This window comes from Myxine glutinosa, chromosome 5 (assembly GCF_964187855.1).
Source record: "Myxine glutinosa chromosome 5, kmMyxGlut1.1, whole genome shotgun sequence".
Lineage (NCBI taxonomy): Eukaryota > Metazoa > Chordata > Myxini > Myxiniformes > Myxinidae > Myxine > Myxine glutinosa.
The window spans coordinates 146,997,324-147,141,502 of record NC_136265.1 but is presented as its reverse complement, the minus strand read 5'-3'; the positions used below and the strand labels follow the sequence as shown (position 1 = coordinate 147,141,502).

The window sequence follows — 144,179 nt, the reverse complement described above, 5'->3', positions numbered from 1 at the left end:
CCGAGCTTACCTAGCTCCTCACCCTAACCTAACTAACTGGGGAAAGCCCCTCCTGGCTCTGTCACCCCACTCGGTGCCCTCTGGCACTGGGCTACCCGGGTCCGTCCTCCGGATCCTCGGGCCCCATCCACAACTACCGGCTCCCAGAGCCCACCTGCGGCCTCACCTGGCCGACATCCTCACAGTGGTGGAGTGCCCAAACCAACTACACACACTAACAGGCTACACGCCCAGCCATTTCCACAACACTAATGCACCCATCCAAATACCATTCTGTCACCCGCACCACAGATGCCAATATCCAACCACAATTTACCTATACCCTCGACCTAACACTTACACTACCCGCCCCGGGTATTCGTGATGGGGGTCCACTCTTCCCCCATCCACACCTTCGCACCATGCACACCACTCCGTACCACTTACTCCATGTATTCCACACACCTGTACTTGCACACCTGTGCTCTCATACTTGGTGCCGCCTGCACCCTTCTCTCCCCCAAGCGCATTCGCGCTGATCCACAACACTCACTACTCATACACTGCTCCACACACCTGTCCAGTTCTCACACAGCATCATCTCATCTAACTACTCCCCTCTGAACCTTGCGCTTCCCAGTCGTCCCTTTAAACTATTGCGCTCCCTCGTCATTATCAAACACTAAGCTACTACGTCCCCACTACAGGTATCAGTCACTATCTAAACCTTAACGTTACCTAATGTCATCTTCGCTAGATCCCTACACACAATATCCTAACCCACCCGGGCTAGTTTTCACTGCCATACACCCCATAAACTATAGCGCATTTGCCCCACATGGGAAGGGTGGCAGGGATGCCACCCTTACCCACCGGGCCCATCGCTCATCAATCCCCCAGTCCTCTGGCACTAATAAGCCCCCCTTATTCAGAGGTACTGGGTCCCGCCTCGGCATCTAAAGCCGAGGCAATCCACGGGGGCGCCTGCTCGCCGGTGTAAGGCCTTCTAGTTTCCCGGGGTCTGGCGGGGGGGTGTCTGGGGTCGGCTAACCCGCTCCCCCCTGGGCGGAGTTAAGGACCTCAACCGCCGGGGATCATCCCGGCGCGTGGCTCGACAGTGCCGCGCCAGGTGACCCAGACGGTTGCAGGTATAGCACCTCACCTGATAAGGTGCTTGTCTCCGGAATTCCAAATTTTCCCCCCTGAAGGTCCGAATTGGATTACCCGCTCGTGGTCCACTGCGGGCCACCTCCGGGGCCGCCTGCCATGGTCCAGGTCCCGCCAGGCACTGGTCCACCAGCCTCCGGACCATGCCTGCCAGGTCAGGACTCACGTCGGGGGCGGGCCCCCTAAGGGGTCCGCCCTCCATCGGGGGTCCCACCTGGCGGACCGCCATTGCGTGACGCTCGCTCCCCCGCGCCAGTGGCCTCGCTGCTTCCCAACGGGCCGCAGCATCAGCCGCCTGGCTCAGAGTCTGCGGGCGCCACATGGCGAGCTGTTGCCGGAGCTCAATATCCGGGAGGGCCTGGATAAAATGGTCCAGCGCCAGGCTTTCCCGGGAATCCGCTGCCATGCTAGCATGTGCGATCCCCACTGCGCGGCGAATGTCGTGGGCAAGTTCCCCGATGGCTTCCTGGGGCTTGCGTTTTCGCAGCGCGAGCTGAGCTTTAACAAGCTCGCTCTGCTGTTCAATGCCGAATCGATTAATTAGGGCGTCGCGGAGGGCTGGCAGGGTGAGAGCACCCGGTGGTAATGCCGTCAGCACCTCCGCCGTCGCGCCGCGCAATGCGGCCACCAGGTGTACTCCACCTTCGTCCTCACCCCAACCGTTGCCCTTACACACACAGTCAAACTGCGCCAGGTACGCGCGTAGATCACTCTTGCCGTCATACGGCGCGAGTGGGACCTTGTGGGACCACCTCGTATGCGAGTCGTTGCCCGCCTGCCGGACCCCTTGCGTCGCCCCTTGCGGGGTCAGCGCGGGGCCGAACCGGCCGGGCCCCCACAGTACATTACCCCCAAGGGGCTCCCGTGCCTCCCCTGTCCCTCTAAAAACTACCCCTGTTGGTGTCGATGCATGGGTCACACTTCCGCAACCCGCTACCCATTCCATACCACCACAACCTTGCTCACTCACACCTCGCACCTCTCCCATCACCGGACCCTCTCGCTCGCACCCTCGTTCCATACCCTCCGGACCAGCCATACACCTCACTCTTGGCCTCTCACGAACATCCGGGTCTATCTCGACCCCCAAGCTTATTAAATCACCTGGCGCATCATACGCACGACCATATTGGTCACCACTTACACCGGGTCCTCTTTCTCTTCGCTTCTCCTCCATCACCTGCGAATCCCTCATCCGGTTAATGAGCACATCATCACGATCCGAACACAGACTTTGGACCAATTATTTTACTTCCTCCTTTATCTCTTTCTTATCCTCTCTCCGTCGCTTCTTAATTTCGCTCACCCCTTCTTCCACTTCTTCTAATTTCTGCTTCACCTCCTTCATCTCCTCGTGCGCCCCCTTAAGTTCTTCCTCTAACTCCACCTTATTTTTTTCTATGTGCTCCCGCACCTCCCGCTCTTTAACCTCCATCACCTCTACCACCTTGTTCATTTTCCTCGTCAGGTCCTCATGTACCGTCTGACACTCTTTTTTAATTACCCCTACGTCCTTTTTCATCTCCTTCTGTGTCGATTTTAAACCCTCTATTACCGCTGTGTTCTTCTTTACCTGATCCCCCAACTCCTTTTGTCCCACTGTCAGTTGTTCTACTCCCAGCGTCAACTCCTCTATACCCCCTTGCAATTTTACAGTCCCCTTTCTCACCTCCTTCTCCATGCGCTCCTTACAGTGCCTCACCTCCTCGCGCACTCCTCCGACCTCCTCACTCACACCTCTTCTGATCTCCTCTCCCATCACTTGCATCTCCTGCCCAGATGCCACCCTCATCTGCTCCATTTCCTCCCTGTGAGCATCCAATTTAGTTTCTACCCCCATTCTGACCCCCTCTATCTGCTGCCCCATTTTTTAAACTTCCCTTTCCGCTTGGTCCCTCATGTCCCTCAATTTGCCTTCCATACTGTTTTCTAACCTCTCTAACCCCTTTTGCATCCCTTCCATTTGATTCTCTTGAGCGGCCATTCTGTTTTCTACCCCCATTAACCCCTCCTGTATTTCCCCTAATCTATTGTCTACTCCCTCTATTCTACTCCCTAACCCTCCGATCTGGGCCCCCATCCTTTGTTCTAACCCCTCACCGGTACCCCTCGCTTCGTCCCTCATTACCCCCATTTGGCCCTCCAATCGCTCACCCTGAGCATCCATCCGGTTCCCCATTACCCCCAATTGCTCACTCTGCAGTTTGAGGGACGCCTGCATTTGCGCCATAAATTGCTCCATGAGGGCCTGCATTTGGGCCATCCCTCCCACTTGTGCAGCGGGTGCGGCCGCCGTAGCCATGTGCGAGGCGCCATTTTGCGCGCCCGTAACCTCGTGCGCGAGGACCCCATTTTGCGAACCTGCCGCCCTCACTGCTTCGCTCTCCTCATGTCCCTCAATTTGGTCCTGGATCGACCCTGCCTCACTCTCCTCTACCGGAACCCAGCCGTCTTGATCTGCCATAGCGCGACTTTCAAAATTCGGGTTTTTATTTTAAAACAAAACAAATTTCGGTTACTTGTAATTTTGAGCGCGTTAAGCGCGCTTCGGGTCCGATCTCACTCCTCGACACCAATTGTTACGGACACGGCTTAAGATGTTATGATGGGCCGAGCGGAATGGCCGCCGTGTTCGCACAGTTTACCCGATTCTTCCCCAACTTACCCGATTCCACCCGACGTTGACCAGATCGCGCTATGCTAAATCAATGAAGGAAAGGACACAACGGCTGGGATAAATGAAACGACACAAGGGGTACAGTTCTCAAGACCTCCGGAGGAGGATATAATTGGTGGTGGAGAAAAGGGGTAGATTACAAGGTAAGAGGTAAAGCACAGAAGAGATAGGCACTTAGACACAATCTTATCTATCCCAGACAGACCACAGACAAACGGAACAAGACTGACTTACACAGGGATTGATGGCAGGGAAGGACAGGCAGTCGATAGCACAAGGTGCACCTTGGCTCAGGGGCAGAATCAAACACGGTCCGGTCCAGAGATGCGGGGAGGTATTGCAGCGCTCGGAGGTGGCGTCCTTCTCTCTCCAAGCTGAGGGCGCATCTGACGTCACCTCCCTCTTCCTGCGCATGCTCAGCGGGGAGTGACACGCCCTCGGCTCGTTGGCTCCGCCCCAGATGGGATCGGTCCGCCGCTTCTATTGGGTGCGGGGGGTTACCGGGCTCCGCCCTTGACGAGGAGCTGACAGCGAGCCCCTACGTGGTAACCCCGTCGAGCACATGCTCGATGGCGGCTCGTTGGAAAGGCTTGGTGCCCTTTCAACACCCCCTACCAACCAAGCCGGAGTGAGGACGCACACTCCCCGCGCCGCCGCCGCTGTTGTTGTTGTTGTTGTTGTACCATGAGGAAGAGCTGCGGGGAGGTATTGGGAGGTCCTAAACTTCCTAACGGTGCCATACAATCACATTCTGGTGCAACGAAGAGTCAGAATTAATGGAAACGAGTCCTTAACTGACATAGACTAAGAATTGGGTCTCACTATCTGCCATGATCTTTCTTGGGAAAACCACATTTCCAAGCTGGCCTCCAAAGCCAGTCGCCGACTGGGCATCCTCCGTCGTGCGAAGTCCTTCCTCGGCACACCTGAGCTCCTCACCACATACAAGGCTTTCATCCGCAGCTCAATGGAATACTGTTCTCCCCTATGGGCCGGTGCTCCTGCCTCACACCTAGCTCGGCTTCACGCTGTTGAAACCAAAGCTTTCAGAATTATTGGAATCTCCCGCGATGAAGCTATCTCTGAGGGCCTTTCACTCACTCACCGCAGGCAGGTAGGTGGTCTTTCTGTCTTCTACCGACTCCTCTCCGGCCTTGCACCCCCAGCTCTCTCTGTGCTCTGTCCCCCAAATATTCCTACAGGTCGCACAAGATCTGCCAGCAACCCTCTGATGGTTAAACTGCCGAAATCTCGGCTCTCCGCTCACCTTCACTCTTTCATTCCTCTTTTCTCCCGCCTCTGGAACAAACTCCCTCACTCCCTTCAATCCCACTCCTCCCTCCAGGTCTTTAAAACAGCTGTTCACCACCATCTCTTATCTTCCCCCATCCAAAACCTTGATCTTTTCTACCCCCGCTAATTCACCCCAGATCCACCTTGTTTGAAATTCCAACTTCTTTCCTGGAAGTCCTGGCAGTGTCCATATGTTTTATACCTCTCCCACTGCCCCCTTCCCACGCCCCCCACCCCCCCCCCAAAGCCCTCGCCCTCTCTCAGATCTCTCGATGTCTCCATGTCTCTCGGTCCCTGCTCTCAAATGTTGTGTTTGTGTCCTTCCCCCTCTCTCCCCATCTTGTCTACCGCTCCCTATGTTATATGTTTTATGTGTCGGTTTGTCTTTCTGTGTGATTAAATGTTCGCTCTTTCACGAGCCTCGATATTGTATACAAAAAAAAAAAAAAAAAAAAAAAAAAAAAAATAACTAGCAAGATGTCCTATAGTTGTCTACGTGAGATGCGGTGGACCTGGATGCGACATTTAATGGGGGAAATAGGGGGAGGTCGGGTCTACAGAGTGTTGTTTACAGGAAATGGGACTAGGGAATGGGGGATTGGGGATAGTTGGGAAGTATGGAGGAAATAGGGGAATATTTACAAGCGGATATGGATGGATGCCAATCTCATATCCGCAACAGTATATTCACCTAGTAATAGCACAGAAAGATTTCATTTTTTTACACAGTTGGATTTTACTCTCACGCACCTTGACTTTGATGGTATTGTTTGTCTGAGTGGGAATTTCAACTGCACAATGGACCCCACTCTTGATCGCAATGGAGCAGAGCCTCATCCAGCAAGCTTGGTGCCTCTAAGGGGAGCATTGTCCAAGTTTTCCTTTGTGGATGTGTGGAGGCTCCAGAATCCATCCGCACACCAATATACATGGTGCCGCTGTGCAAATGGCCGGCTGTCTCTTGCGAGGCTGGACAGAATATATGTCAACAATGACTCCTTAAATGTTGTGGGCCACGCTGATGTAGCCCCGAGCGGTTTTTCGGACCACCATATGGCCATTCTTCATGTCCTTTCTACGGCCCGGAATTGCGGTGCTGCTTACTGGACTTTCAACGTCAGCCTCTTGCAAAATGAAGCGTTTCTTGATGCTTTCCGGGCCTTTTGGGAAGTTATAAAGTTGCGAAAGCCTTCCTTCTCTTGCCTCGGGCAATGGTGGGATAACGCAAAGGCCCAGATTAGGTCATTTTGCCAACAATATAACTCCTTTTGTACGAAGAATGAAACAGCGATGCAAACTCTCATTGCCAAAGAGATCTCGTATCTGCAATCAAACCTTCCGGCCCAGAGCGCTGAAAGGACTTGTTCTTTAATTGTGAAGAAGAAAGCCCTCCTTGCTGAGCTCTGCGCAAAGTGGGCTCGAGGGGCTCTAATACGATTACGAATGGAGAACCTGCGTTTCATTGATACCTCTTCAAAATTCTTCTTCGGTTTGGAACTGCGAGTGAAGAGAAACCAGCAAGTCACTTCGCTGTGCACGCAAGGAGGTCGAATGACTCAGGACCAAAACGAGATCAGAACTTTGGCCAAAGAATATTTTTCAGATTTGTATTGTGCTAGGAACACAAAGAAGAATGTGATTCTTTCAATGACTGCTTCTCTGCCAACCCTGTCTGAGTCTGCACGGCAGCAACTGGATGAAGACGTTACCCTAGGGGAACTCTTTGCAGCTTTGCAAACTTTGCCCACGGGCAAGGCTTCGGGGCTGGATGGAATCCCTGCGGAGGTCTATAAGGCCTTCTGGGACCAACTGGGACCCGAACTGCTCGGCCTCTTAATTGAGGGCCTGCGTTCAGGCTTATTACCACTCAGTTGCCGTAGGGCTGTACTTGCCCTTCTACCCAAGAAGGGAGACCTACAACAACTTCGGAATTGGCGTCCAATTTCCCTCCTCTGCACGGACTATAAAATTATTTCAAAAACTCTTGCAAACCGCCTCAAGCCTGTCATCGGGGATATTGTACACCCCGATCAATCATATTGTATCCCGAAAAGAACAATACATGATTGTATTTTTATTGTGCGTGACGCGATCGACATTTGTACCGTGGAACAAAGAAATGTTGGTCTAGTGTTTTTAGATCAAGAAAAGGCTTTTGATGCCATCGATCATTTTTACCTCCTTGCTGTTTTACGGGGGTTTGGTTTTGGGGAAACTTTCATCGGTCACGTCAAATTATTGTATAATAATATTTTTAGCCGGCTTAAGGTGAATAATATTTTAAGTCAGCCTTTTTCTGTGACGGGGTATTCGCCAAGGGTGCCCTTTGTCCGGCCTTCTTTATTCCCTCTCCGTTGAGCCTCTTCTGAATCGGTTGCGCACACAGCTTCGTGGTTTTTGTCCTCTGCCATCGGCCAACCCTGTAAAGACCATCGCTTATGCGGATGACCTATGCGCGTTTGTTAATTCTGATGAAGATATCTGTGCCCTGGTCGAGTCCACCAATGAGTTTACCTTGGCTAGCTCTGTAAAGGTCAACTGGCAGAAGACCAAAGCTCTTTACTTAGGTCCACAGAATGGTATCCCCCCTCTGACCTTGCCAATGCAGCTTGAGTGGGCACATGATGGGATACGCTACCTCGGGGTCTTTCTCGGCACTCAGGATTTCATTTCTAAAAACTGGGAATCGCTGATTACCAAGACTGAGCAGCGGCTGCAAAAATGGAGGGGACTATTGAGACAGCTTTCCTATCGGGATCGTACTCTGGTCATCAATAACCTTGCGGCATCGATGCTGTGGCATAGGTTTATGGCACTACAGGCCCCAGGTTCTATTCTTAAAAAGCTCCAAAGTATTTTTATCAATTTCTTTTGGGATGGTAAGCACTGGCTCCGGCCCGGCGTAATAAGTCTGCCCATCGCTGAAGGTGGACAGGGATTGATAGACGTAACAAGTAAAGTGATGGCTTTTCGCCTCCTTGCATTACGAAGGCTGCTGTATTCCGATGTACCATGGAAAGCCTTCGCTCACTGCTTGCTCAGGCAAGCGGGGAGACTTGGCTTCGGTGACGAAATCTTTCTTCTTGACGCAGCGAGGGTGGACATAACATCGATCCCCTTGTTTTACAGAAGTATGCTGGAAGCATGGCGGACAGTCGCGTTTTGCCATGACACCAGTGCCTATACTCTCCAAATGTTTTTAAATGAACCAATTTTCTTTAATCCCTTTTTTAAAGGGGTCTGTAGTGACCGTTCTTTTGTGCAAAAGTTCATTGATGTCAACTTTACCAGGGTCAAGCACCTTAGGAATCCCTTTACATATAGATGGAAGCCAGCTGCTAATGCTGCCGTGGCCACTGGTGTGAGATCCATCAGAGTTATTGGAAGGATTTTCTCTGTGATTTCACGAGCTTTTAAACTAACCGGGCTAAAGTGGGATCCAGAGATTGAGGCTGCCCCCCCCCCTCTGTCCCAATGTCCTTTTCCTCGTCTTTTAATTTCATTTCGGGGTTTTATCTCCTTTAACTCGATGGAGAAATCCTCGGTGTCTAGTCTAAGCGTTAACACTCTCATTCCTGACAGACCTGCAGAGCCACGAGCTCATTGGAAAGCGTTGCTTCAAGCTGGCCATTCCGCAGCAATCAAATGGCACGTGATGTATAAGGAGCCAATCGTCAAGCGCTCTGGGGATTTACAATGGCGGCTGGCGCACTACATCTTGCCTTGCAATGTTCTGTCCCATCGCATATTTCCGAAAATTCAGAATTGTGCCCCTTTTGCGATGCCCCTGAAACCATCTTTCATGCCTTCATTGAGTGTTCGAGACTGTCCTCCCTTTTTAATATTTTATTACGTGTGACTCAGGGGCTCGGTTTGATTTTCACACATTGTGTTTTTATATATGGTTTTAATATTTCTCATTTAAGTAAAAATGAATGTTTTTTAGGGAACTTCTTGTGCTCCGAAGCAAAGCTTGCCATTTATCTATCAAGAAAACGGAAATTGCAGAACATTGATATTTTAGCTGATGACGTTTTAAAGATTTTTAAAGCGTCGGTTACATCTCGTGTCCATTTTGAGTTTGAAACCGATGATTCTGCTGTCTTTGAAAAACGATGGTGTGCCAAACAATCTTTATGTAGCTTGGTCAATGGTGTTCTAGTAATTAATTTATAATCTGGAATCTTTGCTTCTATGTTACCCCATCCACCATGCTCTTCCTCTGCATGTGTTGCATGTATTTTTCTTTGAAGTAAGCCATAACCCCTTTGTTTGGACATAATTGTCTGGAATCACATTGAATGATTCCTTTCAATAAAGAGGAACAAAAATAAATCTCTCTCTCTCTGTCTCTCTCTCTCTGTCTCTCTCTCTGTCTCTGTCTCTCTCTCTCTCCTTTTCACCATATAACTTGCACTTGGTCATCTTACATCTGCTTGGAAATGCACCAACATCAATGCATTCCATAAAAAGGAGTAAAAGCTGATCCCCTTAACTACAGAACTATCAGCTTACTTCCAATCATCAGCAAGGTCATGGAATTCATCATCGCAGTTGATGTGAAATTATTCCTTTTCTCTAACAGCCTCATCTCAGATCACCAATTTAGTTTCAGACCAGGTCACTCTATCTTGGACATGGGCTTATCTCTTTGCCATCGCAGACAGGTCATTGGTGTCTGTCTTCTACCACCATTTCTGGTATTGCACCCTCTGCCCTCTCCGTTCTCCACCCCCACCCCCAGGTATCTGAGGGGCGTGCGTGCAGTCCACCATGAACCCCCTTCTGGTTCTGAAACTACCTAAATCCAGAATCATTGCTCACCTCCAATCATTAGTTCCTCTTTTTTCCCAAACCAACTTCCACATTCTCTCCAATTTCATTCTTCCCTTCAGGTGTTCAAGGCAGCTGTTCAACAGCATCTCAGGTCACCCCCCCCCCCCCCATCCAAAACCATGATCTTTTCTACAACTGTTAAACCACCAACCCTTCCTCGCCTCAAATCCCAAAAAGTATTTGTTTGCTTCTTTATCCATCTTGTCCAGCCCCATGCATTATACCCTACCTCTCATCCTTACCCATGTATCCCTTGTTGTCAGTTTCCATATATATCCCCTCTCGGCTCTGTTGTTTGCATTTCCCCCCTCACTTTCTGCTGTTCCTTCTGTTCTGTTGCGTCCTGATCCGTTTGTGGTCTAGCTCTTCCATGAGCCTTGACTATGTATATAATAATAATAATAAAAACTCCGTCGTATTATTTCACATATTTCATTTATTGGTTCACGAGTTATCAAACAGAGTGACCACTATATTCGTCATGGGTGTGTGTGTGTCCGTCCGCAGCATAACTACCCGATGATATCCCCCGATCTTGATGAAACTTGGGTGGGAGGTTGATATCATGATCTAGTTGTGTCCTGCCTAGAGTGGGCGTATTGCGCCCATTGTGGGCGGAGCCACGCCCGAAAAAGATGTCTTTTTAGGGGGCAATCGAGTTCAAGCTACATCTTCTCCAAGGGGTTTGGTGGAATCTGACAGGGGTTTCGATATTTGGTTAGGCCAATGTCATGTGTCTAGCCTCACGGAGCTCGATTTTTCATTTTCGCCCCAAGGTCAAGGTCACAAGGTCACGAAATTTAAAAAGTCGATTTTTGATGGTTTTATTATATTGTTCGCTTCCTGATAGGGTGAAATGTCGTACATGATCTTATGTTATCACATACATCATGAAATAAAAGTTTTCCAACAAATTTCAGAATCTTCGACCTTTGAAGGTCACAAAGGTCAAATTTTCAAACTTGTCGGAATCGAACCGAATTTTCGGTTGTGCAGCTAACTAACCTCATAACTGATTATACATTATTTTCTATCATTTCAAGGTCAATAACCTTCATTTTGACATTTCAAGGTCACAAAGGTCAAATTTTCAAAGTTGTCGGAATCGAACCGAATTTTCGGTATTGTGTAGCTAACTAGTCTCATAACTGATTATACATTATTTCCTATCTCATTTATTAAAGGTCAGTAACCTTCGTTTTGACATTTCCGGGCCAGCACCACACACAATTACGTACTGCTGGCTCTTAAAGGCCTGCGCACGCAGCGCATTGGGGCCCTTTGTAAATAGGCATGTACACCGCATGTCGAGGGCCGACACCTGCCACGTGGGCCCCCGACCCCCCAGTCCGGGCCTGTTTCGGTTATAGTCCGTCCTTTGTCATTGAATACCGCTCGCTCGTGAACCATCGTCGTCTTCTGACTTGTATAGATGTTTAATTTGTTTCAACATTGGTTAAAACCAATTCGTTCATTTATATTTTCGTTCGTTCATTTATTTATCCAGTAAAGATACAAAAATACTGAGGGTCATGGTTTATGTTACGCACTGTACGTACAACTGTCCATCAATCAATCACCAATGACATTCATCGATCACCAATCCCATCCATCGATCACCAGTCCCATCCATTCATCGATCACCAATCCCATCCATCGATTACCAATCCCATCCATCGATCACCAATCCCATCCATTCATCGATCACCAATCCCATCCATTCATCGATCACCAATCCCATCCATCGATCACCAATCTCATCCATTCATCGATCACCAATCCCATCCATCGATTACCAATCCCATCCATCGATCACCAATCCCATCCATCGATCACCAATCCCATCCATTCATCGATCACCAATCCCATCCATCGATCACCAATCCCATCCATAGATCAATCCTATCCATTCATTGATCACCAATCCCATCCATCCATAGATTAATCCTATCCATTCATCGATCACCAATCCCATCCATCAATCACCAATCCCATCCATTCATAGATCAATCCTATCCATTCATCGATCACCAATCCCATCCATCGATCACCAATCCCATCCATTCATCGATCACCAATCCCATCCATCCATAGATTAATCTTATCCATTCTTCGATCACCAATCCCATCCATCGATCACCAATCCCATCCATCCATAGATCAATCCTATCCATTCATCGATCACCAATCCCATCCATCGATCACCAATCCCATCCATTCATCGATCACCAATCCCACCCATCGATCACCAATCCCATCTGTCGATCACCAATCCCATCCATCGATCACCAATCCTATCCATCGATCACCAATCCCATCCATCCATCAGTTACCTTCCGAGCATGTGCACTACGTGGCTATACTGGTTACATTATTCCTGGAATTCTGGGAATGCAGCTGTGCAACGGTTGTTAAGGTAGCCAATAGTAGAGGTATGTAGCTACACTCACCCCTGAGCTATCTAGCCTGGGTTCGAATCCAGACCCAACACTCTTCCCCCCCCCCCCCCCCCAACCCCCCTACCCCCACCAACAATGACCTCCACGCCGTGCATATTATTCTTGGAAGTAATTTATTGCTTTTTTCAAACATGAACATTGATATTGATATAATAGACAAACAGAGCAAACGTTTGAACTGTTTAAAAATACACACACACCAAAACCTTACCCTTGGAAATTGCCCGTGTATATGAATAATTTCCTCCCCTTTTTGTGATCCATGACATCACCTCCCTGAATCTATCCTGTCTTGCTCTTTCCTCCATCCTTCAACAACTCAGCCCACAATCATCTCACACTATTTGACATTCGACGATGACGATATATCTCTATCTATCTCTATCTCTATCTCTATCTCTCTCTCTCTCTCTCTCTCTCTCCAGACTCTGCTTCCACCTCCCCCCTCTCCCCCCATTTTTGCTTGTACCTCAATCTTTTCAAGCTGATGTTTGTCCACTTGTGTGTCACTCCCATACCCCTCTTCCCTAGTATCGGTATGATCACCCTCTTCCCCTCTTCCCTTGTATCGGTATTTTTTATTTATGTTGAAGGCTCCAGTCACGGACTGCATAGTCCTCAACGAGGCCAGGCCTTAAATAAAAGAGCTGCATTGATAGAAAAGTGAACAAAGAGAGAATAGTCTGAGTTTTTGAGGAAGTAAAAAATCTGCTTTTTGAAAAGGTGAAGGTCGTAAGTGTTTGGAAATACATGAGACGGTAAAGAGTTCCAGAATTTGACAATGGAGGAGAAGAAACAAACATAACGGGCCACCCTTGAGTTGCCAATGGCCACACAATAATCATGCAATGTAGTGGCCTATCGAGTATTCCGTGGTCTCGCTAATGGTGGAGGTAAACAAGCAGCAGGTTCTTTGGAGCAGAAACCGAAGTAATATCTGTAGAAACGAGAAAGAGAGCCAACTTTGTGGTGCAATTTGAGTGGGTCGAGGTCAGATTGGGAGAGTTGATAAGTCGGATTGCTTTGGATTCAATTCTGTCCAGGAAGTTGGTGGAGCTATAATCTCCCCAGATGTAAGGGCAGTTCTCTATACAAGGACGAATCAATCCTTTATGTAGTTGAAGCAAATGTTGAGAGGGGAAGAATCTTCAACATATGAACAAAACTCCTAGTTTATTCGAGGCATACTTGGCTATTTTTATAATGTGTGGATTCCAGGATAAATTTGATGTTAGGGTAATACCTAGTAGGTTTATTGAATCAGATGGTGTAATTATGGAGCTTTCAAAATAGATTGGAGAGTTGAGAGGAGTTTTAGAGAGAGAGGTGGGACGAAATTGAGTTACAGGAGCATTAAACTTAACCTGATTACATTTGCTCCACTGGGAAATCTTGTCCAAGTCCAAATGTAAAGAGGTGGCTGTGATGAAACAAGATGTAGATCGAGTGAGGGAAAATGGGAAAAAAACATGGAGGAATGTAATGTTGAGTTATCAGCATACGAGTGCATTTTATTACTTGTAGAAGAAGGTCATTGATAAAAAAAGAAGGAAGAGTGTCGGAGACAGAACAGAACCCTGAGGAACACTGCTGTTGATAGGGAAGGAGGGAGATGTTGAACCATCAACAGTTAGAGATAGAGCGGTCGGAGAGAAAGCTCGATATGAGAGAGCAGAGTGAAGGAGGGAAGCCGAAAGTGGAAAGCTTGGATATCACACCCTGATGCCAAATTCTGTCAAAGGCCTTTGAGATATCAAGGCCTACAACAAAGGATTCCCCAAAGTCTCTCAGAGAAGAGGCCCAGACATTTGTAATGCAAGAAAGAATATCACAGGTAGATTTTGCCTTGCGAAAGCCATATTGATGGTCAGATAGAAGACCGAGATTCAAGATGCTTGAGGAAATGGGAATTGAGAAGATGTTCAAAGACTTTGGAAATAGTAGAAGTCAGAGCAATAGGATAGCAGTTGGAAGGGTTTGATCGATCATCCTTTTTTTAAATAGGCTGTACTAAGGATTGTTTCCAGGAAAGAGGAAAAGTTTGGGTTTTTTAACAAAAAGGAAGCAAACGAGCAAGCACGAGTGAAAGTTCTGAAGCGCACTCCTTCAAGGTACGAGGAAGAATGCCATCATGTCCGTATGCCTTGCTTGTGTCCAGAGAGAGGAGTACTTTTTTGACTGCTTGGAAAGAGATTATAGGGAGGGGCATAGGATCGGTAAGGGGTGAATCAGAGGGAGATGGAATGTTGGAGTCATCCAGAGTGGAATTAGAGGAGAAAGGAGAACCAAAAAGAGTTGCTTTGTCAGTCGGAGAAACAGCTATAGTACCATCAGAGCGGAACAGTGAAGGAAAGGTAGAGCGACAGAAGTTGTTAGCGATACTTTTAGCTAATGACCAGAAAGATCCATTAGTGGAAGAAGATGAGAGGTTGTCACATTTATTTTGAATAAAGGAATGCTTCGCCTCACGAATAACATGTTTGCAATGATTTCTGGCAGATATGAAAGCTGGATGTGAGTCGGAGGAAGAAGAGATTTTCCAGGTCCAATATGCCGCATCCCTTGCACAAATGGCCACAGAGCAGGAAGTATTGAACCAAGAGTTGGTAGGAGAGATAGACTTTAAAGAGAAGGGGATACAAGTCTCCAGTCCTGCAACGATAACTTCAGCTATACATTCAGCAGAGATCAAGGCATCGCCCGAGGAGAGGCAGTAGTCTTTCCAGGGAAAATCAGAAAATAAGTTTCATAAACCAGTCCAGTCGCTGCTATTGCAATGGCAATACTGGTGTTTAGTCGGAGTAGTCGAAGGATAAGGAGTGGTGGTAAGTAAAGTGATGTTCTCAAGATTGTGGTCAGAAGAACCAATTGGAGGTGAAATTGTGTAGCTGTAATGCAACGGATTGGAGGTGAAGAAAAAAAGTCCAAAGTTATTGGAAGAGTGGTCATGACGATCTGGGATATGGGAAGGGTGGATGATAATTTGTTCCAAATCATTGAGAATGGAAAATGTAAGAGCTTCAACTCCCCCAACATCCGTGTGGGAAGATTACAACCACTTCCTGTGGTGTACATTGAAGTCTCCTAAATAGAGGAATTCTGCTTGAGGTTGTTCGGATGTCATGCCTCATGTCGTCTCCTTGGAAGCGGATTCGTGAGTTAAGGTTGTAGTTCGAAATGTTCATGGAGTTAACAAGAACATCATGTGACAATTGTGTCTCTGAGAGAGGAAAAAACTGTTATGTTATAGCAGACAAGACATCAAACGGACATTGTCCAAACATTAATATAACGACACATGAAAAAGATTCTTTCAAATGTTGATCTCATATTGGTCTGACAGTGTTGTGTGAATTGCTACGATCCTGTCCAACATCGAGGAATATCTGAGGCCTCCATTTCTGACTTCAAAGAAACAACCCAATTGAGAAAACAAATGAAGGCTCAGTTTGTCGCCTTTCTCCTCAGAGCAGCCATCATCAGGGACTATCTCATTACGACATGCCCTGTCCTAGATACCTGGTTAATCGAGTTTGATATGTTACATCGAGTTAGTTAGACATCTCGATGGATGGAATCAACCAAACATCGATGGCGGTATGCTAACCCGCATTGGAAGCAAGGAGCAGCTGACGTTCAGGCGTTAACCCTTTATCTGAGCAAATGAAGGGGTAATTCCCCAAATGTCAGCTTCTCCTTGCTTCCCACAGTGGTTGGCATCCCTCAATCAATATTCTGCTTCTCCCCGTTGTTCTACCTTTCCATCAAACGATGATTAAGGTTAGATATCTAATTGTTCAAATGGGTCAGCGGCAGGTTGGTTTCCCTGGCTTAAGGATGGCAATGACTTTAACGTCTATCATCAACCTGGAGAGAGACTAAAATCATCAGTCAGGGAAACCTGCTGCTGACCCATCTCGATATGGGCCCATATCTCTGCTATCTATGACATACAAGTCGTTTGAGCGTATCCTTCTGGCCAGGCTCTCTCCACTGGTAGAGCCCAACCTTTCCAATGAACAAGCTGGTTTCAGGCATGGTAGGAGCTGTGCTGATCCAATACTTGCACTTACCACCCACATTGAGGCTGACTACCAACACGGGTGTTGCATCAGCATATGATGCGGTATGGTGACATGGTCTTCTGTTGAAAGCTGCCACACTTTTTCAGTGCCAGGCCACAATGCATGTGCTTTATTCTTTGCTTGGCAATCATATACACAGGGCTTCACTCAGAAAGCAAACAAGCTCCATAAGGACTCTGAATGTTGGTCTTCTGCAAAGGTCTTTTTAGCTCCAATCCTCTTCAACACACAGTCACGTGAAAAAGTAAGTACACCCCATGTAAAGTTTTGACTTTTTCAACATATTTCAACATACAGCTATTTGATCTTCATTTCAACAATATTGATAGATAAAGGTGATATAATATAACAAATATCATGAAACATTTACATTTTGTAGTCCATTGTATGATTTAAATAAACATAAATGCAAATTTCGCATGTGGAAAAAGTAAGTACACCCTTGGCTCTAATAGGTGGTATTGCCCCCTTTGGCAGAAACAACCTCAAGTGGGCGTTTCTTATAACTGTCTACCAGTCTCTGACATCGACTGGGAGAAATTTTTGCCCACTCCTCCATGCAGAATTCTTTCAGCTGTGCGATGTTTGAGGGGTTTCTTGCATGAACAGCTCGTTTCAAATCCCCCCCACAACATCTCGATGGGATTTAGATCCGGGCTTTGACTTGGCCATTCCAGAACCCTCCATTTCTTTCTTTTCAGCCATTCCTTGATGGATTTACTGGTATGTTTAGGGTCATTGTCATGTTGCAAGGTCCACCTTCGGTTGAGCTTCAACTTTTCAACAGATGGCCTCACATTATCCTCAAGCACCCTCTGGTACAATGAAGAATTCATAGTTGATTCTATGATGGTGAGCTGTCCAGGCCCTGATGCAGCAAAGCTGCCCCAAACCATAATATTTCCACCACCATGCTTTACAGTTGGTATCAGGTTCTTGTGGTCAAATACTGTCTTTGGTTTTCACCAAACATGTCTTCTGGTACTGTGACCAAATAGCTCTACCTTTGACTCATCTGTCCAGAGCACATTGTTCCAGAAGTGCTGGTCTTTGCCTAGGTGTTCATTGGCAAACTTTAGTCTTGCCCTGATGTTCTTTCTGGACAGCAAAGGTTGCCTCCTGGCACACCTCCCATGTAGATCAAATTTGTGCAGCCTCTTTCTAATGGTAGACTCGTGCACTTTGACATGAACAGTGGCAAGAGCTATCTGTAGGTCCCGTGATGACATTCTGGGGTTCTGAGAGACTTCTTTCAGCATCTTGAGGTCTGCTCTCGGGTTGAACTTGTTGGGGCGGCCTGGCCAGAACAAGTTGGCAGTTGTTTGGAATCTTCTCCACTTGTAGATGATCTTCCGGACAGTCGAATGATTGATTTCAAATTGTTTGGAGATCTTATTAAATCCCTTCCCAGACTCGTGGGCTTCTATAACCTTCTTTATGAAGGCCTCAGAGAGCTCTTTTGATCTAGGTATGGTGAGGCCGCACACTTCAACAACAAAGAGCAAACCAAACTAAATGTCTGAGGTTTAAATAAGACAGGTTCCTCCAAGATCCTCTCTAACGATGTTCTTGTAGCGGTTCCCGCTGAATGTACACAATCGCCTTGCACCTGCCAGGACGCGGCCAGGGCGCGATCGCCATGCCGGGCTCGTCCGGACGGGCCCAGACGCGCCTCTCCTGGGCATGCCCGGACTCGCTGTTCCCGGGCACGCCCGAACCTCCCGGGCATGCCCGGTCTTGTCTTTCCTGGGCATGCCCGCTCTCACCTTTCAGGGGCTCGCCCAGAGCGAGCTGTATGTTGAAATATGTTGAAAAAGTCAAAACTTTACATGGTGTGAACTTACTTTTTCACGTGACTGTATATGTGAGCAACATGCCTTGTAACACCTCCAGAAAGTTTACTTCTGCAGATGATCTTGCCCTTGCTACCTCAGCAATCAACCTTACCCTGTCCCAGGATGTAAGGGTAATGTACCCTGTCCCAGGATGTAAGGGTAATGGAGCAATACTTCATCTACTGGCGCCTCTGCCAAAACTCAACCAAGACTACATTTACCACTTTCCATATCAGCAACCGACTGGACACCAGCAAACAACCAGGTTTCCTTCTGTGTCAAACCAGTCAAGGTCGAACCTGTTCCCCAAGTACCTTAAACGGGTCACAGAAAAGATCAAGACCAGGGTAAACATCATACAGAAACTAGGGGGCACCAGCTGGGGATCAAGTAGACGCACTCTTCGCAGTGCTAGCCTTGGTCTTGTGTACTCTGCAGCAGGATACTGTTTGGGAAGAGAGCAGCCACACAAACACTTGGACACTGTCCTGAAAACATTGATGCGGACAATCAGCAGTTCATGAAATCAACACCTGTGCAGTGGCTCCCAGTCCTGTCAAACATCAGACCCCCTGATGTGCACCGGAAGGCAAGAATGCTGAGAAAGTTTGCATCAAAGCCAACGCAGAGCTTCCAATCCATGAAGACCTGCACAATCTGCCAAATATGCGACTCAAGTTGCGCAAACCTTTCTGGGACTCTGAAAATGTTTTGGGTGATGCGGTGTTTAATAGAAAGGGCAAGTGGCGCAATCTCTGGACAGACAACATTGCAAACGAAGAACTGGTCAGTGATGTGACCGAGGAGCCTCCAGGTTTCAACCTCCCCTGGAAACTGGTCTGTGCTCAACAAGAGCCGTACTCACCAGGCAAGGACCACAGATGGAATTTCAAAAACAGCCCAGCATGTGACTGGAGTCACCCAGATCACACCAATCAGCACATTGTCAATAAGTGCCACATACGGAAATTTGACGAAGGATTTAGGACAATTCACCTAACAACAGACAGAGCTGTGACTTAGCTGTCCAACTTCGACTTCTGTGAGATGTAATTTGTCATACGCAAGAATAGAAGAATTGTTCAAGTTATAGATCTATTTGTATCAAATATCATTTGAGAATTGACATCTTAATCACTGTGCTGTCTCTAACCACAGAACCACTGGATTATCAAGGTTCCCCAGATATCAATAACACAGAGAAACTTTGGCAACCAGTGATGAGTTAACAGTGTACAATGGGAAGCAGGAATTGGGAATTTATCCAAAACACCGACACACAATGACACACTTTCATTTCTTTCTCTTTTTCATTTTTTTTTCATTTTTCTTAATTTTCACTCTTTCATTCCTCTTTTCTTCCGCCTCTGGAACAAACTCCCTCACGCTCTTCAATCCCACTCGTCCCTCCAGGTCTTTAAAACTGCTGTTCACCACCATCTCTTATCTTCTCCCATCCAAAACCTTGATCTTTTCTACCCCCGTTAATTCACCCCAGATACACTTTTTTGAAATACCAACTTCTTTCCGGGAAGTCCTAGCAATGTCCATGTGTTTTATACTTCTCTCCCCCCCCCCTCCCCTTCCCACGCCCCCTCCCCCAAGCCCTCTCCCTCCCACAGATCTCCCGATGTCACTGCTCTCAAATTTTGTGTTTGTGTGCTTTCCCTTCTCTCCCCCATCTTGTCTACCGCTCCCCTTATTATATAATTTGTGTGTCTGATTTTTTGTGTGATTAATGTCAGCTCTTTCACGAGCCTCGATCTTGTATACAAACAAAAACAAAAAACAAACAGAAAAACACCTATTCCAGAAAGATACCATGGTGCATTAAATATCCACAAGGCAATGCAGGCAGGTTAACACAATCGGCTTTAACTTTCCACCGGAAGGATTACTATGAGATGCTCATGTTTCGTGAAGTAATAGGGCTAAGGTTTGCGCTCTAATTCCATTATTTCGGGATTCAAACTTTCTTCAAACCCTGCCACACAGGTCAAACACGGTTCTGACCGACGAGTAAAGATTTGTTACAGCTTTAAACAACATTCTTCTTTATGGTTTACGAAAGTCTAAGTAACCCAATCTTGATCGGGTGACCCAGCTTGGATGGGGGTAGCCAGCACTGCACATAAAACAAGTACAAAAAGTTTTAATTAAAACAAAAGCCGCGTCGATGTTACACAATGCCTAGATGCAGCTGTGCCTATAACGTCGATGTTATAGGCACAGGACATTCCTATTGATTCGATTACTTGATGTTATTTTTGTGCAAAGTGAAAATATATCTCGGCAATTTCCAGTGTGTGGCGACGAATTTTTAATATATCTCGGCATTTTCCCGTCTGTTATTTCAGGCGGTGTATGACTGACCATGCCGCGATTAAAAAAAAATATATCTCGGCAATTTCCCGTGTGTGGCGACACGTGAACGAAGCTATGCTCCTCTCTCCACATTATTGTGACGACGTATAAATTAAATATTTCATCGTGACGATTGTCATCAAATGGACGAATTTTTAATATATCTCGGCATTTTCCCGTCTGTTATTTCGGGCGGTGTATGACTGACCATGCCGCGATTTAAACAAAATATATATATCTCGGCATTTTCCCGTCTGTTATTTCGGGTGGTGTATGACTGACCATGCCGCGATTTAAAAAAAAAATATCTCAATGGACTTGAAGTTACAGGCCTTTGAGAATTCATTTCGTTCTATAAAGGGCAACTTTCATCGGATTTTCTTCCGGTTTTTTTTCAACCGAGTCTAAAACTATGTTAGCGACTGTGAAAAATGAAATGATATATCGAATTTGATTTGAAATAAAACTGTGTGAGAGAGGAAGACACCACGGGCCTACAAAAGAGGCCTCAAAGCTATGCGAGTTAATAAAATGGTGGATATTTGTTTATATGAAGCCTCTCCCACAATGGGTGGAGCTATGGTTCCCAGAATGGGTGGAGCTTTGAGGTTTTGTCTTCTCTGCAAGAACAACAAGAACAAGAAGAAGAAGAAGAAGAACAAGAACAACAGCAGAGGGCACTCTATGACCAGCGTCTTGCGACGTGGCTAAAAACGATGTAGGAGTTCTGGCACAACAGGTTGTGCATTGACAAAGTTGAAACATATTTCCCTGCGCCACCAAAGGTGGATGGACATTATGTTTTCACCCCTGTCTGTTTGTTTGTTTGTCTGTCTGTCTGTGAACAAGATATCTCAAAAAGTTGCGGATGGATTCGGATGAAATTTGGCAGAGAGGTAGCGTATGTGACAAGGACGAAATGATTAGATTTTGGTGAAGATCTGGATCCGGATCCGGCTACTAGAAGTTTTTAAGTGATTCTTCACCATTGGGAGATCGGGCCAAAAACTATATATAGCAGAAGATCTCAAAAAGTTGTGGACGGATCTGGACGAAACTTGGTGGACAGGTTGTGTGTGTGACAAGGACGATTCGATTCAATTTTGGTGGAGGTCTGAATATGGATTCGGATACGAGAATTGTTTAATTTTCAAGTGATTCTTCACCATTGGGAGAAAGGGCCAAAAATGATACATAGCGGGATATCTCAAAAAGTTATGGACGGATTTTGACAAAACTTGGTGGAGATGTGTGTGTGACAAGGAAGAATCGATTCAATTTTGGTGAAGATCTGGATCTAGATAGAAGAATTTAAGTGATTCTTCACCATTGAGAGATGGGGCCAAAAACGATATATAGCAGGATATCTCAAAAAGTTGTGGATGAGTTCTGACATGGACAAGTTATGACAGAACTAGCTGCATAAAATGGTTAGGTGACAAGAACAAGCCGATTAGATTTAGGTTCAGGTCTGGATCCAGATACGACCTATCAGTGGGATACAAAACGTAAACTGTTCACCTGTCGGAGGTATGCTCTCTACTGAGTGCCGTTCTAGTTGTAAATATTTTCAGGTGTTTGTGTGTTGGTTCGTGTGTCTGTACGCTACTCTTTCATGGCCGAACCGAACCGTAGCACCTATCTACCCCCAGCTGGGGTGTTGGCACTTCAGAATGTGGGCACGGTTTTAAGCTACCGCATGTTGGCCTTGACATCCCTTTTGAGGCCACCAAAAGCCGCGATAAAGGGTACATTGGGATGTGGTAGCAGGCAAAAGCTGACTGCCATGAGACCGCCAACTCCATATAGCTTTTCAATATCCAATAGTTCCAGAAACCACCGCTGGGAAAAGCTCACCCAGCCAGACACCGGATGCCCTCTTACTCACCAGATGCCCTCTTACCCACCAGATGCCCTCTTACCAACCAGACGCCCTCTTACCCACCAGACGCCCTCTTACCCACCAGACGCCCTCTTACCCACCAGACGCCCTCTTACCCACCAGACGCCCTCTTACCCACCAGACGCCCTCTTACCCACCAGACGCCCTCTTACCCACCAGACGCCCTCTTACCCACCAGACGCCCTCTTACCCACCAGACGCCCTCTTACCCACCAGACGCCCTCTTACCCACCAGACGCCCTCTTACCCACCAGACGCCCTCTTACCCACCAGACGCCCTCTTACCCACCAGACGCCCTCTTACCCACCAGATGCCCTCTTACCCACCAGACGCCCTCTTACCCACCAGACGCCCTCTTACCCACCAGACGCCCTCTTACCCACCAGACGCCCTCTTACCCACCAGACGCCCTCTTACCCACCAGACGCCCTCTTACCCACCAGACGCCCTCGTACCCACCAGACGCCCTCTTACCCACCAAACGCCCTCTTACCCACCGGACGCCCTCTTACCGACCAGACGCCCTCTTACCCACCAGGCCCCAGCCTAGGTTCTCCATGCATTTAAGTGGTTGTACATACATGACAAAGGAGGATTTACAGCATGCTGCTTACACCACACGTAGAACACCACAATGTAATACAAAATACTTTGCGCAGCCACTGGATGCGATGAGTACCTTATCAGGTTACTATTTTTGCAATCAGATGATGGGGGAGACAAGCGCCTCAAACAAGCAGCGCCTTCGCAAGGCCCAAGACAAAGAAGATATATCTAGCAGGAACACGAAAGGCCCACATCAACAAGACCGATCCATGGAGGGTCGAGGTCCCCCGTTTTGCCAAAATATTCTGCGAGACCGAGCGAGAGTCATCGTGATGAGCGGGGTGACGAAACGGACCGAGAGTCAAAACCACAACGGGTTTCAGGAAACGTCTTCAAATCCGGAAGCCCATTTTGATGCAGGTTCTTACTGTAAGCAGCACAACACGACTCCGCAGCAGTTCTTGAGGAAGTTCAGTCCTGCTTTGGCCACGGAGGCCTTTGCTGCTGCGGGCGGAACCACATCCAGCCTCTCTCTTTCATTTCCTGCAAAAACCAATGCAAGTTCGATAAGACGAAAATCATGTCTACCCATTGATAGGGACTGTTCCCTTTTGTTTATGAGAAGCACAGTTTGTGAAGATCTTTTATAAAATCAAGGCTGTGTAACCAAAGTGAGAGCTTATACCATTTTACATTTGCTTTACTGGAAGTTGTCTCTCATTCTTACAGCTTCTTCCTTTGCACAAATCATACAACAAACTACTTCAACTACTACTAATGCGCCCATTATTCCAACCTTGTGGGGTTGACCGAGCGTTGTTTTTGGCGCGAGTCCTTCGTGGTCCGGCTGGCCAGGCCTGATGTTCGACTAAAGGTTATTTGGGGAGGAATTTGTTCAGGGTGTCGACGATGACTCGCCTGCTCTTCCTGAAGGACACTTTGGAATCTTTAACAACCAACTAATGTTAGCAGATGGGAGGCCCGGCTTAATGTCCATCCGAGAGACGGTACATTTTGTGATAGGACACCCTGCCTGAAACGCACCAATCAGACAATTTGAGTCAGGTTTGGAATCAAACCCAGACTAGATAGCTCAAAGGGAAGTGTGCTACCTCTGCATCATCCTGCTGGACCCTTCCATAGAATAATCACCGAGGACTAGTTTCCTGCTTCATAGAGTATCTAATATATAAAGAATAAAGTTTGTTTGTTCACTTATGCATTCAGACACTGAAAGAATCAGTGCAACTAAACTTTGCATGACCTCCTCTTTCATCCAGAGGAAGGTCGAGGGCTATGTTTGGATGTTTGGGAAAAAAAGTTAACCCAAAATAAAATCAGATAATTGGCCTTTTGACATCGATCAGGACTTGTGTTTAAAGACTGACTGTGTTTTTTTCCCCCGGGAATGATCGAGTAGTAGGTATTGTGAAGATCATATGTTGAGGTTGTGTATAGTAATTTGTTGACAACAATACAAATTTTATTATTATTGTCTTTGCACGTGCGCCTGTTATTAAAAAGATTGCTTTACCCAGGTTTATTATAACACCTCTGTGTTCAGACCTTAAGTGAGTCTGTTGCTTATACACTGCCTGGGTTTCCCAGGAGCGATCGAGTAATATGTATTGTGAAGATCATATGTTGAGGTCATATTTATGCAAGCTAATTGAGCACCAGCTTGCTGGGATGAATGATCCCGGTGTGTACCCTGATTTAAAATAGGTACACCGCATCCCTGCGCATCGTAAGAGGCGACTAAGGGTTGGAATCAGGAAGGGCATGTGGCCATAAAAAAACATTGCCTCAAACATGGAACCATGATTGTCATGGGGCCCGCAAGGCTAACGGATTGGGGAAAATTGTGGGGAAAATTATTGTGGGGAAAATTGGCCTTAAAACGATCATTCCTTTCATTCATTCATTCATTCTAATAACGGAAACTGTGTATTCCCTTGGGACGTTAGGCCAACATTCCCCAATTTGTCATGCAGGAAATATTGAAATACATATTTCATTGAATATACCAGGGCAACACCAGGTTCTTCAGCTAGTTTTCTATGTACTTAAGGACGAGCGCATTACATTTTTGCGTTTTCTAAAGCCCACTTATACCAACAAAAGTAATAACAACACTACTTATAATAGCATGATATTAGTGTTATTACAAAACAATATTAATACTCATAATATCCTCTCTCCCCAATGGGTTATTCGTCCTTGGACAAATACCATGTTAATATGTTTATCTTATATGCATCGCCGCCCTGTAATATGTTTATCGCAATGAAACAATAGCTTATCGTGGCGTTTTGTGGGGCACCCCTACCTGAAGTAAAAAATATCATAAATCACAAACATGTATGATTACCATTTTCAACAGTCACTACTGCTGCTTAACACAAAACTGAAAGGAAGGAAACCCAACGTTCGAGGCGTGAGCATAGATCTACCGTAATATATATATATATATATATATATATATATATATATATATATATATATATATATATATATATATATATATACATATACATATATATATATATATATATATATAGTATATATATATATATACATATACATATATATATATATATATATATATATATATATATATATATATATATATATATATATATATATATACGTATATATATATACGTATATATATATACGTATATATATATACGTATATATATATACGTATATATATATACGTATATATATATATGTATATATATATATATATATATATATATATATATATATATATATATATATATATATATATATATATATATATATATATATATAGTGTTGCGGATATGAGGATTGTAATTTTTTTATTGTGTGCTTTATTATTATTATTTTGTTTGATTCTGGCCCCTCCTGCCTCCAGTGTTGTGTAAAGGTCAAAGGGCGTCCCGGTAGTTAATTCCATAAAGCATCCATTGAAGGACACTATAATACCCTTGTTCAGTAGTTTATATCCTTATTATGTGTTTTAGGGTAAGGCCTTGTCTTCCATTAGAATGACACTCCATTGCACCAAGTGAAAAAGATAGATTCCCTTCACCTTCATTCCCATTCCCAAAACCTCCATTTCCCCTTTCGTCAATTGCCATTCGCATTGCCAACTACAATTGCCGCCATTGAACATGTGCTTGGGTTGGGGAAGAAAGGCGTGCCCACCCGTCGTCATCAAGGGCGGAGCCAGAGGGTCGCGCGACCAACCAGGGCCGAGGTGAGCACACCGATGGGCGTGTCCTGAAGGCCGGCGGCTTAATCGCCGGAGGCGCTATAAAAGCGCGCGCGCAAGAGTGACCAGGGCTGAGCTGCGTGGTGAGGTGCAAAGAAAAGAGCTGGGTCGTCAGAGGAGAGCTGAGAAAAAGGAGGTCCAAGAGAGAGCTGCAAAGAGAGCTGGGTTGTGAGGTCAAAGAGAGAGAAGGGAGATCATCCAGCAGCGATTCTTGTCCAAGAGAAGAGATCATCCAGCAGCGATTCTTGTTCAAAGGAGATCATCCAGGGAAGCACAAAGCCTGCTATTCGTCGCCTTGCTCGCCAGCAGCAGCGTCCACAGCAGCAGCGTCCACAGCAGCAGCAGCAGCAGCATCCACAGCAGCAACAACACTCAACAGCCGCTTGGGGCCTGGACGGCGGTTTTGAGCAGGGCCGCGAAGGAACGGCGGCTGCCCAACGCGCCGATCGTGCTGCCAGACCCGTTGGACCTCCCTCTCCTTCCAGCCAATCCACTCTGCAATTCCCCGTGTGAGTCCGTTTCTGTTTGTTCTGTCCTGGGTAGTTAATTAAGTTTGTATAAGCTAGTATTTTCACTGTGTCTCTAAAAAGCTTCTGTATATTATTTTCTTATCTTTCCTTCTCCTTGGTTATTTTGAGCCTGTACATAGTAAATAAATTTAGTAGTATTTTCAACCTTTTGTCTTCTTCTTCTTCCTTTTCTTCACATCCGTTGTTTTAGTCTTTTCCATATTGAATAGCTGTGGCGCGATACGGCCAACGTCGGGTGAATCGGGGAAACTGTTAGGTCGCGGGGCCTCCGCTCGGCAAACATAACATCCTTAACCACGGACCGTAACAATATATATATATATATATATATATATATATATATATATACATACATACATACATACATACATACATACATACATACATACATACATACATACATACATATATATATATATATATATATATATAGATATATATATATATATATATATATATATATATATATATATATATATATATATATATATATATATATATATATATATATATATATATAATACACAGTTTGTGTGTGTGTAATGTTACCGATAGACTCCTAAACGGAGAGGCTCACGTGCTTGATATTTGGCATAGACATGGCCATTGAGCCTGGGAAGAACATGGTCGACCTAAAAAAAAAATTTCATAATATTTTTTTTACCATATTTTTACCTCAGCGCATTTCAGCGAGGAATATTATGCATGGAATCTGAGGCGGTGGCAGAGCAGCGCGCTGATTCGCTCAGAGCGATCACGTGATGTTCCTTGCCACCATAAACTCACAGTTACGCATTCGCACGTAATTCAGAGCGAAAAGCGATTGCGTTTTTTCACATTTCAGCGAAGAACATTGCCATTCACACCACATAGGTTTTTTTTTCTTTCATCTTTAGATCCATATTTTTTTTCATCGAGGAATATTATACACGGAATCTGAGGCGGTGGCAGAGCAGCGCGCTGATTCGCTCAGAGCGATCACGTGATGTTCCTTGCCACCATAAACTCACAGCAAGTAGCATAGATTTTAGCATGATTAGCATTTAGCATGATTTAGCATGATTTAGCATAGATAGTAGCATGTTTAACATAGATTCTTTTTCAGCGAGGAATATTATACACGGAATCTGAGCCGGTGGCAGAGCAGCGCGCTTATTCGCTCAGAGCGATCACGCGATGTTCCATCCCCGCCGCCAGACCATTGAACATAAAACACAGTTTGTGTGTGTGTAATGTAATGTTACCTCCCCTCCCTCCTCCGTCCTCCCCTCCCCCCTCCATCCTCCACTTCCCCTCCCCCCTCTACCTCCCCCCTCCATCCGCCCCTACTCCCCCCTTCCCCCTACCCCCTCCCCTTCCCCCCCTTCCCCTCCTCATTCCCCACTTACCCTCCCCCTCCTCCCTCCTCCCCTCCCCCGACCCCCTTCCTCCCCCTCCTCCTCCCCTTCCCCCACCTCCCACCTCCCCCTCTCTCCCCTTCCCCCTCTCCCTCCCCTCCCCCCTCTCCCTCCCCACCCCCCTCCATCCTCCCCTTCCCCCCTGCCCTCCCCTCCCTCCATCCTCCCCTTCCACCCTACCCCCTCCCTTCCCCCTACACCCTACCCCCTCCCCTTTCCCTCCCCCTTCCACCCTTAACCTCCCCCTCCCCTCCCCCTCCATCCCCCCCTCCCCCCTCTTCTCCCCTCCCCTCCCCCCCATTCCCCTCCCCTCCCCCCCGTTCCCCTCCCCCCTTCCCCTCCCCCGCCCGTCCCGGCAATGCCAGGTACTTCTGCTAATATATATATATATATATATTACATACATACACACACACACACACACACACACACACACACACACGCACACGTACATATACACACCCCAGAAAGGATAATAATGTTACAGTTGACAGATTCGGACTGGTGTACAGATCCCAATCCTGACAAACCAATGCTACGGTAGACTGCCAGGTGAACTTGAGGTCAAATACTCCACCCGCACAATCACCAATCTAGCGATGGATCATCAAAAGAGACCATACACCGTCTGCCAGGAAAGCCCAATAGATCTCAACTTGGTTTTTTTGCGTACAGATAGCTCTAACAAGACTGTGACGCTCTATCCGGATTGACCTAAAAACAGGATGGAAGCCTGAGCGGTGGCTAGGACAATCCGGCAGTGGTTTTAGTAAAGCCTCCTGTGAGGTAATGCCACCAATTTCACACGGTCATGCTATTTTAACCACGCTGGGGTTAATAGCCAAATGATGAAACGCGAACCAGGTGACACAAGTTAATTTAAGTAATCAGATTTAATAAATGGGGTAGGGGAGATTGGAGGAGAGAAAAGCACGTATCAACAACACAGAATCAATGTACTTTACAGTACTGTACTATAACAATTTACAGGCTTGGTGCATCCAGCAGCACCGAGATTCAAACAAAACACCTCTTCAGACTCCAAGGAGCAATTCGATCCATGTCTGCAGACGTTGTCCAGCTCTTTTTTTTATCTACCGATCTTAGATAATAGCCCCAGCGCTCGGGACCAAGGGAGCCACCTGACAAACAGCTCATTCATGAGCCCTAATGGTTTCTCCACCTCATGAGGTGATGCTAATTGCTGGCTTAGCAGCCTCAAGACCTTGGACAGATAACTATACTATGTTTCACCCTTTAGTGTTAAGTCAACCTTTTGGGACTGCCATTGGTAGCATGCAACCCAGTGCCACCTGCCACATGGTCGGGTTGTTGACGACTAAACCGACACCCCTCACTGGCTTTGCTAGTGGGGAAGGTGACTGTGATACTGTACCAGGACCAAAACAAACACCTGGCAAGGGGCGGATCCCAAAGGTAGCCAAAGGCCATCCAGTAAGGATATGGTGTCTTCTAAAAAAACACCCATCCGGAATGGACCGGTTCAAGCCACACCAAAGACTTTAAAATGGTACATGCTGCTTCTTTGCTTGACATTCAGCGTTTAAAAGGATAGAGTACGGACAATCCCCGTCGGTTGGTATCCCCGGGGAGGAGGAAATTCCTCCGGAGGAAATGCACCACTGAGTATGGTGAGAAAAGAACCCATCGCTCGTACCCAGACATTGTGGATGGAGTCGGATGAACTGTCCAAGCAATAGGTAGCACGAACGCACACACGGCTCCTTTTATAGTAAAGATGTAAATTACAAAATTGATGATTAGAGTGTAATTATCACTTTATAGAATTTGCCTTTTGTTTTACGAAGATTTCTCAACCAGAAACTTTCTACACCACCTCAAGTAGCCACCAAAACAGTAAAGAAACTTCTCAATACAAGTTGAGAATTCTAACCTGTTTTCCCAGGTTTTTCCTTCTTCTTCAACTTCTTCTGCAGGAACTCCGACATTTCACAATCTTCTTCGTACTCTCTGAAAAGTCAAGCACAACTCATCCTGACATTTTAAAGTTTTCTTCATGAGAGTAAAGCATCATGGCAGATGTGGTGTCTTCAGAGCTCAACAAACAAGTTGAGAACAACTACAAATATAACTACTTATTACTGCTAATATTAGGACTACAACTACTACTGCAACGGCTCCAATTATTTCCGCTTTCTTGTGGGGGTTCGTGAACCGGCAGACTGGGCTTTATGTTGACTAGCAACGGTACCCGCCCTATGGGCGGGGCTCCAATTGACAAGACCAAATGAAAAGGCAAAATATCAGAAATTGAAGGGTTTTTTTTAATTTTAAACGATTCATATAAACATCCGTTGAATCATATCACACGCAAATCATCAAAATCTAAACAGTATTTGTAGAATTTCAATAAAAGCCACATCACTGTTCATGTCGGTAAATATTATTCCATCGTGTTTCAAATCGTGATCGATACACTATGATCGTGATGATCGTGATCGTGAATCGTGATCGATAATCGTGTTCACAATCGCTATGTCGTATGTACTCCCGATACGTGTACCAAATTCCCGAAACGTGTAACTGTACCAAATCAACAGTTAAAATGATTTTGCCGGATTTTGAGCCGATAGCTGTTACGGCCTTGGCAAGATCGATGGAGACAGCGATCTGTTAGCGTATTCACCGCCCAAATAGCTATGTGGAATTCTCTCATGTATATTTTAAACGTTACGGCTGTTACGGCCTTGGCAAGATCGATGGAGACAGCGTTTATTATACTTTTAATGAAGGGCATTAAACGTTCATTAAACATTAAACGTTCATTAAACATTAAACGTTCATTAAAGGATTACGAAACGAAAAACATTACGAAATTACGTTCACACCGTCACGTCAAACACCACCATGAACACATACATCGTCACAATGAGAACATCGTCACAATGAACGTTATGCGAACGCGAATGTTATGCGGGACTCCAAACCTGAGAATGCTGGAGACCAAAGCTGAAATTGGGAAAACTAAATAGCCTATTTTAATCCTGGAGATCCCAGGATTATCCACCCAAAATATCTTTGCGATCGGTTCAGCAGTTCTTACGGTACCTTCGAACAGACAGACAGACAGACATTTGGTGAATTATAGTAAGATCGTCACAATGAGAACATCGTCACAATGAACGTTATGCGAACGTGAATGTTATGCGGGAGTCCAAACCTGAGAATACTGGAGACCAAAGCTGAAATTGGAAAAACTAAATAGCCTATTTTACTCCTGGAGATCCCAGGATTACCCACACAAAATATCGTTTTGATCGGTTCAGCAGTTTTTGCGGTACCTTCGAACAGACGGACAGGCATTTGGTGAATCAACTATGACAATCAACTATGACAATCTATGAAATCAATCAACGATGACAACAATCAGCACAACACAAAGAACTACGACAACAATCAGCACCATGCAATTAACAATCAGTACAACACAATCAACTATGACAACAATCAGTACAACACAATCAACTATGACAACAATCAGCACAATGCAATCAACTATGACAACATTCAGCACAATGCAATCAACTATGACAACAATCAGCACAATGCAATCAACTATGACAACAATTAACACAATGCAATTAACTATGACAACAATCAGCACAATGCAATCAACTATGACAACAATCAGCACAATGCAATCAAGTATGACAACAATCAGCACAATGCAATCAACTATGACAACAATCAGCACAATGCAATCAACTATAACAACATTGGGGATCTTGCGAGATCTCGAGACGACATCACGAATTTTCGAAGCTCCACATGGTCTCCACGTTTTCAAAGTTAAGTCTGTTCACAATTGTATTTTGTCATAACTGTATTTTATCTTTCGGTGTGTGAACTTATAGTGTGTCCCTTGGATGTTTCTCGGTGTTTATCTTTAATAAATTAATCGTTTGTTTGCCGCGCGGCGTGTGAGGCCTTGCAGCCTCAGGCTTCCCCCGTCGAAGTTTGTTTCTTCCTTCGCTGGTTTTGCTAGGTTTTTTGATTTTCCCTTCTTCCCCAAACTTCACCGAACATCTACTATTTGTCTAACGTTGGAACCCCCACCCCCACCCCCCCACCAAAAAAACCAAAACAAAAAAAAACTTTTATTTCCTTTTCTCCTCGTGTGCTTTTGTCCCATCGTGTGCTTTTGCCTCTGCCCACGTGCGCTGTCTCGCCCCGCCCCCATTTTCCCCTTGCCTTCCACCTTTTGCCCTGTTGAAGTGACTCGTGGTCGTCCCTCTAGGCTTCCTCTCCCCATTGGAAGTTTTGTGAATATAAGATTGTTCTTCACAGTTCTGTTTAAATATGTTTAAACTTTCCCCTTCAGTGTTTTATTCAGTGGTTTATTACAAGATGCTGTTTTTCTTCTTATTTAAAAGGTTCCTTTCAATTTCCTCTTCAACTCATTCCATTTCAAAAAAATATTCAATCTCTTATGATTCCAAATCACTCCATGCGCTAAATTCTCATTAATTCCACCCCTCCTCCATCGTTCTTAAACAGATCGCTAACTTGAAAATCACAACAAACCCAATTTGTTATATATGTTCATCTTTCATTAATCATCCACTTTCTAAACTCCCCCCTTGCCCCTCCCCTCCGAATCTCCCCACTTGCCCCTCCCCTCCTAAACTCCCCCCTTTCCCCTCCCCTCCTAAACTCCCCCCTTGCCCCTCCCCTCCAAATGTCCCCCCTTTCCCCTCCCCTCCAAATCTCCCCCCTTGCCCCTCCCCTCCTAAACTCCCCCCTTGCCCCTCACCTCCTAAACTGCCCCATTGCCCTTCCCCTCCAAAACTCCCCCCTTGCCCCTCCCATTCAAAACTCTCCCCCAACCCCTCCCCTTCAAATCTCCCCCCCCCCAACCATCCCTCCCAAATTCTCTCTCTTCCAACCTCCTTCTCAAAGCTGCCTCCTCCCCACTTCGTCGCCCTTCTATGTCATACCTCCACCTCCCCCAACCTTCTACTTTCCTCTGCCCCCCCCTCAAACAACCCCTCACTGTGCCTCATCCCATCACCATCAAACCTTTCGTCCTCCTCATCCTTCCCTTTCTTGTAACTCTTCTGTAATCTCTGACACACGATCAACTGCTCTTCCTACCTCCCCCTCTCACCCTTCATCTGACCCTACCCTTGCCCTCCCCTGTCCCGCACCCGATGCTCCCCCTCTCTCCTCATTAACTGTATGGACCTCAAGCATCCAGGGCCTTCGTTCAAACCTGATTTTTCTCTCCATTCAGGTTGCTTCTGACAATCCAGACTTGATCTGCTGAACAGAAACTTTCCTCCTTCAAGATATCTCTGATTCCTTAATATCTCTTCCTGGTTACTCCCTCCTCCGGTACGATAGACCTGAGCCTCGTCCTGGTGGTGGGGTGGCTATCTTTATCAAAAACTCTCTTCCTCACTCTCCATGCACTGCCCTCTCTCCACCCCACCCCCAGGAGTACCTCTGGCTACGGCTTCCTCTCTGCTCCCACCTTTTGTTCATATGTGTTCTGTACCGTCCTCCAAACAGTGATGACTCCATTTACATTTTGCTGTCGGACAACATGGACCAACTTCTATCAACTCATCCAAACTCTCTCTTCCTCATTTGTGGCCACTTCAACTGTCATCATGCCAGCTGGCTGGGTGTGGGTTCATCTCTCACCAGACATGGCACCTCAGCAAAGGACTTCTGCGACTCATTGGGACTGACACAATCTGTCAATTTCAAGACCCAGATCTCAGTCAATGGAGTATCTTCTCTTCTGGACTTGGTTATGACTAACTTCCCTGCAAATGTCTGCTGCTCTTATTCTGCTCCAATCGGTTCTTCTGATCATGTGCTTGTTAAAGTGGACATCTCTCTGGCCATTCTCAGAGAGCCTCCTCAGTGCCGACGAGTCTGGCATTTCACTCAGGCCGACTGGCACGGTCTGCAAGCAGCCATCAATTATCTGGACTGGTCTCCCAACTCTGCTGCCTCTGACATCAATTCTTCCTGGCAATTCTTCCAAAGCAAACTGCTCTCTCTCATGCACAGATTTATCCCATCTCATCTTCAGTTGTCTTACCCTTCCTCCCATCTATGGTACACTGAATCTTGTGGTGAGGCAGTTGCCCTGAAACAACTTGCCTTTGCCTCTTGGAAGGCAAATCCAACTGAAGGCAATCTTTAGTTCCTTCCACCAAGCTCGAAACAAGTGTGTGTCTACCCTCAGGAGTGCCAGGAAGCACTATCGCTCCACATTCAAGATTGAACTCTCAAACCTGTCTCCTTCCTCCAAATCCTGGTGGCGTCTGGTCAAATCCGTTTCTGGTGTTTGTTCCCCCTCCATTCCCTCCTTTACCTCAAATGGCTACACAGTTGACACCGCACGTGACAAAGCCGAATGCCTCAACTCTGTGTTTGCCTCAAAATCTTGTGTCCCAAACCCATCTCTCTCTGTTCCCACCTTTCCCAGTCGAACCCAACTGCTCCTGGATTCTGTGTCCTTCTCTCCTGACAAGGTGGAGAAGTTTTTATCAAACCTCGACTCTGATTCTGCAACTGGACCAGACGGCATCCGCCCACGGGTCCTAAAATCCTGCTCTGCCGCTCTATCTCACCCTCTCTCTGTTCTTTTCACCCTCTCTTTTGCTCAAGGTCATCTGCCAGCATCTTGGAAATCAGCAAACATTACCGCTTTACACAAAAAAGGTGCAAAAACAGATCCTTGCAACTACAGACAAATCAGCCTGCTTCCAATTATCAGCAAAGTCATGGAATCCATCATTGATTTGGATATCAAATCCTTCCTCTTCTCCAATGGCTTGATCTCTGATCATCAATTTGGATTCAGACCAGGTCATTCTACTCTGGACATGTTGCTTCTGCTGTCTCAACAATGGATGGAGGTCCTCAATGCCAAACAGGAAATCAGAGCTGTCTTACTTGACATATCAGGTGCCTTTGATATGGTCTGGCACCCAGCTCTGCTCACCAAACTCTCCTCCTATGGTATTCATGGAAATCTCCACTCATGGCTTGCGGACTTCCTCTCTGGTCGTAGGCAACGTGTGGCCCTGAATGAATTTCTCTCATCTCCCCTTCCTGTTCTGGCTGGAGTTCCCCAAGGTAGTGTTCTGGGCCCTGTGCTATTTCTGGTCTTCATCAATGATCTCTCCGACTCTCTGGAAAATCCTCTCTATCTCTTTGCTGATGACTCCACTGTCTGCCGCTCCATTCCTCATCCCTCAGATCGGCAGTCTGCAGCCTCCTCACTCTCTGCAGACCTGGACAAAATCACAGACTGGTCAAACAAGTGGAACATGTCTTTCAATCCTGACAAATCTCACACTCTTACAATGTCTCTCCGAAAGGACCGACTGGAAAACCCTCCCATCTACTTTCTCAACAATCCTCTCCAAGAAGTTCTGTCGCTCAAGCTTTTGGGTCTCACTATCTGCCATGATCTTTCTTGGGAATACCACATTTCCAAGCTGGCCTCCAAAGCCAGTCGCCGACTGGGCATCCTCCGTCGTGCGAAGTGCTTCCTTGGCACACCTGAGCTCCTCACCACATACTAGGCTTTCATCCGCAGCTCAATGGCATATTGTTCCCCCCTCTGGGCTGGTGCTCCTGCCTCACACCTAGCTCGGCTTCACGCTGTTGAGGCCAAAGCTTTCAGAATCATTGGAATCTCCTGCGATGAAGTCAACTCTGAGGGCCTTTCACTCACTCACTGCAGGCAGGTTGGTGGCCTTTCTGTCTTCTGCCGACTCCTCTCCGGCCTTGCTCCCCCAGCTCTCTCTGTGCTCTGTCCCCCCCAATATTCCTTCAGGTCGCACAAGATCTGCCTGCAACCCTCTTATGGTTAAACTGCCAAAATCTAGGCTCTCTGCTCACCTTCACTCTTTCATTCCCCTTGTCTCCATCCTCTGGAACAAACTCCCCCACTCTCTTCAATCCCACTCCTCCCTCCAGGTCTTTAAAACAGCTGTTCACTACCATCTCTTATCTTCCCCCATCCAAAACCTTGATCTTTTCTATTCCCGGTAATTCACCCCAGAGTCCTTGCAGTGTTCATATGTTTTATACCTCTCCCACCTCCCCCCCAAGTCCTCCCGATGTCCCTGCTCTCAAATGTTGTGTTTGTGTCCTTTCCCCTCTCTCCCCATCTTGTCTGCCGCTCCCCTTGTTTTTTGTGTTTTGTGTGTCGGTTTGACTTTTGTGTGATTAATGTTAGCTCTTTCACGAGCCTCGATCTTGTATACAAAAAATAATAATAATAATAATTTCAGCACAATGAAATCAACCATGACAACATTCAGCACAATGAAATCAACTATGACAACATTCAGGACAATGAAATCAACTATGACAACATTCAGCACAATGAAATCAACTATGACAACAATCAGCACAATGCAATCAACTATGACAACAATCGGCAGAACACAATCAACTATGACAACAATCAGCACAATGCAATCAACTATGACAACAATCAGCACAATGCAATCAAATATGACAACAATCGGCAGAACACAATCAACTTTGACAACATTCAGCACAATGCAATCAACAATCAGCAGAACACAATCAACTATGACAACAATCAGCACAATGCAATTAACAATCAGTACAACACAATCAACTATGACAACAATCAGCACAATGCAATCAACAATCAGCACAATGCAATCAACAATCAGCACAACACAATTAACTATGACAACAATCAGCACAACACAAAGAACTATGACAACAATCAGCACAATGCAATCAACAATCAGCACAACACAATCAACTATGACAACAATCAGCACAACACAAATAACTATGACAACAATCAGCACAATGCAATCAACAATCAGCACAACACAATCAACTATGACAACAATCAGCACAATGTAATCAACAATCAGCACAATGCAATCAACAATCAGCACAACACAATCAACTATGACAACAATCAGCACAACACAAAGAACTATGACAACAATCAGCACAATGCAATCAACAATCAGCACAACACAATCAACTATGACAACAATCAGCACAACACAAAGAACTATGACAACAATCAGCACAATGCAATCAACAATCAGCACAACACAATCAACTATGACAACAATCAGCACAATGCAATCAACAATCAGCACAATGCAATCAACTATGACAACAATCAGCACAACACAAAGAACTACGACAACAATCAGCACCGTGCAATTAACAATCAGTACAACACAATCAACTGTGACAACAATCAGTACAACACAATCAACTATGACAACAATCAGCACAATGCAATCAACTATGACAACAATTAACACAATGCAATCAACGATGACAACAATCAGTACAACACAATCAACTATGACAACAATCAGTACAACACAATCAACTATGACAACAATCAGCACAATGCAATCAACTATGACAACATTCAGCACAATGCAATCAACTATGACAACAATCAGCACAATGCAATCAACTATGACAACAATCAGCACAATGCAATCAACTATGCCACAATTAACACAATGCAATCAACTATAACAACATTCAGCACAATGAAATCAACTATGACAACATTCAGCACAATGAAATAAACTATGAAAACATTCAGCACAATGAAATCAACTATGACAACAATTGGCAGAACACAATCAACTTTGACAACATTCAGCACAATGCAATCAACTATGACAACAATCGGCAGAACACAATCAACTTTGACAACATTCAGCACAATGCAATCAACTATGACAACAATCGGCAGAACACAATCAACTTTGACAACATTCAGCACAATGCAATCAACTATGACAACAATCAGCACAATGCAATCAACTATGACAACAATCGGCAGAACACAATCAACTATGACAACAATCAGCACAATGCAATTGACAATCAGTACAACACAATCAACTTTGACAACATTCAGCACAATGCAATCAACAATCAGCAGAACACAATCAACTATGACAACAATCAGCACAATGCAATTAACAATCAGTACAACACAATCAACTATGACAACATTCAGCACAATGCAATCAACAATCAACAGAACACAATCAACTATGACAACAATCAGCACAATGCAATTAACAATCAGTACAACACAATCAACTATGACAATATTCAGCACAATGCAATCAACTATGACAACAATCGGCAGAACACAATCAACGTTGACAACATTCAGCACAATGCAATCAACAATCAGCAGAACACAATCAACTATGACAACAATCAGCACAACACAAAGAACTACGACAACAATCAGCACAACAATAAACGTCAGGCCAAGGACAGGCAGTTTGTGGATAGGCTGAATCAATCCCTCTAGCACGTTGGCACGATGGCCTAGAAGTACGCACACTTGGCTTTGAGTCGTACGAATCCCGATCCAGCTGCAAACTGCCATCCTGGTGTTTCACAGGCAGGGTGATTCATCAATGTGTGCCCCTCGGATGGAAATTAAACGGTGTGTTCCATCTGCTAGCATTCGTTGTTGGACGTTAAAGATCCAATGGTATACTGTATTTTGCAAAGGGTAAGCTAGTTATCGCCGGCACCCTGAAGAAATCACGAAGAAACAACCTGCATGGCGCACTGAATCAGCAGAACAGCCGCACTCCCAGCCAATGGTGTTTCTTGCAGCCTTGTGGCAAAATAAGGAAGAAGAAGAATCCCTCAAACACTGAGCAGCTGACCTCGTCTAATGAGACATGGTATAAAGTCTGTTTAACTGTGGATCAACATGGTTTATACCTTGCCTCAACCACCCTCATCCTCATTGCCCCAGAGATAAACTTCAATGGCAAACCATATGCAATTGACATAAACCACATTTAAAATCAAAACAAGTCGATAAAACATGCAGACATTTCAAAATGATTGGAACAATGCAAACAAATCATTGTAACGCACCTCAACCTCTCGAACTCCATGTCATCCACTAGGTAGTCTCTCTTCTCAACCTGTTTCTGGATCATTTCGATGAGTTTGGCTTCTTTCTCCTGAGTCTCCGCACATTTTTCCTTTTCTGGGGAGTGTCAATGAAACAAAGGATCTTCACAATTGTTGAATCAATTCAGGAAGAATGTTTCCTCCCCTAACCTCCTCCTCCTCCCCCCCCAAACCCCCCACCCCCCAGCCAGCCTTATGGCAATCACTATCATAGTCTCTGCTCTATCGTCTGAATTGCATTATTCGTTGTCATTGCAGGAAGCATTCATTATACAAGGAACTTGGATGCTGAAGGTCATTTGGACCATCATGCCTGCGCCATCATTATTAACATCATATTTATGCAAAGTATCAGTTTGTCTACTTAATAGCACTGGGGTGGGGGTGGATGTAGGAGATGGAGAGGTAGTCAGTAGGGCAGGCACAGGGACATCATCAGGGTGGTTTTTTTTTCTTGGGGGGGGGGGGGGGGGGTAATCCATGAGCCAGGACCCCAAATATTCTCATGATGTTTTTTGTGAAATGTCTATGTCTGTAGATGACAAATTGATATGACAGCAATCACAGACTGGTAGCTTTGTGGTCGTAAATGCCCATTTTCTAAGTGTCGCCAGATTGAGCTGTGCCAGCTATCCTCAGATTGGATTGGAGTGGAGTGGTTCTAAATTGTATCTATTACTCTGGTGTGGAAGTCTATTTTTCATGACTCCCATCAAGTAGTTAAAAGTAGTCTTCGGGTAGGCAAGTTATCTCTGGCATTGGGTACAATTAGGTTTTCATGTCGCCACCACAACAGCAATGATTTAAACACTCTGAATCAAATAATCCAAATGAATGATTCATAATTGAATGAAAGCTTATAGTTTATTAGGGTTTTGAACAAAAGTTAGTCTGCATTCAAGAAAGAAAGTGGAGAAAATCCTAAAAGCCGATCCCAAATAACGACCGAGCGTACAGCTCTTTCCCCCAGGCATATGTCCTTTAACTGATAACCCCCTAATCTGTTTTTTTAATGTAATTCCTTTTTGTAACTGCATCTATATAAGTTTATACTTTTTCTGATAACAAATATGTCCATATATTCTATATGATAATTCCTTGGGATTTGCTGGTCAAATAGCGGGTGCTTGTATGGGAATGGGGTCGTGCTTTTTGCACGATCGAAGACCTCCCACCTGGACAGGACGCCAGGTGCCTTCGGTCATAAACTGCACATGCAGTTTTGCATTTCCACGAAGACAAGTTGATAAGTCAGCACGAGTGAAGATTGCAGGGTCTGGCTCGTTTGAGTAAAAAAAAAAAAAAAAAATCTTCATATACTCAACTAATAATTAAGTTTTCTTACCGACAAATTAGCTGTTATTGATAGCCCATCATTGATTGGGAGTTTTTTGGTGTGTCGGATTCATTAGCTGACCATCGTTTTAACATTGTTCATAACAAACACAATATGTGTGTGTGTATATATATATATCAGAATCTATCATTTCCGTTCTCAAAACCTAATGAATGAGCCTTAGATCAGATACTGTCACAAGTGTATGCAAAACTCACAGTTACCTACCTGGTTTCGCCCTTGTTGGGGCTTCATCAGGGCAACGCAGTGAGTACTGCATACACTTGTGACTGAAAACCTTTCGGTTATATATCAGTCATTATGCGACTTCATAGCATAAGTGGGGAACGTCATTGAGGTATCCCATCCAGCTATCGCTGTACTTTAATGGGAGCGATAAGCACCGCCTGCCACACGGTACATTATCTCTGGTATCCACCCACTATATGGAGTCACCTGCATGCGGTTGGGAGTAACCAATCAGAATCTGTAATTTCCGTTCTCCAACCTAATGAGCGCACGCTGTGACGTCACCGCCAATAACGAGTGGATTTCTGTTCTAGATAAAGAGTTTCTCGACTGTTCGTTTAGGTCCATCACCTGGTAATGTGCTCAGTTGGTGGAGATCTTGCTTGAGTTTCTTAATCTCTTGGCAGAGTTGAATATCCTCCTTCCTGCAAAAATCACATTATTATCACTATTTGTACACTGTACTGAACTTTGCAGGTTAAGGTAACAACCCAAAGCGTTCACGATGGGACGCAGTGGTGGGTGGTACATCAAACACCTGAGGATTTCAGACCGTGCTCGCTAATGACTCGATGGTGACAAATCATAAAACATAGGGGCAATACACGTGGTGCTCACCTGGTAGAATAAACAGTATACTACACTGACTAAAGGCATTTTAAACCAATTTCAATGGTTGCTAGAAGACAGGGCAGCATGTAGAATCACACTGACATAATCATAACACTTTAAGCAAACAAAGAAAAAAATACCTATTTTGGGGGGCAACCCCACCCCCCCTCCCACCTCCTCAGACCCCAATTTTTCCAATGCCAGGGACAAACATTGGTACATCATGGATGATGAAGGTCGTGGTGAAGTTTCATCAAAATTGTGTGTGTAGGTTCTGAGAAAAAAAGCAAATACCTATTTTGGGGGGTAAACCCCCCCCCAACCCCCATAGACCACCTTAGACCCCAATTTTTTTTAATGCCAGGAACAAACATTGGAACATCATGGGTGATGAAGGTTGTGGTCAAGTTTCATCGAAATTGTGTGTGGAGTTTCTGAGAAGAAAGCAAATACCTATTTTGGGGGGCAACACCCCCCCCCATTCCCCATAGACCACCTCAGACCCCAATTTTTTTAATGCCAGGAACAAACATTGATACATCATGGGTGATGAAGGTTGTGGTCAAGTTTCATCGAAATTGTGTGTGGAGTTTCTGAGAAGAAAGCAAATACCTATTTTGGGGGGCAGCCCCCCCCATCCCCCATAGACCACCTCAGATCCCGATTTTTTTAATTGCCAGGAACAAACTTTGGTACATCACGGGTGGTGAAGGTTGTGGTCAAGTTTCATCGAAATTGTGTGTGGAGTTTCTGAGAAGAAAGCAAATACTTATTTTGGGGGACAACCCCCCCGTAGACCCCAAAAGGGGCAGATTTTTGTCTTAATTCCAGGAACAAACTTTGGTACATCACGGGTGGTGAAGGTTGTGGTCAAGTTTCATCGAAATATTGTGTGTTGTTTCTGAGAAAAAAGCAAATTCCTATTTTGGGGGGTCAAACCTGGACCCACTAAACCCCCTTAGACCCCGATTTTGTTTAATGCCGTGAACAAACTTGTCACAACACAGCAAATATCATTTGTGCCAAATTTGGTCGCAATCCCGTCAGCGGTTTCGGAGAAGAAGTTTCAAGTGTTTACGGACGGACGGACCGACGACGCACCATCGCATAAACTCCCCTGAACTTCGTTCCAGGTGAGCTAAAAATGATATAAATCAGGATCCCATGCAAACTACCATTAATCCAGGACAATTGTGAAGAAAATGGGAATAATTGGTGGAAATATTCACACTGTGGGATGGAATTGCAATGCTGAGTGCACGTCTGTCGAGTTGGTACATCCATAGGCACGTAGAAAGACCTGTGGTGCAGGTGAAAGGTGAGGTGGATACAAAGTATACTACTTCGGTTAATTCGTCTATTTCATTGTGATCGTGTCCTGCACCTGATGTTTCACGGAGATCTGTACAAGGCCCAGCGGCACCTGTTTAACCCCTACCGCACCATTTTCTTTCTCCTCCTCACTCTTGACCTCAGTCGTCTTCCCCATTCAATAAGAACCTTTGTTTTTCCCTTTAAAACATGATCGAGGCTCATGGAAGAGCTAGAGCAGAATGTAAAGGAACAAAAGGCAACGGGAGAAACATCAACAGCAAAGTATAAGTGAGAATGAGAGAGATAAAGGGGGGCAGAAGGATACATGGGGTGCACACAAGTTCAATGAAAGACAGGAAGAAGAGGAAAGGGAAACCTGGGATGAAACAGAAAAGGAACAAACCAACCGGGAAATAACGAATGAAATGGGGATGAGGAAGAGCGAGGGGAAAGAAAATCACAATAACCTGGAAAAAGGAAGTGCTTGAGAATGGCGCCATTTTGGTGTAGAAGATATCATGAGTATGGATGTGGGATGACCTCATCAGGTAATGGTGAACTGCTGTCTTGAAGCCCTGAAGGGAAGAATGGGACTGGACAGACCGCGGAAGTTGGTTCCACAGGCGAGAGGAAAGAGGAACAAATGAGTGAAGGTGAGCAATGAGCCTGGATTTGGGGAGTGCAACAAGAAGAGGATTACGGGCAGACGGTGGAAACCTGGGAGGGACGGAGCCAAGAGAGGGTAGATGGTGCAACATCAAAAAAGGTGATACAATACAAGGAGGCCACAAACCTACCTGCGGTGTGAAAGTAACAGCGGCTTAGACACACCAACAATTTTGAAGGCCTTACTTTCCATGGCATATCAAGAAGGGAAAGGTGTGGGGCAGTGGTTCCAGCCTAAATTGTAAAGCACGACTCCATCAAGGTGCGAATGAAGGTTGTCAAAAGTTTAGATTGGCCAAGGGGTCTTGCGCTTGTCAAACGAAGTCCTGTATTCTGACACTTTGGACAAACTAGACATCAACCTTGCCACATGATCATTCTGCTGGATTGTCTTCAAAACTTCATAGACTACGATATGAACCAGAGGAATTTCATGGATAACATGGACGTTTGAAGGATGAATGATTCATTGAATCCTTGTGCAGAGTCCCAGGGATGCTCACATGTAGCGAAGCTCCGATTCATGACGAACGAGGACCTCTCGAAGCTGCTCGATGGTGGCCAGCTCTCCCTCGATGTCCTCCAATGTTTGAGATGAATCTGCCATACACACAATTGGGCCACATACTCCTGTAGGGGAGGAGGAAAGGGGGGGGGGGGGTGGGGGAGGGGAGGGGGGGGGAGGGAGTGGATGATTATACCTCCATTAGCTTGGGATCTGATTAATCCCAAAAAAGTTTTCTCCAGATTAGATAATGTATGTTATGTGGGAGGGGCGGGGGGGGGGGGGAGTCCATCTTACTATAATTCACCAAATGTCTGTCTGTCTGTCTGTGTCTGTTCCCCGGTACCGCAAAAACGGCTGAACCGATCGCAACGAAAATTTGGGTGGGTAATCCTGGGACGCCCCTGGAGGAAAATAGGCTATATTGTTTTTCCAATTTTTTCCCAATTTTTCCAATTTCCAATTTTTTCAATTTTCCAGTTTTTCCAAACACGATGGAATAATATTTACCGATATGAACAGTGATGTGGTTTTTATTGAAATTCTAGAAATACTGTTTCGATTTTGATGATTTGCGTGTGATATGATTTAACGGATGTTTATATAAATCGTTTAAAATAAAAAAAGGCCTTCAATTTCTGATATTTTGCCTTTTCATTTGGGCCTCCAAATTGAAGCCCCGCCCATAGGGCGGGTAACGTTGCTAGTATTTAGAATGTAATAAGTGTAGTTTGGTCTGTGTGATTCACATAGCGTAGATTTACTCTTATAAACAGGGAAAAGTCAGAGTGAGTTGTCTTGTTAAACGTGATGCTGTGGAGGCAGCATATATAATTTATAAACAGAATAGCTAGGGATAGGTTTGTACGCGTAAAAAAAACCCTCCCATTATCGGGTGGGACCAAGTGAGGACTTGGGCACAAAAGGCACCAGGAAATTGCTACACACTGGAAAAGGCACCATCCTGAACTGTTTGGCCAGCACACCACAAGCCATGGTGGCAAGGTCAGCTGTAGAGCGCTAGTGAGGGACAGAAGATTTTTTTTTTTTAGGGCCAACCGTAGGGTGGGACAGCTGTCACAGCTTAGAAGATGCGGGCAGTCACGGCGTCACGGTCCCAGAGTCCACGAGGGTGTACGGCAGTTGGAGTTGGACCTTTGTGGGAATAACATCACTCACTCTCTGCTTGGTCTTTAGAACAGGGAGGATGGCTCACTGGAGACGTGGACACCGCTTCACCATCCCTCACCTCCTCCACATCACTCCTGCCGCCCTTACGCTATGAGAGCTGTACTTCACCTGTGTGTTAGTGACCTGCAGCCACCACCAGCTTCGTACCTGTTAAAGTCCCTACCTGCTTTTCCTTTGTCAGTAAGAGTGTGGTGTGCAGCACCATGGTGGGTTAGGATTATTTATTCCTTTGTCTTTGTATATACGTTTGCACATTCCCCTCCACCTATTTGTGTCTGTTGACCACTTGGTTTGTTCCATCCTATTTATAGTGTCTTGTCTGCCCTTATCCCCTTATTATTTTCAAATACAGTAAGACCCAGACATTCATGGGGGATACGTTCCTGGAAAATGCCGCGAATGGCGAATCCGCGAATGTCGAATCCACGAATGTCGAATCCGCGAATGTCGAATCCACGAATGTCGAATCCGCGAATGTGGAATCCGCGAATGTCAAATCCACGAATGTCAAATCCACGAATGTCAAATCCGCGAATGTAAAATCAGCGAATGTCAAATCAGCGAATGTCAAATCTGCGAATGTCAAATCTGCGAATGTCAAATCTGCGAATGTCGGGGTTTATGGCACACCATTTTCATCACAAGAAACGTTTTCCCACCTTTCACCTCTCGAGCGTGCGTTCCACCGCCCGGATTCAGCTTAGTTCGGGAATAACCTTGGGAAATCGTAAGGTAAATCTGAGGACAGGATACTTCCCATTTGAACGCAATTTCGACTCAAACCTTTTTGCTGTTCACGGGATCAAAGACCTCAGCGCAGAAGCACATTTTGCTTGCAAACCTCTGACGCAACAGTAACTATACCACATGACAATTCCGAAGTGCAAACACCTGCAGTCAGTCACCTGCGTGTAGGGGGGGGGGGGGGGTGACGCAATCACCCTACAGGTAGTATGCTAGTGCGTTAGAAAGGTGTTTTTTTTTTGTTTGTTTGTTTTTTAATACTGAATCGAGGCTCGTGAAAGAGCTAACATTTATTTCACAAACAAATCAACCAGACAAACAAAATATATAAAAAGAGGGAGCGGAAGACAAGATGGGGAGAGAAGGGGGCACAACAAACACACAACATTTCAAACACAACATTTGAGAGCAGGGAGATGTGTGGGAGGGAGAGGGCTTGGGGGGAGGAGGCGTGGGAAGGGGGGTGGGGGGGGGTGGGAGAAGTATAAAACACAAGGACACCAAGGACTTCCAGGACAGAAGTTGGTATTTCAAAAAAAGTGGATTTGGGGTGAAATTAGCGGGGGTAAAAAAGATCAAGGTTTTGCATGGGCGAAGATAAGAGATGGTGGTGAACAGCTGTTTTAAAGACCTGGAGGGTGGAGTGGGATTGAAGAGAGTGAGGGAGTTTGTTCCAGAGGCGGGAGAAAAGAGGAATGAAGGACTGAAGGTGAGCAGAGAGTCTTGATTTTGGCAGTTTAACAATAAGAGGGTTGCAGGCAGATCTTGTGCGACCTGTAGGAATATTTGGGGGACAGAGCCCAGAGAGAGCTAGGGGGGGGGGGGGCAAGGCCAGAGAGGAGTCGGTAGAAGACGGAAAGACCACCAACCTGCCTGCGGTGAGTGAGTGAAAGGCCCTTGGAGACAACTGCGCAGGGGACCGTTGCTGCTAAGGAGAACTGCGAAGGGGACCGTGGCTATTGGAAGGACCGCGAGGGAGCTCCATTGTAAAAGGACTGCGCGAGGGGGCTCCATTGTTAGAGAGAACTGCGCCACGGGTTACAAGGGGATCTGGTAGAGATGTTAAAGATAATGAAGGATATAGACAAAATAGGTGCATAAGAGTTCTTTGGCAGAATAGACAGTGATAGGAGCACGGACTAGTGGTCAGTATTGTATATTCTCCACACTAACCCCATCTTCACCCACCACACCCTTCCTGATCCAACCCCCCCCAAAAATTCCCATTTTTATTTTAACACCCTCTTGAAATCCCTGAGCCTGTTAAAGTTTTCTCATCCCTACTCCTCCAACACCATCCTCCGCAATGACCTAATTAGGTAAATCCTAATGAGGTAAGTTGAAAATTTTAACTACCTCTTATAGATAATGTGCAGTTATGTGATTTTTGTATTGATACTCGTACATCCTAAATTCAATAATAAAAAGTTCATGGCACATTTTAGCAATTTTAACGGACATTTGTAAAAACAATGCCCTCTCTGTTGACTTTTGAGTTGGCTAATCTACTGGATTTAAAGAGTATATCTGTATGAACATAACTGCCAAATTTCATGTTTGTATCACATTGTGAACGATTAACCCTAATAATGGGTGGTAGCGCCGCCGAGCTAGTGGCAGGAAGCAGGGAAGACATGGACCTACCAGCAATGTGAGAGAAAAAGGTCTTGCGTTTCATTCAGCCTCATCATGAAAGATTCCAATAATGTTGAGAGCGTTCTATCACATGGATTCCAGGAAAGACCAATATGTGATGCCGAGGTCTCATCCCATCGGGGAGATCGGTGGTCCATTGGGAACTATGGAAGGGCCTCTTTAGACGTCCATACATTGTCACAGTGCTTTCAATTTTAAACAAGAGTAAGTAACACCTGGTGTAAGTTAAGTACAAGCACCAAAGTCCAAAGGTATTATCGATTGCACAGATTCACATCGACAGGTGCACAGTCACCTGATAGTCCATGGATGGAGCATTTGCTATTTATTGCCGAAGCCACGAGTGTTGAATACGGTTATTTATTATTTATGTTGCCAAATGACCGTTTGTTACCCCAATTCTGGCAGTATCATGATTTGTAGATAGTAAAAGCTCAAATGGAAAAATGGGGCCAGCAGGATAACTTCGAGTTATGCGCACTCGCCTCTGAGCTGCGTACAGCTGGGTTCGAATCCCGACCCAGCTCTAAACCATCGTCCTGGTGTTTCACATGCAGGGCGAGGCATCAATGTGTGTTTGTGTGTCGTCTATCGGAAGGACGTTAAGCCGAAGGACCTGCCTGCCAGCACTGGTCGTTGGAGGACGTCAAACATTCTTTCGCAAGGAGAAGGCGAGTTATCACCGGCACCCTGAACAAATTACAACTTCCTGCAAAACTTGGACTCGGCCTGGGCAGCAAACTCCAAAAAGACCTGAGCCAGACCCCACAGCAAGGTTGCAAAAATTGGGTCGTTGAAGAAGAAGAAGAAGAAGAAAAGGAGCAGAAGAAGAGGAAGAAAAAGAAGAAGTAGTAGAAACATAAATAATGTCCCCACGGAGATGGCAAAAACTAAACGCTTAGTTAATTAATTTTAACAAGCCTGGTGTTGGGAGAGTGGCCAGACGGAAGCCACTCGAGAAAAAGGCACGTGACAGTGTACGCCTGGAGTTTGCAAAAAGGCAGGTAAAAGACTTCGAGAGCACGAGGCAAAAACTTCTGTGGTCTGATGAGACGAAAAATTCAAAGTGCTACATCTAGCAGAAATCGAGCATAGCTCATCAACACCCATCTAATGCCATCCCTACCGTGAAGTGTGGTGGAGGCAGCATGATGCTATGGGGATGGTTTTCAGTAGCAGGGACTGGGAGACTGGGAGTAAAAGACTCCGAGAGCACGAGGCAAAAAATGGAAAGTGCTACATCTAGCGGAAACTGAGCTGAGCTCATCATCACCCATCTAATGCCATCCCTACCGTGAAGTGTGGTGGAGGCAGCATCATGCTATGGGGATGCATTTCAGCGCCAGGGACTGGGAGACTGGGAGTGAAAGACTCCGAGAGCACGAGGCAAAAAAAATTATGTGGTCTGATGAGATGAAAAATGCAAAGTGCTACATCTAGCGGAAACCGAGCATAGCTCATCATCACCCATCTAATGCCATCCCTACCGTGAAGTGTGGTAGTGGCAGCATCATGCTATGGGGATGGTTTTCAGCGGTAGGGACTGGGAGACTTGGAAGTGCCTGGTGTTGACGCTTAATGGTTAAGGGGACCGACTTCAGATCCTACAGTCTTGAGTTCAAGCCACTGCCCGGGGGGCCATTGAATTAACTAACACCAAGTGGGTCGACTGAGCCTGTCATCCTCCCGAGGTTGGCAAAATGAGTACCAGTTATATCTGGTAAAGGGGCACTGCATCAGCGGCACAGCCACGCCCCCACAAAATGATGCAGCCAAGCAGCCATCGGCTGCAAATAAATAAAATAATAAATTAATTTTAACAATACAATTATCACAATTTAGTCCTTTATGCAGGATCAAACACGTATACTGGTATAGATAGGGTTGAGTTCGCACCTTATGTGGACACAATAGGTATCGGTATAGCTGAGCAGGTGGATGGAATCGGACATTACCTGTAAACGGTTAACGACGCCGTATTGTTTACAAGGAGAGCAAAGTAAAGCGTCAGCCCGACCGCCGGACGTCTATCGCTCGCATGACGTTTTGCGCTGCGAATGACGTAAGCATCGTGGGAATTCGCCTTTGGTCACCGGCGACGCGGATCCCTTAAAGAATGCTGCGCGATGAAGAAGCAAAACAAACAAAATAAAATGCCCCGAAACGCTCGATCGTTACGAACCAGACTTACCCCGACAGTGGGTCTCGAATCGGGCCCAGTCCGGGTCTCCCCGCGCGGTCTCGGCGAGGGACCCGTAGCTGCTGCGCGTGCTCGTGCGCTCGGGATCCATGGACGGGCTGGGAATCCGGGACACTACGAGGTTGCGGAGCGGGGAGAAGGCGGGAAAAAAGCGGGGGTGTAAGGAGGGACGGAAAGAGAAAGAATGCGTGCGGGAGAACAATGCTGAGCACACGCCGGACCTCCATTCACATTGAATACGGGTCTGCGTGCGATTTGTAAAAGCTCACGTCAACAACCGTGCTCCTGGCCAGCGGAGTTCGGGGCAGGTGTCAGGTAGTTGAGGTGACACGTTTCACGGCGACCCCGTGGAAGACCCTTTCCATAAACCCGAGGTTCAACCTCGGTGCAAACCGTGGTGGAAGTCGTCCAGGGTCGACGAGGCACAGCTCGAAATTATAAACCATTTCAGGGAAAAGCAAGTACGAGGCAAATTATATGGATCGAATTTTCCAGTAAACAGTTGCAATTTGAATAAACAAAAAACCCCCAGATTAAACCATCCCCCACCCCTCCTCACTTGGTACAAATTTTGGATACGAAGTGTAGGCTCATGGAAGAGCAGGAAAGGTAACGCACAGACGAAGGTGGGCATAACGGACAAGGGGATGAATGTGATGAAAATGATTAGATGAACATCGTGAGTAACCGGCCAGAGATTGGATGGGGGAGCAAATATCAAGGGTAGGTAGGAATGGTGAATGACATGAGACGGTCAGGTGGTGCACCACCTGCTTGAAGACATCCAGAAGATGGCAGTTCCACAAGCTTCCAGAACTGAGGTACAAAGGAGTTGAGGTGTACGACGAGCCTGGATTTGGGAAGGTTAACCAGGATGTGGTTACTGGAAGAACCCAAGAAACCTTGAGGAACTGGGAAGGGTCTTGATTGGGTTCACGACAGTAGCTGGATTTATACCTGGTAAACTTTACCACCATTGTGACTTCTCCAAAAGCAGATCTTGTATGGAAGAGAAAAGGAAGTTAAGAAGAGGGTGGACAAGTGCAGGGAGAGGAATGAGGGGGTGGATGTGCCATGTTGCCCGAGTCAGTTCTGAGGAAGGCCATGTTTGGAGCATAGGAGGAAATGGGGAAGGATGGGGGAGGTGAAATCATATGCATAAGTGAAGTAGATGGTATTCATAGAATACTTACGCTGAGCAGTCAACTTGGTGCGCACCAACTCTTCTGTTTTTTTTCTTTGATCCAATATGGCTGCCAGACCACGTGAGCGATTGCATCATAATTTATATTCTCCAATATAATTGTTGTGTAGATCACACTCAACAAATTTCAAACTGATCAGAATAAGGGTTGTCCCTGTCGAATTATGACGTCATAATTAAGGCACCATTGACGGCATTGTTAACAAGACTTATTCCCCATGCGGAGTTCTTTACAATGAGCCATGTTTCAATTTTATTCCATGGAGCGGTTTTGGAGATAGAGGTGCAACGTTTTTTTGGATGGTGCCTGCACCACGTGACCTATGACGTCATAATTATTAAAATATTCTACAGGAGGTGCTCCTATGGTGAAATTTTCGTGTCCATCGGATCAACAGTTGCAGAGAGAATCATATTTATTCTGTGCGTACAAACAAACAAACAGACAAACGGACTCAAATGCAATACCCTCTCATCTGGCGAGGGTAAAAATGGCCTCAACGTGCCCGAAAGGATGTGATCTGAACATACACACGACAATGACAAGTACCGATGTGGAGCAACAAGCGGCACGGACGGCTAAAGATTGCCAACACGATTGATGACACAGTGCAGTACTGTACTTTATTTTGTACAGATACATAAGCAAAATAAACACAGAGTCAAAATAAGAGAACAAAAACATCATTCATTCTTGGTTGATGTGAGTGATGAAAACCTTCGCAACACAGCACAGGTTTTGGCATTGCTCGCTCTGCCAGGAATACAATCTATAATAATAATAATAATAATAATAATAATATAATACAGCGTTTACTGTTTGAGAATTAAATATACAAATTATTGTAGAAATGAGTGATCAAGGCCGTCCTCAAAGTAGAAATGTTATGATCCTGTGCCCGCATGAGCACCGAGGCCTAAATTCCCGGCCAAGAGCGAAGATCCGGTCATCACTTCTTGTACAACTGTTTCCTCCTCGTGCATTTGGTCTCGATAGACCGACGTCGCAACTCATATGACGCCACGATTCCATATGAAGCATCCTCATTGGTATGCCATGACATCGCTTCAAATATCTAGGACCTAGAAACGTAAAATTCAACTAAAATTAAATAAATCTGTGAAGCATTCAATTCAAGATAACAATTGTCTTTCACCCATTTTTCAGGTTAACAATATCTGGAGATCTAAAAGCCGAGTGGGTCTCACAAGGCCAGCTGGCTATAGGAGACAAAACTTCAGTGAGGATGGCATGTGGAGGCGTCAATTTAACAATCAGCTTGATGGCGGGTCTTCACCTGAATGACGCGCTACCATTCGCTGTTGGTAAAAGGTTGAGGAAAGTAAGAGGATCCGTTGAGAACTCGTGGAGAAAAAGTAAGAGGATCCATGACGTTGTGGACTGATGGAGATTTCAAAGAGAAGCGGGTTCGACGCCTCAATCGAATGATGGCGGTCGACAAGGGGACGAGTCGAAGCTCTTTGAGGTGCGATTGTGAAATGAAGGGGTCGTGGCGAAAGTCCCAGAATTGTTATTGGGGGTCTCTGCCTTCAGGAAGTCGTCGTCGCTCTCGGCGTTGCCGTCTTCGCTTGCGGACAGGTGTGCTCGATCTTTTTCCCCTGGCTCATGCAGCCCATCGTCTGTCCAGGTCCGATACAGTGGTGTAATGGCTTTACTGGACCTGGGAGGGAAAGGAAACGGAAATGTGCAGATGCGTCAGTGGGATTGGGGATGGGGTAAATGGAAGTGTGGGGGTGGGAGGTGGGGAAAGGGGGAGAGGATCAATTCATATTACATATTGCAAATGATGCTGAATGATGAAAATGATCAACGCAATGACTGCAGCATTCTACAGCTGCAAGTGCAACATTATTATGGGTCATCTTGTTATCTGGTTCCATCAAGTTGTGCCCGATTTCCGGTGACATTCACGATCAGATTTCCCCAAACATCCCTATTCTGCACTGTTTCTTGAAGTTCTGACAGAGACAGATTGGTTGGAGACTTTACCAGTTGAACATTTGTGCAGAAGGGAAAGGAAGGGAAGGAAAGGGAAAGGAAGGGAAGGAAAGGGAAAGGAAGGGAAGGAAAGGGAAAGGAAGGGAAGGAAAGGGAAAGGAAGGAAGAGAGAGACAGAGAGAGAGACAGAGAGACAGAGAGAGAGAGAGAGAGAGAGAGAGAGAGAGAGAGAGAGAGAGAGAGAGAGAGAGAGAGAGAGACAACCTTTAGAGGCCATTTTTCCCTGCAAAGCAGGGGTTGGCCTTTTTTTGGGTACCATTGTCCCCTTTTTGAAGAAATGTTTTACAGCCGGATGCCCTTCCTGCCACCAACCCTGTTAGTCGCCTCTTGCGACACACAGGGAATTACCAGCAAGCTGGTACTCAATTTTCTGACCTCGGAAGGATGACAGGCTGAGTCAACCCCCCTGGTGTTAATTCAGCGATCGACTGGGATTCAAACCCAGGATCATAGGATCCCAAGCTGGCACCCTAACCGCTAAGCCAACACCAGGCTTGCAGCAGGAAAGGAGAGAGAGTGAGAATCCACGAGGTAATAACAGCTACCGGCAATGATGTGTGTTTCAACCCAAAACTGATTGCATTCTCAGCAATGCGTTGCATAGGCCTCTTGAAAACAAAAAAAAACACCCAAAAAACACCATGATGTTTGAGTTCGATTTTGGACACCAGCGACATCACCTGCAAAAGCTCAATGAACTTTAATTTTTTTTCCCATTAACAAGCGGCCAGATTGTATTTATTAATTTATTTATTTCAGAATCATTTTGTGCAAAGGAACAGTAAAGCTAAATACTTCATAAAGTCAAAGCATTGTACAACTAGTACATCAGCCAAAGGGTGTTGATGGGAAGGTAGCAATAGGCAAAAATAGGATCAAAATCAGAGTCGAAGATGAATGAAAAGGAAATTTCTTGCAGGAATGGGATAAGCCTAACGAACCGTTTGAGAACGTAAGGATCATAGGGGAAGAATGAGTCGAGAGGGTTGGTGTTGATAGGCCTGGCGTCACCTTCTGACCCTGCCAGCATTGGGAGGACTTGCCGCCGGTTTCTCTCGATCACGGTGTAGCAAAAAGCAATTTGGTACTTCCTGCGTTCAGCACACACAGGTTTTGTTGTTCTCAACATTTTCCTCATAAACAGGAATCTTTTCTTATCCAGCTAACAGGTAGTGGAGAAAAAAATGGAAACACCTGGGTAAATTAGGGACAACAAGCGTTACGCCTAGGTCCCCCGTCGGTGAAGTGATGTGAGTTGACAAAGTGGAAGATGCAGGAAACATGGAAGAGTCGATAATATTTGCGAGTGGGTTGGAGGTTGGAGAACCATAGTCCCCCTTTCACTCTGCGGTGCGACGGGGGACAACAAGCAACGGCTTCCACAGAGGTGTGGCCCATGTGTTAATTAAGCAAATAACATCCCAGCATGCTTAGGGTCATGTATAAAAATGCTGCACAGGCCTGGTTGCGTAGTTTTAATTTTGGCCAGCAAGGCTGCAAGAAGAGAGCCCCCTCCCCACCCCCCATCAATTTCCCATCCACAAAGCACGTGTGGTCGCCCAATGGTTTGTTGAGCATGACACTGACGTTATCCATATGTCATGGCCTTTTCAGTCACCAGATCTGAACCCAATCGAGCATCTATGGGATATTCTGGAACAACGCCTGAGACAGTGTTTTGCACCGCTATCAAACAGGTGTGAGTTGATTGACTTTCTTGTGGAAGAATAGTGCTGCATATCCCTCCTGCAGAATTCCAAGCGCTGGTGGACTCTCTGCCCCGGCGCATACAGGCCGTACAAACTGGCCGCACGTGGTGACCAATGCCCTATTAAGTGACTTTAGATTGGCGTTTCCATTTTTTTGCTCCACTACCTGTACGTTGAGGAAAATACTATGGATAAATGGAAATATGTGTCACCCAGTACTTGTACTGTTTGCATCTTAAAGCACGAGATAGACTGCAAAATGAGATATCGAGGTGACGTGTTAGGCCACAAGACTGCAGTGGTTCGGCAGGAAATCGTACCTTGTGAGAGCAGCAAAGACTCTTACAATGGCCGGCAGGCAGACTTTGAGTGGATTCAGCCGACAGTGGACCAAACGCTCCAGATTGAGGGCCTGAAGATAAGCCAGACCTGAAGCAAGCCAGGGGTCACCATCATAAAAAATAAATCAGGGGAGCAAGGCGCAATACGAGTGATGGAACTTACATTCGGCTCTGAAAAGGACAAAATTTGTTAAAATCTTTGTGTTAAAACCGGAAAAGTAATGTGTGCAAGTGAAAATCAGTGCTTCCATGATGCTTTGCACATATTTCCACTGATGCTCCAAAGTAAAGCAATAGTCCCATGAGCAGAACCTTTTTTCATGTCCTGGTCCAGTAGATCTCGGTGGCGAAAGATGAAGATGTAGCAGACGGCTTGGCACACGGCATAGAAGGGCCCGTGAACAGAGACATCACAATATGACCGCACACTGCCATCTTGGCTGTCAATGTACCGATGGAGCCAAGAAACCATGAGATCAAGGCAGGCTCGTACAGTGCTGGAAAAAAGAAAAGTGATTCAGCAAGAACGCCAAAGGCTTACATACAGTGCCTTCAGAAAGTATTCACAACCTTTGACCTTTTTCACCTTTTGTTGTGTTACAGACTGAATTTAAATTTGATTAAATTTCGATTTTTTTTTTTTTTACTGATGCACACACACATAATACCCCACAATGTCAAAGTGGAATTATTTTTAGAAAATTTTACAAAGCAATTAAAAATGAAAAGCTGAAATGTCTTGAGGCAAAGATTATTAAAACCCTTTGTTATGACACTCCAAATTGAACACAGGTGCATACAATTTCCTTTGATCATCCTTGAGATGTCTTCACAACTTGATTTGAGTCCATCTGTGGCCAATTCAACTGATTGGACGTTTTTTTTTTGTTTTTTTTCTATACAATATCGAGGCTCGTGTAAGAGCTAACATTGATCACAAAAAGACAAACTGACACGTAAAACATATGATAAAGGGAGCGGGAGAACAAGATAGAGAGCAGGGACATCGGAAGACCTGTGGGAGGGAGAGGGCTTGGAGGGAGGAGGCATGGGAAGGGGGGGGGGGGGGGGTAAAAAACACATGGACACTGCTAGGACTTCCAGGAAGGAAGTCGGTATTTCAAAAAAGTGGATATGGGGTGAATGAGAGGGGGAAGAAAAGATCAAGGTTTTGGATGGGGGAAGATATAAGAGATGGTGGTGGACAGCTGTTTTAAAGACCTGGAGGGAGGAGTGGGATTGAAGAGAGTGAGGGAGTTTGTTCCAGAGGCGGGAGAAAAGAGGAATGAAAGAGTGAAGGTGAGCAGAGAGTCTTGATTTTGGCAGTTTAACCATAAGAGGGTTGCTGGCAGATCTTGTGTGACCTGCAGCAATATTTGGGAGACAAAGCACAGAGAGAGCTGGGACCACCAACCTGCGTGCAGTGAGTGAGTGAAAGGCCCTCGGAGTTAGCTTCATTGCGGGAGATTCCAATGATTCTGAAAGCTTTGGTTTCAACAGCGTGAAGCCGAGCTAGGTGTGTGGCAGGAACACCAGCACAGAGGAGAGAGCAGTATTCCAATGAGCTGTGGATGAAAGCCTTGTATGTGGTGAGGAGCTCAGGTATGCCAAGGAAGGACTTCGCACAACGGAGGATGCCCAGTCGGTGACTGGCTTTTGAGGCCAGCTTGGAAATGTGGTTTTCCCAGGAAAGATCACGGCAGATAGTGAGACCCAAAAGCTTGAGAGACAGAACTTATTGAAGAGGATTGTTCAGAAAGTAGATTGGAGGGTTGTCCAGTTGGTCTTGTCGGAGAGAAATCGTGAGAGTGTGAGATTTGTCAGGATTGAAAGACATGTTCCACTTGTTTGACCAGTCTGTGATTTTTTCCAGGTCTGCAGAGTGAGGAGGCTGCAGACTGCCGATCTGAGGGATGGGGTATAGGGCAGCAGAGAGTGGAGTCATCAGCAAAGAGATAGAGAGGATTCTCCAGAGAGTCGGAGAGATCATTGATGAAGACCAGAAAAAGCACAGGGCCCAGAACACTGCCTTGGGGAACTCCAGCCTGAACAGGAAGGGGAGATGAGAGAAAACCATTCACGGCCACATGTTGACTATGACCACAGAGGAAGACCGCAAGCCATGTGTGGAGATTTCAATGGATGCCATAAGCGGCGTGTTTGGTGAGCAGAGCGGGGTGCCAGACCGTATCGAAGGCACGTGATATGTCAAGGGAGACAACTCTGATTTCCTGCTTGGCATTAAGGACCTCCATCCATTGAGACAGGAGAAGCAGCTTGTCCAGCGTAGAATGACCTGGTCTGAATCCAAATTGATGATCCGAGATCAAGCCATTGGAGAAGAGGAAGGATTTGATGTCAGAGGCAATGATTGATTCCATGACCTTGCTGATTATTGGGAGCAGGCTGATTGGTCTGTAGTTGCAAGGATCTGTTTTTGCACATTTTGTGTGTGAAGTGGAAATGTTGGCTGATTTCCAAGCTGATGGCAGATGACCTTGAGCAAAAGAGAGGGTGAAGAGAACAGAGAGTGGGTGAGATAGAGTGGCAGAGCAGGATTTTAGGACCCGTGGGCTGATGCTGTCTGGTCCAGTTGCAGAATCAGAGTCGAGGATTGACAGAGACTTCTCCACCTTGTCAGGAGAGAAGGACACAGAGTCCAGGGGCAGCTGGGTTTGACTGGGTAAGGTGGGAACAGAGAGAGATGGGTTTGGGACACAAGATTTTGAGACAAACACAGAGTTGAGGCATTCAGCTTTTTCACGTGTGGAGTCAGCTGTGTAGCCGTTTGAGGTAATGGAGGGGATGGAGGGGGAACAAACATCAGGAACAGATTTGACCAGATGCCACCAGGATTTGGAGAAGGGAGACAGGTTTTTCGAGTTCCGTTTTGAGAGCAGAGAGATATTGTTTCCTGGCTCTCCTGAGGGTAGACACATACTTGTTCCGAGCTTTGTGAAAGGAACTGAGATTACCTTCAGTTGGATTAGCCTTCCATGAGGTGAAGGCAAGTTGCTTCATGGCAACTGCCTCACCACAAGCTTCAGTGTACCATGGACGGGAAGAAGGGTACGACAACTGAAGACGAGAAGGGATAAATCTGTGCACGAGAGAGAGCAGTTTACTTTGGAAGAATTCCCAGGAAGAGTTGATGTCAGAGGCAGTCGAGATGGGAGACTAGTCCAGATGTTAGATGGCTGCTTGAAGACCGTGCCAGTCGGCCTGAGTGAAAGCCCAGACTCGTCGACGCTGAGGAGGCTCTCTGAGAATGGCCAGAGAGATGTCCACTTTAACAAGGAAATGATCGGAAGAACCGATTGGAGCAGAAGAAGACCAGCAGACATTAGCAGGGAAGCTAGTCATAACCAAGTCTAGAGGAGAAGATACTCCATTGACTGAGATCAGGGTCGGGAAATTTACAGATGGTGTCAGTCCCATTGAGTCGCAGAAGTCCTTTGCTGAGGTGCCATGGCTGGTGTGATAGGAACCCACACCCAGCCAGCTGGCATGATGACAGTTGAAGTCGCCACATATGAGGAAGAGAGAGTTGGAATGAGTGGAGAAAAGTTGGTCCATGTTGTCAAGACAGGGAGATGTAAATGGAGTCATCACTGTTTGGAGGACGGCACAGAACACATATGAACAAAAGGTAGGAGCGGAGAGGAAGCCGTAGCCAGAGGTACTCCTGGGGGTGGGGTGGAGAGAGGGCAGTGCAAGGAGAGTGAGGAAGAGAGGTTTTGATAAATATACAGTGCATTCATAAAGTATTCAGACCCCTTCACTTTTTTCACATTTTGTTATGTTGCAGCCTTATGTTGAAATCGTTCAAATTCATTTTTTCCCTCATCAATCTACACTCAATACCCCATAATGACAAAGAGAAAACAGGATTTTAGAAAATTTTGCAAATTTATTAAAAAGAAAAAACTGAAATATCACATTGACATAAGTATTCAGACCCTTGCTATGACACTTGAAATTTAGCTCAGGTGCCTCCCATTTCTCTTGATCATCTTTGAGATGTTTCTACACCTTGATTGGAGTCCACCTGTGGTAAATTCTATTGATTGGACATGATTTGGAAAGGCACACACCTGTCTGTATAAGGTCTCACAGCTGACAATGCATATCAGAGCAAAAACCAAGCCATGAGGTCGAAGGAACTGCTTGAGGTCGAAGTCGAAGGAACGACTGGAACGGTCGAAAGAACTGTCAGAGACAGGATTGTGTCGAGGCACGGATCTGGGGAAGCCTACAAAAAATTTTCTGCTGCATTGAAGGTTCCCAAGAGCACAGTGGCCTCCATCTTACTATAAATTCACCAAATGTCCGTCCATCCGTTCGAAGGTACCGCAAAAACGGCTCAACCGATCGCAACGATGTTTTGGGTGGGTATTCCAAGGACCCCTGGGAGTAAAATAGGCTATATTGTTTCTCCAATTTTTCCCAAACACGATGGAATAATATTTAATGATATGAACAGTGATGTGGCTTTTGTTGAAATTAGACAAATACTGTTAATTCTACGTACCAGGAGAGAGTAGATCGACTCCTGACAAACTCTTCCTATAAAAACGTGCGGCTCCGAAGTAACATGGCAGCGTGTGCAAAGCAACTGAGAAACAGGTAACGCTTCCGTGTTACATATTCGGCGCGCACTCTTCACACATAAACGTGTGACTGAGAAAGACGTGTGGCGGCCGCTTCCCTTTTGCAGAATTCAACCATTTTTCAAAATGGGCGCCATGTACTGTTTAGATTTTGATGATTTGCGTGTGATATGATTCAACGGATGTTTATATGAATCGTTTAAAATATTTTTAAAAGCCTTCAATTTCTGATATTTTGCCTTTTCATTTGGGCCTCCCAATTGAAGCCTAGCCCATAGGGCGGGTACCGTTGCTAGTAATTCTTACATGGAAGAAGTTTGGAACAACCAGGACTCTTCCTAGAGCTGGCCGCCCGGCGAAACTGAGTAATCGGGGGGAGAGGGGCCTTGGTAAGAGAGGTGACCAAGAACCCAATGGTCAGTCTGGCTGAGCTCCAGAGATCCTGTGTGGAGATGGGAGAAACTTCCAGAAGGACAACCATCACTGTAACACTCCATCGATCTGGACGTTATGGCAGAGTGGCCAGACGGAAGCCTCTCCTCAGTGAAAGACACATGAGTTTGCAAAAAAGCACCTAAAGGACTCTCAGACTGTGAGAAACAAGATTCTGTGGTCTGATGAAACCAATATTGAACTGTTTGGCTTCCGTCTGGCCACTCTGCCATGAAGCCCAGATCGGTGGAGTGTTGCATGATGGTTGTCCTTCTGGAAGTTTCTCCCATCTCCACACAGGATCTCTGGAGCTCAACCAGAGTGACCATCGGGTTCTTGGTCACCTCTCTTACCAAGGCCCTTCTCTCCCGATTGGTCAGTTTGGCCGGGCGGCCAGCTCTAGGAAGTGTCCAGGTTGTTCCAAACTTCTCCCATTTAAGAATTAAGGAGGCCACTGTGCTCTTGGGAACCTTCAATGCAGCATACATTTTTTTGTAGACTTCCCCAGATCTGTGCCTCAACACAATCCTGTCTCTGATCTCTGCAGGCAGTTCCTTCGACCGCATGGCTTGGTTTTTGCTCTGATATGCATTGTCAGCTGTGAGACCTTATACAGACAGGTGTGTGCCTTTCCAAATCATGTCCAATCAATTGAATTTACCACAGGTGGACTCTAATCAAGGTGTAGAAACATCTCAAAAATGATCAAGAGAAATGGGAGGCACCTGAGCTAAATTTCAAGTGTCATAGCAAAGGGTATAAATACTTATGTCAATGTGATATTTCAGTTTGTTTTTTTAAATAAATTTGCAAAACTTTATAAAATCCTGTTTTCTCTTTGTCATTATGGGTATTGAGTGTAGATTGATGAGGGAAAAAATGAATTTAAACGATTTCAGCATAAGGCTGCAACATAACAAAATGTGAAAAAAGTGAAGGGGTCTGAATACTTTCTGAATGCACTGTCACAACCCCACCACGAGGACGAGGTTCAGGTCTATCATACCAGAGGAGGGAGTAACCAGGAAGAGATATTAAGGAATCAGACACATCTTGAAGGAAGAAAGTTTCTGTTAAGCAGATTACGTCTGGTTCTGAGAAAGGATAAAGGGTTAAATGAGATGAAGGAAACTAGAATTGTTAGGGTGAGTTTCGGCTGGAGATGGAAGGAAGATGCTCAGCGTCGACGAGTCTGGCATTTCACTCAGGCCAACTGGCACGGTCTTCAAGCAGCCATCAATCATCTGGACTGGTCTCCCATCTCTACCACCTCTGACATCAACTCATCCTGGGAATTCTTCCAAAGTAAATTGCTCTCTCTCATGCACAGATTTATCCCATCTCGTCTTCAGTTGTCATACCCTTCCTCCCGTCCATGGTACACGGAATCTTGTGGTGAGGCTGTTGCCCAGAAACAACTTGCCTTCGTCTCCTGGAAAGCAAATCCAACGGAAGGAAATCTCATTTCCTTTCACAAAGCCCGAAACAAGTGTGTGTCCACCCTCAGGAGAGCCAGGAAACAATATCTCTCCGTTCTCAAGCCCGAACTCTCTTATCTGTCTCCCTCTTCCAAATCCTGGTGGCGTCTGGTCAAATCCGTTTCTGGTGTTTGTTCCCCCTCCATCCCCTCCCTTACCTCAAATGGCTACACAGCTGACTCCGCACGTGAAAAAGCTGAATGCCTCAACTCTGTGTTTGCCTCTAAATCTTGTGTCCCAAACCCATCCCTCTCTGTACCCACCATACCCAGTCGTACCCTGCTGCTCCTGGACTCCGTGTCCTTTCCTCCTGACAAGGTGGAAAAGTTTCTGTCAACCCTCGACTCTGATTCTGCAACTGGACCCGACGGCATCAGCCCACGGGTCCTAAAATCCTGCTCTGCTGCTCTATCTCACCCTCTCTCTGTTCTCTACACCCTCTCTTTTGCTCAAGGTCAACTGCCATCTGCTTGGAAATCAGCCAACATCACCGCTTTGCACAAAAAAGGTGCAAAAACAGATCCTAGCAACTACAGACCAATCAGCCTTCTCCCAATTATCAGCAAAGTCATGGAATCCATCATTGCTTCAGATATGAAATCTTTCCTCTTCTCCAATGGCTTGATCTCTGATCATCAATTTGGTTTCAGACCAGGTCACTCTACTCTGGACATGCTGCTTCTGCTGTCTCAACAATGGATGGAGGTCCTCAATGCCAAACAGGAAATTAGAGCTGTCTCCCTCGACATATCACGTGCCTTCGACACAGTCTGGCACCCCGCTCTGCTCACCAAACTCTCCTCCTTTGGTATCCATGGAAATCTCCACGCATGGCTGGCGGATTTCCTCTCTAGTCGTCGTCAACGTGTGGCCCTGAATGGGTTTCTCTCATCTCCTCTTCCTGTTCAGGCTGGAGTTCCCCAAGGCAGTGTTCTGGGCCCCGTGCTTTTTCTGGTCTTCATCAATGATCTCTCTGACTCTCTCGAAAATCCTCTCTATCTCTTTGCTGATGACTCCACTCTCTGCCGCTCCATTCCTCTTCCCTCAGATCGGCAGTCTGCTGCCTCCTCACTCTCTGAAGACCTGGACAAAATCACAGACTGGTCAAACAAGTGGAACATGTCTTTCAATCCTGACAAATCTCACACTCTTACTATGTCTCTCTGAAAAGTACGACTGGACAACCCTCCCATCTACTTTCTCAACAATCCTCTCCAAGAAGTTCTGTCGCTCAAGATTTTGGGTCTCACTATCTGCCATGATCTTTCTTGGGAAAACCACATTTCCAAGCTGGCCTCCAAAGCCAGTCGCCGACTGGGCATCCTCCGTCGTGCGAAGTCCTTCCTCGGCACACCTGAGCTCCTCACCACATACAAGGCTTTCATCCGCAGCTCAATGGAATACTGTTCTCCCCTATGGGCCGGTGCTCCTGCCTCACACCTAGCTCGGCTTCACGCTGTTGAAACCAAAGCTTTCAGAATTATTGGAATCTCCCGCGATGAAGCTATCTCTGAGGGCCTTTCACTCACTCACCGCAGGCAGGTAGGTGGTCTTTCTGTCTTCTACCGACTCCTCTCCGGCCTTGCACCCCCAGCTCTCTCTGTGCTCTGTCCCCCAAATATTCCTACAGGTCGCACAAGATCTGCCAGCAACCCTCTGATGGTTAAACTGCCGAAATCTCGGCTCTCTGCTCACCTTCACTCTTTCATTCCTCTTTTCTCCCGCCTCTGGAACAAACTCCCTCACTCCCTTCAATCCCACTCCTCCCTCCAGGTCTTTAAAACAGCTGTTCACCACCATCGCTTATCTTCCCCCATCCAAAACCTTGATCTTTTCTACCCCCGCTAATTCACCCCAGATCCACCTTGTTTGAAATTCCAACTTCTTTCCTGGAAGTCCTGGCAGCGTCCATATGTTTTATACCTCTCCCACCGCCCCCTTCCCATGCCCCCCCCCCCCCCCAAAGCCCTCGCCCTCTCTCAGATCTCTCGATGTCTCCATGTCTCTCGGTCCCTGCTCTCAAATGTTGTGTTTGTGTCCTTCCCCCTCTCTCCCCATCTTGTCTACCGCTCCCGATGTTATATGTTTTATGTGTCGGTTTGTCTTTCTGTGTGATTAATGTTCGCTCTTTCACGAGCCTCGATCTTGTATACAAAAAAAAAAAAAAAAAAAAAAAAAAAAGAGGTGGGAGAAAAGGAGATAACGGGGACGTGGCGAGACAGCAAGGACACGTGCCCGCGAGGATAGAAGGGATTTTTCTTTTTTTTGTATTTAAAACGTTAGACAGAGGGTAGATGTTCGGGAAGTTCGGGGGAGAAGAGAAAATCTAAGAAATAAGCAATACAGCGAAGGAAAGAGCTTAAATTCACAAAACACCGATGGGGAGAGGGAAGCCTAGAGAGAGACCAGGCCGTGCACGCGGTGCGAACAGAAAACGAGTAATTATAAACAAGTTTGCACGAATTGCAAACCAACACCAACTAGAAATACACAGCAACACATGCACAATAAAATAACAAGTGGAAATTTGACGAAGACACGAATGGAAAAATACTTTAACTTTGCTGCCGTGCAGAGGTCGAAGTCGCTTCCTTGCTCGATGGACCGGAAACAGAAGTTCTTTTTTTGAAAGAAACACACCTTTCTACATAAGGTCCCACAGTTGACAGTGCATATCAGAGTAGAAACTCCACCATGAAGTCCAAGTAGCTGGCCGAAGAACTCTCATAGAATTATGAGGAGGCATAGATCTGGGGAAGGGTATAAAACAATTTCTAGTGTGCTGAAAGTTCCCAAGTGAACAGTGAGCTCAATCATTAGGAAATGGAAAGAATAGGAACTACCCAGACTCTTCCTAGAGCTGGCTGTCTGACCAAACTGAACAACCTTCGTCAGGCTTCGTCAGGCAAGAAGGAACTTCCTCAGGGAGGTGCCCAAGAACCAAAAGACCACTCGAACAGAACTACAAAGTTCATTTGCTGAGATGAGAGAACCAGCCAGAAGGACAAAACTCTCTGCAGTATTTCACAAATCTATGCTTTATGAGAGAGTGGCCAGATGGAAGCTACTCCTGAGAAAAAGGCACATCTGGAGTTTCCAAAATGGTAAGTGAAAGACTGAGAGCATGAGGCAAAATATTCTGTGGTCTGATGAGATGAAAATTGAACTCTTTCGCCTGAATGCAAAGCGCTAAGTCTGGAGGAAACTGAGCACAGCTCAAACGTGAAGCATGGTGGTGGCAGCATCATGCTATCGGGATGCTTTTCAGCAGCAGGAACTGGGAGACTTGTAAGGAAAGAGGTAACAATTAATTGTGCCAAATACAGGCATTTCCTTGAGGAGAACCTGCTTCAGAGTGCAAAACACCTTATAGTGCGGAGAAGACTGATGTTCTAACAGGACAATGACCCCAAGCATATGGCTAAAGCAACACTGGAATGGCTTCAGAATAAGAATGTGAACGTCGTTGAGTGGCCCAGCCAAAGTCCAGACTTGAATCCCATTGGGAATCTGTGGAAAGGCTTGAAGATCGCTGTTCACTGATGCTTCCCATCCAACTTCACAGAGCTTGAGCAAATCTGCAAGGAAGCATGGGAGAAACTCCCCAAATCCAGATGTGCAAAGCTGATACAGACAAACCCAAGAAGACTCAAAGTTGTAATCACTGCCAAAGGTGCTTCTACGAAGTATTGACTCAGGGGGTTGAATACTTGTGTAAATGAGATATTTCTACATTTCATTTTTTTTTATTTAGTGAAAATGTCTGAAGACAAAATTCCACTTTGACTTTATGTGGGCATTATGTGTAGATCAATGACAAAAAAAATCTCAATTTAATTCATTTTCAATTCAGGCTGGAAGAAAATGTGAAAAAGTCAAGGGGTGTGAATACTTTCTGAAGGCACTGTGTCTGTCAGTCTAACGGTGAAACCACAGACATTGTAAAAAATCCGAAGCTCTAAGACATGTCATACACAGAAGGGATGTAAGCTGCACGAGCGAGCAGGCTGCCCAAGTAAGCTGCCGCCGCCTGTCTGAGCACGGAGGGCTGGCTCGGGTTTTGTAATGTCTTCCAAAGATGGTCCAAGAAAGCTTCAGCAAAAGCCTGGTTAAGTAGAAAGCGAGAAGAGGAGAAAATTTCAGGGTTATAATTGGCAAGCAAATAAGTAAACAAGAAATATGTCGTACATATAGCACGATACTTGGGAATTCCAGATAAACAATAGTTGCCATGGAAACAGCAATTTGGCAACTTCTGAAAATTTGACCTATCAAGTGTTTTACATGATTGATTGTTTATATGCATACATATATTTGGCTGAAAACTTTTATAATTGCGGCCTAATAGGTGCTTTGGGTGTTTTGGAAGTTTCAATTTCAAATTACTGAGGTATGATAATAAATTTACAAAAATTTCCATTTCATTATAATGCGGTTGGTTGTGAATGGCCACGTCATAAAACGCGATAAACCCACCTTAATGCAAGGAAGAGCAAGAAGAGAGGGATGAAAGAAGGAACAAGAAGAGGGAGAAAGTAGCAGCAAGAGAGATGACAAGAGGAGCAAGAAAGATTAGAGGAGGAGCAAAACAGTTGAAAGAAGGAAGAGAGAGATGACAGGAAGCAGAAAAAGGTAAAAATATTCAATGACACCTTTTAGAAACCTTAGACAAATGTCTCCCACATACCAAACGGAAGCTGCAGAAATAGAGCATGTAGAACTGGACATGGCAGGAAGCGCGTGTAGGTAAGAGGAGCCGATCGAAAGTGACCAACAAGTCTCGATACAGTTCCTTCGCTTTACCCATGTCCAATTGCCCTGGATGCACGAGAGATATATTGAGGACTCATTTAGCAAAGTACCAAATGGAGAAAAGTTGAAGGTAAAGACATCGATCGTCATAATCAGAGATGATGAAGCACATAGTCCTGCTGGTGTTAATGAAGGGTCGAGAATCACAACACTGCTGGTACATACATGTCATATTTAAATGAAGAATACAGATATAACACACATTCACTTTAATTTACCTGAATCCTCCATTTTAACTCCAAATATAGGACAAAGGTAAAAAGCAGATGAAGAAAAGTCATAAATGAAAAGCTACCATTTGGTAGACAGACGTCCCGGATGTAGGAAAACAAAATATCCATGAGAATGTCCAGGGTGTCAGCCACAGTATGTGCCATGCTCTCCTCATCATCACCATCTACACTAGAATTTGTTTGAGTGACGTCCTCATCCTATGGAAGAAAAACACATGCGAGGAGTTGCAGAGATAGACTCTTGATGCTCAGTTTGTACCCATTCGCCGTGCTGTAGGCTCTGCTAAAGGCCACCCCAGTCTTACCATGTTGAAGACCATCTCTCCGTTTGCGTTGTTATGCTGACTTCGAGCGTTTTTTGCCGTCTCCTCTGCCTCCTCTATATCCATCCGTGACACGCTCACCTGGATATTCCATCGATTATTGGTGCAGGCCCACTCTCTTATATCACTCAATTTGCTCAAATGTCAAAACTATCACTTACATCAAGTTTCAGGAGCTTCTCTAGCAAGAGCAGTAGAATGTCCCTCCGCAGAGCAGGCAGGTACGTCGTCACTTGCAGCAAATTGTGCAAATAGCACTCCTGGTGATAGGTTGTGCAGAACAGCATTATTGGTGTGAACTCGGTAAATAATCTTTCAGCATAAGACAGCAGAGAGAGAGAGAGAGAGAGAGAGAGAGAGAGAGAGAGTGAATGGGAGTGAGAATGACGGAGAGAGGGAGGGAGGAAGAAAGGGTGAGAGGGAGTTAAGGAGTGGTAGAGAGAGAGGAGGAGGAGGGAGAGGGGGTGAAACGAAGGGGAGAGAGATAGGGGGGAAAGGGAGAGAGGGGAGAGAGAGACGGCGGTGAGAGAGAGGGGGTAAGAGAGGGGGGGAGGGCGAGAGGGAAAGAGAAGGGGAAGAGGTAAAAGAGGAAGACGGGGGAAAGAGAGGAAGAGAGGGAGAGACAGACAGCCAGACACAGAGACAGACAGCCAGACACAGAGACAGACAGCCAGACACAGAGACAGACACACAGAGACAGACACACAGAGACAGAGAGCCAGACACACAGAGACAGAGAGCCAGACACACAGAGACAGAGAGCCAGACACACAGAGACAGAGAGCCAGACACACAGAGACAGAGAGCCAGACACACACACACACACACACACACACACACACACACACACACACACACACACACAGACAGGGAGAAAGACAGACAGAGAGAGACCAGAAAGAGCAAATAGGCCCAGGTGTGTAAATGAGCACAGACTAGAGCAAGGCAGATGAAGGAAAGTGAAAGTTCACAAAAAGAATTTGTAATACAAACCAGGCAGACATTTCCCTGGATTCTATAAACCTCACCATACTATACAGCCAGGAAAGATGTTCATACTCTGCTTCGCTGAACAAAGCATCCCAAATTACATTCCAATTTCCCGTAATTACTGTGAGCCTCCATTAACAGTTCAAAATTGACAGTCTGTGGATCGGCATACTTGTGTGCGAGCGGATTTGGCCACAAAAGGAAACTTTTCCACCAGAATTGGCATCAAAAAGGTCGGTGTTCTATAAAACAAAAACAGCAGAAACAGTATATTAGAAAACAAAACAAAATGTAAATTATGACTTGTAGTCAATGACAGTGCCGTGTGTCCAGAACAAAGCTCAAACTGGCTTCCATGTTTCTGGGAAAAAGACCAAGTGTTCTTCCACATGGCTTTATAATGCAAAAATGAATTTTAGTTGCATTTACAACAAAAAACAACAGCAATTTAAAATTGCAAATACTTTAATGGTGAATTAATTTCACTTCTCATTTCCGAGGCCCCCAATGAGGAATTGAACTGCTTAGATGATGAACACATCTTAGACAAGACAATGACGCCCCATTCGCACCGCATTTCAATCCACTGACCACAATTGCACCCCAAACCACTGACTTGGTCATTTCCACCTAAACCCCGAGCTTCCTTCAAAGTGGATGCAGAACCGGCAAGTCCCGCAAAAGGTACCGTCCACCCATGATCTGTAGCACCGTAAACGTCATCACGTTTCTGGCAACGCCACCAAAATTGTGACGTCACTCACCCACTGGAGGACCGATAAAAATGGTGGACAAATGGCAAGTCTCGATATGTTTGGAGCAATCTTGAGATTGACGAGTTGCTCGAGCTTTAGAGAGAACAGTACGCAGGAAGAACCATTTCTCTCCCCGTGGCCGTTCGGTGTGCCGAGGCCAACTGCACACAACCACCCCTCTACCCTCCAAGCCCCGATCCCTCTCACAAGCTCAGGCAGCTTCTATTAGTGGTTATCAAGATACCTCAAGTGGACAAGTTATTTACCTATTCCTAATGATTCAAACTCATGTTTGAGAGGTTTATGGGTTCATTGAACAAACTTCATTAGCTGTGAATGACGATCCGATCACTGCAAAGTATGAACAAATTATTATTTCAGTTTTTAATATCCAAGGGCCATCCATATTAGTCCTTGAGCCAGACCAAAAGTAATGCTCCGGCGGGGGGAGTAATTCTCATTATGATTTTCCATTAGACCAATGTCTCAAGTGTCAGAAAAGGTGTGATGGACATCTGAGAACGGTAGCTTAGTGCCCGGATGGACGCCATCTTTGAAACCACCCAGCTCGAAAATGCCCATTTGGTGGGGTACATTGTTGCACGTGTATCTGGACTTCTATACTAGCTATCGATGTGCGGTTGACGACTAAATATACGTCCGATGTGTACCGTCTAAATAAAAAATAATATGAAGCATTTTGTTTTAGATTAATTATTATAAAAATCAATTATCGAAAAAAAATCATATATTTTTCAATATTTTATTATTAGACTTGTACTTTTTTTAGTGAAACAACACTGGTATGATTTTCCAAATTATGCATTGTGCTACACCGTTTATCTGTCTATAAAAATAACTCAAAAACTAAAACATATCATCCACCACGAGTTTACAACAAATAAATGTAAAGAGGCATAAAATGACTTAGGCCGCCGCTGGCATTATCTATTCTGACGATAACGCAAGTTAGGAATGTCGTACGGAGAGGATTTTAACACCATACGATATCTAATAAGCAGGCGGAAATTGTTACATAGGAAATCTGCACTTTGGTGGCCATCTTGGATTTCAAAATGGCCGCCAATTATATTAATTATTCATTACTAGAGTTTGGAAAGACGTATGGAGCTGATTTTAACACCATACGATGTATATTCCTAATAAGCAAGCGGAGGTATCATTGAACATGTCATGTTTTAGTCAAATAACACCGGTATGATCTTCCAAATTATACATTTTGCTAAACCGTTTATCTGTCTATAAAGATTTTCAGGCAATTTGGCCTGCATTATAATAGAGAACAACATATGCTATACAATATACAGTGCACACAAAGTTAATCATCAGAGTCGCCATCAGTCATTGGCATCCTGAGCCACGATAGCATCATCCTGCACCATGTTGGAGCATCCCTGCAGCTTACACACAACAGTGCACTTCAACCCATTCAGTATGCAGGAGCAATCTGACGGTCGACACGTCCTTCTGCATGTGCATGAGATGAGATTCAAGACGACATCTGGAGCTGGTAGACCCGCCATCCATCGGATTGTGAGCGAACCGCCATCATCGAGTTCCCAACCATGTCCTGCTGATGGTGTTGGGACGTCTGGTAGGTTTTCAAGGCTGCGTCGCCAGATAGCCGCCTGATAGTTGGCCCTAAGCGTATGCTGCATCAAGGAGTCTTCACAAGGCGGCAATTGTCCAGATTCGATCTGGCCCTTCTTTGCACAGAACATGTGATAACGGAGCGAATTAACACCGACGATCTTCGTGTTCTTGGCGTACAGCTGACACGTGAAGGCCTGAATGCTATTGAAGACGTCTGTTGGTACATTCCACGAAGATCCCAGATCTGTGAATGCTTGAAGATACAGCTCATTCGCTTGCACAAGCTTCAAAGCCTTTATCTTTCCTTGGCTAGCCAGAGCACTCACAGTGTCACACCCGCTCCATGCATGAAGCCCTGGCAATGCACTGCAAACTCCAGACCCCAATACCGCAGCCAACTTTCCAACGTCGATCATTCTGACTCGAACCTTTGTTCCTCGTCTGATGAAGAGCTGACTATCGATGGTTCTGCTGAGATGAAGACTGATGATCAGAACGTCGGTGTCATCTGCCACTAAGATGATCGTCTTGTAGTGGGTAGCGGCGTGCTTTGCGTGGAGAAACATACGCGTGTCTGCTTCCTCGTGGCTACATTCGAGTGCTTGCACCAACTTCCACCTATCGCGGGTCAGTACCAGACATTTTTCACCACAGGTGACATACAGTGTTCTGTTGCCTAGCTTTTCGCGATTTGTTTCATGTTTCCACGACTCCGCCAGAAACACAACCAGTTTCTCCTTTGTCTGGCTGCAAGCAAGGAGACGCCGCCAGTTCATGATTTTGTGTGCGGGTCTGATCTCGCTGAAACTGATGCCTTCATTTGAACCGCGGTTCACACGCTCAGCTGCTTTGATGGATTCTTCTGTGTATGTGTCAAAGACAACATCGATGCGCTCACTGCCTTGACCAGCGTGAAGCGCTGCAGCAAGGATGCGGTCAGATAGTTCTTCGAACGTGTCGTTCTCGCCATGCATCTTTTGTATGAGAGCCATCGCATCAATTATTGTTGCACTTCGCTTGTCAACGTTCTCGGCTGGTTCCACAAGACCTTCCATGTGTTTCGCAAGTGCAGCTTTGTTCGTTTTTTTCATTGACCCATCAACGTTTGCCAAAGACCATGGTAACGGCCCTAGTGGGTGACAAAGGACAAGTTGCATGTCGAGGTTCCTTGTCTTGGCGATGAGTATCATGGTGGCAAACAGTTGTCTGTCAGCTCTCAGGACGATCTCCTTGTTTGTGCCCTTCACAACTTTCTGCTTGATCTTACCAAAGGTCTTCAAGTTTAGCTTGTTCAATGTGTCATGAAAGCCTGTTCCCTCTTCAAGACGTTTCTGGAAGCTTTGATACGCCGCTTCCCCCTTTTGCAGGGTGTTGAGTAGGTCATTAGAAACGTCCTCCCTCGCAGCCGCTCCGGTAGATATACTGAGAAGACATGACGGATCATCGGCGAATGGATTGGTCCAGTCATTTTCCAGTAGATCACAGATAGCTGTGACGCCAGACTCATCACGTTTGATGCGAGAAGTAGACAAGTCAGGGTGCTTGGCGTGAGATGTGTCGCTGCCATTCACAAGGATAGTTTCTCGTAGTTGCCTCAGTGCAGTAGCCCGATTTTCTGCAGTTAGATAGTATCGTGACACAGCCCCTTGTCGAAGACTAAAACCTCGTGTTCCTCCAGCTGTTTGCGTATCTTTGTTTACTGTTTCTTCTGTTGTCTGATCAACAGCGATTCTGGCAAATGGATTCCCTGGTCTAAGCTGTACGGAGAAGTAGCCTTGATTGAAATGCCTGTACAACTCGGGGCATGTTTCGTGGAGTTGCGTCATCTGTGCATAGTACACTGGTAGATATCTAGCATAGTTCACCTTGTTCATTGCGAAACACCAAGGGATCACTCTTCTGACACAAGCCAAGTGAAGCATCCAGTCGCCTTCTCTATCCGCACGAATCAACCCCAGCAGGGTCTCTACCATATCAATATACATCATCCAGAAGCGAGCCAGGTCTCCATGTTTGGTTCGCAGAAAATGTAGGTATTTCGCGAACATGTCAAAGCTCTGTACACATGAATCATCATCGAGAGCAGCAGCGAGAGTCTCGTGGCAAACATCCTCCTTGATGCTGCGAATTTTGAGGTCAGTGCTTCGAATCTGGGGTTCCTTGTCAGGATGATTGCTTTCTATCCACACCTGGAAGCCCTTCCAAATGATGCGCATTAGTGCCTCGTACATCAACTTGTGGAGTCGCACAGCACGGTTGTATTGCTTGCCTTCCAGAACCCTGTTGATGGAACCTTCAGCGATTACTCCTGACTCAACAGCTACATCCCGAAGGCCTGCATCTCCAAACATTTTCCCAATGCTCGACATGAAGTTACAGATGGTATGGAAGTTCCCCATCATGAGCACGATTCTTCCATATCGATCGACATCTTTCCATGCTATTTCGGTCGCCTTAGCAAATAGTGCCTGGTCTAGCACCACCGGTATACGCTCAAGCTGAAGTGATGACATGATGTTCAGAGCTTCTCTGAGGATTTCTTGCACTGTTGCCATATCTGTGGCAGGCGCGTTTATAGTCGGCAGGTAGCCAACTACATCTTCCGTCACCTGAACACGATCTCTAGTCATGATGTTGAAACCAGTCCACAAACTGATTGTCTGTTCGCATGGTTCCAGCGAACACATGGTTCCCCCCCCCCCCCCCCCCCCCGCCTCAGAAATTAATCAGGTCACCGCAACAAATCTCAGACTGAGATATAGAATATAGAATATAGATAAAGAATAGACTGACGTCACTTTCGGCACTGGGTTCTGTGGGTTGATTATCGGCGGGAAATTCCAACTGACATAGTTTCGGTTTGTGGAAAGTGCATGCCTTTTCATATATTTTTTGTGTACACTCGTGGTGGATGATATGTTTTAGTTTTTGAGTTATTTTTATAGACAGATAAACGGTGTAGCACAATGCATAATTTGGAAAATCATACCAGTGTTGTTTCACTAAAAAAAGTACAAGTCTAATAATAAAATATTGAAAAATATATGATTTTTTTTCGATAATTGATTTTTATAATAATTAATCTAAAACAAAATGCTTCATATTATTTTTTATTTAGACGGTCGTATATAAAAAATATTTATTTTATTTATTTAGACGTATATACACATCGGACGTATATTTAGTCGTCAACCGCACATCGATAGCTAGTATAGAAGTCCAGATACACGTGCAACAATGTACCCCACCAAATGGGCATTTTCGAGCTGGGTGGTTTCAAAGATGGCGTCCATCCGGGCACTAAGCTACCGTTCTCAGATGTCCATCACACCTTTTCTGACACTTGAGACATTGGTCTAATGGAAAATCATAATGAGAATTACTCCCCCCCCCCCCCCCCCCCCCCCCCCCCCCAGAGCATTCACTTCAAAAAATGGCCGGTTGGCTCAAGGACTATATAGCATGTACGCAAATTTTGTGGGTGAAAAAAAAAAAAAAAAAAAGCTTTGCTTTTGTCGCGGCTATAAACGGCTATGCAATCACGTATACCACAAAAGTGAGTCTGCTGTTCAGCACTGCTCAAAAGGTTACAACTCCCGGCAGGACACCACGACATGGTGCGGATGGAGCATAATTACACATTTGAATGCTGATTCAGCAGAATCCAACAGATTGAATTCATACTTTGAAATGTAAATTGACAAAAATAAATGACAACTCCCATCTATGCTAGGTCCATCCATCCATATGTATATTGTCCTCTAGTCGTATAGCCAATCGATGCTAGGTGCAACCATCCATCCATATGTATATTGTCCGATAGTCGTATAGCCAATCGATGCTCGGTGCAACCATCCATCCATATGTATATTGTCCTATAGTCGTATAGCCAATCGATGCTAGGTGCAACCATCCATCCATATGTATATTGTCCTGTAGTCGTATAGCCCATCTATGCGAGGTGCATCTGTAAGGGATTTCATTCGAATCTCAAGTTAATTGGGGGTGGGGGGGCAGTATGACCCATTTGGCTTACTAGCGTCTGACTGTCTGGTTTTGAGAAGCTGTTGACAAAATCTTTGTTTGACCTTGCGTTAACATTCTTTCCTTATGAGCTCCCTGCCTGCCGAGTCTTTCTCCTTGCTACAATCTGTGAAACTGGGGAAATGTTTGTGAAAGAGTTCCTTGTCCTCTGAAGAAAGGATATTAAGCAGAATACAAGTTGCGATTCTTTGAGATGATGTTGGTGCTGACTGTGTGAGAAGAGAAATGGTGCTACTTGCTTAAGCGTCCATATCTCCCATGCATGTTATCCTTATCTATTAATAAATCTCTTGTACATTGTCCAAGTTCGACCAGGTGCATATAAAATCCACTACACATCCATCCATTCATATGTATATTGTCCTATAGTCGTATAGCCCATCTATGTTAGGTGCATCAATCCATCCATATGTACGAGTATGTTGTTCTACAGCTGTATGGCCCATCTGTGCTAGGTGCATCCATCAATCCATATGTATATATGTCGAGATCATGCCTTTTATTGTGCCTTATGTAATTGTGGTTTGCATTTAATAATGGATGCTTTGTGAAAAGGATTAAGCTTACCATATTCCCTCTTGTTTTGAACTATGTTTTATTGTCCAACTGTGCCAAAAAATGTAGAAAGATAGTGAAACTGCTTGCTCTGTTAGACCCCTAGTGAAAACGCGTCTGTCTGTCCTTGACCAAAAGCCAACATGGAAGATAAGTTTTGAGAATGTCACGGTGCTCTTTCTCCCTCCCGCATCTTGCCCTTTGCTCATGCCAAAGAAGATAGGACATTGGTGGGGGTACTGGTCAACGTTTCCCCCATTGTGTATTATACTGCTGAAACTTGCCAAAATTAGCGGAGATTTTTATCACACTCTGCAAGTATATAAGGAAGTTCTTTCTGTAAGGAACTCAGGAGTGTATGTGGCCATGCTGTTCATTTGTGAAGGGTATGACTCTTACACCCTCCACAGCGCTGTGATATTGGTTCATCATTAAATCTTGTTATCTCTTGAACTCAAGGTGTGGAACATGGTTCTGTTCTCGACAGTTTTGGTGTCAGAAGTGGGATCCGACTCTGAGCGATATTTGGGAGGCAGACCCTGTGGGGACTCAGCGGAGAGGCTGGCCAGCACTGATTCGATTAACGTGAGTTTTCATACTGAGGGGTCTTTCCAAATTGAGCTCCGTTCACTCACTCAGGCTGTCTGTCTTCCATTTCGTCGTTCCGTGCTTGGATCACGAACAAATTGGAATCTGGTGTGTAAGTACAGGCCTATTTGGCTCGGGTAACAAGTTGTCTATTGATGAACCAAGAAATGGGGGTCGGTTAGCAAAAAGGGGGGACTTCTTGGTAAAGCCAAGAACTTCCCAGGCAGGGCAGTCTAGAGACAAGATGGAGTTGATGGGGTTGATAGTAACCAGAGAAAGTATTGGCTGCGGACTAACGGAGGGGACCCAAGGAGGATGGCCAGGATAAGTGTTAAGCTAAGTTAAGAAGGGAGAACCCCTTTAGGAAAGCCCTGGCATGGGTGATAAGTTAGACAAGTTAGAAGCGCTATACAAGCATTGACCGCGAGTTAGCGCCGCGGGAGGACCGGATTAGGGAAATATCGGCGCGGTAAACTAAAAGGCAGGATTTTTCGGTGGATGGCCTCGGGGCGCTTCCTTGCGCCTTGTACGCATCACGAGCTGCTTCTTGCAAATGGGGGTCGTGCTGCCGTGCGCTGGGAGCGACCGCCTGGGCGCATGGACGGGAAAATGTTCCGTGCACGTTAATTAAATATCTTAAGGGAGATTAAGGTATGTCGGAGTAATAGTACTGTGTTAAGAGAAGGGTATTACAGATCGGGGGGCGGCCCGATCTTCGACCCACTGGAGGGACTAGCCCAAGGAAGGTAGGACGATGAGTATTTTAAGTTAAGCTACGCACTGGATGTGTGTATCTGATAAACCCCCCCCCCCCTCAAGGCCTTCTTTGTCCTGTCTCAGGATTTAAGGCATGCACATCCGGTGCAGTTTTTACCCAAAGGAAGGAGTTCTGACAATATGCTATAGGCAGGTCAAGTATTAGCTCTTTCTGGACAAAAGATGAGGTTAGATCTGGAGAAATAAAACAGAGAGGATTATAATGTACGAGGTGTGTGGAATCCAGCTGTAAACACGCGAGCCGAGACATGCAGGCAGGTTGCCGGGGCAACGGAGTAGCTGCCTCGCGGGGAACAGCGAGGTGGGACAGAATCGAGACAGGAATGCGGACCATGCTGTGCACAAGCAGGAGACGCATTCGTGTGTGTGAACAATGCGAGTGATGAGGTAGCTTGAAGTGATGTGTTGGAGTGAGCACATGTATGTTGTGTGCTGAGTGGAAGCAGTGCTGCATTGTCGAGCATGCTTCCAAGGAAGACTTTGGGATGCTAGAGTTGGAAGCGTTTTGTTTTGTATCTCAAGGGAGATATTGGTTATTTCTTATATGTGGAAATAGGAAATGTTTATGTGATTTTTGGAGAAGGATAAATTAAACTGGAATCAGAAAAGCGCAGGTACCAGATAGGAGAAAGGCAGGAGAAGTGCTGAGACTTCAAAAGCACAGGAAGAAAGAAATCCAGGTAGAAACCAAGGGATGGATAGGCTCACATCACAGCAAGGAGCCAGGTAAGTTCACAGGTAGGAAGTATATGGAGTGTGCATGAATTTATACTGTATTGTATGGAAAATGAAGTGTCAGTCACATGGTATGTGTGTATAAGGGAATGAATGATCTGTCATTGCAGCGTGTATTTGTGTTTATTGTGTGTGTGTCATTGATGTGTGTCATTGATTGACAAGGGGTTCCCCAAATTGCCTGCGGGCGTTGGGCAATCCGGATGAGTAAATTTGGGGAAGAAATAAAAGGTATCAGTTTAGATTTTGAGATGCCATGTGGGACTCAGTCTGCTGGGGAAAATTGGCAGGGAATAATGAGTATGTTATGGAGAGCATGTGTAGACAGGGCTTTAAAACAAGTGTTCAATTACATCCCCACATTAACGGCTCTCCAGATGTAGCAAGGGAGAATGGGAGTAAAAGTCAAAGATGATAGGCTGTCAACCGACTGGGTGTTTATTCAACGGCATGGCCGGGGCTTGTATTTGGCCGACTTGGGATGGCAGAATGCGTTGAATGAAGGCAAGAATGACATGTGATGCTGGCGTGAGTCCAATCGGAAGGATGGATGGTTATGATTTCACCCGGTCTGTTTATCTGTCTGTCTGTCCGGACACGGAGCTCTTGGGAGAGCCAGGATGGGTTGGGGTGACCAAGATGAATGTGAACAATATATTAATTGTTTGCCATTGTGAAATTTTGCCCTCGATTTGAGACGAAGACATATGGCATTTGCTGTCGGGCTCAGGTTGGCTGGTTTCCTCAGCTCTGGAGGATCAGAGCGGGTGGATATTTTAAGTTGATACTCCTATGACAAATGTTGATACTCCTATGTGATGCGGGGTATGTGTGTGGTGATGGTGTCTGGGGCCTCGGGGTTTGCCCCTGCCTATTTGCCGGTCTGTCTGTCTGTTACATTTGACCCTCAGAAAAGGTTTCGTGAAAGGGGTTACACTTGATGGGCCAACTTATGGACAGGAACATGGAATTTGTACAGAATGCAGGCGATAACCCACCTGTGTCTATCTCTGTGTGTGTGTGTGTCCGTATTTGTCTGGCTTTCTGGCTGTCCATGGAGTCATGTCTTTGAACACTGATTTTGAGGGAGTTGCGGGTGTGCCATGGAGTTCAGGTGCACCTGCGGTGGTTGGAAGGTGATGGTGGATCGGGTGCGAGGATGCACGCTTGGATTAAAACATGTATTTAATTATCTGAGGATGTGTGCCGAGGTACAGTGTGGATCAATTAATGGAGAGGGCACTTTGACTTTGTACATCCGTGGACTTTGCCATGCGTGTGAAAGCGCAAGTCGATGATAATAATGTCTTGTCCAGCACAATATTTTCGCAACTATGGAATGTGCTCGAATTCCATGTTGGTGCAATGCGAGTGTGATTCCTGCCATGCATGCCGCGAGAGATACATTGTTTGTGATGGGACTGTGGCGAAAGGTTGGATAGCAATGTGTAGAATATAAGATGCGTCGGTACATTTGTGTTGATCGATGCGCCGAAAAAGAAGTTGGAGGCGCGTGATGGAGTTGCAGGTGCGGACCAAAGCGGTGTCCGCGGTATTTATTGGGGGTCGAAAGTCACTCCCTCAGTGTCTGCAGACTTGTCGTTCGGCAGTGTCGAAAGACAGGTTCGATTGTCGGTCTGTCTGCTTGATTTTCGGGTCTCACTCTGAGTATATGGTGTATACTCTGAGTATATGGTCGTTTTCTGTTTTGTGCTTTAATGGTGGTTGATTTGACTTCCCTGAAAGGGGGACAATAAATATTTGGTGTTAGCTGTTGTCATTTCGGATGTTTGCAGTTGTAATGTGGAGCCAGTCTGTTTGTCCGACTGGGTGTGTCTGACTGCGTCTGCAGATATGGATCAAGGAGGAGCAGTGTCTGCGGTGTCAGTTATGGTGTCGAATGTCATTCACTGTGTCTGCTGACATGTCGTGTGACTATGGTGACTATGATGGTGTGTCCTGGCGGGAAGAATCGTGGCAGCCTACAGATTTGAATGGAATGGCCTCTGTGAGACCATCCTGTTAGTACGTTGGGGGTTCGTCTGTCTGTCTGTCTGTGAATGGAAACTCAGAAAATTGAACTGGACTTCGACAGAAGGCAGGTGGGTGGTCACCTGCTGTGAATTGTGGTGGAACATTTGTGATGTCCCCTAATACGAGGGGACGAATTGGTTTGTAAATGTGTTGTGCAGGTACTTTCTCTGTAGGTAGCCAAATTCTACCTGGGGTAAGTCAAGGTGGAGGGGAGTTGTCTCTGATGCCTTGCTCCACGGGGCAGTACTATTGTTGTCAAGTCTCATGTAATCTTGGTTAACGTATATCTACGGACAAGAGCTGCACTTTATTTTAGTAAGTGACTGGGAAAGTTTGTTTTAAAAAGTGCCAGTGGAGTTGTTTAGAGTTATGGAGGTCACAGCTCGCTGGAACCTCTTTGTTTATGTTTGGCTGGCTTACACTGGCTAGTGTATGGAAAAAAAGGGGGACTGAAAATGCTTTGAATTTGCAGCCTGGCGGACAAGAGCTGTGTTTGGGAAGGTTAGAATCCAGCATTTTGCAGCCCTGAGCAGAGGGGATTGCCCATTGGGCATGTTTAGGATTTAACAGAGTGGTGGAGGTCTGTGGAAATATGAATCCAATGTTTGATGCATACTGTGCCGGTGTGCTCTGAGTTCGAAGGAAGATGATGCGATTATTTCAGATTTATCATAGTTAAGTTTGAGAAAGTTGATTTGAAGCCAGGATTTATTTCAGTGATGCAGTCCGTAGGGCTATTCGGGTACTTTGAAGTGATTTACATCGGAATGCATCTCTTGGAGGACTCCCGTTGTTCAAGGGAGGAAAGGTGTGAAATAGTGACGTCATCCTCGCTGGAAATGTGATTGGAAATGGCAGGATTGACGCGAGAGTCACAGTGGGTGAAAAAATTGACCAACATGAGAATTAGGTCTATTTCAATAAATAGATCAGGTTATTTTCTTTTTATTATTTGTTTATTGGGCAGCTATTGGGCCAGAGGCTAAAACAGGTGTCTGCAACAGGTGCATGGGATGCTAAGAGAGGTATTAGAGGACATTGGATTGACTTTAAATTGAAATGAAAATTGAACAGGTGGATTAGGAAAATGAGTTTGTTCAAATACTCGTGGCATCTGTGGGATGCAACAATTTTGTGCCAGAATAGTGTATGGGGAACCGTCATCTGGGAAGCGTCGTTAAATGGCAGTAGGTTTAAACAGGTATTGAAAGGGTTCGTGCAATGTCATTTTGGGGCACCACTCGACACAAGAGTGGTAGAGAGCTGAAGTGAATTCTGCCAATATGGTGCAATGGCACAAGAGTGGTAGAGAGCTGAAGTGAATTCTGCCAATATGGTGCAATAGGGTGACAACTGAGTTTTGTTTGGAAAACTATTTGTTTGCAATCTTGGTTCGTACATAAGCTAGCAAAGAGATTATGCCAGTCTGAGGGAGTTTGTGTCCTTTGGATGGGAGCTGGAGCCTTGTAGGGTTGGGGCTGGTGGCTTGCCATTGTCTGTCTGCCAGTTATGGTGGGCAGAGGGAAGAGGGAGTGATACTGCTCTGGCCTCTTGCTTGGCAGAATTGAGTATTGCTGGGTTTTACCCCTGTTCAAAATTGAGCTCTCGAGAGCTGATTAACATTAGGATGCATCTCTCAAGGGACCCCTGGGTGGTCTCGAGAGCTGAGGTGTGAAATATGGTGACATTGTCTTGTGGACACTTTGTGAGTGGCTAGACATGCGCCTGAAAGGGGAAATTGTATTCATAACTCATGTGGGTTGTGTCTGAAGGAAAGGTTTGGGAGGAAGTGTGAAGAAGGTCGTGGAAAGTGCAAAGATGATTGGATTGGAAAGTCGACTCAGATGGATTATTTGTCAATGACAGGTGACTTTGTTAGGAATTGTTGAGGAAATAAAGGAAAGTGGTTAGTTATGGACTGTTGTTTTTGTGATAAGAAGGTGATACAAGGGGTTGGCTTGCACTGGGGGGACCAATGAATGTAAAGTTTAAAAACGTTGTGTTAGATTGCTACATGCAGAATGACCCCAATCGAGGAGGTGATTGGGGGCTGGTGAAGATTGGATCACGGCTCTGCAGACCAGGTGAACAGAACTCCACCAGGTATGTGGGAATCACATCAATTGAATTATTGCTCAAAGGGAGGTGATAGAGCAAAATGAAGAAAATTGTCATGTGGACCGCAAGGCTAACCCCCGCTCTTGCAGGGAAATGGCTTTGGGAGGCTAGTTGTTGTTGTTTTAGTAGACTCTAGGTTCTAAAACCTAAGGCAAAATGCATAGGAGGGTAAAGTTGGCGATTGCGGATGGAGATTAGCTAGAGAACTTGGAGACGATTTCGTTATTTTTCAGATAATTTTTCCAGTGGGTATATACTGGTGTGAAATTCACGTATCTAGGAAAGAAGGGAAAAAATGTCCAGGTATTGATAGGATAACAGTGAAATTTTGAAGGGGAGAATACCGATTATTTCCATTGACCAAATGGGGGGGAAATGGTTGGTAAATCATGTATTATTAGATGTAGGGAAGATGATTAAAAGGAAGGTATTTTCGGAAATTGGTGAAAGTAAATATGGCATTTAAATTTCCAGACACGACACAGGAAATGCGGCTATGAATAAGCCAACCATCTGAGAGATAAGGTAACTAAATGCCAATTGGTGGGACGGGGGGCTAGGAATTTGACCATGGTGTGTGTAAGAAAGTATTTTTCAGGATGGACGATGAAGAAACCGCCGTCGGAAAACCATGATCTTGACCACAGAGGCCGTCGACCTGAATGGGTCCTACAACAAGGCAGATGTGACCGGCGCTTCAGAAGATTGTATTGATTTTTGTGATGACTGTGATACTTGTGTTGAAAATCCCTTGTGGGAACTGGCTGATGCCTGTATTGATGTTTGTGATGACTGTGATACTTGTGTGGTAAACCCCTTGCGTGTACTGGCTAACGCCTCTTATGTATTACAAGCTCACAGCTGTACACCCCCTTCCGACCCAACTATGAATCTGATTGCGACGCTGGGTCTGGCAGTCGAGGGACCCGACATGGATATCCTAGACCCGCAAGCCGACCAGGCGTCCATGGGAGACTTTGACATAAAGGAAGTCCCTCTCTTTGCTTCAATGTTTTGGATCTCTTTGCTTCAAGTGATTCGGATTTTTAACGCTCTGTACCCTGACCAGGAACATGAGACACAAGATACTGACAACATTATGTATTCCCCAGAACAGCAGCACGTGAGAGATCTCATGGGCATGATCGTTGATTAACTTCGAAGATCTGCAAGGACCGCATCTGCAAAGGGTGGGGGGAGCAAGTTCCGCAGGGGAGGTAGTTGGCCCCCTGGCAGAGCAGAACCTCATCTGGACCAGAGGCCTTCGTTGTGGATCCGAAACGTTAATAGACTTTCATGTTCTGAGTCTTCATGTTCCAAACACGCACAACATGACACCTTTCAAACATGCATGCAAGGTACTTTATGTGCGTGGCATGCCCTTGGAGGACACACATACAACACTCAATAAAGCCCGATGTGGCCACATATAACACTATACTCTTTTGCTTTGCAAATAAAGCCGATGTGGCCTGGTCTCTGTGATACGTAGTCTCGTAGAGACCAAATGGGGGAATGTCGAGATCATGCCTTTTATTGTGCCTTATGTAATTGTGGTTTGCATTTAATAATGGATGCTTTGTGAAAAGGATTAAGCTTACCATATTCCCTCTTGTTTTGAACTATGTTTTATTGTCCAACTGTGCCAAAAAATGTAGAAAGATAGTGAAACTGCTTGCTCTGTTAGACCCCTAGTGAAAACGCGTCTGTCTGTCCTTGACCAAAAGCCAACATGGAAGATAAGTTTTGAGAATGTCACGGTGCTCTTTCTCCCTCCCGCATCTTGCCCTTTGCTCATGCCAAAGAAGATAGGACATTGGTGGGGGTACTGGTCAACGTTTCCCCCATTGTGTATTATACTGCTGAAACTTGCCAAAATTAGCGGAGATTTTTATCACACTCTGCAAGTATATAAGGAAGTTCTTTCTGTAAGGAACTCAGGAGTGTATGTGGCCATGCTGTTCATTTGTGAAGGGTATGACTCTTACACCCTCCACAGCGCTGTGATATTGGTTCATCATTAAATCTTGTTATCTCTTGAACTCAAGGTGTGGAACATGGTTCTGTTCTCGACATATATATATATAACCACCTTTAGAGGCCATTTTTCCCCGCAAAGCGGGGGTTGGCCTTTTTCGGGGACCGTGGTTGTTGTTGTTTTTCGGTCCCCTTTTTGAAGCAATGTTTTACGGCCGGATGCCCTTCCCGACGCCAACCCTTTTTGCCGCCTTTAACGACAAACAGGGAATTACCAGTGAACTGGTACTCAATTAGCCGACCTCGGAAGGATGACAGGCTGAGTCAACTCCCCTGGCGTTAATTCAGCAATCGACCGGGATTCGAACCCAGGATCCTCGGATCCTAAGCTGGCACCCTAGCCGCTAGCCCAACACCAGGGCAACACCAGGGCATCAATCCATATGTATGTTGTCCTATAACTGTATGGCCCACCTATGCTAGGTGAATCCATCATCCACATACACATGTTGTCTGTTTGCCGTAAGGCTCTCATTTGTGCTATGAAGGCAACTGTAAATTATATCAACAATTTCCTTTTTTTTTTAAAGAAAACAACTTCTCAAACAGTGTCCAGAGTTCTCAAACACAAACAGTGTTGAAAGGCTACAGCGTTTGTTTGCTCATTACCAAACTTACAGTGGAACAAGACGAATGATGAACTGAATGCCACGGTGGCAAATGTCAAACCCGCTTTTAACGTCTGCAAAAGAAAAAGTTCAGCTTTTAACGGAACAATCACGGTGTCAAACATTCCATTTGAATTGCTCAGAAAAGGTCAAAGCATTCCCTGCAATGTTCCACCTGGATAATGGTCTGAGCACTTTTCTCTTCAACAGAAAGCTTGGTTCAATTCCCAGGTCCTGAGTTAATTTGCTTGGCTATCTACATATAGTATTGGAAATAGTTATAGAAACACGCACGCACATCTGCTCACGAGGAGTAATTGAAACTGATATGTATGTGTATAATACACAATGGATTATTATAGATAATATACAAAAACTCAATGAACATATGATACAATACATTCATATTTGGCATGTGAGGCCTTTACTTTGTAAAGAGCATGACACCTGGTTTTCATGCCTCCTTACAGTTTATTAATGTATGAATGTCGAATGTTCCAGAAAATATCCCACAACACTTTCAACAACTCATCAAAGATGTTTGGTTGCTGTTTGACTTTCTCAGTATCCGTATAACTCCATATTTCCTCAGTGATGATCAAAACAGGACTTTGTGCAGGCCAAGGCATCATTGGGAGTGCTCCATCAGCTTCTTTACATTCCAGATAGTCTTTAACCACATGAACTGTACAACCGTGGCCAAAAATATTGGCACCTTTGCACTTTTTTCAAATAATGCACCATTTCTTCCAGAAAATTGTTGAAATTACAAAACTTTTGGTATCCACGTATGTATTTCTTTGGTTTGCAGTGGAACAAAACAAAAAAAATCTTAATCAATTTCTAAATCTTAGCTTATTCCAGACATAAATCCTAAAATGGCCAGGACAATATTATTGGCACCTTCCAGAAGTTAGAAATAACTAGATTTCAAGCAGGTGATTGTCCTTTCCTTTAGAATTGAACTCACCTGTGGTGGATTGCAGGTGCCTGCAATATAAAAATCACTCATTCAACCAGTTTGAATGGAGAAAAGGACTCATTCTGCTGTTTTGTGTCACTGTGTGTACCGCAGTGAGCATGGAGAAAAGACAGAATATGAATGAATGAATGAATGATCGTTTTAGGGCCATTTTTCCTCGCTAGAGCGGGGGTTAGCCTTGCGGGCCCCATGAGAATCATGGTTCCCTGTTTGAGGCAATGTTTTTTTATGGCCGGATGCCCTTCCGGACGCCAACCCTTGCTCGCCTCTTATGATGCACAGGGATATGGTGTACCTATTCTAAACCGGGGTACACACCGTGACAGAAAGACAGAGAATTGTGTGAGGAGGTTTGACAAAATTGTAGCCAGGCATGGACAATCTCAAGGCTATACGTCCATCTCCAGAGACCTTGATGTTCCTGTGTCCACCATACGTAATGTTATCAAGAAGTTCAAGGCCCATGGCACTGCAGCCAACTTCCCTGGACGTGGCCGAAAGAGGAAACTTGATCGAAGATCGCAGCGAAGGATTATTCGATTGGTGGAGAAAGCACCTCGATCAACTGTCAAACAGATTCAAGCTGACCTTCAGACACAAGGTACGACAGTTTCAACTTGCACCATCAGTCGCCAACTCAATGAAAGGGGGTTCTATGGTAGGAGACCCAGTAAGTAGGACCCCATTGCTGAGAGAGCGAGAGACATAAGAAATCCCGACTGGAATTTGCAAAACACACCAGAACAAGCCAAAATCCTTCTGGGAGAATGTCCTGTGGACAGATGAGACCAAATTAGAGCTTTTTGGGAAGGCACATCATCTCTATGTTTACAGAAAACAAAATTAAGCCTTCAAAGAAAAGAACACCTTCCCTACAGTCAAACATGGAGGAGGTTCAGTGATGTTTTGGGGTTGCTGTGCTGCCTCTAGCACTGGGTGCACTGAATGTGTGCATGGCATCATGAAATCAGGAGATTATCAAGGCATTTTGGAGTGCAATTTTCAACCCAGTGTCAGAAAGCTGGGTCTCCGTTGAAGGTCATGGGTCTTGCAGCAGGACAATGACCCCAAACACACTTCAAAAAGCACCCAGGAATGGTTCAAGACAAAACAATGGACTGTTCTGAAGTGGCCAGCAATGAGTCCAGATCTAAATCCCATTGAACACCTGTGGGGAGATCTGAAAACAGCAGTTGGGAGAAGGCACCCTTCAAATCTGGGAGAACTGGAGCAGTTTACACAAGAAGGGTGGGCTAAACTGCCAATAGAGAGATGGAGGAAGCTCATTCATAGCTATAGGAAGCGCGACAACAACAACAACAACAACAACAGGCATTTTTAAAAGGCCATTTTCCCTGCAAGAGCGGGGGTTAGTCTTGCGGTCCCCATGACAATGTTCTCCATTTTGCCCTACTTTCTGCATCTCCCCTTGTTAACCCCCTGGCCCGCATTTATTCTTTGACCATCTTTTGCCAAGTCTTTCTCGGTCTTCCCCGTCCTCTACTTCCTTCCACATTCATTTCCATCACTCTTCTCAACCAGTCACTTTCATCCTTCCTCAACACATGACCAAACCATCTCAAACTGTTTCTCTTCACAGCATCCATCACAGGCTCTATTCCCATCATCTTTCGCAATTCATCATTTGGCTTCCTCTCTCTCAACGATACTCCACACATCCACCGAACCATTCGTATTTCCACCCTTTCCAGCCTTCGTTGCTGCTCTACATTCATTACCCATGTCTCGCTCCCATAAATCATAACACTTCTCACACATGCAGCATACACCTTTCCCTTCACCTTCAAAGACACTCCCCTCCTCGTCAGCACGCCACTCAGTTCCCGAAACTTCTTCCATGCACATCTCACTCTAGCAACCGTTGCCGAGTCTGATCCACCTTCTCCATTCAGCATGTCTCCTAGGTAACAAAATGTTTTCACACCTTCCAGCTTCACGCCGTCTCCAAGATCCAACTCAACATTTCCTCCATCTGCAGCTCCCTCTGTGCACACCTTACACTTGAATGTAGCTGCCACACTGGTTAATGACCCTCTCAAACCACTACATTTTTGATGAACCCACTCAGCGCACATTGTACATTGAATTGAGTTCACTCCGACACCCTTCCTGCACATAGCACATGGCCACTTCCCAGTTCTTTCCCCCTCACCACATGCTTTACCACTTGCCATCACCTTTGTTTTTCCGATATTCACCTTCAGACCTTTCGTCTCCATACATTCCTTCCACTTGTTCATCTTCTCCTTCAGTCCATCCATACTTTCTGCAATCAACACCAGATCATCTGCATACAACAACTCCCACGGTAAACCCTCCTTTACGTTCCGAGCCAGCACCTCCATCACAGCTACAAATAGTAGTGGACTTATTACCGACCCCTGATGCACTGCCACCTTCACCTCAAACTCACCACTGTTCCCATCCTTCGTCCTTACAGCTGTGCGCACTCTTTTGTACATTGCCATCACTACTCTGATCAACCATTCCTCCACTCCTAACTTCCTTCATGCCCATGTCACTACTTCACGTGGAACCCTATCGAATGCTTTCTCCAGATCAACAAACCCAAGAAACAACTTCTTCCTCTTCTCCATGTACTTCTCCTGTAACTGCCTCACAATAAAAAGCACGTCTGTCGTTCCTTTTCCTGGCATAAATCCAAACTGCATTTCATCAATCTTCACTTTCTTCCTTATCCTCCTCTCCAACACCCTTTCCAATACATTCATTCCATGCTCCAATAACTTTATCGCTCGATACGAGCCACAGTCCAGAGGGTCACCTTTCCCCTTGTATAGAGGGACAAGGGTACTCAGTTCCCAATCCACTGGAATGCGGCCTTCTTTCACCACCAGATTGCAGATCTCTGTCATTCTCTTCACACGCCAATTTCTCGCTGCCTTCAACATATCTCCCACAACTCCCGTCGGCCCTCCCGCTTTTCTACTCTTCATTGCTTTAATCGCTTCCTCAACTTCCTTCTCGGTTATCTTCTCTGCCGGTCCTAAAACTGGGTTACTCTCTATGTTGCCATCGCATTCATTCTCTGCATTCAACAGTATTTCCATATATCTCTTCCATCTTCCTTTAATTCCATCTGGGTCCACATCGATTTGTCCCACTTCATCCTTCAAGCAACTCACCCCCATCACATCACACCTCTCTTTCGCTATCTGCTTTGCCATCCTGAATACCGCTCTCTGACCCTCTTCTAAATCCAAGCGTTCTCCGAACATTTTCCGACATGCCTCCTGCGCCTTTGCTATCTCTTTCTTTGCAGCCTTATAACTTTCATGCTCTTCCTTTTCTGCCCCCATACCCTTCGCCTTCTGTCACTCCTTGAACTTCTTCCTCTTCTCGTCAATCTTCTTTCCAACTTCATCATCCCACCACCATGTTTCCCAGTGCCTCGGTGGTCCTTTTGTCCATCCACATACCTCACCAACGGCTCCCAACAGACTTTCTTTCATTGACATCCAACCACTTTCAAGCTCAACCACATCATCCTCTACCATACTCAGCCTCTCTTTTAATGCCTCCCTCACTGTCACCTCTTTCAACCTCCACACCTTCATTCTCGGTTGGTACTTCACCCGCCGAGCTCTCCTCGCACCTTTCAACCTTATGTCGCAGACAACCAAGTGGTGCTGTGAAACAGCCTCCTCCCCCGGGATCACCTTTGTGTCCCGGAGGTGCCCCCTATCTCGCCTACGCACCATCAGGTAGTCAACGGTTGTCGTCGACCCACCTGACATGCATGTAACAAGCTTATTATCCTCTTTCTGGAACTGAGTATTACAAATCAACAAATCAGCTCCATCAGCAAACTCCAAAATCCTTTCACCTTCTCCATTTCTCACACCATATCCGTAACCCCCATGAACTCCTTCAAAAACATCCATACTCCTTCCCACATGTCCATTTAGGTCTCCTCATACCACAACAACTTCCTCATCTTTCACGTTTTCCATCAGCTTCTCTATTGCACACCAGAACTTGTCCTTCTCTTCATCGCTCCGACCAACCTGCGGAGCATATCCCAAGATGACGTTCACCAAGAGCTTTCCAATCATCATTTTCACCATCATCAACCTTTCACTCACTCTCGTCACACTGTCTACAAACTCCTCAGAAAACAGGACACCAACACCATTCACGCCTTCTGTGCACCCTTGCCACACAAACTTGTATTTCTGTCCCTGTCTACCCTTCACCATTCTCACACCACTTCCCTTCCATCTTGTCTCCTGCACACAACATATGTCCACTCTTCTTCTGACCAATACTTCCACCACTTCTCCTGATCTCCCTGTCATTGTCCCTACATTCCACGTCCCAAACCTCAGAAACCGATCTCCACGTCGGGGATCAGACTTTTCGTCGTCATAAATGGAGTGATTTCCACCTTCTCCACCATTCTTTTGCCAAGCATAGGAAGTGCTAGACTGCAGTTATTTTGTCCAATGGCTGTGCTACCAAATATTAAGTCGAGGGTGTCAATAATTTTGTCAATGCCATTTCTTTTTATTTTCTGATTTAAAAGAATATATTAAGTCCTGAATAAAAAACAAGGATTCTGTAATGTTAACAGTGAAAGAAAGAATTGTGGAAACCAAATACCTTTGTCAATTTCAACTTCGTTTTCGAGAAAATTGTGAGTTATTTGAAAAAAGGGCAAGAGTGCCAATATTTTTGGCCACGACTGTATGTTTGGGGTCATTGACCATTTGGAAGATGAATCTCCAGGCAATGACATTTGCTCCTTGGGGAATGGCCTCTCTGTACCTGTCAATGAACATACCTTCAATTTTATTTGAATCTCCCACATCCCTTAGCTGAGATGCATCCTCCCCACTTGTATTGATGCACCCCCATGATTCACAGTATCTGGTGTACAATGACTTGTTCCGCTCCCTGGTCCACCGTCGCACAAACTGCCCTTGATTTTGCCAATCATTTCAAAATTGGACTCATCGATAAAGAGTACCTTCTCTTCCATATTTCATCATCCCACTGTTTCATTTCTGCTGCTCATTTCAGCCTTTTTATTTGGTTTCCTCTCCCCAGCAACACATCCATTGATACCACAGCAACTTGCTGTTCTTGAAGAAATGTTATCACCCGTACTTTCAGCTAAATCATTAACACCCGCACAATCTATCACATGCAGAGAACATACTCCCACATCCCTGGGGTACTAAATATCACTGTGGATAGTTTGGCCTTTCTTCATCAACTGCTTTTACTCCCAACAGTACCAGTTTTGTGGACCCTCCACAGAGACTTCAATACAGTTATTGCTGAAACACGAGGTCTGTCTGCAATCCCCCGCATGAAGTAGCTTTCAACAACTAAGTATTTGATTTTTTAAATGCTTGTCATGTGACATTTCCTCCCCCAAGGAGGCATAGTATTCACCACACTGAAATGACATCACCACCTATACTTTTATAGTCTTTCTGTAGGTGTGACCCGTTCTGATGGCTTGTGTGACAACCAATCGCAGTTTACTGTATTATCACATGACTGTACTATGGAACATTGCATTTTTACATGAGACGTGATTCTATCACATGTTGTTTGCATTCTATACCCAGTTTTTCCTGTTTCCATAATTACTTCTAATACCATATTATGCACAAAAGAGTGAAATTATTTTATCACTCTACACCAAACCCACTTCCCCCTTTTCCTTCATTGTAATTTGTTCTAACCTCGAACCAAACCCTCTGAACCAATAATCATCGGAGGGAGAAAAAACAAAAAACATTAAAAAAGAAACCAAAAAAAAAAAGAAACCACAAACACAAACACAAACACACATTTACCAGCATCATCATCTTCGGATTCAGAACAATTGCCTTTTGCCGTCAAACAATGTTTACCTGCAAAAAGAATTGGATCTTATAAAATGGTGCACGCACACGTTGAAAGGTCTTTGGCATTTGGCACTGAAAACTGCGACAAAACTTATTCCAGGTACAAGGTGTTTGATTCTTAATCCACTACAATCTAACATGCACAACCATTTAATCATGAAGGAAATAAATTTTCCAGGCACACAATGGTCCACTCTTTTTAGAGAGATACAGCCCCATCCCATATGCAGTAGGCTTTTCCCTAGCTTGCCCTTCGTCAAACAGCTCTTCCTAGAGCATATATGTTGAAATAAAGCTTTGAGACATAAAGACCGTTTGAGACAAAGGCATTTCCACCCCTCTAAGTGGGATGAATTTTGACACCCTGGGAATAATTATAAACGTTGCCCAATGTACTCACGGCCAGTAAAGTTCGACACGAGCATCTTGAGGCACGAGCGCAAGTAAATGGTTTGAGCAGACACTAGGTTGGTGAGGAAAGCAAGATACTCCTCAATGACCTCCTTGCTCCTTGTAAGCCAAGGTATGCGCTGAAAGAAAGAAAGCACAATGAGCATTGAGACAGGAGTGGTGCAGGGTGAGTGAGAGAGTGAGAGAGTGAGAGAGTGAGAGAGTGAGAGAGTGAGAGAGTGAGAGAGTGAGAGAGTGAGAGAGAGAGAGAGAGAGAGAGAGAGAGAGAGAGAGAGAGAGAGAGAGAGAGAGAGAGAGAGAGACAGTGAGAGTGAGAGTGAGAGTGAGAGTGAGAGTGAGAGTGAGAGTGAGAGTGAGAGAGAGAGATAGAGACAGACAGAGACAACAACAACAACAACATGCATTTTAAGGCCATGTTCCCTGCTAGAGCGGGGGTTAGCCTTGCGGTCCCCATGACAATCTTCTCCATTTTGCCCTATTTTCTGCATCTCTCCTTGTTAACCCCCTTGCCCGCATTTCTTCTTCCACCATCTTTAGCCAAGTCTTTCACGGTCTTCCCCGTCCACTACTTCCTTCTACATTAACTTCCATCACTCTTCTCAACCAGTCACTTTCATCCTTCCTCAATACATGACCAAACCATCTCAACCTGTTCCTCTTCACAGCATCAATCACAGGCAATATTCCCGTCATCTTTCGCAATTCATCATTTGTCTTCCTCTCTCTCAACGATACTCCGCACATCCATCGAACCATTCGCATTTCCACCCTTTCCAGCCTTCGTTGCTGCTCTACGTTCATTACCCATGTCTCGCTCCCACAAATCATAACACTTCTCACACATGCAGCATACACCTTTCCCTTCAGCTTCAGCGACACTCTCCTCCTCATCAGCACGCCACTCAGTTCCCGAAACTTCTTCCATGCACATCTCACTCGAGCAACCGTTGCCGAGTCTGATCCACCTTCTCCATTCAGCATGTCTCCGAGGTAACAAAATGTTTTCACACCTTCCAGCTTCACGCCGTCTCCAAGATCCAACTCAACATTTCCTCCATCTGCAGCTCCCTCTGTGCACACCTTACATTTGAATGTAGCTGCCACACTGGTTAATGACCCTCTCAGACCACTACATTTTTGATGAACCCACTCAGCACACATTGTACATTGAATGGAGTTCACTCCGACACCCTTCCTGCACACAGCACACGGCCACTTCCCAGTTCTTTCCACCTCACCACATGCTTTACCACTTGCCATCACCTTTGTCTTTCCGATATTCACCTTCAGACCTTTTGTCTCCATACATTCCTTCCACTTGTTCATCTTTTCCTTCAGTCCATCCATACTTTCCGCAATCAACACCAGATCATCTGCATACAACAACTCCCACGGTAAACCCTCCTTTACGGTCTGAGCCAGCACCTCCATCACAGCTACAAATAGTAGTGGACTTAGTACCGACCCCTGATGCACTCCCACCTTCACCTCAAACTCACCACTGTTCCCGTCCTTCGTCCTTACAGCTGTACGTGCTCTTTTGTACATTGCCATCACTACTCTGATCAACCATTCCTCCACTCCTAACTTCCTCAATGCCCATGTCAATACTTTGCGTGGAACCCTATCGAATGCTTTCTCCAGATCAACAATCCCAAAAAACAACTTCTTCCTCTTATCCATGTACTTCTCCTGCAACTGCCTCACAATGAAAAGCGCATCTGTTGTTCCGCTTCCTGGCATGAATCCAAACTGCATTTCGTCGATCTTCACTTTCTTCCTTATCCTCCTCTCCAACACCCTTTCCAATACCTTCATTCCATGCTCCAATAACTTTATCGCTCGGTACGAGCCACACTCCAGAGGGTCACCTTTCCCCTTGTATAGAGGGACGAGGGTACTCAGTTCCCAATCCACTGGAATGCGGCCTTCTTTCACCACCAGATTACAGATCTCTGTCATTCTCTTCACACCCCAACTTCCTGCTGCCTTCAACATATCTCCCACAACTCCCGTCGGCCCTCCCGCTTTTCCACTCTTCATTGCTTTTATCGCTTCCTCAACTTCCTTCTCAGTTATCTTTTCTGCCGGTCCTAAAACTGGGTTACTCTCGATGTTGCCATCCCATTCATTCTCTGTATTCAACAGCATTTCCATATATCTTTTCCATCTTCCTTTAATTCCATCTGGGTCGACAACGATTTGTCCCACTTCATCCTTCAAGCAACTCACCCCCATCACATCACACCTCTCTTTCGCTATGTGCTTTGCAATCCTGAATACTGCTTTCTGACCCTCTTCCGAATCCAAGCGTTCTCCGAACATTTTCCTACATGCCTCCTGCGCCTTTGCTACCTCTTTCTTTGCAGCCTTCCTGGCTGCCTTATAACTTTCATGCTCTGCTGTTTCTGCTCCCGTACCCTTCGCCTTCTGCCACTCTTTGAACTTCTTCCTCTTCTCGTCAATCCTCTTTCCAACCTCAACATCCCACCACCATGTTTCCGAGTGCCTCGGTGGTCCTTTTGTCCATCCACATACCTCACCAACGGCTCCCAACAGACTAGCTTTCATTGACATCCAACCACTTTCAAGCTCAACCACATCACCACTCAACCACAACCACCACATCATCCTCTACCCTACTCAGCCTCTCTTTTAATGCCTCCCTTACTGTCACCTCTTTCAACCTCCACACCTTCATTCTCGGTTGGTACTTCACCCGCCGAGCTCTCCTCGCACCTTTCATCCTTATGTCGCAGACAACCAAGTGGTGCTGTGAAACAGCCTCCTCCCCCGGGATCACCTTTGTGTCCCGGAGGTGCCCCCTATCTCGCCTACGCACCATCAGGTAGTCAACGGTTGTCGTCGACCCACCTGACATGCATGTAACAAGCTTATTGTCCTCTTTCTGGAACTGAGTATTACAAATCAACAAATCAGCTCCATCAGCAAACTCCAAAATCCTTTCACCTTCTCCATTTCTCACACCATATCCGTAACCCCCATGAACTCCCTCAAAACCATCCATACTCCTTCCCACATGTCCATTCAGGTCTCCTCCCACCACAACAACTTCCTCATCTTTCACGTTTTCCATCAGCTTCTCTATCGCACACCAGAACTTGTCCTTCTCTTCATCGCTTCGACCAACCTGCAGAGCATATCCCGAGATGACGTTCACCAAGAGCTTTCCAATCATCATTTTCACCATCATCAACCTATCACTCACTCTAGTCACACTCACCACACTGTCTACAAACTCCTCAGAAAACAGGACACCAACACCATTCATGCCCTCCGGGCACCCTTGCCACACAAACTTGTATTTCTGTCCCTGCCTACCCTTCACCATTCTCACACCACTTCCCTTCCATCTCGTCTCTTGCACACAACATATGTCCACTCTTCTTCTGACCAATACTTCCACCACTTCCCCTGATCTCCCTGTCATTGTCCCCACATTCCATGTCCCAAACCTCAGAAACCGATCTCCACTTCGGGCTGCACCCTGCCCATATGTACTTGTGATTGTCATGGTTCTCCTTTTGAGGCAATGTTTTTATGGCCGGATGCTCTTCCTGACGCCAACCCTCTTAGTCGTCTCTTACGACACGCAGGGATACGGTGTACCTATTCTGACCAGGGTACACACTGGGAAACTTTTAAAACATGTAAATTCTGGGGGGGGGGGGGGGGGGGGGGGTGGCGTCAGCATCACGGCTGCGGTTTAAACATATTCCAACAATATCCAAACAGAACGATAAAAAAAACAACAACAACAACAACAAGAGACAGAGAGAGAGAACATATTGAAAGATGACGAAGAACCACTCCTTTCACGTCTTTAGACGCATAGGACTGCCTTGGCTAGGGGGTACAATCCTTCGCTAGGAGGTACAATCCTTGGCTAGGGGGTACAATCCTTGGCTAGGGGGTACAATCCTTGGCTAGGGGGTACGATCCTTGGCTAGGGGGTACGATCCTTGGCTAGGGGGTACGATCCTTGGCTAGGGGGTACAATCCTTGGCTAGGGGGTACAATCCTTGGCTAGGGGGTACAATCCTTGGCTAGGGGGTACAATCCTTGGCTAGGTGGTACAATCCTTGGCTAGGGGGTACAATCCTTCGCTAGAAGGTACAATCCTTGGCTAGGGGGTACAATCCTTGGCTAGGGGTACAATCCTTGGCTAGGGGGTAAATCCTTGGCTAGGGGGTAAATCCTTGGCTAGGGGGTAAATCCTTGGCTAGGGGGTAAATCCTTGGCTAGGGGGTAAATCCTTGGCTAGGGGGTACAATCCTTGGATAGGGGGTACAATCCTTGGATAGGGGGTACAATCCTTGGGTAGGGGGAACAATCTTGGATGGGTCGTCACACCGACGTGGGATGCTCAAATGTCTCATTCTTCCAAGTAAGCTGGTACTCATTTTGCCAAACTCGGAAGGATGATGGCCTGAGGTAACCCACTGGGTGATATTTTAATGGCATGCCAGGAGATCGTACTATGGACCCTATGGTTTAAAACTAGCCACCTTAACCGTTAAGCCAACATCAGGCCTTGAGAACGTAATCGATACACAACAAGAACGGCACTCTTCGACATCATGACGTCGACTGATATGCCTCCTCTAATCATTTAATCTATCCATCATTATACATACCTACACCAAGTTTGAATTATATCACTTCAGCCGTTCTCAAGTTATAGACCTATTACAAACTTTGACCTTTAACCTTTTCCCACAACATCTAATCAGTTCATCTTTACATCATTATACATACCTCTACCAAGTTTGAATTAGATCACTTCAGCTGTTCTCAAGTTAGACATATTACAGACTTTGACCTTTGACCTCTTGACCCCAAAATCTACTCCGTTCATATTTACATCACTCAACATAACTATAGCAAATTTGGCCCAAATCCCATCACTGGTTCACAAGTTATCGCGGTAACCGGATTTTTACCGAACATGACCTCTGACATTTGGCATTTGACCTTGTGACCCCAAAATCGAATGAGTTCATCTTTACCTAATTAGACATACCTGCACCAAGTTTGACTAAGATCCCTTCAGCCGTTCTCAAGTTATCGCGGCAACGAAAACCTATCACGGACTGACAGCCGGACCTCCTTGTGAGATTGTAAACATGTAAACATGTTTGTAAACATGAGCATGTAAACATGAACCGATTAAATTTTCGGGTCAATAGGCCAACAGTCAGAGATCATGTCAGGTAAAAATGTGCCAACTTGGGCACAGCTGAATGGATTTAAATCAAACTTGATACAAGTATTATAATGATGTAATAATGTGGTGCAGGCATCAGTCGACGTCATGACGTTGAAGAGTGCCATTCTAGTTCATATATTATTTTACATACATATATCTTAATAGAGAAAAACATGGACTTCAAATAAGAATAATAGCTCAACATTACACTTTCATTCTAGGATGCCTGTAACCCTGGGTACCTTCACAATGTCTGCTTGAAACACTGGATTCTTCCTGATGCAGTACATTAAAGTTATGATGTAGGGAATGCTAACTTCACATCTGCATAAATTTGTATAACGCACCAGTAGCAGGCTCACGAGAAGTTCAACATCCTTTGTAAGATATACAACTGCATTTCTCATTTCTTGGAGCCAATTGATCAGCTGGGCATCCTGGATCAAGAAAAACAAAAAACAAACATTCCAATTAAAAAATAAAATAAAATAAAATAAAAAAGACTCCAAATACTGTACATAGTAAAATAGAAAGTATCTCAAGCGAGAAAGCTCCTCCAGATCCGCTGTGTATTCAAACTACACATGACTAAAACAACAGCAAATAAATCTTATTAATTATTGTTCTCCAAGTTCTCATAATAAAGGTTTGTTGAAAATTTGATGACAAAAGTTGAAATAGTATATAAAGAAACACAGAAGCGATTTTAAAATCGAAAAAATTTAAAATATTTTAAAATCTCAAATCTTGGCTTTATGGGAGAATGGCCAGACGGAAGCCAATCCTGAGAAAAAGGTACACGTCAGTACGCTTGGAATTTGCAACAAAGGTATGTGAAAGACTCTGAGAGCATGAGGCAAAATATTCTGTGGTCTGATGAGATGAAAATTGAACTCTTTGGCCTGAATGCACAGTGCTATGTCTGGCAGAAACCGAGCACAGCTCATCACCCATCTAACACCACCCCTACAGTGAAGCATGGTGGTGGTAGCACCATGCTATGGGGATGCATTTCAGCGGCAGGCACTGGAGGACTTATAAGGATAGAGGGAACAATGAATGGAGCCAAATACAGGCAGATCCTTGAGGAGAACCTGCTTCAGAGTGTAAAGGACATCATACTGTGGGGAAGATTTACGTTCCAACAGGACAAAGACCACAAAACATACAGGCAATGCAGCACTGGAATGGCTTCAGAACAAGAACGTGAAAGTACTTGAGCCAAAGCCCAGACTTAAATCCCATTGAGAATCTGTGGAAAGACTTGAAGATTGCTGTTCACTGACGCTCCCTGTCCAACTGGACAGACCTTGAGCAAATCTGCAAGGAAGAATGGGAGAAACTCCACAAATCCAGAAGTGCAAATCAGATATAGACATAGCCAAGAAGATGTAATCGCTGCCAAAGGCGCTTCTACAAAGTATTGACTCAAGGGGTTGAGATATTAGATATTTCTGAATTTCATTTAAAATTATTTTGTGAAAGAATTAAATATATATATACTGTATATATATATATATATATATATATATATATATATATATATATATATATATATATATATATATATATATATATATATATATATACACAGTGGAACCTTGACTTACGAGTGCCCCAACTTACGAGTTTTTCGAGATACGAGCCGTCGCTCCGGCAGTTTATTGCTTTGAGATGCGAGCCGAGATCCGAGTTACGAGCTTTCGCCACCCGGTCACGTGGTTATCTTGCCGTTCAAGTACAGTACGTATCTCTGTCGTGTAGCGATGCGTTTTTGTTTTCGCATTTTGGTTATTTCGAGTTTACGCCGCCAGGTAGGTTCTGGTCACGTGGTTATCTTGCCGTTCAAGTACAGTACGTATCTCTGTCGTATAGCGATGCATTTTAGTTTTCGCATTTTGGTTATTTCGAGTTTACGCCGCCAGGTAGGTTCTGGTCACGTGGTTATCTTGCCGTTCAAGTACAGTAGTAAGTACGTATCTCTGTCGTATAGCGATGCATTTTAGTTTTCGCATTTTGGTTATTTCGGAAAATTTCATGTTCATGTCGAACATTTCATGTTCATGTTCATGTTTTCATGTTCATTCCATGCCAGGCCACAACTTGTTCAGAGTGCCGGCGATAGCTCGCCTTCTCTTTGTGGAAAACACGGTGAGATCCTTAACATCCAACAACTAATGGGACGCAAACGGGGCGCCCAGTTTAGCGGTACACACATTGATGAATCACCCTGCCTGTGATTCACCCATGACAGGTTATAGCTGGGTCGGGATTCAAACCCAGGCTGGACAGTTTAGACTTTAGAGTCAAGTGTGCGTACCTCCAGTCCAGGCCATCCTGCCAACTTGTATGCTGCATACAGGTGAAATATAAAGCGCGAGATATTTTTATATATACTGTATATTAAAAAAAAAATTGGTGTGGTTTTTGGCGGGCTGGAACGGATTAATAGCATTTCAATGCATTTCAATGGGGAAATTTGATTTGAGATACGAGCAATTTGAGTTACGAGCTCGGTCACGGAACGAATTAAACTCGTAAGTCAAGGTTCCACTGTATATATATATATATATATATATATATATATATATATATATATATCCACTTTGATAGTATTGGGTATTACGTGTCGATCAGTGACAAAAAAAAAAATCTGCATTTAAACCATTTTTAATTCAAGCTATAACACAACAAAATGTGAAAAAGGTCAAGTGGTTTCTGACGGCACTGTAAACTTGGATTTTGGGAGCTTAACATGAAGCGGCTTAATGGCAAAGCATGTGCGCCCTGCAGAAACCTGTGTAGGATGGGCGGGAGTTGGGAGGGGGGAGACGACAGGGCAAAGAAAAGACATAGGGCGTCAAGTCCAAATGGGAGAACAGAACTCAATATAACTGCAGATGGAGGCCTTGGAAGTTGATAAAAGTTCAGATTTGCCAAAAAAACACTACTTTGCACGATGTAGTATGCCCACAAAGGTGCGCGGCTTGCTTGAAAGGCTATTTTGGGTAATGGTTTGCCCAAGAAAGATCACGGCTGATCGTGTGGCACAAACGTTTGAGTGACTCAATCTCTTCAAGATGTGAAGGAAGTAGATGGGAGAGTTTGCCAGAGGGTCCTTTTTGGTGATGAAAGACCAAGTATTGGATCAGCTCCATAGAATTCCTCTCCTGCTCCATTCCACCACCTTCCCATGTTCCCGGTCGGCATGTAGAGGTTGGGGTGGCGGCGTGTAGAGGTTGGGGTGGCGGCGTGTAGAGGTTGGGGTGGTGGCGTGTAGAGGTTGGGGTGGTGGCCTGTAGAGGTTCCGGTCGCGGCCTGTAGAGGTTGCGGTGGTGGCCTGTAGAGGTTCCGGTCGCGGCCTGTAGAGGTTGCGGTGGCGGCCTGTAGAGGTTCCGGTAGCGGCCTGTGGAGGTTCCGGTGGCGGCGTGTGGAGGTTCGGGTTGCGGCGTGTAGGGGTTCGGGTGGCGGCGTGTAGAGGTTCGGGTGGCGGCGTGCAGAGGTTCGGGTGGCGGCGTGTAGAGGTCTGTCGAGCATTCACCCGTTTGGAAAGTGCCTCTACAGTGGAGACCTGTGGAGGTTCCGGGGGCGGCCTGTACAAGTTCCAGTGGTGGCCTGTAGATGTTGGGGTGGGAAAGTCGGGAGTTTGGAGTGGGGAGTCGGGAGTTTGGAGTGGGGAGTCGGGAGGTTGGTATGGAGGTGTCAGGAGTGGTGTAGGAATGTGAGGAGGGGGGGGAGGGGCGAGGGCACATGATGCAAAACAAATGCAGAGTCTTAATTGATGAATGCAAACAATTTTCAATGTGATATACTATTAAATTTTTAAAAGAAAGAAAACGAGTGAAGTCATACATTGTTTAAAAACTCTCATTGTACCTTTATTTCCGGATCGGCCAGTTGATGTAAGAGAAGATTATATTCTGCATTTTGGCCCTGTAAACACAATAGCATTCTATTGGTGATGAGGTCGAAATATTGAACTGCATGGTATTCCCATCTCATCTCAAGATGCTGGAATCTCTTATTCAAACACCACACGATGTTAACTGTTTTCATCTTCTCCAAATGTTCAAAAACGAAATGTCCAAAAACTGAAAATCAGAGTGCAAAAACAGTTACTATAGTTCATAGAACATCTTACCCCACACGATCTTGAGAAAAAGGACATGGGTAGAATATTTTAAACTCTTGCTTTGTGTTTCCGAGTACGATCTCTGCTCGCTTTGTTGATGAACCTTGCATAACAGGCATGATGGTAACCATACCAAGTCGATGGGTGAAACAGCACAATCTAGAGCACAGGATGCTCTGCTGAGATGCATTTTTCCTCACCATCGAGGTTCATCCATGCATTTGCACAATTACAAACCTTCTGCCAAATCCTCCCAGAGAAATTTACTATTTTGGAACAGTCTTTGTGAAAAAAGATACACTGAACAAACAGCACTGGGCACCACCATATTTGCCTGAATGCAGAATCTCACAGTTAGTTACTCTGCCCTCAGGGAATAAGACAATGTGAATGCTGATTCTCATAGTTACTCTGCCCTTAGGGGATGAGATGGGGGTGAATGCTGATTCTCATAGTTACTCTGCCCTTAGGGGATGAGATGGGGGTGAATGCTGATTCTCATAGTTACTCTGCCCTAAGGGGATGATACGGGTGAATGCTGATTCTCATAGTTACTCTGCCCTTAGGGGATGAGATGGGGGTGAATGCTGATTCTCATAGTTACTCTGCCCTAAGGGGATGAGATGGGGGTGAATGCTGATTCTCATAGTTACTCTGCCCTTAGGGGATGAGATGGGGGTGAATGCTGATTCTCATAGTTACTCTGCCCTTAGGGGATGAGATGGGGGTGAATGCTGATTCTCATAGTTACTCTGCCCTAAGGGGATGATACGGTGAATGCTGATTCTCATAGTTACTCTGCCCTTAGGGGATGAGATGGGGGTGAATGCTGATTCTCATAGTTACTCTGCCCTAAGGGGATGATACGGTGAATGCTGATTCTCATAGTTACTCTGCCCGAAGGGGATGATACGGGTGAATGCTGATTCTCATAGTTACTCTGCTCTCAGGGGATGATACGGGTGAATGCTGATTCTCATAGTTACTCTGCCCGAAGGGGATGATACGGGTGAATGCTGATTCTCATAGTTACTCTGCCCTAAGGGGATGATACGGGTGAATGCTGATTCTCATAGTTACTCTGTCCGAAGGGGATGATACGGGTGAATGCCGATTCTCATAGTTACTCTGCCCTAAGGGGATGATACGGGTGAATGCTGATTCTCATAGTTACTCTGTCCGAAGGGGATGATACGGGTGAATGCTGATTCTCATAGTTACTCTGTCCGAAGGGGATGATACGGGTGAATGCTGATTCTCATAGTTACTCTGCCCTAAGGGGATGATACGGGTGAATGCTGATTCTCATAGTTACTCTGCCCTAAGGGGATGATACGGTGAATGCTGATTCTCATAGTTACTCTGCCCTAAGGGGATGATATGGGTGAATGCTGATTCTCATAGTTACTCTGTCCGAAGGGGATGATACGGGTGAATGCTGATTCTCATCGTTACTCTGCCCTCAGGGAATAAGACAATGTGAATGCTGATTCTCATAGTTACTCTGCCCTCAGGGGATGATACGGTGAATGCTGATTCTCATAGTTACTCTGCCCTTAGGGGATGAGATGGGGGTGAATGCTGATTCTCATAGTTACTCTGCCCTAAGGGGATGATACGGGTGAATGCTGATTCTCATAGTTACTCTGCCCTAAGGGGATGATACGGGTGAATGCTGATTCTCATCGTTACTCTGTCCGAAGGGGATGATACGGGTGAATGCCGATTCTCATAGTTACTCTGCCCTAAGGGGATGATACGGGTGAATGCTGATTCTCATAGTTACTCTGCCCTAAGGGGATGATATGGGTGAATGCTGATTCTCATAGTTACTCTGTCCGAAGGGGATGATACGGGTGAATGCTGATTCTCATAGTTACTCTGCCCTAAGGGGATGATACGGGTGAATGCTGATTCTCATAGTTACTCTGCCCTAAGGGGATGATACGGGTGAATGCTGATTCTCATCGTTACTCTGCCCTCAGGGAATAAGACAATGTGAATGCTGATTCTCATAGTTACTCTGCCCTCAGGGGATGATACGGTGAATGCTGATTCTCATAGTTACTCTGCCCTAAGGGAATAAGACAATGTGAATGCTGATTCTCATAGTTACTCTGCCCTCAGGGGATGATACGGTGAATGCTGATTCTCATAGTTACTCTGCCCTCAGGGGATGATCCGGGTGAATGCAATCATCCACCTTATTTAAAACGTCAAATTAGTTTTTTGTGCCTGTTGTTTGTGTCCTTTGTGACGTCCCTAAAACAGTAAGTTTCCTGTTTGCAATGATTTTGAATTACGTTTGACTGCCAAACAGACGAATTTTTTTTATTACTTTGCTCCTCTGTGTGCATGCGCGATCAGGACGAGATTCCATACAATTTGCCAAATTCAGAGGCAAACTACTGCTAAACTGCAGGTTTGTGTCCCGCTTCATGTTGTGATTCTCGGTCAAAATATAACATTCAATGAAAAATTAAGTTGATCCTCGATCATAAACAAACATTTGTAGAGACAGGCAGATAGACGGACAAAGTGAACCCACTGATTAACCCCGTTTTCACTTCACGTGGAGGGGGTAACCACAAGAAAAGGTATTGATTATTCACCTGCTTGTACTTGGTCAAGGCATCAATAACACCAGTTCCGAACCGCACTGTCTTGCGTGGAGGCGAAGACAAAAAGTCTGGACTGTCTCCCAACATTGCAGCAGCAACTAGTTCTCAACTCATGGTGTGTGTGTCTGTAAAATGGTAAGTTTACAATGATGACACTGATCGTTTTAGCTACACAAAGCAGCTAAACTATTTACATACAAATTAAATGTTGAAAAGAGCGAGTGGTGGTTGTTTTTGTTTTAGCAAGTAAAGTTAGTTTGTCAGAAAATTCTTACTTTTATATATGAAGATGCAAGTTTGCTTTGATGCGAGGATAACATGAAATTAAGAAAATGGAATAATTTGCAAACATCAACCATAACCACTGGACTTCCACCACAACAACATAATCTTCCACCACCTCTTCTCCAAGACAGTACCTCCATCTGCAACCGCGTCCAACGGATTACTACACAAGTAGTAATCCGCAACCACATCCATTAGTGCATCAGCCACAATCACATCCACCAGCACCTCACTCGCAACCGCGTCCACAAGTACCGTCACACGCAACCACATCCGGAAGTACCGACACCCACAACCACTTCCACAAGTACCGCCATCCACAACCACTTCCACAAGTACCGTCACCCACAACCACTTCCACAAGTACCGTCACCCACAACCACTTCCACAAGTACCGCCACCCACAACCACTTCCACAAGTACCGTCACCCACAACCACTTCCACAAGTACCGTCACCCGAAACAACATCCACAAGTACCACCACCCACAACCACTTCCACAAGTACCGCCACCCGCAACCACTTCCACAAGTACCGTCACCCACAACCACTTCCACAAGTACCGTCACCCACAACCACTTCCACAAGTACCGCCACCCACAACCACTTCCACAAGTACCGTCACCCACAACCACTTCCACAAGTACCGTCACCCACAACCACTTCCACAAGTACCGTCACCCGAAACAACATCCACAAGTACCACCACCCACAACCACTTCCACAAGTACCGTCACCCGAAACAACATCCACAAGTACCACCACCCACAACCACTTCCACAAGTACCGCCACACACAACCACTTCCACAAGTACCGTCACCCACAACCACTTCCACAAGTACCGTCACCCACAACCACTTCCACAAGTACCGTCACCCGAAACAACATCCACAAGTACCACCACCCACAACCACTTCCACAAGTACCGCCACCCGCAACCACTTCCACAAGTACCGTCACCCACAACCACTTCCACAAGTACCGTCACCCACAACCACTTCCACAAGTACCGTCACCCACAACCACTTCCACAAGTACCGTCACTCACAACCACTTCCACAAGTACCGTCACCCACAACCACTTCCACAAGTACCGCCACCCACAACCACTTCCACAAGTACCGCCACACACAACCACTTCCACAAGTACCGTCACACACAACCACTTCCACAAGTACCGTCACCCACAACCACTTCCACAAGTACCGTCACCCGAAACAACATCCACAAGTACCACCACCCACAACCACTTCCACAAGTACCGCCACCCGCAACCACTTCCACAAGTACCGTCACCCACAACCACTTCCACAAGTACCGCCACCCGCAACCACTTCCACAAGTACCGTCACCCACAACCACTTCCACAAGTACCGTCACCCACAACCACTTCCACAAGTACCGTCACCCACAACCACTTCCACAAGTACCGTCACTCACAACCACTTCCACAAGTACCGTCACCCACAACCACTTCCACAAGTACCACCACCCACAACCACTTCCACAAGTACCGCCACACACAACCATTTCCACAAGTACCGTCACCCACAACCACTTCCACAAGTACCGTCACTCACAACGGCAGGCACATCACCTGTCCCATCGCATTCAACGGCACGTCACCTGTAACCATGTCCGATGGTCTTCAACCACAACGGCGTCCATCGGCACGTCACCTGTAACCATGTCCGACGGTCTTCACCCACAACGGCGTCCACCGGCACGTCACCTGTAACCATGTCCTACGGTCTTCACCCACAACGGCGTCCATCGGCACGTCACCTGTAACCATGTCCGACGGTCTTCACCCACAACACAACGGCACGACACCCGCATTCACCCATAACGTCACCCGCATCAAGATCACCGCATCAACTTTCAAGGTGACGTAAGACCGTCACCCGCAGCCGTGCGTCACCCATAATCCACAACGTCTACCAGCAGCAGCACGTCGCCCTGTACACAAGTACTGTCACCCGCAACCGCATCGAGCAGGACATCGTCTACATTCCCAATAGTAATATCCAACCAACCTCACAAGCACCACTTCATCTGAAGCCAAGGCCACGACCACAACGCACAATGTTTGGTTCACTACAAATCGACCCACGATCGTCGGTTCATGATAAAGATCGATTTGATGAAATGATAAAGATTGATTTGATGAAATGAAACTGAAAGATGTGTGTAAGAGGGGAATATTTACAGAGCAGCTGTGACTTTGAGACGAAACGTATCGTAGGTTCGTCCGACGTCAGACACGTGTGGTGATGAACACGTGTTCCGGTCGTAATCACTCAGGGTTTACAACACGGCTGGTGAGACGATGGGTCTCTGGTGACAGATCAAACACTCATGAAGCAGTATCATCTACATTTACACTCAAACAAACTCCCTCCTCAAGCCACAGCGGCACAAAGCCTCACAAAGTGAGCGCCGCGCAAAAAAAGTGATGAAGAAGATTCTAGGAGCCAAATGTATCCACAAAAACTACGGATTAAATTTAATATTCACTAAAAAAAACATTTGTTATTTTCTCTTTTGATAACACAACAGTAAAATTTATTTAAGAGTGTGTTATTATTTGAATACCTCGATAAAAAAACAACCGTGTTTCCGGTATGTTAATTTTTAACCACCTTTCAAATATCTTTGAGTTGTGTGTGGGATATTACTATATAATAAAAATCAAATCGTACTTTTATTCAAAAATTGTGCAAAACAACGCATAAATTAGCTACCACCAGCAAGACGCGTTCGCGTCACTTCCTGTTTAGGGAACGTAACACGCGCTGCTTCCGGTTCAGTGAACCCTTGTAAGCGGGAAGATTTGAAACGTTTTTATTAACTTTAAGTGGTTCCTACAACGATTTATCATTCGGCAAGAATCCATTGATTAGGTCTCACGTTGTGGACAATATAAAGCTCAGTTAGGCTGTGCAGGACCATGTTCAGTGAGACCTTGATGGACCGAATGGACCTGCTAAGACCTTACTCGAACCCGGCGCAGCCGAACAGCGCCACGATCCTGGTAAGTCCCTGGGATCTTTGTGGTCCAGGGTCCGGTTGCGAGAATCTATCAATTGGATAAATGTAAATGCTTTAATATGTGATTTGATCATTAGGGGGCGGTGACGTCATACTGGTCAATATTGCTGGCAATCCAACATAACTGAATTACAAATGGGACAGAATACAATGCTACATAATACTGGTGTTGATCATAAATGAATCTGGTTATTTTGGGGCGTTTATCATCTTATGGGGTTGGTTTGTGAGAGGGAGGGAGTTCTGGTGTTGCACTTTAACAATTACAATATAACACTTTGAGCATCCCATATCTGATTGTCAACGTCGAATCATTTAGTTTGATAAAGCCTGCAAAGATACCATGCTGTCATGAATATGTGAGCGGAGGGTCATCTCCTAAGTTGAGACTTGGATTCATCTTATTACACATGCCAGGTCCATCAGACTGCCTGATGATTCTAAGTGCTCTATACACACTGTAACCAGTCTTTACCTGCTTTGCCAACAAAAGTTGTAACTGGGTCTTTTGCCATGGGTGCTGGCATCATCATTGCACTATTGAGAGATTTATAAAGTGGGTAATTTTGCGATTACAAGTCGAAATCTTCTTGAACTGGAACTTTATTATTGTCCACATCAAAATTGACAACACTTTGTCGACAGTCATTTTGAAAAGTAAAAAATGATTGGATAATAGGAACCAGAAAATAGCTTAAGATTCTAATCGGGTCTGGTACCTCAACATTTAAACATTTTATTAACATACTGTGGTGCTGTGCACACACGACTCGATTGCCAGAGAGGTAGGCCACAACGCGTGGATACAAACGAGTCTTTATTACAAGCTCGCATATCAGCACTGGGCGGGCTCGATCTTAGAGCCCGCGTATATGTCCTGAGGCCACGCCTTGCCCCCGGGCGTGGTCGGTCGGCCGAAAGGCGGGGCATGTATTCCAGTTCCACGGGGCCTGCAAAGTTTGGCTGTCATGAATATTCCAGTTCGACGCTGAGGCAGAGCTGCTTGCGGGGGGGGGGGGGGGGGGGGGGTGGTCAAGATCGAGGTGGGCCGGCTTGAGGCGGTCCACGGAGATACACTCTGGAGCACCGCCGATGTCCACAGTGAAATGTTTGTCCCCGGTCTCCAGCACGCGGAAAGGCCCGTCGTACGGGGGCCGCAGCGGTGCCCGGTGGGTGTCGTGTCGGATGAAAACGTACTCCGCCGTGCGAAGCTCCGGGGTGACGTTGGAGGGTGGGCAACCGTCCGTGGGCACCGGGGCGAACCTCCTGGCGGCCTTCTGCCGGGTGGAGTGCTGTTGCGCCGCGGACCAAGGAGCCGTGGAGTCGGGGATAAACTCGCCTGGCACCCGCAGCGGCTGTCCGAAGACCAGCTCCGCCGAGGACACGCGCAGGTCGTCCTTGGGCGCCGTCCTGAGGCCCAGCAGGACCCAGGGGAGCCTGTCGGCCCAGCTACCGTCGTGGAGGCTGGCCCGGAGTGCGGCCTTCATGGAGCGATGAAAGCGCTCGCACAGGCCATTGGCCTGGGGGTGGTAGGCCGTGGTGCGGTGCAGTTTGACGCCGAGCCCTTGCGCCACCGCGCCCCAGAACACCGAGGTGAACTGGGGGCCGCGATCGGACGAGATGTCCGAGGGGGCACCAAACCGGGCAACCCACGTGGCGATGAAAGCGTGTGCGATGTCAGCCGCAGTCGTCGCCGCCAAGGGCACGGCCTCTGGCCACCGGGTGGTGCGGTCCACCATGGTGAGGAGGTGGGTGAACCCCCGCGAGGGGGGCAGAGGTCCCACCAAGTCGACGTGGACGTGGACGTGGTCGAACCGACGCTCGGGCACCGTAAACGGGGCCAACGGGGCCCGGTGTGGCGGTGGACCTTTGCGCGCTGGCCCGCGAAGCACGTCCTGGCCCAGTCGCGGACGTTCTTCCTGAGGCCATGCCAGACGAACTTCGCCGCGACTAGCTTCTGGGAGGCCTTCGTGCCCGGGTGGGACAGGCCGTGGATGGCGTTGAAAACCGGGCGCTGCCAGCCAGCGGGCACGATGGGGCGAGGCCGGTCGAGGGAGACGTCGCACAAGAGGGCCGTGCCCGCGACGTCGAATGGCACCTCGGTGATGCGGAGGCCCGTGACGGCGGTCCGCAAGGCCTGGACGTCGGGGTCGGCGGTCTGGTCCTCCGCCATCCGGGCATAGTCGATCCCGAGGTGGACCACGTGTGCGACGGACTGGGAAAGGCAATCCGCCACCGGGCTGTCTTTACCCACGACGTGACGGATGTCCGTCGTGTACTCGGACACGGCAGAGAGGTGACGCTGCTGCCGTGCCGACCATGGCTCGGTGACCTTGGCCATCGTGAACACAAGGGGCTTGTGGTCAACGAAAGCCGTGAACGGGTGGCCCTCTAGCAGATGGCGGAAGTGTCGGACCGCCAGGTGGAGCCCGAGCAACTCGCGGTCGAAAGTGCTGTAGCGGCGTTCGTGCGGGCGAAGCTGCTGGCTAAAAAACGCCAGCGGCTGCCAAGCACCATGCACCCACTGCTCGTGCACCGCGCCCACCGCGTAGTCCGACGCGTCGGTGGTGAGGGCGATTGGTGCAACGGGCGCCGGGTGCGCCAGCATGGTGGCGTTGGCAAGGGCCAGCTTTGCGCCCGCAAACGCCGCGGCCATCGGCTCCGACCAGGCGATGTCACCTTTGCCCGGCTTGCCCCGGAGGGCCTCGTGCAGGGGGCGGAGGAGCTGGGCGACGTGGGGCACGAAGCGGTGGTAAAAATTTACCATGCCCAGGAATTCCTGGAGCCCCTTGATCGTGCGGGGGCGCGGGAAACCCCTGACAGCCTCCACCTTGGCCGGTAAAGGGACGGCCTCGTGCCTGGTGATGCGGTGCCCCAAGAAGTCGATGGCGGTGACGCCGAAACGGCACTTCGCGGGGTTAATGATCAGGCTATGCTGACCCAGGCGTTGGAAGAGCGTGCGGAGGTGGATCAGGTGCTCCTCCCGGGACGCGCTCGCGACTAGGATGTCGTCCAGGTAGACGTAGATGAAAGGTAAGTCACGCAAGACGCTGTCCATGAGCCGCTGGAACGCCTGGGCCGCATTCTTTAACCCAAAAGGCATCCGCAGGAACTCAAAGAGGCCGAAAGGGGTGATGACGGCCGTCTTTGGGACATCGTCCGGTCGTACGGGGACCTGGTGGTAGCCCCGGATGAGGTCCACGTTGGAGAACACAGTCATGTTTGCCAACCGGGCGGAAAAGTCTTGAATATGTGGTACCGGGTAGCGGTCGGGGGTGGTGGCATCGTTGAGCCGGCGGTAGTCGCCACCCGCCGCCAGGGCTTTGGCACAATGTGCAGAGGAGAAGCCCATGCGCTGTTGGAGCGCCGTACGATGCCAAGCCGCTCCAGCGTGGCGAACTCCGCTTTCGCCACGGCGAGCTTCATGGGTGTCGAGGCGGCGTGCCCGGGCGTAGACCGGTGGCCCGACCATGGGGATATGGTGCTCCACCCCGTGTTTGACGGCCACCGCTGAAAAGGTGGGCCGCGTGATGGCCGGGAAACTGGCGAGGAGGCGGGTAAACTCGTCCGCTGCCGGAAGCGTACAAACTAATCTCGCCGGGACGGAACCTTTCAGCAAGCCGCTTGGTAAGCCGCTCGGTGAGCCGCTCAGCGAGCTGCTCAACGAGCCGCTCAGCGAACAAGCGAGCGAGCTGAAGGTTTCGGCCTGGACGAGACGTCTGCGCTTAACTTCGACCAACAGCCCATGCGCACATAGGAAGTCCGCACCGAGCAGGGCCATTGGCACGATGACGGTGACGAACGACCATTGGAAGCGCTGCCCTCCGAACCGCAGTGAGAGGCAACGCTTCCCGAATGTGCGGATGGGTGTACCGTTGGCGGCAAGCAAAGCGGGGCCCCGGCCCGCGGCTTGCTTGTCGGACGCGGAGGCAGGGAGGACGCTTACCTGCGCTCCCGTGTCGCAAAGAAAACGGCGCCCGGACGAGGTGTCCGTGATGAACAGGAGGCTGCCGGAATGGCCGACGCTCATGGCCGCAAGTGATCGCCGGCCCGGTCGTTTCCCGACCCGTTAAAAGAACACGGCGGGCGGCACGTTTTAGCCTTGCGGCCGAACCTGGCATGGTAGTAGCACCAGGTTTGCGGTGGTGGCCCCCGCGGCGGCCGTGGAGGGGGCGGTAGTGGGCGGGGCGTAGCAGTGGCCACGAGGGAAGCAGGGGGTGCTGTAGCCTCCGTGCCGGGATCCACTACAGCAGCACCGTACACCGACCGCGTGTCGCAGGCCGCGAAATACTTGTCGGCCTCTCCAGCCAGGGCGCGGGGTTCCGTTAATTTGGAACCGGCCAGCGCGAGGCGCACCTGTACAGGTAGCTGGCGTAGGAAAAGTGCTCGGAATAAGAAATCCGGGCGCTGGTCTCCAAGCAGGGACAGCATGAAATCCATCCGGACGGATGGTCGTGTGTCGCCGAGGGCGGGAAGGTCCAGGAGGCGGTCGGCGCGTTCGACCTCCGTGAGCCCAAACGTGGTGAGGAGGAGACGTTTGAGTGCCTCGTACTTGTGGTCGCCCGGCGGGCGCCGAAGGATGGACACGACGCGGGCGGCAGTGCCGGGCCCGAGGGCGGCGACCACGTGGTAGTACCTGATCTCATCCGCCGTGATGCCCCGGAGTTGGAATTGAGCCTTGGCCTGCACAAACCAAACGTCGGCTTGCGCTTCCCAAAACTCCGGGAGTTTGATTGCGATGGCGTTGGTAGCCATGGCGCGTTCGGGGGTCAGCAACCGCTGAACCAATCGGGGTCACCAGTGTGGTGCTGTGCACACACGACTCGATTGCCAGAGAGGTAGGCCACAACGCGTGGATACAAACAAGAGTCTTTATTACAAGCTCGCATATCAGCACTGGGCGGGCTCGAGCTTAGAGCCCGCGTATATGTCCCGAGGCCACGCCTTGCCCCCGGGCGTGGTCGGTCGGCCGAAAGGCGGGGCATGTAAGCCAGTTCCACGCCTGGCCGCTCGCGCCACCTACTGGTGCGCGGGATTATTGATAGTTGTGCCCGCCACAATACAGTTGATCTCGCATTAAATACTCTAAGAGTTTTACGGAAGCAGTGCCGCGAAGTTCTCTTTCTCATATCTAACGGTAATTCATTCCAAATATTAGTACCTGTGTGTGATATAGAAAATTTTCCAAGAGATGTGCGACATTTTGGTACATATAGTTTTTGTCCCCCGTCGCACCGCGGAGCGAAAGGGGGACTATGGTTTTCCCCTCCGTCCGTGTGTGTGGTGTGTGTGTGTGTGCGTGCGTGCGTAAGCGAAGGACCGAATTCTAATTTGGTGTGTGGGTGCAACCTACGTCAAAATCCAAGATGGCCGCCGCCATGTATGTCTGAACCTTGTGAGCGGAATATCTTGAAAAATAAGAGAAGTACCAACTTCTAATCTGGTGTGTGGGTGTATCTATGCATAAGGAAGAACGCCATTGAAAATTGGGTCGCCACGTCAAAATCCAAGATGGCCGCCGCCATGTATGTCTGCACCTTGTGAGCGGAATATCTTGGAAAAATAAGCGAAGTTCCAACGTCTAATCTGGTGTGTGGGTGTATCTAGGCATAAGGAAGAAGGCTATTGAAAATTGGGTCGTCACGTCAAAATCCAAGATGGCCACTTTGCGTCTTCCACTTTGTCAACTCGCATCACTTCACCGACCGGGGACCTAGGCGTAACGCTTGTTCACTTTCCTTTTGTCTGCTATGATATTCATGTTGTATTAAAAGTGTCGCCACTCTTGGACTAATCGATTTACGTTGACAGATCTGCCAAGAGATTGTTGCGTTATCTGGCACTTTAGCATATTCTATTTACAATACAGTACAATCTTTTCTATGAGAATACCCAAGTGGCAGAATCTGAAACACCCAGCACTGTGTATAGTCTTAGCTGGCAGTCAACATCTTAAAATCATTGTTTTATTAAAAGTAAAGTACAGTCGGATCCCGCTATTCGCGGTTCCGCTATTCGTGGATTCTGCATATTCGCGGTTGATAAAATGGCACCTGTTTCTCTATTCGTGGAAAAGTGTCCTGCAAATTTGCTGGGGTTTTTTCTATTCGCGGCTGTGTTCTGTGAATTCGCGGATTTTTTTTCCCCCTATTCCCGTCCATGTTCCACAAATTCACGGTTTTTCAGTGGCGAACAAAAAATTCAGGAGCCGCTTGCTTGACAAATTTATAAAACCCATCTTTCACCAGCCATGCATAAAGTAGTTGGGCGTACGTACGCAAAAAAACATCTTGTACAAGCCGCGAGCATGACCTGCTTTTACATTCACTGCTGTGCGATTTGTGTTTTCATGGCTCTCGCGGCCGCAAATTTTAGCTTCGTGGGATATCCCACCAGATGTGTAAACAAGTCAACCCTGCAAATTATAGAATGAAAACGCTTCATTAAATTGATTACAGTTTGCAATTTACGATAAAGCATCATCTTTTATTATGATCATTTACGTTTACATTACGGTAAAGCATTTACGGTAAAGCATTGGAGACGTCCATTTCCGGTCCCTCGAGTGAGGAAGCGACTTCGATTTCTCCATGGCCACAAAGTTTAAGTATTTTCCCATTCGTGTCTTTGTCAAATTTCCACACGTTATATTTTATTGTGGATGTGTTATTGTGTGTTTCTAGTTGGTTTTTGGTTTGTAATTCATGCAAACTTGTGTGTAATTAATCGTTTTCTGTTCGCACCGCGTGCGTGGCCTGGTAACTTGAGGCTTCCCTCCCCCCGTCGGTGTTTTGTGAATATAAGTTCTTTCCTTCGCTGTATTTCTTGTTTCTTAGATTTTCTCTTCTCCCCCTAACTTCCCCGAATATCTACCCTTTGTCTAACGTTTTAAATACAAAAAAACACAACATTAAAATATATATATATTATTTCCTTCTCTTTTCGCGGGCCCCACCCACGTGTGCTGTTGTCTCGCCCCGCCGCCTTCATCTCCTTTTCTTCCACCTCTTCCTTCCATCTCCAGCCAATACTCGCTTTTCCAATTCGAGTTGCCTCCATACTTTCAACCCTTTCTCCTTTCTCTGATCCACGCCCTCACTTCAGGGACTTTTCCCAGATTGTTTTTCACTGTTTTGTTTAAATATGTTTAAACTTTCCCCTGCAGTGTTTTATTCAGTGGTTTATTATGGTGTTTTTCTTCCTATTTAAAAGGCTTTTTTCAATTTCCTCATCAAATCATTCCACTTTAAAAAAAAATTCAATCTCCTACACTCCTTCCTCCCTACATTCTCTAAACTCACCTTCATTCCACCCCTCCTCTATCGTTTTCAAACGGATATCTGACTTGAAAATCACAATAAACCAAGTTTGTAATAAATGTTCATTTTTCATTAATCATCCACTTTCTAAACTCCCCCCTCACCCCTCCCCTCCTAAACTCCCCCATTACACCTCCCCTCCAAAACTCCCCCCCCCCCACCCCTCTCTTTCAATTCACCCCCCTCGCCCTTCCCCTCCCCTCTAAATCTCCCTCCTTACCCCTCCCCTTCAAAACTCCCCCCTCCCCTTCAAAACTCCCCCCTCCCCTTCAAAACTCCCCCCTCACCCCTGCCCTTCAAAACTCCCCCCCCCCCCACCCCGCCCCTTCAAAACTCCCCCTCACCCCACCCCTTCAAAACTCCCCCATCACCCCTCCCCTTCAAAACTCCCCCCCACCCCTCCCCTTCTAATTTCCCCCCCATCCTCTACTATCTTTCTCCAATTCTCCCCCCTCCCTCCTCCTCTTCAAAGCTACCTCCTTCCCACTTCCTCTCCCTCCCATCACATACCTCTACCTCCTCCAACCTTCGACTTTGCTCTGCCCCCCCCCCCCCCTCAAACAACACCTCACTGTGCCTCATCCCATCACCATCAAACCTTTTGCCCTCCTCATCCTTCCCTTTCTCCTAACTCTTCTGCAATCTCTTCTGCACTATCAACAGCTCTCCCTACCTCCCCCTCACCCCTCATCTTACCCTACCTCTCCCCGCCCCTGTCCTGTACCCGATGCTCCCCCTCCTTCTTCCTTAACGGTATGGACCTCAAACATCCGAGGCATTCACTCAAACCTGATTGATCTCTCCATACATGTTGGTTCTGACAAACCAGACGTAATCTGCTTAACAGAAACTTTCCTCCTTCAAGATGTCTCTGATTCCTTAATATCTCTTCCTGGTTATTCCTTCCTCCGGTATGATAGACCTGAGCCTCATCCTGGTGGTGGGGTTGCTATCTTTATCAAAAACTCTCTTCCTCACTCTCCTTGCACTGCCCTCCCTTACCTCAAACGGCTATCCCCCCTTCTTCTATTGAAACAATGCCCCCCCTATTCGCGGTTTCGCAATTCGCGGATTTTCCAGGAACGTATCCCCCACGAATAGCGGGGTCCCACAATATATACTTGAGCATTACATGGGATATCGTGTTCTAGGAACCTTCTTGTTTACCAAGTAGTGGTGGCAGCTGAAATGGTCAGGTGGAAGGTTTTAAGGTGCAGTTGGAAAAGTTCCTGGTGGTATTGAGAATAAAAGGGTACAATAACATGGATTTTGGTGGAAATACTTGGGCATGATGGGACATATGGCCTCCTCCTGCGTCGGACCTTCTTGTATAAAACCCCAAAATCCCCTTGTTCTGCTTCCAGCTGGTTGGAGCTGATGGTTTGGGCCAGGAACACCTCGTCGAGGCCCTTCATAAAGTGCATGTGACATTCAACCTGAACGTGTGAGTATGTTCAGCCATCACCTCACACCAATTATAAAAACCACTTGCAAAGTTTATTGTGTTTGTATTTTAAAGCTTTCCACCATTGTTCTTGTACCGATGTAGATTGTCCAAAATCATAGTATTGGATGTTTCCCTGCAGATGTTTTACTATGAATAACCCACCAACAATAACCATAACACTCAACAATTATTAATGCATTATGTGATTATTATCTTTTGAAAATTCATTCATACTTTGCCTGCAATACACCTGAACAATCGATATTGGATGTTCAAATTACACATTTGGTAGATCTGTTTGAGCCACAAATGCTCAGATAGATATATGTGAAACGTGCAATGGAAATTAGCTACCATATTAGAAGACTGGAGGGGGAGAGTGCCATGAGATGGGCTGGAAAAGATTATCCCACAAATAAGATAAAGAGGGGCGGTTTGCCTGCAGCTTAGACTTGGGTAGTATAACAAGAAAGGGACTGGAGGATGAATAAGTATGACTTGGTGGTGTTGAAGGCCCAAAGACGTGAAATAAAGAGATGATTCTGCCTCCCAATTCTGTCCATGTGCTGCATGTTATTTATTTATTTGGCATGGGGCGGTGTACTTTGAATGTAATTCTACTTGTTAAGCACATTTTTGTTCCCCGACACGCCTACTACTATAAACTAGGCAGCACTACCCTGCATTTCCTTGTGGGGACACTATTTGCAGTAAATGTGACTTCATGTGTCATAGGAGACTACTGGAAATGAAAATGTAAAAAAATATCAGTAAAACCTTGAAATTTCTTTCACATGCAGCAAACTGCATCGTTATCTTCCATTTTGTATCTTTTTTTTTTTTTAATATATCACGGTTTGAAATTGGAAAGGCTATGTGATATAACGATATTTATATTTTGCCAAGGTAGTTTCATTGAATCTGTTGACAAGTGTACAGTGTCCGTGGAGTAATCCGTTTGTCCAACCAGCATGGTGGGTGATCTTGACGGCTTGACGTATACCTGATTGATTCGGCAGTGGGGTGACCCCGTTATCGTGTTCCTTTGCGGCCATATGTGAAGGTGTTCAGTTTCATAGATGGGGCTGTTGGAAGCCTCATGGATGATGCATTTGTAATGAACGTATTCACTTTTACACACGAGTGTCGACCCGTGCGAAATTCTATTCCACTGTCCCCTTACCAATGAATTGGCACGAGTTGCGTGTGCATTTCACGCAAAGTAATGGAAACCTCCACGTCCACAGCACCAGTTTTCCATTTGATATGCCTTTAATTCGTGTTTTGTATTAGTCATTTTGGTTTATGGGAACAAATGTTGGTAAACCACTTCTCTTTTTAACTCAACTGGACTACCGTCCAGTTGAGTTCATCACATACTGAACCCTCTGGCGTCCGTCGTTCGTCGTCATCGTCATCGTCATCGTCGTCTGTCGTCTGTCGTCCGTTAACTTTTCGACGTTAACACTCCAGCGTCCACAAATATCAACCGATTCTGATCAAACTTGACATGTAGCATCCCTACCCCAAGGTCCAGATTGGTAATACATTTCAGCCCGATCCATTGAAAAATGGCGGACTTAGGCGACCATTTTGTTTTTGGTCATGAAAACGACGTTAACACTCTAGCGTCCACAAATATTAACAGATTTTGATCAAACTTAGAATGTTTAACCCTTACCACACAAGGTAGGTTGCTATTGCATTCCAACCCGATCCGCCACAAAATGGCCGCCATAGGCCGCCATATTGTTTTCAGCACCGAAACGACGTTAAGACTTTAACGTCCACAAATATTTATGGATTTTGATCAAACTTGGTGTGTGAGACTCTTACCACACAAGGTCGGTTGCTATCGCATGTCAACCCGATCTGTCACAAAATGGCCGCCATAGGCCGGCATATTTTTTTCAACGTTTTGTGGGCATGTTCACTGGGACAAGATGTGGGGGTGGGTGACTTTGAAAGGGAATTACACCCGTTTCCTTTTATCTACACAACTATATTTCTGCAACATTGTTGCAAAGTGTAACATTGCATCAATTGTGCTTTTTCTGGTCTTTATCAATGATCTCTCCGACTCTCTGGAAAATCCTCTGTATCTCTTTGCTGATGACTCCACTCTCTGCCGCTCCATTCCTCTTCCCTCAGATCGGCAGTCTGCAGCCTCCTCACTCTCTGAAGACCTGGACAAAATCACAGACTGGTCAAACATGTGGAACATGTCTTTCAATCCTGACAAATCTCACACTCTTACTATGTCTCTCCGAAAAGATCGACTGGACAACCCTCCCATCTACTTTCTCAACAATCCTCTCCAAGAAGTTCTGTCGCTCAAGCTTTTGGGTCTCACCATCTGCCATGATCTTTCTTGGGAAAACCACATTTCCAAGCTGGCCTCCAAAGCCAGTCGCCGACTGGGCATCCTCCGTCGTGCGAAGTCCTTCCTAGGCACACCTGAGCTCCTCACCACATACAAGGCTTTCATCCGCAGCTCAATGGAATACTGTTCTCCCCTATGGGCTGGTGCTCCTGCCTCACACCTGGCTCGGCTTTACGCTGTTGAATCCAAAGCTTTCAGAATCATTGGAATCTCCCGCGATGAAGCTATCTCTGAGGGCCTTTCACTCACTCACCGCAGGCAGGTAGGTGGTCTTTCTGTCTTCTACCGACTCCTCTCCGGCCTTGCTCCCCCAGCTCTCTCTGTGCTCTGTCCCCCAAATATTCCTACAGGTCGCACAAGATCTGCCAGCCACCCTCTGATGGTTAAACTGCCGAAATCTCGGCTCTCTGCTCACCTTCACTCTTTCATTCCTCTTTTCTCCCACCTCTGGAACAAACTCCCACACTCACTTCAATCACACTCCTCCTTCCAGGTCTTCAAAACAGCTGTTCACCACCATCTCTTATCTTCCCCCATCCAAAACCTTGATCTTTTCTACCCCCACTAATTCACCCCAGATCCACCTTGTTTGAAATTCCAACTTCTTTCCTGGAAGTCTTGGCAGTGTCCATATGTTTTATACCTCTCCCACCCCCCCCCCCCCCCCTTCCCATGCCTTCCCCCCAAAGCCCTCTCCCTCCCACAGTTCTCTCAATGTCTCCATGTCTCTCGGACCCTGCTCTCAAATGTTGTGTTTGTGTTCTTCCCCCTCTCTCCCCATCTTGTCTACCGCTCCCAATGTTATTTGTTTTGTGTGTCTGTTTGTCTTTCTGTGTGATTAATGTTCGCTCTTTCACGAGCCTCGATCTTGTATACAAAAAAAACAAACAAAAAAAAAAACAAAAAAAAAAACATTGTAAAACAAGGACAAGTATAGGGATACAAGGACCTTAAAATTATTACACAAGGTTGTTGGCTTTTCATTTAAGTCAAATCTAGTACAGACAACTGACCTACTTTAAAGTTGTCCAGTCAGTTCAGTTGAGGTCTGCTTCCCTGGAAGCTCTAGTTTGATACCTGGTTGAATTTCCCCCAGGGGAAATATTTATGAGGTTTTTAGTGTGGCACAGTATAATGTGCTGTGTACTTATTGTGTTCTAATAATTTTGGAAGTAAATGAGCATGGAGGGTCTTTTTATTTTATTAAACTTGGCAAAGTGGTTTGTTGTTTCCATCTGATTATATGTCACTAATGATGCTGGGACCTCATGTTTAATCCCATAAGGAACTAGAATGGCATTGGATTGAGCACAATAGCTTATACCTCTATACCAGGCTGAATGGTTTACGCTTTGTATCCCCACTGAAAGGACGGATGTGCATCCAGACCTTAACCAAAATCTAATCGGTCAGATGTGCATCCGGACCGTAACTAAAAATCTAATTGTTCTTGTCGCCTACCCACTCATCCACCATATTTTGTCATAATACGTCCATAACTTTTTGAAATGTGTTATATATTGTTATGTTTGTAGGGGATAGACAATGATTACCTTAGTCCAGGTAGAATTGTATTCTTCAGAATGTAGAATTGTATTCAGTAATTGTATCCTTAGTCCTTCTTCTTCAGTATGTAGCGAACGGTGGATTCGTTGATGCCGTAATGCCTGCCAACAGAGGCAACACTCTCTCCTCTCGAAAGCCAGTCGAGCAGCTCCACCTTCTGGCTCAGGCTCATCACTTTATTCTGCCTCTTGGTAGTCGACGCATCTCCGGCACTGGTCTTGCGCTTGGGAGCCATTACCGAACGATGAGCAGAGCAAGTCAAAATCACAGGTCAAAGCAACAGGACGAGAGCAATGATCGAGATAGAGGACACAATCTTTATATGTATGATTGCGAGCATTGTGGGTATCTGCGGGAGGTACTCTTTCCATTTTTTGTGGGGGATGTTATCGGATGATGCCGTATTGAGCCTATCTGCTAATTTAAACAAATAGATTGAATGAAGCATTTGCATTCTATAATTCGCGGGGTTGACATGTCCTCGTCACTGATGGAACATCCCCCCAAGCGTTTTCATTGTGTAACATCTCTGATGATGCTTTACCGTAAATTGCAAACTGTAATCGATTTAATGAAGCGTTTGCATTCTATAATTCGCAGAGTTGACCTGTTTACACATCTGGTGGGATATCCTGCGAAGCTCGCTTATCGTGTGGCTAAAATTTGTGCTCGTGAAAGCCATGAAAACGCAAATCACACAGCTGTAGAATATACTGCATAAGCATGTCATGCTCGCGACTCGTGGAAGATGGTTTTTTGTGCATGTCCAGCTGCTTTTTACATGGCTGGTAAAAGATGGGTTTTATAAATATGTCAAGCTGGCAGCTCGTGAATTTTTTTTTTTGTCCCACCCTGAAAAACCATGATTTCGCAGACACAGCCGAGAATAGTAAAATAAACGAGAATTTGCGGGACATTTTTCTTCGAATAGAAAAACGTGGTATTTTATCAACCGCGAATACGAGGATTTAGGGAATAGCACAGCCACCAATAGCGGGGTCCGACTATTAAAATTTTCTGGCATTGAGACACTGCTTTATTCTATGTTTCAAGTCAACCATGAACCAACCATACACCGCTTCAATCTACAAACTTTGCAATAACGACAAAGGGATTGCAGTGTTGCAATTATATTTACTATATTATTACTCCCGCCAGAGAGTAATACATTCGATCGTGTGTGCGTGTGTGTGTTCGTATGTTCGTGTGTTCGTGTGTTTGTGAACAACATATCTGGAAAAGTTCTGAACGGATTTGGATGAAAGTTGGTGGGATGATTGCCCTTGGGATAAGGAAGAATTGCTTAGTTTTTGGCGAAGCTCAGGATATTATTCTGGATCCAGGAATTTTTTGAAGGATTTTCTACCCATTGGGAGATAGGGCTCCAACTTGACCCACGGCGGGAGTATGCGCTCTACTGAGTGGCGTTCTAGTTAATATAAATGCGATTATTATTACGAAAACAATACTGCTGTATAATAATAATAATAATAATAACAATAATATAATAATAATTGGTTTATTCCAAAAAGACTATCGCAGCCATTGGCTGAATTGTAGTCTATTTACAAATACTGCATTTTGATTACAATAATAAGTTGCAATAATAATATAAGATGCAGCACGATGCAAGTTATACGAGAACGGCACTCAGTAGAGAGCATACCTCTGCCAGGTGAACAGTACGTTTTGTACCCAGGTGAACAGTTTACGCTTAAAAGATTCTACTAGCCTGATCTGGATATGGATCTTCCTCAAAATTTAATCTGTTCTTTCTTGTCACATACACACAACCTCTCCACCAAGTTTCGTCCAAATCCATCCACAACTTTTTGAGATATCCTGCAATATATCGTTTTTGGCCCCATCTCCCAATGGTGAAGAATCACTTGAAAATTAAATAATGCTCGTATCCGAATCCATATTCAGATCTTCACCAAAATTGAATCGGTTCTTCCTTGTCTCACACATGCAACCTCTCCACCAAATTTCATCAAAATCCATCCACAACTTTTTGAGATATCCTGCTATATATCGTTTTTGGCCCTTTCTCCCAATGGTGAAGAATCACTTAAAAAATTATATTAGCCGGATCTGGATCTTCACCAAAATCTAATCATTTCGTCCTTGCCACATACACTACCGCTCTGCCAAATTTCGTCCGAAACCAAGGTCCACATGCAGACCAAGCAGTGGGCAGAGGGTGCAGGAACGAGCACTGTGGTGGGCCCGATGGCAAGCGGATTAAGGCATGAGCAGAGGGAGGGCAGCCATGGCAGGAAGGGAGTACCCCTCTGTGATGTCAAGGCAGATACAAAACGTCACTGACAAAACCAAGGAGAAGCATGCAACACAGAGCCAGGTGCACAACACAGCCAGGTGTGCAGCCAGGAGCCGAATCCGTCAAAATCCAGGGCAGTTCCCGTCTAGCCAGCAGCCCATGAACCATAAACCTGGGCACGGGCACGAAGGCAAAATGCAGACAGAGCCAAGATTATGGCACGACTCACGACTCAAGTTTTCAGGCGTTCTTCCATCACGATCCTTGATCAAAACCCTGCCGATGAAACCCACCGCCAGAAACCTTCCAACCACTGCAAGAGCAGCCGGAAAGGTCATGAACCCGAACATCACAAATAACACCACATCCATGAATAGGGGCACGCAGTCCATGCTGGCATGGGAGGGAGGGTGCACTTCGCCGGCACAGACCATCAGAGGGTCGGTCACTGCAGAACCATGTAGGCCTCAGAGGCAGAACCCCAGCACCGAACCATGCGATACAGGAAGCTCAAGGTGTCTGGACAATCATTATGAATCCATATTGAAGCATTGGAACTCCCTCGTTTGCTAAATTTAAATATGAATTAAAATAAACTAAAAAAAAACAAAAACTGCAGAACCTAAGGATTCTTCATCACGAGACATATGCACGATACCAGCTAATCCCAGTATTAGTTTATTCTATGTTTCGAGTCAACAATGAACTAACCATACTCCGCTTCAATCTTGAAACTTTGCAGTGCTACGATTATATTTACTATATTATTAATATTAACGCTGTTATTATTACGAAAACAATACTACTGTATTAAGAAACATGGGCTAATTTGTCCAGAGCGGCCTGAAGGTGAGCCATGAAGGCATGAGGCCGAAGGCCTATAAGTAAGTACTGTGTTGCTGGAAGACCCATAACGCCGATGCTTTCGATGTTTCATGTTCATTTTAACAATCGGTTTGTTTGTGTTTCACACTGAATGAAAAACGTCAAGGTAGAGCATGACGATTGTGATATATGACAGGTTCGACGATATGCTCAGCCTGAACGAAATTGGAATCAAAATGGTGGTGTGTGGAGTCAGCCGCCGTACTGCCATAATGACATCAGTCATAATCACATCACGCTGTCATGTGACCAGATCCTCAGCTCTGACTGGTAGACGTTTGAGCAGACAGACAGACAGAAGAACAGACAGACAGACAGACAGACAGACATACATGCATACATACATACATACATATGGACAAACACTGTTCCAGACGGCTTTGCCCTATAGGCTACGCCATTAAAAAAAGTTGGCTATGAAGCCGAAAAGGAGGGTTTCACCACAAATTCAGGTAATTTATTTTTTAAATATTCTCCAAAACTGTTGGGCTATTTTAGTCTTGTTTGACTGTCAGGGTTTGAACTGCGACTCACCCAGACTCAGGGCAGGTGCTCCAACCATTATGCCACTGAGTATGGTCAAAATAAATAAATAAATAACCGGGTTTAAAAAAATTGAAGTCCTTGTCCAACAGGTAATATGTATACAATGTCCTCCACAATCATTGATGCACGTAGAGGAGTGGGGAGGGGGATCAGGGAGTAGGAACTTGTAATTTAATTTGGTGTGCTTTATTTTTTATTTTCGGAATTAACCGAGCTGTTATTGTGCAGTATCAATGCTCATGAAACAAACCATGCTAATAGTCCTGAACATATCAGGGCCATGCATCTTTATTATGTGCACCATCTAAAAATCTCTGCTGACACCCTTTCCTTGGTCCATATAGGCATGTTGCAAACAAGCTTCCTTTGCTGGAAGAGGGAGAGAAGACTCGTCATTGCATTAGCCTGATCGTTTTTCTTGTCGATCTTACCAACCCATACAGGCAAGTGCTGCTGGAGTTTGCAATGGGACGTCACAAATGGGTCTCGGGCATTGGAACCTACCTGTACTTGCCGTTCCTTGACCATTACAGCAACATGATTACATATGAAACTTTCTTAGCCAATCAAACCAGTCTTTTGTGCTTGCACTTTCAGAGTAGGTTTTACTTTCTACATTGTTTTCACATATACATTTATATGAGCGGGGTTACCCGGCATTGCCCGGTGCTGTTATAATCCTCTTGGCATTTTGAAGATATAAATTTTTTGTGGGGGCCTAAACTTCCCGACACCCACAAAGGCATGGAGTCAGGGATCATTTACTTTTGCCTTTCACATCACTACAAAGGCTTAGACACGATAGTGATTAACAACAACAACAACAACAAAAAAAGCAAATTTTTTTTTTTTTTTTTGGCCTAAAATACTCCTGGCACATACTGATGAACGTTTGACGAAGGTCTGTGGCCATCTGAGAAAAATGGTGACACACGGCCAGATATCGCTCTTATAGTGGGTAGATATATCTTTGTGGGTCTGGGTCGCGAGGATCCTCGGACCCGCTTTCCAACCTTTGACGCTGAAGCCGACGAGCTGCAGACAACTCTGTGGCACGATGGGTTGCTAAGCAGTCATGGACACCATCTGAGAGGCTTTTAATTTGGGTAGGGTCACTTTGTCCAGTTCTTGTTACCTTCCCAGCAAATCCATCACCCCAGATGGGGTTACCGTGCTCTCAACTCCCCCACTACGTTCAATCAAGAACAGCCGAGTGATACCCCAAGTGGGATGTTGGCTCATAACTAACCCGAGTGAAACAGTGGGGCAGAACTCCCATCCACTATTTACACACTATAACGTTGGCCTCACCAATTTGATTCATCCAGCTACATGAGGTAAATGTATTTTATTTGCCAGATGTAAGGTGCCCCTTCATTTGAACTTTTCTGGAGCATTACTTGGTTCCTCCTGAGAATACAAGGGTAGTCCAGCATGCACACAATATTTTTTTGAATGCCCTTTCTTTTTTATTGTTTGGCATTTTCTACAAGCTATGGGATGTCCCTTCTTTTCTCTGCTTTGGCACATACCATATAAAGGGACCTTTTCTATGCCTCTGCAATTTTTCCCAATAATTTGTTTTTCTGCCTGGCCTAGTTACCCTCTCCTGTACAGTGGTCCTTTGAAGAGGTTACCTTGTTTCAGGGCTAGGTAAAAGTTTTGCCAGTTTTTCCCCTCATTCTTTTTCTCTGTAGCACTTCACATTTAGTGGCTCTCAGCCTTGTTTGGGGCGAATTGCAATTTTTTTTGTTTTTTTTTTGTTTTTTTTGTATACAACATCGAGGCTCGTGAAAGAGCTAACATTAATCACACAGAAAGACAAACCGACACATAAAACATATAATAAGGGGAGTGGTAGACAAGATGGGGAGAGAGGGGGAAGGACACAAACACAACATTTGAGAGCAGGGACATCGAGAGATCTGTGGGAGGGAGAGGGCTTTGGGGGGGTGGGGGGAGGTGGGAGAGGTATAAAACATATGGACACTGCAAGGACTTCCAGGAAAGAAGTTGGAATTTAAAAGCAAAATGGATACATATTTATGTACATCATTGATCAGAGACATAGACATAAGAATCACTTGTAATTGCTTCTTTTCTCAGTATAGTCTGGTCTCTGATTGTTTTAAAAGCCCATTGTGCTTGCATTCTGCAAACAGCTAAATAACTCAAGTAAATAAACTATTGGTGATTAGAATGAGCTCTTTATTTAAAGTTTACAGCTGTAGTAATTTTTTATGTAAACTTGGCAAACGTTATAACATAAAAGGCAGATATGGCGCTTGTTGCCTAGCAGCCAGTTCCAGTGTTAGCCCCATTGTCAACTAGCAGTGAGTAGACCGAGCTTGCATCGGCCAACTCTTATTCACAGATATTTTGGTGTATGGACAATTTCCGACGGTTATGTCACATTTCCTGGGATATTGGCTTCGAGTTACAGAAGTAAGCAAAATTTATAAACATTTGTGATGTAAACCGTGTGATATAAACACAGTGAATAAGGCCGTGGTTATAAAGAGCTTTACTTAATAAAATAAATAACCACCTTTGGAGGCCATTTTTCCCCTCAAAGCGGGGGTTGGCCTTTTTCGGGAACCGTGGTTGTTGTTGTTTTTTGGTCCCCTTTTTGAAGCAATGTTTTACGGCCGGATGCCCTTCCTGACGCCAACCCTTTTTGCCGCCTTTAACGACAAACAGGGAATTACCAGTGAACTGGTACTCAATTAGCCGACCTCGGAAGGATGGCAGGCTGAGGCAACCCCCCATGCGTTAATTCAGCGATCGACCGGCATTCGAACCCAGGATCCTAGGATCCTAAGCCGGCACCCTAGCCGCTAGCCCAACACCAGCTTTACTTATTGGATATTTTTATGTTGGACGTTTAATCCTCGCAATTAAGAAATTGTTTAATTTAAAAGTCAATTTCTGGTGACTTGTTACTTAGAAACACTCGTTTGACAAAGTTACACATCAATCATTATATTGGTAATGCATTGTGAAGGTTCCTGTCTGGAGTGGATGCTAAACTGACTGTCCCATCTTATACATGCTGATGTACGTTTTTGAACTTTTTGTATATTTCGTAAATATTAGGGTTTTTGTGTCAGACTTCTGGAGGAATCTGAGATTTATTGTTCAAGTCCAGCATTGTGGTTGACCACCTTGCTTCATTAGGCATATTGACCTTGCCTGGTCTATAACTGCCATAATAGCCTCATGAGACTGGATGGTGCATGTTGTTCTGGTTGTTTCACATTGGCAATGTCAATGTGAAATCGAGAATGAAAGTTTTACCATGTTTCTAGCATGACGTCGGTTCAAGACTCCCTCCCATACGTGGCACCGGACTTCTTCGTGGGAAAAGTCTTCTTTCTGATCACCGGAGGTACTCCACTTGTGTTGCTTCTTACCCCTGCCAGAGGAGAGGGTATTGCATTTAAGTCCGTTTTGTTTGTGTTTGTCCACACAGAATAAATATGATTTTCTCTGCAACCGTTTGTCTGATTGACAGGAAATTTCTATTTCATGAATGGAAATTTTCACAATTTCAGGTGCACCTCCTCCTGTATAATTTTTCATGATAATTATGGCGTCAAAGGTCACGTGGTCCAGGCACCATCGTGGAAAACCGAAAAACTTTGTACCTCTAAATCTCCGAAAGCGCTGCATTGAAAAAAATTGAGGCATGGCTCATTTCAAAGAACTCTCCATGGGGAATAACACATGTTAATGATGTCATTGGTGCCTCCATTATGACGTCATAATTCGACACGTACAAAACTTCATCCAATCAAGATGAAATTTCCTGAGCATCATCTGGGGATAAATTGGTGGAGAAAAAAATAATAATGATGACTACATCGGTCACGTGGTTCAGCCGCCATATTTGTTTTAACACAAAAGCCTTAAGAACCACTGAAAACACGTGCTGGCGAGGATCTGCAATCTGATTGCTCTTTATAGTTCCTTCTTCAGTTGGCGTGCAGAAGGATCATTCACCCCTCAATGGGACTGGAACCGAACTGCCTTCAGACACTTTGCTAAAAGGGTGCCAATTTGATTCATACAGCTACATGAAGAAGTAAATGCATTTTATTTGCCCGATGTAAGGCTCCCCTTTATGAGCTTTACTCGAGCATTACTTGGTTCCTTCTAAGAACACGAGGGTAGTCCAGCATGCACATGAGATTTTTTTTAAATGCCCCTTCTTTTCTGTTGTTTGGAATTTTCTACAAGCTATGGAATGTCCCTTCTTTTCTGTAGTTTGCCACATGGCACATACCATATAAAGAGGCCTTTTCTATGCCCCATTTTTCCCAAGAATGTAATGATTTAATAATGTGGGTGGAGGCATATTGGTCGATGTCTTAGAGTGCCTTGATAGTTTTGTTTGTTTTCATTGAGTTTCTGGAAAATTGAGGAACCTGTGTATTTATTTGGAATGGGTCTTTCAGCACTCCATCACTTGGTGTGTGCACACAGTTAAGCTGGAAAAGGATTGTGCTGTCTCGCATGCCAGCGTGATCAACCTTGCTAGAACCTGCCACTCAGAATGTATTTGTGCAGACCTACAGGTAAACTCATCCTATTCCAATTGGTTGATGTATTTTTAACTGACCTGATTTGTTGACCTTGTGTTATGATTTGTTGACGTTTGGCTGTCTACTGGTGTGCAGAATGAAGGCAGTGTGCGCTTAGCAGCTGAACGACTAGTGAAGATACTCAAGATTGTTGGAGGCTTGATCCCTGGACTGTCATCAACTTGCCTCTGTAGACCCATGCTTTCCGTAACGGATAGGTTGTCTTTCTGTGAGATGTCAAAAGAAGATTCCATGAATGAACAATCATAGTTGTTGTTTTAAACTTCTGATAATTGTGAATATCTTTCTTCACATTGTAAATGTTTTCTCATTGTGTTACTTTGCAGTTCTGCATTATAAATAAATAGCCCCGAGTGGGCCGAGGGTAATCTCTTGAGGTTGTAGTCGAGACACCTGTTGATTTTCGGAAAACCCCTGGGATCCCCCATTATCTGAAATCGGGAAAATCTAAGCTTGAACGATTGTGTGGGTTACTGTCTTGTATTCATGTGTCAGGTTTCTGTCAGGTTTATTTTTTTTTTTTTTTTCCCCATATCTGTGCCTCGACACAATCCTGTCTCTGAGCTCTGCAGGCAGTTCCTTCGACCTCATGGCTTGGTTTTTGCTCTGATATGCATTGTCAGCTATGAGACCTTATATAGACAGGTGTGTGCCTTTCCAAATCATGTCCAATCAATTGAATTTACCACAGGTAGACTCCAATCAAGATGTAGAAACATCTCAAAGATGATCAAGAGAAATGGGAGGCACCAGAGCTAAATTTCAAGTGTCATAGCAAAGGGTATGAATACTTATGTAAATGTGATATTTCAGTTTTTTCTTTTTAATAAATTTGCAAAACTTTCTAAAATCCTGTTTTCTCTTTGTCATTATGGGGTATTGAGTGTAGATTGATGAGGGGAAAAATGAATTTAAACGATTTCAGCATAAGGCTGCAACATAACAAAATGTGAAAAAAGTGAAGGGGTCTGAATACTTTCTGAATGCACTGTATACTTGCCTACAATTTTATACCAATCTTCACGAAACTTCACCAAATATTAGAGTTCATGGACCGACAAAATCCTATATATTTTTGGGTCAAAAGGTCAACATAGGCCAAAGGTCAACCACTTCTTTCAAATTTCTAAAATCCTCAATTTTCATCCGATTGAATTGAAATTTGAATAGGATTTTCATATCAGCGAACTGAATTCAACCACCAACTATTTTTGAGGTCAACATAGGCCTGATTTCTAAAATTGTCAATTTTCATCCAATTGACTTGGAAATTGAACAGCATTTGCATAGTGAGTCACTAAATAGGAAAACCAACTATTTTTGAGGTCAAAGGTCAACTCAAGGTCAAACTACTAAAAATCATCCATTTTCATCTGAAAAATCATCACTTTTCATCCTATTGACCCGATCTTTGATGAAGATCGTCAATTTTAATCTTGATGAAATGGAAAATTTGATGGATCAATGGCAACCTTTTTTGGGGGTTGAATTTTGCAAGTATCGTGCTCTGCATGACGTCTTCTTGTTTTGATTATTTTTCCGGTTTGGCATCTGGGCCAGCTTGCTAGACTCTGCTTGGGAGTGGCAAGGTCCCTTTCACACATGACTTGCTGACTGGATTGCCACCGTGCACGCAAGTCCAATGCAGATCACACTATCAGACATGGTCGTTTTTGTTCTGCTATCGGAAAATGATCCTTTTTTTTCTGTTGCATCCATCCTCTGCATGTTTATTGTGTCTATGTAGAGTGAAATGAAGAATATTGTATTTTCCGCTGCCAGCTTGCCTACGTACGTCTCTTAAGTCAATTAAATATATACGAGTTGATTTTGAATTCCATAATAACGCAATCATGGGCTTCTAGGAAAATTGTGAGAGGGTAGTTGGGGGGAGGGAGGCTGAATGGAGGGATAGAAAAGAGGTTGAGAGGGACGGTGCACTCATGAAGCTTGTTATATGAAAAGTGACATTTTTCATTTTTCTTTATGACACGGTCCCTTTTATTCTGTTGATACCTTTTCATTATGTGCCCCGCTCTCCTGATGCACATTTATGTACACCTCATTTTTGTGGGTTTTCTGAATACCTTCAGTTGGCACATGGAATAAAGATATTTTAAGCAACACCATATGAACCAAAATTATCTATCGAGAGTAGGAAGATGCGAGACCATGACCGAGTTGAGGTTTCGTCAAAATCAAAAAGAAATTGGTCTCAAAATCCAACGTTTCAACCGCAGTGTCCTTCGTCAGGGACCAACACATGCCGTGTCTGCAGTACTCACAATTTGGGTACCAGCTGGTCTTTGGCTTGAAACGTGGACTTGTGATGAGATTTGAGTGTGCCCGGTTTGTGCTAGGCCCTGACCGAGGTCACTTTGTGGCTACAATGTCGGGAGTTCTGGGCCTTTTGTATTTTTGTGAAAAAAAACCTTGTTATTTATGTTCTGCATTTTTCTTTATTTTGGATATGGATTCTCCAAATGATCGCTTGATAAAACAACACCATTGGAATGGTCGATCTTGCAGGACTAAAGACCTTAATCTGCCATTGGGGCAAATCAATGCTGCTATATTTACAACTGCCGCATTTACTTTATCTTTTTTTTTTTTTTTTCCCGTTAAATATATTTTCTCAAGCTGCTGCATGAGACATGTCATCTCTCATCCCCACCTTTTTGTGGTTTTGTCTTTAACCACATCTTGTGCAAGACCACAACTTGTGTTTGTCCATCTTGTGCAAGATGAAGTGAAAAATGGAAGGCATGCCTCTGTTTACCCTGACCTGATCCCAGCTTCACATGGTTCTGTACTTTTATTAACTTGTGTAATCTATACTATAAGAGCCGTTTGTGTGTCACCATTTTTCTCAGATGGTTGAATTAAACTTCATCAAACTTTGAGAGGTTCATCAGTGAATGTCGGGGAGTATTTTAGGCAAATAAAAATGTGAACATTTTTGGAAAAAAAAAAAAGTTTAGGGGGTGGTTTTCGGGGGGGGGGGGAGAAATCGGGGGGGGGGGAGATTTTAAAAAATCATTCTATAGTGTCTGAGCTTTTTCTAGCTATGTGAAAGATAATTGTGTGTGTGTGTGTGTGTGTGTTATTTTCCTTAGTGGGCGTAGGGAAGTGTTTTCGGCACGCACAAAAAAAAAACATTGATTTCTTCAAAATGCCAACAGGATTAGAGCAACACTGGGCAATGCCGGATTCTCCTGCTAGTTTTGAATAAAATGGGTTTGCATCATATTCTCTGACATGTTGTTGACTCTTGTTCCTGTCCCTTAAATCCCTGCATGTGCGAAGCATTTACTCAGTTTTGCTGTCTCTTGCCTCAGCCCTGTAATGGCAGAATATTGCACAAGTAGGAAGATGATCTTTTGTCATCTGGTTAATCATCCTATCCGTGCGTGTGCATGTGTGTGCTGCATCCAACCCTCCCCCGCTGCCCTCAACCCCTCTTCCTCAAGTTATTTTGGTAGATTCAGGTACAATCCTCATAAAGTAGATCTTTATGGGGATTGAACCTGAAATAGTTTGGGGAACTAATCTTTTTGTAAACTGACTTTATATTTCAATTAATTTCATTGATTACTTTGCAGGTACATCAAGACATTATGCCACTGCAAGTTTGCTATATGACAATATAGCTCAGATATGAGAATACATCACCCATTATGGTGCAGAAAGACAGATGCAAAAGTATTCACACCCCATCACATTTTGATGTTGCAGACTGAATTTAAAACGGATGAAATTGAGATTATTTTTGTCACTGATTTACACACACCATCCCAAAAGGTCAATGTGGATGATTTAAAAAAAAAAATTTTTTTAAACAAATTAATTAAAAATGAAAAGCTGAACTGTCTTGTCAACGAGTGTTCAGCCCCTTTGCTATGACACCCCAAATTGAGCTCAGGTGCATCCAATTTCCTTTGATCATCCTTGAGATGTCTCTACAACCTGATTGGAATCCACCTGTGGCCAATTCAATTGAGTGGACATGATTTAGGGAGAAACACACCTTTCTCGATAAGGACCCACAGTTGACAGTGCATGTCAGAGCCAACACTCTACCATGATGTCCAAGGAACTGTATGTAGAACTCCGAGATAGAATTGTGAGGAGGCGGAGATCTAGGGAAGGGTATAAAACAATTTATAGTGTGTAGAAAGTCCCCAAGAGCATAATGAGCCCCAACATTAAGAAATGGAAAGAATATGGAACTGCCAAGACTCTTCCTACACCTGGCCATCAGATCAAACTCAGCAACTGGGCAAGAAGGACCTTGGTAAGGGAAGTGACCAAGAACCCAATGACCACTCTGACAGAACTACATTATTCCTTGACCGAGAGAGAACCAGCCAGAAGGACAAGTCTCTGCAGCACTTCGCAAATCTCGGCTTTATCGGAGAGTAGCCAGATAGAAGCCACTCCTGAGAAAAAGGCATATGACTGGAGTTTGCAAAAAGGCATGTGAAACACTCAGAGCATGAGGCAAAATATTTTGTGGTCTGATGAGATGAAAATTGAACTCTTTGGCCTAAATGCACAGCGGTTTGTCTGGCAGAAACCAAGCACAGCTCATCACTCATCTAACACCATCCCTGTCATGAAGCATTGTGGTGACAGCATCATACTATGGGGATGCTTTTCAGCAGCAGGGATTGGGAGACTTGAGGATAGAGGGAACAAATACAGACAAATCCTTGAGGAGAACCTGCTTCTGAGTCCAAAAGTTATTAGACTGCAGCGAAAATTTGTTTCAACAGGACAATGACCCCAAGCATACAGCCAAAGCAACACGAATGGTTTCAGAACAAGAAGATGAAAGTTCTTGAGTGGCCCAGCCAAAGCCCAGACTTGAATCCCATTGAGAATCTGTGGAAAGACTTGAAGATTGCTGTTCACCAATGCTCCCCATCCAACTTGACCCGAAGACCCGAAGCTGTAATTGCTGCCAAATGTGCTTCTATGAATTATTTTTTTCAGGGTTGCTGAATACTTGTCAATTAGATATTTCTGTATTTCATTTTCAATTGATTTGTAAAGATTTCTAAAAACGTGTTTTCACTGTCATTATGGGGTATTTTATGGAGATCAATGACAAAAAAAAAGTAAGTTTGATCCATTTTAAATTCGGGCTGTAACAACAAAATGTGAAAAAGTCAAGGGGTGTGAATACTTTCTGAAGGCACTGTACATTCAAAGACAGAGCTGGTCATTCAAATACTTCGCTAACCCCTTCTATTTTATCATTCTTAGTGAGGTATGAATGGATTCTTCACCTGGAAAGCTGTTACCATATTTTCCCTCCAATAGAAAGCCCCCCACGTGAGGTTTCTTTCAGTGGGTCACCCACATATGGGCTTACTGTAGATGTGTGTGAAAAATGCCGACTGGGTGCATTGAGAGAAGATGAATTCTTGTTTGTTATGCGAAAATACTTTCGAGCAATCAAGTTTTATTTAAAGTGCAACAAAGTTTATTTCACAGTCTATAAAACCCAACAAACAGTTTTCATGTCAGTGCAGAGTTTGCAGACGCATATAAAATACCTGGCATTAACTTGAAGTGGAAAACCTGTGAAGCTTTATCTTCACCTGTACACGAAACAATGCATCATTGATTGCACAAATCTATTATATAAAGTAAACCACCGATCGACAAGGCATTCAAGCTTGTGCGCACATCACGTGCTTTCTGAGCAATCCCAGTGTCACGAACATGTTGTGGCATCGTCCTTTCAAGGAATAAAAATGTATAATCTCTAACAATCGAAGTCTCCTACATTTCACAATGCGTGACGGGCTCACATGCTATATATATATATATATACTTTGATGTGCGCCATAAAAGGTCAAAGGTTCATGGCTCCGAGTACCGTAACCAATCCAAGGCAAAGTTGGGGTTTGCGGAGTTCCAAATCCCACGTGGAGACTTAGCACATCCTGTAAAAAAGGTTGAGGGAAGGTTAAAGGTTTGAGTTAATACTTGGATCGCTCCAAAGTGACCACAAAAGACACATTTATTAATATGGTGCTTCTCGCCGGATGAGTACATCATGTTCGATGGGGTGGTTAAACTGATGCTTTAAATCTTTATTTTATTATAATAGAGCAAACGTATATGGTTATGTATGTCTTTATGTTTATATGCGACGAAAACGTCTTCTTCTTCAAATAATATTACCACCCTCTTAATTAACCCTCTTAATTGCGTTAAGACTGCTGAGACCCCTCAGACCTTTGACGACCCTTTAATTCCCCCAAGACCCTTCAGACCATGAAGACCCGGAAGACCCAAAACACCCTTCAAGGCCCTGAGGCTCAAAAAGACCCTGAATACCCAAACATCCAGAAGACCCAAAACACCCAGAAACCCCAAAGACCCTGAAGACCAAAAAGACGCTGAAGACCCAAAACACCTCTAAGACACAAAATACCCTTAAAAGCCCAAAGGATCCAAAAGACCCTGAAGACCTAAATGGCCCTGAAGACCCAAAACACCATGAAGACCCAAAAGACACAAATGGTCAAAGATGCCTACCCCTCTGAAACGACATGTGGTGAGGCGTGCGGAGCGCACCGAGTCACACTCGTACCTATAATTGTATACTATGTAGTACCTCTACTATGTATGCAACAATACTAATACTACCACTACTAGTATAGCGACAAAACCCAAAAAAAAAACCCACCTTTAGAGGCCATTTTTCCCCGCAAAGCGGGGGTTGGCCTTTTTCGGGGACCGTGGTTGTTGTTGTTTTTTTGGTCCCCTTTTTGAAGCAATGTTTTACGGCCGGATGCCCTTCCTGCCGCCAACCCTTTTTGTCGCCTTTTACGACAAGCAGGGAATTACCAGTGAACTGGTACTCAATTAGCCGACCTCGGAAGGATGACAGGCTGAGTCAACCCCCCTGGCGTTAATTCCGCGATCGACCGGGACTAGTCCGACTAGACTATCGACCGACTACTAGTATAGCGACAGTCACCACCAAAAGGAGTGACTGGCCCGTGATTTGGTACTGTAGCCTAAAAACTCATAATAGCTCAACTCGCTTTGTTCGTTTCACTGTCATTCATTTTTAGTCTTCGATACCAAATCACAGTCCCGTCCCTCCTTTTGGACCATACTCCACAGCGTGGGGCTGGCTTCGCCCTTTAGAGTCGATTAAAAATATATTTATATTTACAGTCATGTGAAAAAGTAAGTTCACCCCATGTAAAGTTTTGACTTTTTCAACATATTTCAACATACAGCTATTTGATCTTCATTTCAACAATATTGATAGATAAAGGTGATATAATATAACAAATATGAAACATTTACATTTTGTAGTCCATTGTATAATTTAAATAAACATAAATGCAAATTTCGCATGTGGAAAAAGTAAGTACACCCCTACATTTATCACTACTTCAAATACCTAAAATTAGAATCAGGTGCACCAGCTCAGGTGCAAATGATTAGAACATCGTTAGAGAGGATCTTGGAGCAACCTGTCTTATTTAAACCTCAGACATTTAGTTTGGTTTGCTCTTTGTTGTTGAAGTGTGCGGCGTTACCATGCCTAGATCAAAAGAGCTCTCTGAGGCCTTCAGAAAGAAGGTTATAGATGCCTACGAGTCTGGGAAGGGATTTAAAAAGATCTCCAAACAATTTGAAATCAATCATTTGACTGTCCGGAAGATCATCTACAAGTGGAGAAGATTCCAAACAACTGCCAACTTGTTCAGGCCAGGCCGCCCCAGCAAGTTCAGCTCGAGAGCAGACCGCAAGATGCTGAAAGAAGTCTTTAAGAACACCAGAATGTCATCACGAGACCTACAGGTAGCTCTTGCCACTGTTGATGTCAAAGTGCATGAGTCTACCATTAGAAAGAGGCTGCACAAATTTGATCTACATGGGAGGTGTGCCAGGAGGAAACCTTTGCTGTCCAGAAAGAACATCAGGGAAAGACTAAAGTTTGCCAATGAACACCTAGGCAAAGACCAGCACTTCTGGAACAATGTGCTCTGGACAGATGAGTCAAAGGTAGAGCTATTTGGCCAGAGTACCAGAAGACATGTTTGGCGAAAACCAAAGACAGCATTTGACCACAAGAAAGTGATACCAACTGTAAAGCATGGTGGTGGAAATATTATGGTTTGGGGCAGCTTTGCTGCATCAGGGCCTGGGCAGCTCACCATCAAAGAATCCACGATGAATTCTTTATTGTACCAGAGGGTGCTTGACGATAATGTGAGGCTATCTGTCGGAAAGTTGAAGCTCAACCGAAGGTGGACCTTGCATCATGACAATGACCCTAAACATACCAGTAAATCCACCAAGGAATGGCTGAAAAGAAAGAAATGGAGGGTTCTGGAATGGCCAAGTCAAAGCCCGGATCTAAATCCCATCGATATGTTGTTGGGGGATTTGAAACGAGCTGTGCATGCAAGAAACCCCTCAAACATCGCACAGCTGAAAGAATTCTGCATGGAGGTGTGGGCAAAAATTTCTCCCAGTCGATGTCCGAGACGTAGACAGTTATAAGAAACACCTACTTGAGGTTGTTTCTGCCAAAGGGGGCAATACCACCTATTCGAGCCAAGGGTGTACTTACTTTTTCCACATGCGAAATTTGCATTTATCTTTATTTAAATTATACAATGGACTACAAAATGTAAATGTTTCATGATATTTGTTGTATTATATCACCTTTATCTCACAATATTGTTGAAATGAAGATCAAATAGCTGTATGTTGAAATATGTTGAAAAAGTCAAAACTTTACATGGGGTGTACTTACTTTTTCATGTGACTGTATGTCACCTCCACCTAATTTTCTGAGTAATTCAATCATATTTTATAATCACCATCCACTTTTGACTTTAATATAACTCTGAACCCGCCCTGCATATCCACAAACATTTCCAACTTACGTTTCAATTAATCAGTAACTCCAAAGTAAGGCGGGACCAATGACGCACGGCACACGGAAAGCTAATCGAGGCTATTCACTGGAATTTCCGAACACCTGCAAAGTCCAAAATCCAGTAAGCAAGTAAGCACCATCAACAGAATAATTAGCAAGTTGCTCATTGATTCAACTTAGTCAGTGTGAAACAATTTATCTTAAACACAGACCAGAGAAACCATGAATGGGATGGGAATACAATTACAAATAACATTTCCATTCGTTCGTAACATACATAGCAAAATAATAATAATATTAATAATAAGCGTAATTACACGTAGATTCAAAATTGATACAAAACTAAAAAAAACAAAAAAACAAATTGCAATGCGTTTCAGAGGACCTCCGCCAAACCCCTGAGACTGGCTCACTGAACCCCTGGGGTTTGGTCGAACCCAGGTTAAGAACCACGGCACTAGCAGGAAGTGCCCATTAAAAGCACATTACAATAAATAACAATAAAACCAACCGGAAGCCAGACATCAAGCACTAGGGCCAACAATCCCGCCTGGCAGGTACACATCGCTCGGACAGGCCGAGAGCCATGCCCAGAAGGACAGTGAATGGACGGGAGTTGACCAACAGGAAGGCCGGGGCAAGAAGGGACTCGCTGAATGGCCAGGGCAGAGCAAGAAGGCACTCACTGATTGGTGGAGAGTCACAGATGACGTCACAAGACAGCCGATAAAAGAACGCTCTGACCGACATCTTGCCCTTGGTATCAAACTCTGGTGAAAGACGGTTGAGCGCTGACAATTCCCCCCCCCCCCCCCCTGTCTTGACGTTCTGAACCTCGGTTCTGGCGGAAGCGGTTGTGAGCTGGCATCGTATCCTCGTTCCCCCTGTTTGTCTGACGTGAGGAGGAAGAGCCGCAGACGGAGAGTTGCCGTTTTGCCAGGCAGAAACACGTGGATGAACGCTCGGGAGGCCTTCATCGAGGCCTAGTGAGGCCTGTTTCACGCCAACGCGCGCGCGAGCCCAGGACCCGTTCGCAGACCCTGACAAGGTTCAGGCCGATTGAGCGAAGTGCAAATAATCGCACCATTATTTTCCAACGTTATTTTATCCTTCGTCTGTGTTTAAGTCTGGTGTGGAGGATCCGATAGGAATTGGGTTTCACCATCGCGTTTCTCTTGTTATCGGTATTTTATTTTAATAAATCCTTTTGTTATCTTCTTTGTACATTTTAAACCCGTTTTTGTTTGAGTTATTTTCTGCAGGTTCGGGAACTGCCGGCAATCGTGATAGGTAAGCTTCAGTTTTCCCTTCCCTTTCTTCCTCCGGCGCAGATATATAAAGTCCTCATTTGAACTGAATGCCCAGGAGTAATGCTCGATTGCCTTCTGTGACTCTCCCGGTGTTACATGAGAGCAGTCACACGACAATATTATGAGTTCTGCCTAGATGGTTTCAATACCTACCTTGGAGACTCACTAAATTTGGGTAAAACATATATTGAGTTCTACCTCGATGGTTCTAACTGTGGAGCCTACCTTGGAGACTTACTAAATGTAATAAAATCAGGAAAATAGTTTTGCCTTGGAGACTTTGAAAACTGGTTTCATTTTGGAGACTCTGCATGTGGGGTCTATCTTGGAGACTCTTCCTATCTTGGAGACTCTTCCTATCTTGGAGACTCTTCCTATCTTGGAGACTCTGCTTATGCATTACGCAAAGAACACTCTTTGGATCCTAAACCAATGAAGATTGTTCTTTGCTTGATGGTGCTTGCTGAAAGGTAAGTTCAGTTGATTGGAAATAAATAAAATTATATATATGCAGTGCATTCAGAAAGTATTCAGACCCCTTCACTTCTTTCACATTTTGTTATGTTGCAGCCTTATGCTGAAATCGTTTAAATTCATTTTTTCCCCTCATCAATCTGCACTCAATACCCCATAATGACAAAGAGAAAACAGGATTTTAGAAAGTTTTGCAGATTTATTAAAAAGAAAAAACTGAAATATCACATTGACATAAGTATTCATACCCTTTGCTATGACACTTAAAATTTAGCTCAGGTGCCTCCCATTTCTCTTCATCATCTTTGAGATGTTTGTACACCTTGATTGGAGTCCACCTGGGGTAAATTCAATTGATTGGACATGATTTGGAAAGGCACACACGTCTATATAAGGTCTCACAGCTGACAATGCATATCAGAGCAAAAACCAAGCCATGAGGTCGAAGGAACTGCCTGCAGAGCTCAGAGACAGGATTTTGTCAAGGCACAGATCTGGGGAAGCCTACAAAAAGAATCTCTGCTGCATTGAAGGCTCCCAAGAGCACAGTGGCCTCCATAATTCTTAAATGGAAGAAGTTTGGAACAACCAGGACTCTTCCTCGAGCTGGCCGCTCGGCCAAACTGAGCAATCGGGGGAGAAGGGCGTTCGTAAGAGGTGACCAAGAACCCGAAGGTCACTCTGGCTGAGCTCCAGAGATCCTGTGTGGAGATGGGAGAAACTTCCAGAAGGACAACCATCACTGCAATACCACCGATCTGGGCTTAATGGCAGAGGGGCCAGACGGAAGCCTCTCCTCAGTGAAAGACACATGAAAGCCTGCTTGGAGTTTGCAAAAAAAGCACCTAAAGGACTCTCAGACTGAGAGAAACAAGATTCTGTGGTCTGATGAAACCAAGATTGAACTGTTTGGCGTCCGTCTGGCCATATGATAAAAAGAATTTTGTTATTCATCAAAGAAATCTTGTTCAAATGGTGGATTCTGCACTAGTAGTGAAGAAAGTACATAGGATACTAAAGTTTAGTCAAAGTCATTGGTTAGGTACATATTGTTGCGAATATGGAATTTGGCCTCCATATCCGCTTGTAAATATTCCCCTATTTTCTCCGATACTCCCCAACTTTCCCCAATCCCCCATTCCCTAGTCCCATTGCATGTAAATAACAATCAGTAGAGCCGACCTTCCCCTTATTCCCCCATTAAATGTCGTGCCCAGGTCCACCGCACCACACGTAGACAACTTTCGGACATCTTCCTAGTTATTCTTAATCTATGTCAGTTAAGGCCTCGTTTCCATTAATTATGACTCTTCGTTGCACCAGAATGTGATTATATGGCATCAGTAGTGAGTTTAGGACCTTTCCCATACCTCCTCCCATCTTCTTCCCCAAACAACAACAATAACAACAACTACAACAACAATTACAACAACAACAGAGGAGATGGCGGCGGAGCGGGGGAGGATGCGTCCTCACACCGGCTCGATTAGCTCCAGACCATGCGCTCCACGGGGTTACCCCGAAGGGGCTGGCTGTCAGCTCCTCGTCAGGGGCGGAGCCAGTAACCCCCCCCGCACGCACCCAATGAGAAGCAACGTGCCGATTCCACGAGGCGGAGCTAACGAGCCGAGGGCGTGTCACTCCCCGCCGGATATACGCAGCCGCTTGCCGGATGTGACGTGAGATGCGCCTCAGCTTGGAGAGAGAAGCCACCGCCACCCCCAGCGCGACGATACCTCCCCGCATCTTTGGACCGGACCGGACCGTACTGGACCCTGCTTTGAGCCAAGAGTGCACCTTGAGCCATCGATACCCGCTGTCCTTTTCATCAACCCCCGTGTGAGTCAGCCTTGTCCCGTTTGTCTGTAGTCTGTCCGGGGTTAATATAAGAGTGTGTCTAAGTGCCTGTCTTTCTGTGATTATAACTCTAGCCCCTGTAATCTGACCTTTCCGTACGAATATAATCTCCTCCGGAGGTCTTGAGAACTGAACCCTTGGTGTCGTATTGTGTTATTGTAATCCAGCCGGGTGTCTTCTTTTTCTTATTGAGCCAGCGTAACGCGACTAGTCAACGTTCGGGCACAATCGGGTAACTTGTGCAGACGTGGTCATACCATAAAACCGCTCGGTAAATAACATCCAAGCCACGTCTGTAACAATTGGTGTCGAGGAGTGGAATTCGAACCCGGGACTAAATTAGTTAGGCCCAAATTTTGGGAGGGAAAATCGAGCCGGAGCGCGTACGGCGCTCGACCGAATCGATTCGGAGCGCGTTTCCCGCGCGAAATTATAACGGCGAAATTTCAATTTGTTTTACGAAAATAAAAAATAAAAACCGAATTTTGAAAGTCGCGCTATGGCGGATCAAGACAGCTGGGGTCCGGTAAAGGAGAGTGAGGTAGGGTCGATCCAGGACCAAAATGAGGGACAGGAGGAGAGCGAAGCAGTGAGGGCGGCAGGTTCGCAAAATAGCGCCGTCACGCACGAAGAAGCGGGCGCGCAAAATGGCGCCTCGCTGGTCACCGTGCCCGCGACCGAAGTAGCGCCGCTGGGAAGATTGGAACTTTTTTTTATACAAATGACGGCCCTTGTGGAAAAGAATAGTGAGCGATTGGAAAACCAAATGGGGGTAATGAGGGACGAAGCGAGGGCTTGGAGTGAGCAATTGGGGGTAATGAGGGACGAAGCGAGGGCTCGGAGTGAGCAATTGGGGGTAATGAGGGACGAAGCGAGGGGTACCGGTGAGAAGTTAGACAATAATTTTGAGGAGTTAGACAAGAAAATTGGGAAGTTAGACAATAATTTTGAGGGGTTAGACAACGGGATAAAAGAGGTGAAACATGGGTTAACGGGGGTAGAAAATAGAATGGCTGCCCAGGAGAATCAGATAGAGGGAGTGAAAAATGGGTTAGAGGGGTTAGAAAACAGTATGGAAGGCAAATTGAGGGACATGAGGGACCAAGCGGAAAGGGAAGTTAAACAAATGGAGCAGCAGATAGAGGGGGTCAGAATGGGGGTAGAAACCAAACTGGATGCTCACAGGGAGGAAATGGAGCAGATGAGGGTGGCATCTGGGCAGGAGATGCAAGTGATGGGAGAAGAGATCAGAAGAGGAGTGAGTGAGGAGGTCGGAGGAGTGCGCGAGGAGGTGAGGCACTGTAAGGAGCGCATGGAGAAGGAGGTGAGAAAGGGGACTGTAAAATTGCAAGGGGGTATAGAGGAGTTGACGCTGGGAGTAGAACAACTGACAGTGGGACAAAAGGAGTTGGGGGAACAGGTAAAGAAGAACACAGCGGTAATAGAGGGGTTAAAATCGACGCAGAAGGAGATGAAAAAGGACGTAGGGGTAATTAAAAAAGAGTGTCAGACGGTACATGAGGACTTGACGGAAAAAATGAACAAAGTGGTAGAGGTGATGGAGGTTAAAGAGCGGGAGGTGCGGGAGCACATAGAAAAAAATAAAGTGGAGTTAGAGGAAGAACTTAAAGGGGCGCACGAGGAGATGAAGGAGGTGAAGCAGAAATTAGAAGAAGTGGAAGAGGGGGTGAGCGAAATTAAAAAGCGACGGAGAGAGGATAAGAAAGAGATAAAAGAGGAGGTAAAAGAATTGGTCCAGAGTCTGTGTTCGGATCGTGATGATGTGCTCATTAACCGGATGAGGGATTCGCAGGTGATGGAGGAGAAGCGAAGAGGAAGAGGACCCGGTGTAAGTGGTGACCAATATGGTCGTGCGTATGATGCGCCAGGTGATTTAAGAGGCTTGGGGGTCGAGATGGACCCGGGTGTTCGTGAGAGGCCGTTGGTGAAGTGTGCGACAGGTCTGGTGTGCGAAAGAGGAGGTGTGCGAGAAAGTCCGACTCTGGGGTGTGTGAGGAAAAAGTGCGTACCAAGGAGTGAGTGTGCTGGCGAGAGTGAGTCGGTCGTAGCGTGTGTGCGAGGGAGCACATGGGAGCGCGGTGTGGTGAGTGTTACAGAGGGTGTGACGGGAGAGTGTGCGCAGGAGTGTGCGCGAGAAAGGTGTGTGACGGACAGGTGCATGAGGAAAGAGTGCGCTGTCAGAAGTAAGGAAGAGTGTCCACCTGTGGTGAGTGTTACAGAGGGTGTAACGGGAGAGTGTGCGCGAGAAAGGTGTGTGACCGACAGGTGCATGAGGAAAGAGTGCGCTGTCAGAAGTAAGGAAGAGTGTCCACCTGTGGTGAGTGTTACAGAGGGTGTAACGGGAGAGTGTGCGCGAGAAAGGTGTGTGACGGACAGGTGCATGGGGAAAGAGTGTGCTGTCAAGAGTAAGGGTGAGTGCGTTGTCACGAGTGGAGGTGAAAGTAGTGAGAGTGACATGGAGCGTGAGTTAGTTGTGACAGGTGAGCGAGGATGTACACCTGGGATGGAAGGATGCACACCTGGAATGGTAGAGCGTGAGTGGGAATGCACGCTGGAGTTGGTGGTGAGGCACGTGGATGGGTGTGCGAATGAGGGCACACCTGTGATTGTCACAGAGGAGGTGACAGAGGAGGGGGCGCGAAGAGGTGTGTTGGTGTGGTGTGCTACCAACGGATGTGTGCCAAAGTGTTCGGTGGTCAGGTGTGTGACCAAGGCTGTGAGTGGAATGGGTGTGCCTGGGTGTGTAAGGAACGGTACAAGGAGCATGGAAACGGCTGGAGGTGTGAGCAAGGAACGGGCTGCGGGGTGTAAGCGTCCAGGTGAAGCATCGACGTTACACGGGTTAGAGGTTAGAGCGACTTTTAGCCGAAGCAGGCCCTCGGTGCGTGCCGGGCCTCGCTTTGAACGGCCGCGTCCAGGCTCCACTAGGCGGAGCTGGCAGCCCGATAGGAAGGGTCGTTATGGCGACCACGTTTTGTTGAGACGTGCCGGCAGGTCGAGATCGGGACATTGGATGGCTCCACGCCGAGGTGGTGCGTGGGATCTCGGCCCGGGTAAGCACCCGTCCCTGCCCCGAATGCCGGACGCATCCAGCCGCTGGCACAAAACAACCAGCATCCATTGCTTGGCTTTACGAAGCCGGGCTTTGGACAGGAATTGGCGCACCGAGAGGCAGTAGTGAGTAGACGGGTGATGAGGTTAGTGTTTTGGACCCAAAATTGGAGAAAAACAAAATTTGGTGATTGGCAAGGGATTGGCCGTAGTGATTGGCAGATGATGGGTAGTGATTGGCAAATTTTTAATTTGTTGGATTTGGACGAGCGAAATTGGTAGTGAGAGACCCCCGATGTGGTGGGATGGCAAATCCACCATCCCTCACAGGTGTGGGGCAAAGGAGCAATAGCTTATGGGGTGTATGGCAGTGAAAACTAGCCCGGGTGGGTTAGGATATTGTGTGTAGGGATCTAGAGAAGATGACCTTAGGTAACGTTAAGGTTAGTTAGTGACTGATACCTGTAGTGGGGACGCAGGTAGATTAGTATGGATGATAATGACGAGGGAGCGCAATAGTTTAAAGGGACGACTGGGAAGCGCAAGTTTCAGAAGGGAGTAGTTAGCTGAGATGATGCCGTGTTTGTGAGAATTGAGCAGGTGTGATTGCACAGGTGTGCAACTGGACAGGTGTGTGGAGCAGTGTATGAGTAGTGAGTGTGTGGATCAGCGCGAATGCGCTTGGGGAGAGAAGGGTGCAGGTGGCACCAGGTGTGAGAGCACAGGTGTGCAGGTACAGGTGTGTGGAGAGAGTTGGAGTGAGTGGTACGGAGTGGTGTGCATGGTGCGAAGGTGTGGATGGGGGAAGAGTGGACCCCTTTCACGAGCACCCGGGGCGGGTAGTGTAAGTGTTAGGTAGAGGGTGCAGGTAAATTGTGGTTGGATATTGGCATTTGTGGTGCGGTTGCAGAATGGTGTTGTGAATGGGTGCATTAGTGTTGTGGAAATGGCTGGGCGTGTAGCCTGTTAGTGTGTGTAGTTGGTTGGGCACTCCACCACTGTGAGGATGTCGGCCAGGTGAGGCCGCAGGTGGGCTCTGGGAGCCGGTAGTTGTGAGTGGGTGCCTGAGGATCCCGGGTGTGGATC

At 45.7% G+C, this 144,179-nt stretch overlaps 3 protein-coding genes and 1 long non-coding RNA gene across 6 annotated transcripts; 2 read left to right on the top strand and 2 right to left on the bottom strand.

The window, feature by feature from the left end:
• Window positions 1–23,053: 23,053 nt before the first annotated feature.
• BMERB1 (bMERB domain containing 1) lies at window positions 23,054–49,837 on the bottom strand. Its single transcript, XM_078777229.1, has 6 exons — window positions 49,785–49,837; window positions 44,001–44,127; window positions 41,257–41,330; window positions 39,282–39,396; window positions 30,250–30,326; window positions 23,054–23,688 (listed from the first exon to the last, which is right to left on the bottom strand). The coding sequence occupies exons 2-6, from the start codon at window positions 44,102–44,104 to the stop codon at window positions 23,570–23,572; spliced, it is 489 nt and encodes a 162-aa protein (XP_078633355.1). The 5' UTR covers window positions 44,105–44,127; window positions 49,785–49,837; the 3' UTR covers window positions 23,054–23,569.
• Window positions 49,838–51,595: 1,758 nt separating this feature from the next.
• RRN3 (RNA polymerase I transcription factor RRN3) lies at window positions 51,596–105,861 on the bottom strand. 2 transcript variants are annotated; one of them, XM_068116029.2, is made up of 17 exons: window positions 105,585–105,861; window positions 103,081–103,214; window positions 100,213–100,269; window positions 96,684–96,773; window positions 91,096–91,225; window positions 90,645–90,701; window positions 83,821–83,884; window positions 68,118–68,187; window positions 67,117–67,215; window positions 66,938–67,036; window positions 66,695–66,830; window positions 66,275–66,405; window positions 65,562–65,692; window positions 55,380–55,564; window positions 55,047–55,155; window positions 53,959–54,108; window positions 51,596–52,679 (listed from the first exon to the last, which is right to left on the bottom strand). In XM_068116029.2, exons 2-17 carry the CDS (start codon window positions 103,174–103,176, stop codon window positions 52,436–52,438), a joined length of 1,848 nt encoding a protein of 615 aa, XP_067972130.2. In that variant the 5' UTR covers window positions 103,177–103,214; window positions 105,585–105,861; the 3' UTR covers window positions 51,596–52,435. The 2 variants fall into 2 exon arrangements, with proteins under 2 accessions (XP_067972130.2, XP_067972131.2); XM_068116030.2 differs by lacking the exon at window positions 90,645–90,701 and having other exon boundaries at window positions 105,585–105,809.
• On the top strand, window positions 76,618–83,207 carry LOC144892392 (uncharacterized). Its single transcript, XR_013623589.1, has 2 exons — window positions 76,618–77,004; window positions 81,054–83,207. It is a non-coding gene; the product is annotated as an uncharacterized LOC144892392 (long non-coding RNA).
• A 281-nt stretch (window positions 105,862–106,142) lies between the features above and the next one.
• Window positions 106,143–127,825, top strand: CENPM (centromere protein M). 2 transcript variants are annotated; one of them, XM_068116032.2, is made up of 6 exons: window positions 106,143–106,409; window positions 115,110–115,189; window positions 123,198–123,296; window positions 126,162–126,241; window positions 127,339–127,430; window positions 127,533–127,825. In XM_068116032.2, the coding sequence occupies exons 1-6, from the start codon at window positions 106,326–106,328 to the stop codon at window positions 127,704–127,706; spliced, it is 609 nt and encodes a 202-aa protein (XP_067972133.2). In that variant the 5' UTR covers window positions 106,143–106,325; the 3' UTR covers window positions 127,707–127,825. The 2 variants fall into 2 exon arrangements, with proteins under 2 accessions (XP_067972133.2, XP_067972132.2); XM_068116031.2 differs by having other exon boundaries at window positions 106,173–106,409; window positions 126,162–126,283.
• Window positions 127,826–144,179: the final 16,354 nt, after the last annotated feature.

What these genes read in the sequence shown, in the direction of transcription:
- RRN3 (XM_068116029.2), bottom strand. Translation starts at nt 103,176, where the DNA reads ATGTTGGGAGACAGTCCAGACTTTTTGTCTTCGCCTCCACGCAAGACA. An exon ending in TTCTCGTGAGCCTGCTACTG is followed by an intron (nt 91,226 to 96,683) that starts GTGCGTTATACA and finishes TCTTTCTTTCAG; the next exon opens with CGCATACCTTGGCTTACAAG. An exon ending in ATCATTCGTCTTGTTCCACT is followed by an intron (nt 68,188 to 83,820) that starts GTAAGTTTGGTA and finishes TTTGTTTTATAG; the next exon opens with AACACCGACCTTTTTGATGC.
- BMERB1 (XM_078777229.1), bottom strand. Translation starts at nt 44,104, where the DNA reads ATGGCAGATTCATCTCAAACATTGGAGGACATCGAGGGAGAGCTGGCC. An exon ending in GAATCGGAGCTTCGCTACAT is followed by an intron (nt 41,331 to 44,000) that starts GTGAGCATCCCT and finishes TGATTTTTGCAG; the next exon opens with GAAGGAGGATATTCAACTCT. An exon ending in ATGGAGTTCGAGAGGTTGAG is followed by an intron (nt 30,327 to 39,281) that starts GTGCGTTACAAT and finishes TTGACTTTTCAG; the next exon opens with AGAGTACGAAGAAGATTGTG.
- CENPM (XM_068116031.2), top strand. Translation starts at nt 106,326, where the DNA reads ATGTTCAGTGAGACCTTGATGGACCGAATGGACCTGCTAAGACCTTAC. An exon ending in GATCTTACCAACCCATACAG is followed by an intron (nt 123,297 to 126,161) that starts GCAAGTGCTGCT and finishes CCATGTTTCTAG; the next exon opens with CATGACGTCGGTTCAAGACT. An exon ending in TACCCCTGCCAGAGGAGAGG is followed by an intron (nt 126,284 to 127,338) that starts GTATTGCATTTA and finishes GTGTGCACACAG; the next exon opens with TTAAGCTGGAAAAGGATTGT.